This window comes from Bos indicus, chromosome 3 (assembly GCF_029378745.1).
Source record: "Bos indicus isolate NIAB-ARS_2022 breed Sahiwal x Tharparkar chromosome 3, NIAB-ARS_B.indTharparkar_mat_pri_1.0, whole genome shotgun sequence".
In the NCBI taxonomy this organism is placed as follows: Eukaryota; Metazoa; Chordata; class Mammalia; order Artiodactyla; family Bovidae; genus Bos; species Bos indicus.
The window spans coordinates 49,614,250-49,751,505 of NC_091762.1; the positions used below are offsets into that span (position 1 = coordinate 49,614,250).

Genomic DNA, 137,256 nt, shown 5'->3' on the forward strand with positions numbered 1-137,256 from the left:
TATTGTTTTTGCTTTGGCTCCATCCCTTCATTCTTTCTGGAGTTATTTCTCCACTGATCTCCAGTAGCATATTGGGCACCTACTGACCTGGGGAGTTCCTCTTTCAGTATCCTATCATTTTGCCTTTTCATACTGTTCATGGGGTTCTCAAGGCAAGAACACTGAAGTGGTTTGCCATTCCCTTCTCCAGTGGACCACATTCTGTCAGTGTGGCAGATTCCAATTCCAATCCCAAAGAAAGGCAATGCCAAAGAATGCTCAAACTACCGCACAATTGCACTCATCTTACATGCTAGTAAAGCAATGCTCAAAATTCTTCAAGCCAGGCTTCAGCAATACGTGAATCGTGAACTTCCCGATGTCCAAGCTAGTTTTAGAAAAGGCAGAGGAACCAGAGATCAAATTGCCAACATCCGCTGGATCATGGAAAAAGCAATAGAGTTCCAGAAAAACATCTATTTCTGCTTTATTGACTCTGCCAAAGCCTTTGACTGTGTGGATCACAAGACACTGTGGAAAATTCTGAAAGAGATGGGAATACCAGACCACCTGATCTGCCTCTTGAGAAATCTGTATGCAGGTCAGGAAGCAACAGTTAGAACTGGATATGGAACAACAGACTGGTTCCAAATAGGAAAAGGAGTACGTCAAGGCTGTATGTTGTCACCCTGCTTATTTAACTTATATGCAGAGTACATCATGAGAAATGCTGGACTGGAAGAAGCACAAGCTGGAATCAAGATTGTGGGGAGAAATACCAATAACCTCAGATATGCAGATGACACCACCCTTATGGTAGAAAGTGAAGAGGAACTAAAAAGCCTCTTGATGAAAGTGAAAGAGGAGAGTGAAAAAGTTGGCTGAAAGCTCAACATTCAGAAAACGAAGATCATGGCAAATAGAAGGGGAAATAGAAGGGGAAACAGTGGAAACAGTGTCAGACTTTATTTTTCTGGGCTCCAAAATCACTGCAGATGGTGACTGCAGCCATGAAATTAAAAGACGCTTACTCCTCGGAAGGAAAGTTATGATCAACCTAGATAGCATATTCAAAAGCAGAGACATTACTTTGCCGACAAAGGTCCGTCTAGTCAAGGCTATGGTTTTTCCTGTGGTCATGTATGGATATGAGAGTTGGACTGTGAAGAAGGGTGAGCGCCGAAGAATTGATGCTTTTGAACTGTGGTGTTGGAGAACACTCTTGAGAGTCCCTTGGACTGCAAGGAGATCCAACCAGTCCATTCTGAAGGAGATCAGCCCTGGGATTTCTTTGGAAGGAATGCTGCTAAAGCTGAAATTCCAGTACTTTGGCCACCTCATGCGAAGAGTTGACTCTTTGGAAAAGACCCTGATGCTGGGAGGGATTGGGGGCAGGAGGAGAAGGGTACGACAGAGGATGAGATGGCTGGATGGCATCACTGACTCGATGGACATGGGTTTGGGTGAACTCCGGGAGTTGGTGATGGACAGGGAGGCCTGGCATGCTGTGATTCATGGGGTCTCGAAGAGTTGGACACGACTGAGCGACTTAACTGAACGGATTGTTCCACTGTTTTTTTGCTCCAGGGTACTCTACAATCCCGTTAGATTCCTGTATTGTATTAATAACTACCCCATTGTAAGGGATCCCTTCCTTGGATTAAACTAATGTGAGTGTGTCATCTATTTCCTACTGACTGACACACTCTTTCTCTCTAATGAATTCTTCTCGTCAATGTAGAAACATGTTTAAGTATCTTAGCCTAACAGATCCTTAATCATTACTGTTATATACTTTTTCTATCCTACTTTCTTGATTACACCCCAGGTCTCAACAATCGGAATTGTTCTGTCTCTGAGGTCTTAAACTCCCATTATCTGAGAACCATCTTCTAACCTTATCAATGCATATTTCTAAATTGTATCAAAAGCACTAAGCCCCTTGACTCCTCCATCCCGCCTTCGATTTCTCAGTCTCGATTTGTTCTCACTTCCTTCTCTAGGCAGGAGAAGGCAATGGCAACCCACTCCAGTACTCTTGCCTGGAAAATCCCATGGACGGAGGAGCCTGGTGAGCTGCAGTCCATGGGGTCACGAAGAGTCGAACACGACTGAGCGACTTCACTTTCACTTTTCACTTTCATGCATTGGAAAAGGAAATGGCAACCCACTCCAGTGTTCTTGCCTGGAGAATCCCAGGGACGGGGGAGCCTGGTGGGCTGCCGTCTCTGGGGTTGCACAGAGTCGGGCGTGACTGAAGCGACTTAGCAGCGGCAGCAGCATTATTTTATGATCTCCAACTTCATTTCCGACCCTTCCAGCTGTCCATACTTAATATCTTCTCTTTTCTCCCCATAAAATGTAATTTCAAACCTTCTTAAAAGGGGGGACCTATGCTTGCCATTTTAACTTTCTCACTCCTCTTCTCTCCAATATCTTTCAGTCTTACCCTGTCCACTGATGTTGCTTTTGCATGGTCAACAATCCAATTCCTAATTTCTCAACACAATTGAATTTTCACTCTTTGCTTTATTTGGCTTCTTGAAGAAAGTTGACCTTATTTTCAGTTTCCTTCTTGAAACTGTCCTCAGTCTTGCCTTCTAGGAAAATATTATCTCCTGCTCACCTCTTTTTCTTAAATGTTGACATTTTCCTGGGGTTCCTTTTCCCTCTTCTCATCTCTCCAAGTATTCTTAGCCACTGCCAGTGTCACTAGCACAGCAATCTGTACACTGATGGTTCCTAAGTCTAGAAATCAAATTTTGCTCCTAAATTCTAGATCTAATTGCTGAGGATTTTGACTGTATATCTGACCAGTACCCAGAACTTAATATAGTACAAATTAAATGATTAATATTTATCTCCATGTTACAGTCTGCTCAAGCCCTCCTTTATTGAATGGCACCACTTTCCATTTTCCCGGTCACTGGAACTCAGCTTTCTGTAATCATCTTTGACTCCTACTGCACCAATCCTTACTCATTCATTTGATCACCAAACCCTGGTAGATCTTCTTTCTTTCTCAATAGTTCTGAAATCCATTCATCCTCTCTATTCCTTCTGACCTCATTATTTCTCACTGAGAATGTTACAACAATCTTCTAGCCAATCTCTATAATTCTAATTTACCCATTTTCCATACCGCCAAAAGAATGGTCATTCCAAAACAAAAGACTTATTAAGTTACTTCCCTTCTCAGAAAGCTTCAGTGGTTATTCATTGTATTGAGAGTAAAATCCAGACACAATATCATGATATAATAATCTTTAATAGTACAAATTCCTTTGGCTGAAAGGAATTTTTTTTTAATTTCTGTTAAGTCAACAAAAAAGGGGCTCCTTTATCGAAGCAATATTGGAGAAGCTTGTGGAATGGGAGGAACTGAACAACCAAGTGCCTAGAAGAACCTGAACCAGGGATGCTCTGAGGATGTCAGCAGCAGAAGTTTGAAAACCTTAACCAGAGCTACAACTCATATTTGTGCACTGTTTATGGTAGCCCTGCTCTCTATGGAATTGCCATTAACATGACTCAGCTTAAAGATTCCCAGCCTCTGTGTCCCTTGCTTCTAGTTTTAAAATTCCCACTAATAATATTCTGATTAGCCCAGTATGGATACATCAGTTAATCTCTGTACTCTGAGAAGGAGTACACAGCACAGGTATGACTCTTGGGGGTTCCCTCCTACGTATAAGGCATTCACAAAGGACTGAGAATCACTGTGAGCTGAGAGAATATCTAATGGGTGTCTGTAATACTCTGTGTTTCTTACCTGTCAATTTTCTTTCTCCACTGTTCTTCAAATTGTACCTTATTTTCCCAGCCATGGTGTGTGTTGTGGACTGAATGGTTGTGCCTTCTCAAAATTCATATGTCGAAACCTTAACCCCAAGGAGATTGTCAGAAAATAAATCACTGCTGTGGAAGCCACCTGGCCTGAGCTAAGACAGTGTACTACTTGTTGTCTCCTGGAACAAATCATGTTCTTTAAGACTATCCTGTCCTTGTGACCTGCCCAGCTTTTCACCTACCGTTCACTGGAGTTTGAATTAATTTCTCCTTCTCTCTACCAGTACATCGCTTTCCTTCTTCATCTTGCAATACTCAGTCATCTGTTAGGAATCAACTTAAGGATCACTTCCTGCAGAAAGACTTCTTTGATTCTTTCAAACTGATTCCATTTTCCTCCTCTATATACTTCCTGAGCTTAACTTTATCACAGCCCTTATTGTTTTCTTCCCTGGTGGCTCAGACAGTAAAGTGTCTGTCTGCAGTGCAGAAGACCTGGGTTCGATCCTTGGGTAGGGAAGATCTCCCAGAGAAGGAAATAGCAACCCACTCCAGTATTCTTGCCTGGAAAATCCCATGGATGGAGGAGCCCGGCAGGCTACAGTCCACGGGGTTGCAAAGAGTCAAACACGACTGAGCGACTTCACTCACTTATTGTTTTCAAATCTGTTTCTCCCACTAGCATAGAAGAGTGTTGAAGACCCTGAAGAGTGTTCAAATCCTATTCTGCCATCTTTCTCTTTCATTCTTTACCAAGAATTAGCAAAATTGGATCATCACTTAAACCAATGGTTCCCAAACCTGTTGGATCACAGAAAGACCCATGGAACCTTTTTAGAAGACTCCAGCACAGATCTAAATCAGACTTTTGGGGTGGTAGGGGCTAAAAGTCTGTGTTTTTAAAGAGTTTCTTAGTGATTGTGATTATCTGCCAACTTTAGGAAGTAATAAGAGGCTTGCCAGGCTGTGGGTCACTATGATGTCTGCTTTTGGTAAAAGAACTGCACCTGGCCCTTAGATTATTTCGGCAATAGAGAGACCTAGTCAGATCCATGCCTCTCCTCACCACCCTCAGGCCCGTCCTTCACATATGCCATGCTGTCCTAGTTGCTGAGGAGTGCAAACCTATGGACCAAAGAATATTCCTTGGAGGGGCTTTAGTAATTGCATGTCCACCAACACAGCAGTCCTCAGGCATGATATCCCAGGGGGGAAAAAAATCCCCCAGTAATGCTGCCAACACTGCATACATAGCTCAGAACTGATTTTCACCAACCTTAACTGCTCTGTATAGCATTTGTCGAAGAGTAGGCAGCTAGTCACTAGTTGATTTTATCCAGAACCCCTCTTTTTCCTTGAGTGCTTATAAGCAGAACCTGCTGCAGAAACCCATTTAAAAGGAAAGCCTGCGTGTGCATAATTCAGATTCTACGTTCCCAGTGATAACACTATTATGTGTGATTGCAGTTCTCTAAATCCTTCCAGCTGATTTCCTGCCACCAGAGTGATGAATGCTTTGATACATTCCTGAATTTCTGTGATGCACTGCCATGAAGTCCTGTAACTCATCTCACTGATGGTGTTGATCTCAGGGTTAGCTTTAAGTGCTAGGCTGTTTCCAGAAAGAGCAGCCTCTAACGCACCTCCCGCCCAGAGAGATATGATACCACAGGGGCCTCAGTTCCTTCCCTATCATGCTGTCATATTTGGCAAACATAAGGATTTAGGGTAACTTTGGAAAATTATAAACCCTTGCTTTAGAAAGTGTTTAAATGTGTATGCATATATGGCTACATGAATATTTTGTGAATGTATGTTTGGATACACGTGCATATGGGTGTGTGAATGTGTGCTACATGGTGCGTGTGTATACTCATGTAAGATTCAAATTTTCTGCTTTTTTGTCTCTCGGAGAGCAATACTATGACCATCTCTATATCTAATACTCATGGCAGAGTACAACTGTCAGCTGTGGAAATATGATTAACCCTTGAAGGGAGTTGAAATATTTCTATGTCACTGGAAGTCATTATTCAAAGTTGGGAAGTGATGCCCAAAAGTTCAGGATTGATGGAGGATATGACACAGGAGATGGAAAGGGAGGACATCAGTGTTCTCTGCTTATCCTACCATTATTCCATCTTTTAGGTAATTTGACAAAACCATCCCATCCTCCCAGTTAGGGAAGAGGAATGGGTAATGTAACTGCTGGAGACTGGATTGCAGTTTACAGAAAAGAGTCAAGATAAGCTCTACGCTTTCTTTCTCTCCTTTGCAAAACAACTCTTCTTCCGGCTAGTGCCTGCCTGCCGCCCCCGCCCCCGCCCCTCCATCACCGCCGCCACAAGTTGTCTTCTTTTATTCTTTAATTCCCTAACTTCAGGGCAAAACATTTAGGGGATAAAATACAAATATAATATTTCTCATTGTAACCATTTGTAAGTATATAAATTCAGGGGCATTAAACTTCTGTACTTAATGGTGAATTACCTGAGTCAGGCTTGCTCATTGTGATGAGTTTATATGACCCGTGGGAGAGGTTAGCAAGAGTGTATATGCCAGAACCATGGAAGCCTTCAGCCTTCCCATCTTCCTCTACAGATTCGTTAATGGTTTCTTCACTTTTCAAATCAAAAGATTTCTTTTTTACTGTGGGAAAATTACCTATAGAAGACAATGCCAAGTTAAGTCAGAAATATAACTTTGTAGACCATCTCCTGTCCTCATTTGCTGAAGAAAGTCAAACCAAAAAACTAACCATCAAACCAAATACAATTAAAAACAAACAAACAAAAAAGACCCCCAGAAAAACAAGTGCTAAGAGGGAGAAGAAGGAAGACTGCAGCCATGAAATTAAAAGACGCTTACTCCTTGGAAGGAAAGTTATGACCAACCTAGATAGCATATTCAAAAGCAGAGACATTACTTTGCTGAAAAAGGTCCGTCTAGTCAAGGCTATGGTTTTTCCTGTGGTCATGTATGGATGTGAGAGTTGGACTGTGAAGAAGGCTGAGCGCCGAAGAATTGATGCTTTTGAACTGTGGTGTTGGAGAAGACTCTTGAGAGTCCCTTGGACTGCAAGGAGCTCCAAGCAGTCCATTCTGAAGGAGATCAGCCCTGGGATTTCTTTGGAAGGAATGATGCTAAAGCTGAAACTCCAGTACTTTGGCCACCTCATGTGAAGAGCTGACTCACTGGAAAAGACTCTGATGCTGGGAGGGATTGGGGGCAGGAGGAGAAGGGTACGACAGAGGATGAGATGGCTGGACAGCATCACTGACTCGATGGACGAGTCTGAGTGAACTCCGGGAGTTGGTGATGGACAGGGAGGCCTGGCGTGCTGCGATTCATGGGGTCGCAAAGAGTCGGACACGACTGAGTGACTGATCTGATCTGATCTGATCTGAGGGGCAATCGGGATGAACAAAATTCCTAAAGGAGAATGGTGGTCTTGGTTGAATACAGTAAGCAACAGTGTTTGGCATATGGTAAGTGCTCTTTCTGAATGAATAAATGAGATGCAAATCTATGTAAATGAATGTGAGTGAATAAGTGAATAAGGTCTAAATCTGAACCAAGCCTGGAAACTGGGAAACTGTAAGGGAACTTTGATGGATGGTGTGTAATAGCTGGATGTGGTCAAGATATGTGGTAGAAGGTGGTATCAAAACACTATGAGACAAAGTTAGAATCATATTAGGGGAATCTTGACCAAAAGAGTAATTCTCATGAGATGTCCATCAGAATAAATGGAAAGAAAGACCCCAAGGGAAAGACTATAAGTACAGTGAAAGTTCAAGTCAACACTATCCTTTAGCGTGCTCTCAGGACACTGGGGTAAGAATGAGGGTGGATGTTCAGTTTAGTTCAGTTCAGTCGCTCAGTCATGTCCGACTCTTCCCATGGACCACAGCACGCCAGGCCTCCCTGTCCATTACCAACTCCCAGAGTTTAGTCAAAGTCATCTCCATTGAGTCACTGATGCCATCCGACCATTTCATCCTCTGTCGTCCTCTTCTCCTCCTGCCTTCAATCTTTCCCAGCATCAGGGTCTTTTCAGAGGAGTCAGCTCTTCGCATCAGGTGGCCAAAGTATTGGAGTTTCAGCTTCAACAGGTGGAGGTGGGACCCAACAGTTAAGAGAGAAATGTAGACCAGAGAAGAAATTCCATGAACACATTTATTGAGTGAGTCACTGGCAAGCATTTAACAAGCATGGACTAAAGGCACAGGGCCCTGTGGACACAAAAGAAGATAGTCACTGACTCCAAGGCCTCCATTCAACTTTTAAAGATAGGAAGGTTAGTGATTGTGTAAGTTCTGAAAGGTGCTATGAAAAGGTTATATGTTCAAAGAAATGATGTAGAGAGGAAGGAGAAGTCTGTGCCACTCCTGAAGTTCAGAAAAACTTCCTGGACAGGTGACATTCAACCCTAGTCTTTGAAGTACAATGTAGAAGCTTATCAGTTAGACAAGAGGGTTAGGGCTCTCCAGGCAGAGGGTACAGCACAGTCAAAAGGGGGCATGAAATTGTATGGCAAGCAAAGCATTGTTTCATACCATAAGCAGCTGCCCACTAATCTTTGAAGAAATACTAAGACTGCTGGAGATTAGCCATCTGGAGGACCCTCACAGCTGCTCTTTGAGAGCAACAATGTTACCAGACAAAAGGGAACCATGAGAAACAGCAAACCTGGCCAAAACAATCAAAGAAGCTAGAAATTAGGACACTATAGTCTGACACTCATAAGAATGTAGCTAGATTCATGACCTCGATTTCTTACAAATAAACGCACATTGTAATCAGTCTTCTTTGCCTCTTTAACAAACATCACTGCCATCTTATTCTCCTACCAGTTGGAGGTTAGTATTTCTCCTAATGCTCCCGTGTGCATTTATCCAGTAAGACTACTGTCCTCATCACTTCCCTTCCTCTGAGGCCTGTAACAAACCCAGGCAGCCAGAGGTTCTTCCAGGCAGGCAGCTTCCTGCTGTGGATCTGCTAAGCATTTGCTTCTGTTTATTAACAGTCAGGTTGGTTCAAAACCCATCTTTCCAGGCTGGTATGTCTACTTAGCAATTAAAGTGAGGTTTTTATATGACTTAAAATATTTTAATTTGACTGTGCCTGCAGGGTCCTCAGCAAAGGGTTTGGTTTAATAAATTTAATGACTAATTAAGACACCCTTAATTTCAACCACCATGAGGTTAATTTTTTAATGGGTTTCAGAATGTCTCTCAGAACATTTCTCCCCTGGATGTGGTGAGAAACACATGCACGCACATGTGCCAGGCGTGGTGGATTTTAGCCTTTGATGTACCAGGTACTAGCTGTGTAACCTTGGAAAGAATCACTGAACCTCTCTGGGCTGCTTTTCCTTATATAGAGAGAAAAAGGTTAGGACAAGGTATTCAAAGTTCTTGACTAGGCAAGGAAATTAATAATCTACCTTTTATTAAGACAACAGTTGAATGCCTGTTCTCAGGACTTACCCTTTAGGGAGGCAGAGGGTCCTAAATGGTACAAGATATACTGTGTGTGTGTGTGTGTGTGTGTGTGTGTGTTTGCTCATGCATGCTTCAATGAATATCAAATAATCTGATGGCTTTGTGCAAGTAGAATTAGGACTGGTTATATTTTCAGTATGCAGAAAGATTTCTTGAAATATTTTATTAACTGGTTGATGTACAAATAAAATTTGGAGACAATCTGGACTTACCAAGATATATTTATTGTCCCCAAACTACTTAATCTTTCCACTCCTGAGGGTTTGAATTGCTTTCCTTCTAGGAGCTATATCCTGGAGGAAGACCTGGCAGGAATTGATGGAGAAGAAAAACTCTAATCAACTTGTCTCCCTCCAGTAGGGATCTGATACTAAAAACAAATCACCAGACTATCCTTTCCCTTTCTTTTCCCTGTCACCATGTCAGGCAGCTCACACACTGCAATATTTACCTTAATCAGGGAAGGAGGAGAGAATTTCAGAGAAAAAGGAAGAAGAAAATTAAAATATTAACTGTATCATTGCTACAGTGGAATTGTCCTTCTTCCCAGGTTGGGAAGTACAATCCCTTATTTTTTTCTCTTCCATTCTGAAGCAACACACACACACACACACACACACACACACACACTCTCTCACACACATGTACTCAGTTGCTTAGTCTTGTCTGACTCTTTACGACGGTATGGACTGTAGCCCACCAGGCTCCTCTGTCCATAAAATTCTCCAGGCAAGAATACTGGAGTGGGTTGCCATGCCCTCCTCCAGGGGATCTTCAGAATCCAGGGATCGAACTGTGCCATCTGTGGCTCTTGCATTTCAGGCAGATTCTTTACCCGTGAGCCCTCGGGGAAGCCCCTCTACCCTCAGGAGACAAAATCAAATGCTGAATTTGATCTACCTAGTGCCTATATAAATAATTGGTACTTAAAAAAATAACTATTAATTGTTTAAAATGATAGTCAAAATTAGCATTTTCTTCCACTTTGAGCAGTAATTTAGCATGATCTGAGGAAAAACAGGGTCTGAATAGTCTCATTCAGTACAGCCAAATGTTGATGCCCTAAATCCATGACAAATCTGCCTTTCAGTTTCATTGTGACATTACTCCCTCCCCTGCGTATTTAACTCATCTTTAAGCATGAGAAGTTGGCTTGCTCTCTGGTTTCTTCCGAGTTGGATCTTCCCAGAAGGGCAACATTATTTTACTTAAAGTCCAGTGAATTCCCAGAATTCTAGAAACATCCCTATTCAAATGTTAGAATAAAAACACATTCCAGAGTGAGATGAAAAACTGCAGTCTGCTCCAAAGCATGGAAAGTTAAGAGTTGACTATTTGGGAAAGTTCCTGCTGTGTCAAAACCGGATGAAAGCAAGTCTGTTTTCATTTTTCGTATTCAAAAAGGCCTCAGTAACAATAATTTGGGGGCCGTAGCTAAGACTCTTAGGACAATTATTCACTGAAGTTAGTTGGCTTTTTACAATGTCCAGGAGCAGCTTGACAAATATTACAAAAAAGAAGCTGAAAAGCATACAGGTTTTTTCCAATACATCCCTAATAGGAACTACAATGACAATGTAGAATTCGGACTCATGAATTTCTAATACTTTTATGTTTAAAAATATCTAAAATTAACTCTATACATGAACAGTTAGAGCTCAGTGTGATCATTTGACGCCTTTATAAGCTTGTCCCTATGAGATTATACATTCACTATGTAAACAGTCTAACAAGATGCTCTCTTCCCTATACGCTCTGAAGAGACCAGTGTTAAGTATTAATATCCAGGATGTCTTCTAGAAATTTTTTTAGGTTGAAAACCCTCCTGCTGGGCTTGTGGCTTTGCTTCTATTCAAATGCTCTAATTTAAAATAGAAGCTCAGAATCCCAAGTCTTTGGAGTACCTGAAAACCCCAAACTCAATATTTGGACTAATGTTTAAAGCAGAATCAGGAAATAAAAGACTTTCTGCCACTCCAACATTATTTTTCTTTCTCACTGCCTTCTAACACTCCCTTTCTTGTGCGTTCCTTCTCCTTTACCCTTTTCGTTCCCCTGCTTTTAACTTTTGCCAACTGGCACTCATTGACCCTGTGGAACATTAAACCAATCTGGATGCTATTAACAAGAAGACCTCCAATCTGGACCTGTCTAGAACCTGGAGGCAGGAAGAACCTTTCTTGTGCCTTGCTGGGTTTGATTAATATATAGGTGCTTCTCATTCACTATGTAAAGCATGCCTGAAATAAGCATGCAGGCATGATACATCCAAGATTCACATTTTCTCTGTAACCTAACAAAGAGGAGCTCCTGGCCATTCTTCAGCATATTAGGGCAACAAAGTTGACTCCCACACAACAACCTATCACGCAAACCATTGTCCCTATATGGCAGTGATGGGAAGGTAGAAACGGTGGTAAACACCCCCAAAACCAGTTAGAATTTTCCTTCCTTCTTGGTAGGATGTTTGTAAGTGTAGTCATGGCAATAAACACAGACTAGCTGGCTGGAAAGGTTAAGAGAAACTTTAGAAATCCGCCTGACCAGCAGTTTCCAAACATAGTTCATGCACATCAGAATCACTTGTGGCGCTTATTCAAAGACTGGATTCTCAGACACTGAACCAAGAACTTCTCAGTCACAGTCTTTAGGGCCCTTGAAGTTTATTTCAAGCGAGTATTAATATCTCTTAGATGGGCTTCCCAGGTGGCGCAGTGGTAAAGAATCTGCCTGCCAACGCAGGAGACTCAAGAAATGTGGTTCCATCCCTAGGTCAGGAAGATCACCTGGAGAAGGAAATGGCAACCCAATCAGTATTCTTGCCTGGAAAATTCCATAGACAGAGGAGCCTGGCGGACTACAAAGAGTTGGACATGACTGAGCTCTCCCTCCCTCCCTCTCTCTCTCTCTCTCTCTCTCACACACACACATCTCATAGACTGTCAGGAACCACTGGCAGGCCAATCCACAGCTACCCATTTGGCTTATGTGCTGTTCTCTGGGGAAGTGAACAACAACTGAGAGTGAGCACAAAGGCTTCTTAGGGTCAGGGTTCAAGGCAACATTAGAGAAAACTAAGATCCTTAAAAACTACCTGGTGATTCCTTTTACCTTCAGGTGATAATGTCAAGCCCTAATGCATGGAACATGTATACTCTGAAGAGCCTGAGAACACAGCAAGCTAAAGCTGTGCTCCAGCTGTTTTACTCAAATAACCTTCACTCCTGGAGAGTGGAGCTGAGTGGTGGGAGCAGAGAGTTGGCGCTCTATTATTGGACCATTTTGCCAGAAGACCCCAATTCCCCAGGCCAGGTTAGTTGCCCTTCTTCTATGTTCCCTTGGGACCCTAATCAGTGCCCCTATCATGTAGCACTTGTCACAGTCTATTAAAACAATAGTTGTCTATTTACTTGTCTTTTTCCCCCTGTACACTCCATCTAAGATATCACTGTATTACTAATGACCCAACAGTAGCCACTCACCAGGTATTTGCTGAATAAGTGGATTTGTATTTTAGACAGCTTTAACTTGGTTAGAATTTTCTCTGCAGGACTCCAAATACATTTATTTTTAAAAACAACAATTGTGCCTCACATTTAAAACACTGTTTCACCTGAGAAAAAGAAGCAACATTCACAGAGATTAGGCCCACCTGTCAAATCCAGATGACCTTTTTCTGTAAAGTCCTACTGAAACACAGACATGCCCATTCATTCACATTGTCATTTATAGCCACTTTCATGAAGCAATAACAGAGCTGAGTAGTTGCAACAGAGACAGAGACTGTGTGGCCCACAAAGCCCCAAATATTTACCATCTGGCCCTTTACAGAAAGGTGTGCCAACTCCTGCTCTAGAGTGGTATAGACCTGATTGGACACATTGCTTAATCTTTCTTAATTTCGCTCTCATCTGGGTACTGGGGTTTATCATGGCATTCTACCTTACAGGGTTCTTGTTAGGAATAAAAGGGACAATGCTTATAAACCTGCACATAATAGGTATTCAGTAAATATTAGTTGTTATTTTTACAACCTTAAAAAACTTGCCTATATTCACTCTTGTCCTTTTTCTGGTATTCCTCATCTGCTTTTAAAAGTTTTTAATAAAAATAAAGCCAGACCATTCTCTAGCTATAACAGAGGCATTGCCATTTGAAAGAAGTTTGGGTTCAACTACTTTTTTAGTGATAAATTACTCAGCTCCTGAGAACAAAGACTAAAATATTTATTAATTCTATTTAAAAAAAATCCAAGGCAAAATCATTGGCTGTTCAATAAACATGTTTTGATATGAGAGATTTGTTTTGAATAACTTTCAAACATAATAGACAGAGATGGGTCTTGTCTATTCCCTAATTTGGGATCTGTCCAACATATTTTTCCATTGCCTCTAAAACCAAACACTCACAGGCTTTCTATTAAATTTCATCAAAAAGTGTGGAGGTGGGGGTGAGCACTAAACATTACGAAAGTTTTTTTTTTCTTTTGCAGCAAGAAATGTTTGCAAGAATGATAAATAAAAGACCAAGCCAAGAATCCCCAAAGGCATCTTTTATTTAACTTGTAACCATCACTGCTGGAAAACCTGCTGACCACTCTTGTTAAAATAAATTGCTTAAGTCCTTTAATCAGACAGATGTCCTGCAGAGTGGATTATAGCTCATGCAAAGGAGGACAGCTCTCTGACTCAACCAACAACTTATTTATTAGTTTCTCTTTCTGATCATGAAGCTTGAATGGAATTTCAGTTTTTCAGTTAGCATTCAAGATTTCCAAAGTCTTGGTATTGACCAAAACTCTGCTTTACGGGAACTGACAACAGCTGGACACTCCTCTCTTGACTCCAGTCGGTAGTCATCTACCTGTCTGAGGAGTTACCTAGTCATCTACCTCTCTGAGGAGTTACCTGCTTGGGCACTGTGTCTAAACCCCCATAGCAATAGGAATTTTATAGTTTTTGTTAATGTACAAATCTAAGCTCTGAAAATTGGACTTGTATTTGGGACACTCACTCATTGGATTAAAACTTATCTAGATTAAGAAACTTATTTTTTAGAATTTTACCCAGAACCCGAAGGGATAAGGGTTTCCCTTGTAGTCCAGCTGGTAAAGAATCTGCCTGCAATGCAGGAGACCTGGGTTCGATCCCTGGGTTGGGAAGATCCTCTGGAGAAGGGTAAGGCTACCCACTCCAGTATTCTGGCCTGGAGAATTCCATGGGGTCTCAAAGAGTTGGACGCGACTGAGTGACTTTCGCACCAAGGGATAAAATCACTGCTTTGTGTCAGTCCTGGTGAGGACGTAGAAGAAACAGTCACTGAGAGGGAAGCAGTCATGTTCACAATCTCCTGAGGGCAAAGCCCATGAAGGATACAAGGGGCAAGAAAGAAGGAATAGGCAGGAAGAGCCTCCAGACCAGGATGTAGGTCTAACATAGGTGTAAGGCGAAGAGAAGAAGGAGAATTGGGTGGAAGGAACCTCCAACTGCAACACAACTCTGAGGAAGTCTCAGCCAGGCCAGTGGAGAGCTCAAGAGCTGAGACTGCTCATTGGAGGAGTCTCATGTTGGGAAGAAACAGCCCAGCTCCAGTGCCCTGTCATCTCAGTCACTGGTGGGGGACTGTGGCCTCAGAGTGAACACTGGCGTGTTTCCAAAGGCTGCAGCCTGCACTACACACCAAGCACCCGGTTCTCTTGAAGGAAGGTCTGAGCCACCCACTTCCATGGTAACCACAGTCACCCTCATGCCTCACAGACACACTTCTCCACACCAGGTTGAAGAATAGCTCCACCATGGTTCCCATAGTCCTCTCTTTCTGAGGAAAAACTTAGAAGAGGGGGCTAGTGGGGCAAACTGTAGTCCCATCTCTGAAGTCAGTCTTAGAGTCAAAACTGGTACCCATCCTTTCCCATTTCTACTATGCATTCTGAATCTCCCTCATCCTCAGCCTTCACTTGGTACTGATGGCTATTGCATTGGTTGAATCCAAATCCCCATCCTTGAGGGGTGTTCATATTCTTCCTGTGCCAGGGCTGCTCTATGTGACTGTTCGCAGATTATATCAGGTAACAGATTACCAAGAGGTGCCCAAGTGCATAGTGTTAGTTACCACATCTGTTCATCCCTGCCCCCTTTGTGTAAAAGCAGCCCTATCTTCTTGCTGATCAGAGTCAATTATTCCTGATTTTACTTTTTGTCTGTTGGTCTCTGGCTATAAGGGTTTCTAAGTGTCCAGGTGGGATTTATAGCTTGTAATTCAATGGGACTCTTTGCTCTGTCCCCTGGCAAGAGAACATTTCCTTTAAGGACCAGTACTTCTAACCCTACAGAGCCTAGAATTACTAGGATGAGTCCTTGGGAGTAATGGTTAGTGAGACTATGCCTGCCTCTACTCTTTGTATTCTTTGTAGAGGGGATATAATCTCATAAAGAGGTCTCTAAAAGCTACTGTGTCCTGAAGAATGGCACTCCCTCCTGTAGGGTATTGACACCAAATAGGCACTCCACTCCATCTGTAAGCCATTCTAATGCTCTAATGGGTAGTTGTCCAGGAATCTATTGTGGAAAGCAATTTCTAAGAAGGTTCCTGATGATCTCCACCTGTGGTATTCATGCTCTTATATAATCTCCTTCTTTTGAGTGTGGGTAGGACATAGTATGTGTAGGACATAGTGGGGCTTCCCTGGTAGCCCAGTCAGTAAAGAATCTGCCTGCAGTGCAGAAGACCTGGGTTTTATCCTTGGGTCGGGAAGATCCCACGGAGAAGGAAATGGCAACCCACTCCAGTATTCTTGCCAGGGAAATCTCATGGACAGAGGAGCCTGGTGGGTGGGCTACAGTCCATGAGATTGCAAAAGTTGGACACGACTTAGCGACTAAATCACCACCACCAGGACATAGTGATTTGCTTTTAACACGTAGAACACAGCAAAAATGTGGTATCATTTCTAAAACAAATTTCAAAAATGCTAGTTTCCACGTTGCTAGCCTTCTCTTCGGAGAAGGCAATGGCACCCCACTCCAGTACTTTTGCCTAGAAAATCCCATGGACAAAGGAGCCTGGTGGGCTGCAGTCCACAGGGTCTCGAAGAGTCGGACATGACTGAGTGACTTCACTTTCACTTTTCATTTTCATGCATTGGAGAAGGAAATGGCAACTCACTCCAGTGTTCTTGCCTGGAGAATCCCAGGGACGGGGAAGCCTGGTGGGCTGCTGTCTATGGGGTCTCACAGAGTCGGACACAACTGAAGCAACTTAGCAGCAGCAGCCTTCTCTTACTCTCTCACTTGCTCACCCTTATAGAAGCCAGCTGCTGTGTTGTTAGTTATCTTGCAGAGAGGCCCATGTGGCAAGGAACTGAGGGAATCTTCTGGCCAACAGGTGACCAGGACTTGAGGCCCTCTGTCTAACATCCTGTGAGAAACTGAGTCCTCTGAACAACCACGTGAGTGATCTTGGTTGTAGATTCTTCCTCAGTTGAGCTTGGAGAGACTCCAGCTTGGCTGAAATGTTGGTTGGCACCATGAGGGAGACCCAAAGGCAGAGGATCCAGCCAAACCACATCCCATTTCTAACCCACAGAAACTGTGAGAGATATGTTTTAAGTTGCTAAGTTTTAAAGTAATTTGTAATGTAGCAATAGATAACAAATACACTTTCCTATCTTGGGCCATTTCTTCTTCACAAAGTAGACAATTCAGGTGTGTTGTTTGCAACTCTGCCTATTGGGAAGGTTTTCTTTCTTCATTCTCTTTCAAGTCTCTTCCTGAGGGTGGCTGTAACGTAGTTGCTGCCCATTTTCATCTTGCTTCCATCAGCAAAGTGAACTCATCCATAACTCAAGCTCAAGATTTCCCCTCTATTTAAGCTAGTCATAGAGGGTCCCCCTCCCCTCTTAAGGCATAGGTAGGAGCACCTGGAGGAAGAGATGCTAGTACAACTGTGGCTGGTGACATGGGACTCTGGACTATCCGCTCAGGAAGCTTACTTGTCTTGTGGGCCTGCTTGGCCTTAATCCTGGATGAACCAGCCCTTTCTTTTAAGGGACTACTCCCAGTTTTATCTGACTTTGTGACTTGGTGGGCCCCAAGTCATAAAGTTGGTATAGTCAAAGCTATGGTTTTTCCAGTAGTCATGTATGAATGTGAGAGTTAGACCATAAGGAATGCTGAACGTTGAAAAATTGATGTTTTGAACTGTGGTGTTGGAGAAGACTCTTGAGAGTCCCTTGGACTGCAAGAAGATCAAATCAGTCAATCCGAAAGGAAATCAGTCTTGAATATTCACTGGAAGAACTAATGCTGAAGCTGAAGCTCCAATAATTTGGCCACCTGATGCAAAGAACAGACTCAGAAAAGACCCTGATGCTGGGAAAGATTGAAGGCAGGAGGAAAGAGAATGACAGAGGACGAATTGGTTGGATGGCATCACTGACTCAACGGACATGAGTTTAAGCAAGCTCTGGGAAGTGGTGAAGGACAGGGAAGTCTGGCATGCCGCAGTCCATCAGGTCACAAAGAGTCAGACACAACTGAGTGACTGAACAACAGCAACAACAAATAACCCAACTCATGGATAGTCTGGTACCTGGTACCCAGGGTCAAGCATTCTGTCCACCAGAGCTCAGCAACATATCAAGAACTATTTTTCCAATTTTCAAAAGGTGTATAATGTGTGGCTCCAGATGGCATGGCCATCTCCAGAACTCCAGGGGTCTGCACTGTGATTCTCTTACTGGGACTTAACTATAAACTCCTTTTTCACCACTGACAACTTGACCAGCATGGGTTTGCTGGAGCATATGGCCCAAGCGACCAAGCTGCTTGCAGTGGACCTACTGCAGAGTCCCTTTACATTCAAAGCTGGCAATCTTTTCTGACACCAGTATATGGCTTGGCACAATATTCCTAGGTGGAGAATATGTTGCTTCCAGAACCCCAAAGGCTTCTTTCTTTGTAGTAGAGAATGTAAGATGCAGTAATGTTTCTTACTTTGGAGGCACATTCTAGCACACTCTTGACCACTGGACCTTGAAAACTTTATTGATATGGCAGATTTCTGAACCTTTGTAGGTTTTATTTCCCACCCTCTGGTGTGTATATATCTGAACAAGATCTCCAGCATACTAACCATCTCTCTTTGTTGCTTTTTTTTTTTTGCCTGATCAAAATGATGTTATCAAGGTAATTATGTACTGAGAGAAGTCCAGCTCTCTTTTTCAGACCATATTATGACAAGCAAGGTAGTTAACAAAATGCTGGAGCAGAACTGTAACATTATTGTTCATTCCCTTGACTTTCTTTATCTCCAACTTCCGTGTTTGTCAACATCAATCATACTCTTGAGGACAAGAGAAATGACCCCACTTAGATCCATGGATCCAATGGACCCACTGTAAACTGGGCTTCAGCTGGGACTTTAATTACAGTTATCTACCTATTATTTGTTCCTTTGTTTATTTCTCTGCTGTATCTCTTGTTGTTTATTCTGCAAAGAATATGAGCTCTTTGAGAGCCATGACTTTGCAGGCTTTAGTCTCTGTGGTATCTGCAGCAACTTTAACATGCCTGACACACAGTAAATATTCAGTAATTGACTAAATCTATTGAATTATTATTTTAATTTGTGTTGCTTTAATTATAGTAAGATTTTATTTCTTGTTCTGTAAACTGCCTTTTCTACATAATTATCATTATCATTAAAAATGTAATATTACTAGTAATAGTAATAATGATAATAATAAAGTTTTCCCCCCTCTAGTCCTGGCCACAAGCAATTGCCATTTCCGAGCAGACAAAAGGGCTGATCTAATCTCAAAAATTTGATTGTCTAAAGGTGGACTGGGCAGCAATCTGGGTTATTAGAGACTGTGAATGTATCCTAACTTTTGTGTTCCTTTAGCATCCTGTTGTCAGCTGTACAGAGGCACTTATGCTTCATTATAACTGCCTTTTTACTTGCCCATTACTTTGCGTACATTATATTCCTTAAAGGAATGAACTTTCTCCTTTTATCATGTATTACATCATATACAACCAGGAGCTAGCACAATGCTTGACAAATGGCGAGAATGAATAAGTTAATTAAATGAATGTTCATGAATAAATGAATCAAGTCAGTTTACTAAGCAGCAAGAAGCAGATTTATTTAGGTAAAAATATATTCCTTCTGAGCTTTGCTCTAAAATGATGCTTCGTACTCAAGCACCAACATGGTAAACGATTCAGTTGTCTGACCGGATCATGGCCAAAACTGGACTCAATCCTGGGAGTTTTGAAAAGGAACTTTTTCTGGACTTTCACCCCAGGGTATTCATTGCTCTGTAGGATATTTGAAGAAATATCTATGTCTTTTGAAATAAACATTGTCTCAAAATAGAAAGAGAAAAAAAGAAAAAAAAAACAAATATACTCTGTTGACAGACTTAATAGTTACTGCAACAAAAATTATCTTCTTGTGTATGTGGATATGTGTGCATTTATGCGTATCACCCATGCATATATATATGGGTTTCCCAGGTGGCGCTAGTGGTAAACTATCTGCTTCCCTGGCTTGGGAAGATCCCCTGGAGTAGGAACCAGCAACCCACTCCAGTATTCTTGCCTGGAAAATCCCATGGACAGAGGAGCCTGGCAGGCTACAGCCCATGGGGTCTCGATGAGCTGGGCATGACTGAGCACACATGCACACGAAAAGACAAACAGAAGTTAATGACTCAGGGATTCTTCTATATTCCGACTATAGAAGAAAACCATTTGGTAGTTTAAGTAGACCTACTTTAATTAAATATGCCAGTATATTTATTTAACAAACATTCAACTGATATTGCCTGTATTTGCTGATCATTTACTATATCCCAGGCACTGTTATAGGCACTTGGGATATATTAATGAAGACAGAGAGAGAAAGAGGGAAACTCCTATCCATGTGGAAACATACAATGCTGCTGCTGCTGCTGCTGCTGCTAAGTCGCTTCAGTCGTGTCCGACTCTGTGGGACCCCAGAGACGGCAGCCCACCAGGCTCCCCCATCCCTGGGATTCTCCAGGCAAGAACACCGGAGTGGGTTGCCATTTCCTTCTCCAATACATGAAAGTGAAAAGGGAAAGTGAAGTTGCTAAGTCATGTCCGACTCTTCGCGACCCCATGGACTGTGGCCCACCAGGCTCCTCCGTCCATGGGATTTTCCAGGCAAGAGTACTGGAGTGGGGAAACATACAATAAACATAGTTAAGTAGTATGTTAGATGATAAGTGCTACGGAAAAATAATCAAGCAAGATAAAGTGGTATGGGGTAGCCAGTGTGTGTGTTGGTGGGAGGTGGGTGTGTGTGTGTGGCAGGATTGAGTGAAGGTGAAAGCTTGCAGAATTAAATGGGATGATCAGAGTAAGCCCTGTTCATAAGGTGAGATTTGACCAAAAATTTAAAGAAGGGAGGGGAATTAGTAAAGTGGATATTTTTGAAATTAACATATCAAATGTTGCCTACAGGTCTTGCCATTTAATACAAATATTTTTAATTAAACTGAGAGTTTGAATGTTATATTCAAAATGAATATCTGAATTGACAGACATAACTAATTAAAAAATCAAAGTATTAAACAAAACTATAATTTGTGAAGTTTACTAATCATTCTTTTCCATTTGTCAGAAGAAGCCTATGTTTTATTGAAGCTTATACAGTGTAAAAATAATTAAAAGAGCTGGAGAAAGAGGGACAAAGTAACAGGACAAATATTAACATTGCCAATATGCCAAAGATATGCAATGGTTTTATCTAATAACTTGACTATTCGGGCTCTTATTATATCATGAATTGAGGTAGTTTGAAGGAATACGTTTGCTATTGGCCATACCCAGGGTTAATCCCTTTTCATGGATTATTTTTATAATTATTTCAAATAACACTTATTTTATGAAGAAGAAAATCAGTTCCTGGAGAGATTATATAATTTACCCAAGGTCACACATTGAGCAAGTGGCCAAGTCAAGATATAATTCCAGATTTGTTTGACTTCAGAATCCACCATTTCAACTCTGAACTGCCTCTCTTCTACATTTTACTGTTACATTCGTGTCTATGATGGGAGATAAAATGTAGGTGAGTTAAATATTCACAAGAAGAAGAAATGTACACAGGATTTGATAATCATACTGTACTTTTACCTTGCCCAAGAATTTAAGAAAGGGTTACTCAGGGTACATTGTAACAATAGTCCACATTCAAGCACTGTGACGTGACGGCCATGGTAACCAAGGCTGTAGAGCTACAGCATAAGTGGGAACACACCAAAACACACTTTACCGTTTTGGGATTATTAGCACAACCTTTCAGGATCTAAGATCCAGTTGCAGACTTTAGCAGGCTTTATTTTGAGACCCCATTGCAGAAAGCCAGAAAGAAAATGCTAAACAGGCAACTGACCTATTTCTAAGCTATGGAAGTAATTTCAGCTCAAGAGAGGGTTGTGTCAGCCAAAGATGAACAAAGTTTTAAGGAAGGCATGACAGTGAAATGGAAAGATTTCCTGGACTGGAGACAGAAGATCTGAGTTCTTGTCCTAGTTCTACCATTAACTCATGCAACCTTGGGCATGTCACATCACATTTATGAGCCTTGGTTTCCTCATACATTGGGTGCCCAGTGCTGTAAAGCCTAAAGGAGGCTGATGAATGCACTTCCTCCAAGAGCTAATGACGGTCACAAATAATTTATTTGTACATGTGTCTCTGGAACCACAAAGTTTGATTCAAAAAGCTTAGAATGGGAAACTTCACAGCATGGGAGGTTATGAGTACTAAGAATAAGTTATTATGAACTTAGTAACTAAATGGCTAACAGATACTCCATTGACTCCAAGAGTCCTCTTTAGAAGCAGATTTATTTTATGGGAATGAGTTGGTTCTATACCCTGAACCCCACCATAATGTAGATGAAAAGAAGCAAAGTCCACAGCACTGAAGGGCACTCAGTCCATGAAGTGTGGAGGAGAGAAAAGTGGAGGAGAAAGAGAAGAGAGGCAAGGAGATGTCATTAGCTCTTAGGTGGGCACAGTAAGCACAACATTCAGGAAAATTTAGTCCCTCTCTAGCAGAAAGGGAGAGAGACTCAGAATCCTATTTGAAGCTCTGAAAATTCCTCACCATAGTTTGGAGGGGAAAGAATATAGACTCTGTGGAGAGCAGTTTCTAGAGTAGCATGAGCTTCGGAAGTTCCTCGTCTCTGTATGGGCAGGAGGGAGCCCAGGAATAAGCATGCTGGAGAAGGAGGAGAATGACAATGACCAGTGTCCATTTAGCCTGGCCTTTGAGCCTGGCTGACTCGCTCCTCTGGATGTGTCAGTTAATTTGCCCGTGAAACCCACTGGTCTGCTAGTTCACCTTAGAAGGGCCAACCCCTCCTCTTATTCCATTTGCCTAAACTCAGAGTAGGTTTTGGTTTCTTTTCATCAAAAGCAGCTTGATCAGAGAGAATGCCACCATGCACCTTTCCTGGGCTGTGCTGTGTTTGGTAGATCAGTCGTGTCCGACTCTTTACAACCCCACAGACTGCAGCCCGCCAGGCTCCTTTGTCCATGGGGCTTCTCCAGGCAAGAATACTGGAGTGGGTTGCCATGTCCTCCTCCAGGGGATCTTCCCAACCACGGATCAAACCCAGGTTTCCCACATGGCACGTGGATTCTTTAACGACTTGAGGCTGGTGGCTCATAAAATAGGCCAGAAACAAGAACACTGATTCTCCCTAAAATCCCTACATCCACATTCCTGGTTCAGTGCCAAGTCTGTAACAGCTGCTAGCATGGATAGAGAGGACTCTCAATCCAGACTCTCCCCGTGGATTTGGATTTGGTTTCACAAACCAAGAGATATCACCCCAACCTCTTGGTTGAGGTGTTCCCCATCACCTCTGGTGAAATAGCCCCAGCCTTGTTGCACTTACTAAGGACATCAGCCATTCTACCCCTGAAGCAGTGGAACTCAGTCAGCCACAAGTCTAAGGAAAAAGTCACTGGGACTTGGGGAACAGGCAGCAACAGCAAGGAGAGGAGATGCCAGCTGTATGCTGAAAGTGCTGTGGTAGCTCCCAGTAATTGATGATGTGGACTTGGGGAAGACTATCCCACAGGAGGATGATCAGGGCATTCTAGACAATTACTGATGGTTTCTTTCTTAGAATTTCTTTAGATCTGAGGGGCTGCCACTGTTTTCCACATTCCTTTCCAAGTCATGTCCCTGGAAAGGGTTTTCTATAAAAAGCTGGTCTGAGCCTGAGCTGCCCATGGTCAAGTATTAGCCCTTAACTTTTAGGGAGGAAACTGAAGGGGTTAAAATAGCCTATCTACATAACTTCTAGAGCAGGGTCAGAGCCAGGAAGAAGGCAGGGCCCTCAAGAATGCCAGGTCAGCCCTGCCCAGGCACCTTGTGAATACAGCCCATGGGGAAGCCAGACCAGGCCGGTAATGCCAAGGCAGGAGGGGAGAGCCAAGGAGGGAACAAGGATATCCTATGGTGGGCCAGGGGCCAGAGGGAAGGTTAACCAAGATGCTGATGCCAGAGACAGACCCTTAACAAATGGGAGGCAGGAAGGACCACATGGAAGTTGAACAGGGAGGGGATAAGCCTGGGGAGTGAAATAGGGATTATTAAGATGAAACTGGCAAACTGCCACAGCCCTTCAATGCACGTTTAGTACACTCCCTTAATATTCTGGAGCAAGGCCTTGAAGTGTCAGTTTCTCACTAGACTTGTAGTGCAAGGGCCAGAGCTTGCTGGAAACAGAGAAGAAGCCCTGAGCCACAGTGATAGAAAGTTGCCAGAGTCAGGGGCAAAAGTAGGGGAGAGGTGGCAATTCAGAGAAGATGATGGCAATAAGAGGCCAAGACAGTATAGAAAATATTGCCCTGCTTCCTAGAAGTCGAAGTCAAAGGGCCAACCAACACAGAAGAGCAGCTTAAGGGAATGGCCTTACAGGCTCCTGGCTGAGATCAGGAGTATGTGTGTGTGCTGGGTGTGGGCGTGGGGGTGGGGATAAAGGATTAGGATGGAGGATTGTGAGATGTAAAGCTAAAGCTTCTAGGGAAGTCTATCCAATAGAGGTAGAGAAGAGTGAGTGGCCCAGCCTCAGGAAATGGGACAGGCAAAATGTAATGTAGGAGGAGCGGATACCAGCCTGATGGTGGGGACAGGGTGGGACTCCCTTGAATGAACTCAAAAGCCCATGGGAAGCAAGTGGAAGGAACTACAGAAGGACATTAGGGAGAATCACTTCCCCAAACCCCTGAAACCCCTGCATCTCATGTTTCAGCCAGAAAGCCAAAGATCATTCCAGACCTCCACAGACTAGTCCAGCAAGGGCCATTAATGTTCTTCCCAAATGGGGCCTTCTCAGTCTCGGGATGGAAGGGGTAGCTTTGGATGTCTGGGTACCAATTACAAATGGTGGAGATGAGATGAGGACGAGGATAGAACCTAACAAAGAAAGACTCAGAGAGGAGCCAGCAAGAATTCCTGAGGCTCAAAGCAACTAATGGTAACACACGGGAGAAAGAACTCAAGGGCTGCTGTGGTGAGATGGCAATTCTGATATGCTACTGCCAAGATTATGAACAGGTATATTCTTTCTGAAGCCCATTTGATGATATGTAGAAAGATTCATAAAAATAGACCCACCCTTTGACCCAAAACTCCACTTCTGGGGATTTAAGGAAAAGCTGATGTGGGCTCAGCTTTACATGCAAGGAGGTTCACCATTGTGTCATTCATACTCAAGGAAAATTGGAAGAAATACAAACGTTCAAAGATAGAGAACTTATCTGGCAAAAGTAAAGAACTTCTGGAACACACACTATTATGTAGCCACACTACATCATGCTTCTGACGAATCCAAAATGGCATGGGAAAATGTGTATATTGTAATATTTTAAGTGGAAAAAGCAAAAACGAAATAAGTAAACAGAAGTAGAAAGTCGTAAGTTTCGAGAACAGAGACCCACTTACTTTAGTTAATGGGGAGTCTGAGGGTGGGGATATAAAGATGGTGTCTTCTAGGGTTATAGAATGTGAGAAAGGGAACACTCTTAACAGCTGCACCGCTGTGCTTCAGGGGCCAGACCGTCATCTAAGAACTCAAAGCCACTTTAGAATATAATGCAGTTTGGGTTATCCTGTGTGCCTGCAAATCTCTCAGCCTGCCTCTAATGCTCTGCAAGCTTTACAGTGATGCAGCTACTCTCGGTCTCTGTTTTTACTACTCCTGTCACATTCCTGTTCTCTTTTCTTTATCTCTTGGTTTCTGCTCACTAATGGCATCTGCTACCTCATGGTTTCTGCTTTCTGTGTGTCTTTTCAACTTCTGTCCATACTACCAACAGCAGGGGCTCTACAATGACCTCCTATTGAAACTATACAATACAGGTCTTCTTGCTGCTGTTGCTTAACCCTTTCCCTCACTGGGTAGAGCTCACTTGCCAGATTGCTTAATAGAACACCGATAGGCCTATGGATGGGCTGGTCTTGAATGAGACATCCACATTTGGCTGAATCAGCTGAGATCAGGATGTAGGAGCTGTGACTAGCTTTCCTCTGAAGGGAGCAATGGACATTTCAGTACTCAGAGTATAAGAGATTTCTTCCCAATGCAGAGAGTCCATCCAATTTGAGGCAGATTCCAGCCAGAGGTTAGAGTAAGGCAGGGATTTACCCTTGGAGAAATGAAAGCTGGTGATGTCAGAATCCCAGGAGAGAAACTGAGTCAGACACCAATCAGATAAATAGGGTACACGTGGCAAAGAATGGGAAGAGACTGCTACATAATGCACATGCCAATGCCTGTGACTCACCTCAGCCATATCAGATTTCAGGCTAGCACAGTATGATTAATGGTATCAGATTGGTAAAGGGATTCCCTATTACAGCTAGTCTTGGTCAGGATTAGCTCAGAATTGAGCCATTTTGAGTCAACATACTGGATGCCTCTGGTCCTCTGTAGAAATTCCACAGATGCTTTTGCATCATATAGGGAGAGAACTTTTACTCCCTGAATAGTTTGTTCTTTAACTAACAGTGAGTCATGAAATATTTCCTGAACTTTTGACTTATGAACTCTGAATTTAAATATTCAACACAGATTGCTCTGTTGCATCCTGAAAGGGAATTACAGTATTCAAATAGTTTTCTTTATGTGTATTAGTTTCCTGTGGCTGTTCTAACAAATGACCACAAACTTGGATGGTTTAAAACAATAGAAATGTATTCTCTCACAGCTGTGGAGGCCAGAAGCCCAAAATCAAGGCACTGGTGGGAACATGCTCCCTCTGAAAGCTCTAGAGAATAATTCTTATTAGCGTTTTCCAGGGTCTGATGATTGCCTGAAGTCCTTGGTGTTCCATGGCTGACAGCTGCATTGCTCTGATTTCTACTTATCTTTATACAGCCACCTTCACTATGTATTGGTCTGTGTGTCTCTTTCTCTTCTCATGTGGATTCTAGTCATCAGATCAGGGTTCTCCCTAATCCAGTATGACCTCATTTTAACTAATTAGATCTGCAAATACCTTATTTCAAAATAAGGTCACATTCAGAATGTGACTTTCAGAACTTCAGAAGTTCCAAGCAGAAACGAATTTGGGGGAGGTGGTTATTCAACCCAATATAACATATTAAACATTTCCCAACCTCTGGCCAAATTAATAATGGAAAGAAAATCCTATGCTTTTCTTAGTCCCCATTAGATGAGATCTGTTTGTTACTTGTATCTCTGAAATGGATACCAAATACAGACATGACTGGGGTTGCTGCTAAGTCGCTTCAGTCGTGTCCGACTCTGTGTGACCCCATAGACGGCACCCCACTAGGCTCCCCCGTCCCTGGGATTCTCCAGGCAAGAACACTGGAGTGGGTTGCCATTTCCTTCTCCAATGCATGAAAGTGAAAAGTGAAAGTGAAGTCGCTCAGTCGTGTCCGACCCTCAGCGACCCCATGGACTGCAGCCTTCCAGGCTCCTTTGTCCATGGGATTTTCCAGGCAAGAGTACTGGAGTGGGGTGCCATTGCCTTCTCCGTGACTGGGGTTATGCAACCTTAAATCTTTGACCAGCTGCCTGGCACCACTATAGATTCTTGAAGGGTCTGAGTAGAAGGGCCACCTGGTAAATGAACAGTGCTTATGACTAAGTGGGACTTTGGCTCTAAACTCCCTTGGGGTCCCCCATTCCCAGAGATTTTGACTGAACCACTGGACCTCTGACCTAAAGCACTAAATAAAAGCAAGAAATTGTCTTCTTACAGACCCAGTCAAGAGTATAATTTTCCATAGTGACAAGAGGTCAAAAAGGATTTATTCAAATGAAAAATGTCCCAAGGGAAAGAGAAAGTTAATCTTTCCACCTTGGGAAAGCAGCAGACACAGAAAAAAGGCATGGCCTTTGGAGCTTCAGTGTTAAGTTTGTTAGAAGTTCAGATCCTGGTTTCACCACTTACTAGTTGAGTGATCTCGTTCAGACTAATTAGTCACTTAAGTCTCAGTTTCTTCATTAGAACAATGGAGATAGTAGCATCTTCCTTACAGACTTAAAGTAAAGAGTAAATGAGTAATGCATGCCACGCTTCCTTGGTAGCTCAGTTGGCAAAGAATCTGCCTGCAATGCAGGAGACCCCAGTTTGATTCCTGGGTCAGGAATATCCCCTGGAGAAGGGATAGGCTACCCACTCCAGTATTCTTGGGCTTCCCTGGTGGCTCAAATGGTAAAGAAGCCACTTTCAATATGGGAAACCTGAGTTCTTTGCCTGGGTTGGGAAGATCCCCTGGAGTAGGGCATGGCAACCTGCTCCAGTATTCTGGCCTGGAGAATCCCCATGGACAAAGGAACCTGGTGGGCTGAAGTCCATGGTGTCGCAAAGCGTCAAACACAACTGAGCGACTAAGCATGCATGTAATGCCTGTAGTACAGGGGAAATGCTAGTTACAATCATTGCAAGGCCTAGAACAATGGATTTAAGGTGTTCGTGTCAGATTTCCTGATCCCACACTGATTTCTATGGCCCTTCCTAGAGCAAGAAGGCCCTCTCTTGTGGGAAGCAACCTAAGACCCTTTGTCACCAGCTACAAGAGAGACATGTTCTCCAAACAGGCAAACCAAAGAACACTGTCATATCAGTCCGAGGTTTTAATCTAGAGGCTGCAAACTGGCAGCTCCCAGGCCAGATCCTGCTCCTAAGTTTTCTTTGGTCTGAACAAAGTGTTTAAACTTGTGGAATTTGTTGGCCACTTAAAAAAAAAAAAATCCAAGATGTTCTTTAAAACGTAAATTTTTGGCTTGAAAAATCAGAAGACCAGGCAAAACTTTACCTAAATTTTCCTATGACCAGACTGCCCATATACTGTATTGCACGAATTGGCACATTTCTGAGAGTGAGAAGAGGCTCTTTTAATAATTACAGCTGGATAACAGATATTAATTGAATCTGCCTGAGGCGTCCCTGGTGGTTCAGTTGGTAAAGAATCTGCCTGCAGTGCAGGAGACTGCCTGCAGGAGACCCGGGTTTGATCCCTGGGTCAGGAAGATCTCCTGGAGAAGAAAATGGCAACCCATTCCAGTATTCTTGCCTGGGAAATCCCATGGACAAAGGAGCTTGGTGGGCTACAGCCCATGGGGTTGCAAGAGTCAGACATGACTTAGCCACTAAACCGTCAAGGCAAATCAAAATATGTGGTTGGTTACCCTACTCATGCAGGACCTCAGTGATCTGGAGCTAAGAGTGAATGCCTCTGTAGGGGATCTGTCTCTCTCGGTTGCCCCTACTTCTAGGGCTTTGAGTTTTAAAGTTTTATTTTAACTAACCTTTGTATATCACACCTAATAATTGGTCCAATATCTCTGACGTGGGCTCCTATCATCTTCCTTCTCTTTGAAGGAAAGAGTGTGGAGTGAGCCGTCAGTCACTGTATACGCTGGACTTCATTCAGATGCTATCATGGATTCTGAAAGAATTTCCAATAGCATAGCAACATCTGTGTGACCTCATTTATGTCTTACCATCATCGGAAGTCTTATTAGTCAGTCCTTCTCTGCATCTATAGAGCGTTTATCATTGGGGTGTGGCACGTGTGTCACAATAATCATTTGTAGACATTGTGAGATTCTTGAAATGTCTTCTGAATCATATAAGGAAATTCTTAACTTTCAAGGAGCTCCCATCTAAGGAATGGATTGCATTCCCAAAGTTTGCTTGTACATCTAGCATAAAGAATCAAAAGGCACATCCTATAGAAACAATGTTGTTGCCCCCCACCTCACACACATATGCATGTGTGTGTGCTAAGTCCCTTCAGTCATGTCCGACTCTTTGTGACACTATAGACTGTAGCCCGCCAGGCTCCTCTGTCCCTGGGATTCTCCAAGCAAGAATACTGGAGTGGGCTACCATTCCCTTCTCCAGGGGATCTTCCAGACCTAGGGATGGAACCCACGTCTCTTATGTCTCCTACATTGACAGGAAGGTTCTTTACCACTAGCACTGCCTGGGAAGCCCTCACACACATATACATGCCCAAAATAAAATATACTATATGTATTATAAAGTAAATAGACCATAGAATATCTGAAGATTAGTGCTGTGTGCTGTGCTTAGTCACTCAGTTGTGTACTGTACCCTAATCATCCCTGGGTATTAGTAGCTGGATCTCTGTAATTAAATAAGAAAAAGTATCTTCTTTTTTTTAAGTATTTATTCTTGGACTCCCCTGGTGGTCCAGTGGTTAAGAATCCACCTTTTCATGCAGGGGACATGGGTTCAATCCCTGGTTGGGATTAAGATCCCACATGCCATAGGGCAACTAAGCCCACCGCCACAAGGGATATCCCATGTGCCGCAAGTGAGACCTGAACACAGCCAAAAAATAAATAAATAAATATTCTTTTAAAAAGTGCTCATGCTTTAGAAATTCTGAATCAAGGCCAATGGTGTGAGAGGTAACATAGGAAGTTTTGGTGACAGTCTCCTCTTATGCCCACTTACATGTGGCATGTAATTTAGTTATGTAGATTTGTAGGAGAGGTACAATTTGTGTAAGAAATATCAAAGCTCTTTATTACCTAGAACACTTGATGAATACCGAATATGTCATTTTTTAAAATCAAAGTGGATCATTTGAAGCTTGTAGTGTAGAATAGGTCTATTTAGAGCTGGTAGGGGTATTGGAAAGAGTCCTGCTTGAGGAGACAGATGACCTTGCTTTGAGTTCAGTCTCTGCTCTTAGCTTGTGCAATTTTGGGTAAACAGCTTAACTTTATTAAGATATAGCTTTTTTATGAGAAATCTGAATAAGAATGACAACAGTAACTCATATTTCACCAACTTATTTTGAAGATAAATTGAGATAATGTAGCTTTGTACACTGTGAAATACTGTAGAACCAAAAACAATAGAAAAGTAAATGAACACTGATCAAGCTCTTATTATGAACCGAGCACTGTGATGAAATTACTAGTATTAACTAACTAGCCACTAACACTACCTACAGTGGCAGAAATAGTATCCTTAAAATTGTCACTCTCAAATCTTTTCCTACTGTATACAAATGAAGAGACCAGGGCAACCCTTCCACTCTGAGCAGAAACCAATCAGCCTCCTCCCACTGAAAATACTCACAAAACACCGGGCTTGTAAACATCCTGCCTTCTGATTTTAATGATAATATTACAATGGATAGGATGCTGCATCCTGGTCTACACCCCAGCGTAGGAGTGATATGGACTCATTGCATCTCTTACATATTACAAAGAAGAAATGGGCCACTAAAAGAGTCGGATAATGGCAACTTTCAGCCAGACTTGGACTTGATATTTCTATGGAGTAAAAGAAAGAAATGGTCTTGAGTCCAGCTAGAATTCATTAATGGAATAATTAGTTAATTAATTAATTTCTAGAACTTTGTGTTGTCTCACATGCTTGTTGTGGCTGCCATAACCAAGTACCCCAGACAGAGTGGCTTAACAGAAGTATATTTTCTCACAATTATGGAAACTAAAAGTCTGAGAGCAAGGTGTTGGTATGACTGGTTTCTTTAGAGATGCCTCTCAACTTGAAAATTACCGTCTTCTCTGTGTTTTTGCATGGTCTAGACCTGGTCTCCCTTCGTCTTCACATGGTCTGTGTTCTAATCTCTTATAAGGATGCAGTCATATTGGATTAGGGCCTAGGCTAATGGCTTCATTGTTATTCAAATACCTCTTTGAAGACCCTATCTCCCAACACAGTCACTTTCTGAAGTACTAGGGGTTAGGACTCCAACATATGAATTTTGAGGGGATAAACTTCAGCCTACAACACTTTGTCTGATAAATCAGTGATCTACTTTGTTCTCAAGAAATTTCCCCAGTAATATCTCTATGTCCTTTATTTTTGCCTCCTTGGCATAGTCCTGCCTCACTCCCACTACCAGAGCCAGCTATCACCTACAAAACAATGCAAAGCCCCTTGAGTTTTCACTGTGCTTCAAACATTGCGTCACCAATACAACACTGCCATTGCCATTGGCAGCTCCATTTCACAGATTTGTTGGTGCTCAAGAAAGCTTGTGTAAATTGAAATACCAGTTCTCTGTGAAACACGTTCAGAGAGTCCTTCTAGAATCCACTGTTCCTTAGAATCCACATTCTATGCTTCTAATTCCCCAAGTAACTCCAAGGTTTATATCAAGACCTCTTGTCTACTGGTCTATTCACTTCCTTAGATTCCAGTCTCTTGGTAAACTTGTTTTATCTTTTCAATAACTTTTTTTCCATAATGGAACTCTTCCCGCCCCCCTCCCCAACCCCCACTGATTCTTAGTTATAATCCAGATGGAAGATATTAGACATCAGCTTGATATTGTTCATTCCAACCAAGAGGATTGTCTTCATCTATTTATAAGAGAGAGACAAACCATGTTTCACCTTGCAACCCAGCTCGGGCTAACTCTGAAGCAAGGCAACTGGCTGTCTTGATGCTTGTTTGTCATCCCATTTGTTCTCCACCCTGTGTGTGCTAAGCTAATGGTTTCAGTTATGTTACATAACAGATATTTCATCAGCTTTTTGGTTAGTAGGATATATGTTATGCTTATGACCTCATGTAGTCTAATACCATGTAGCTCCTAGGAAAATTTAATTATACTGATGAACATCCTAAACTGAATATGTCATTGAGCATAATAAGTATGTCAAATCTTATTATTTGACATATTTATCAGTGGCAAAGGATGCCAATCCATCAGTGATACTCAAGCACTGTTTTTCAAGGTTTTTGACACAAAAGTTTACAGACATTTCGAGATATAAATATTATAGGGTTAGTGAGTCATATAGTACTATTTTTCTCATATTTTATTTCTTCTAATTTAAGTCCTACATTGTCAGCTATTGAGATAGTTTCAAAATAAAGTAATTTAAACCCAGGTATCTACATGATGGGATAATAATAATTCTTCTCATGCTATAGAATGTGATAGTGTAACTAACCTGTTTTCAGCTTTTACAAGCAGTCCCGTCTGAATCCTCTGGCAAGCATGCCACAGGCAGTCACCCCTCTATAAATACGCAGTTAGAAAGATAAACACTCATTAAAGTCCCTAGTGGTTGCATTGTTTCTCAGGGTTCCGCAATATTTATTCAGTGTGTAGATAAAGAAAGAGATTAGCAATGTTTCCACTGGGCTCTACTCCTTCCTGAAGCCAGCCAGCCAGCCTTCTCTCCAGGAGAAAGGCATAATCTGTGCATGTGTTTCAGAATGCCTCAGGACAACTTTCTACTTCAAAAGCAAACTGAGCTCCTCATTGGCTCCATGCTAAGCCACCCACTTTTTCAAGGGACATAATTTTTTAGTAACTTAATAAGTCAGACCTCTAAAATAATAGGAGTAAATTTGCAGAACAAATTTAATATTTAAACATGTGAGTATAGCTTAAATATTTACACATAAACTAAGAACGATTCAGGTAGGGACTCTGATCTAATTTCATAGACTTATGGACATTTTAAAACCTTAATTTGTCAATTAGTGTAGAAAGAGTCCTGGTCTTAGTTCCAGTCTAATCAGGCCAATGACTAACCCTGTGATCTCTGGGAAAACTGAGCCGAGCTTTTTTTAAAAAAACAAATAAAATTAAGGACAATGGAGTAGAGCTCTAACATCCTCTGGCTCTGAAAATTGCAATATTCTTTCAGGGAAAACAAATCTCATCTTTCCATCTCATAAAGGTTTTTGAGAATTGGATGACATGATTACTCCAAAGCACAGCATCATCCATTGAGTAGAATATGTAGATGAGGAGTAGCTGTATTTGTTTTCTTATCTAGTAAGCATTTGGGGGAATAGATGAAAGAAAAACAACAGCAGAAAATGTTCACCTTTCCACTTTAAAGAAGGAAGGAAATAATTTAAGATTCTAGAGTTATTTATGGTTCTTTCAGACAAAGACTAGGTAAAGTAATTAAACTTGGCATGTATTAGTATGTTGGATATAAGCAGCAAATGTAAAATCTTTGTCAAACAAAGTAATAAGGTCTTCTTACCTGATTAAAACTTTCAAAATGTTAAACTTACCTTTTTGAAAGATAAATCTAGTGTTTGCCCTGTTCAGCTCAGTTCAGTCATTCAGTCGTGTCTGACTCTTTGTGACCTGATGGACTGTACTGTTCTTTAAACTATTTATTTATTGATTAATTCCAAGTACTTTTCCAAGGTCAGGGGATACAATGGTGAACAAAACAGTGTCCCTTTCATCATGGTGCTGACATTTCCACACTAGTGAGAGGAAATGAAAAATATACAAATAAGCTAATAAAATTTACCAACTCAGTAGAGATGTGCTATCGCATTTCCTAGCATTTAAAGCAGGGTAAGTGATGAGGTACAGACACCCTGTGCAACATCCAGAAGGACCTGAAGGACTTGTGACTTCTGGCTGCTAGGCTATAGAAACTTAAAAACTACAGTGTGATTAACCATGAACCTTTAGTTTTCATCCATGTACATGGAGCGCAGTTTGCTTGTATCTTCCGAAGCATGTGAATCTTGGCTCCCAGAATTACAGCCCATGCTTGGTTTAATGCTTGCAAGGTGAGTCCCTGAACAAATAAAGTTAACTATTGTGGTAATAAATAAGTAAATAAATAAAGCAGGGTAAGGAAGATAGGGAGTGTCAAAGACGGGGATACTCTTTTCTATGGAATGGTCAGGGAACATGTCAATATCATGGAACATTTGAGGGGAGACTGAAAGGACGAAAAGTCAGGTATATGGGGCAGGGGAGCCATTCCAGGCAAAGGGAACCGCAGAGGCAAGAGGAGCTTGGGGTATCAGGGGAACAACAAAAACGTCAGAGGAAGAATAGGAGGAGTGATTCCCCACCATCTTTTTCTAAGAAAAGTATAGTCAAATTTATCTTCATCCTAAGATCAATTTTCATAAAATCCAATACGAATCCTTTATGTAATCTCTCTTGTTCTGTGCCTCAATTTTTAATTTGAAAAATAGGGATGATTGTTGTGAGGACTAAATGAGTTACTAAATATAAAGAATAATTAAGACACTGTCTAGCACAGAGTAAATCCTGCGTGCTCAGTCTCCAAGTTGTGTCCGACTCTTTGTGATCCCATGGGCTGTAGCCCACCAGACTCCTGTGTCCATGGGATTCTCCAGGAATCCCATGGGGATTGGGATTGCCAGTTCCTACTCCAGGGGATCTTCTCCACCCAGGGGTCAAACCCACATCTCCTGTGTCTCTGACACTGGCAGGGAGATTCTCTACCACTGAACCATGGAGAGCTACTTATTACTATTATCATCATTGTTATCTCTTATCTACAACTATATCAATAATTCAACTTTTTAGGCCAATAGTATAATTTTGCACCAACCATTAATTATCTGGAGAGTTTCCTTACCTGTATTAGGATATTAGGTAGGGTCATGGTACGTGGTGACTCAAGCACAGAGGTTTATGTCATCAAATGTCTTACAAAGAGCTTTAAATGACATAAACCAATTGGGGCTTGAAATTTAATACCTTAATCTAGACATAAAACGAGTATGGTACCATGTTCATGTACTTAAGTTTTTTTTATTTTTATTTTTTTTCAGGCACTCTTACTCAGTTCCCTCTCCTCACAACAACACAGAATTCTTGGATCTTTGCAATGTCTTTCACATTCATCTCCAGCATGTGGTCTGAATTGATTCCTTGTTTCTCAATTACAACCATCACAGAATCAAGATTAATAACCTGCTTGGTGAGTTTTGTCCACTTTGGAATCTGGGGCCTTTGTACTCACCATGGCCTGGCGGGCTCTCCATGGTTCTTTCTGAGGGCTCCCAGCAGTGAGGGGCAAAGACAGCCACAGTGACTGGGAATCTGCCTGCCTTTGGGCCACCCTGCCTGCTTCCACTATCTCCTTCCCTCTCCCAGGCGTTTAGCTATGATTGAGGAGAGTCTGAAAGTGGGTTGTAAGTTCACTAACATAATAATCCCTGTGCTTAGAACAATGCCTAGCACAGTGGAAGTACTCAGTAAGTATTGTCTGTGGGTGATGTTGTGCTCCCCTAAACAGGCTGTCACTGAAGCATGACTGGCAGGAAAAGCACCTGTGCACTGGACTCTCCTTTGGGCTGGGCTCCCATCTCTATCCGTACCTGGAACAGCTGCTTTCATTGTCAGCCCCTTCACTTCTGGCCACAGGGTAACTGGGACTGTCTTTGCTTTAGACATGAGGTTTTTGTGGCCATTACACTTAATTTCACTAGTCACATCAGGTTGAATAGAATTTACAGTAAGAACAAACAAACAAACAATGGATCCTAGAATTTTTATTCTAGGGGCCCATCGGTCAGTCCCTCAAGTCCTCCAGAAAATACTTAGTACAGACCCATTGTGTACTGGACACAGACTTAGGTAACATAACACTAGAGACCTCTACAATCTAATTAGTATAAGTAAACATTGGTACTAGTATCCAATAAAAGAGGGCATGAGAATCACAAGTGCCCTAAGTATAGGGTTCCATGCACCATATTATGTTAAATAAGATGACTGATTTTGAGTGAGAACAGGAAAGCTTCAGAGTAGAGGTTGTATCCTGTGTATCATAGAAAGAATGAAGAACACTTCAGTTGGCAGAGTAGTCATGTGTTATTGATAAATACTATAATTATAAATAGCAATACTACATCATCTGTCATGTATGTTACATTATTGATCCAGCATCCTATTATGCCTCTGACTTGTGTTTGTTTGTCTCTGACTCCTTATGGTCCAAAGCCGTGACCCTGAGCCGCTTTAACCAAGAAACATTTAGAGGTAAAAACCGGTTGGCTTTATAATAGCAAGTGCTGGGATACTGTTATCAAATTTGGTGGAGGTATTTGTTTCTTATTTTCTTTACCAAACACATGAACTACTTATCCCAGATAACAGATTTTTTCTTTTTTAAAAAATTTATGAAAATATAGTTGATTTACAGCAGATAACAGATTTTTGATGTTCATTCTTTCTCAGTTAATGGTTGTATTTATTTTATTGTGAAAGTGAATTACCATTCTCTGAGAATGTTTTGGAATATATTACTCCCAACTAACGAAGAAGAGTGGAGATTATGGCAGATGCTTAATGTATTTTGAAAAAGATTTAATGGGAGAAGATTTGAGGAGCTTTTCCAAATTCCTTTCCCATAATTTTACTTATTTATTCAGTTAATATTCACAGAATGTCTGCTATGTCTTGGCATAGATGACAGGAAGGGTATTCTTGGTAGTTAAGTGTTACTAAGTACTTGAACTATTCAATAGAAACCCTGTATTTTTTCATTATGGTGTGTGATCCAAATCTAGATAAGTGGTTTAATTCTGGTTGTTCATTTTCCCTACAAGTGTTGATGAGTCCCATTAGTAAAGGAGCATTTAATGGTAAGAGCCAAATAGAATGCTTAGGGAATCATGCATTCAGGGAGCCTGGTGGGCTGCCGTCTATGGGGTCGCACAGAGTCGGAAACGACTGAAGCGACTTAGCAGCAGCAGCATTCATTGAGCAACTCCCACGAGTCAGGTATTCTACATAATGGTTGATGTTTTGTGTAATTTAGTTTTCTGAAAATGACAGTCAACAAAGAAAAGAGTGTGGCAATTTTAAAGGTAAACATAAAATGTATTTTTGTTCCTAAACGGATAAGGAGGATGTGGCAAGGAGTAGGATCAAACAAATTGAACACCAAATTTCTGACTGTGTGTCCACCTGAGAAATGTGCACTTAACCAACAAGGACCTGCTCCCTGCTGGAGGGTGTAAAAGGTGACTGATTCCTGAGGTTCCTCCGTCCGTCTTGCCACAAGCCGCACAGAGCTGCTAACACGTCCTGCAGGTATTAGGACCGCCAGCAGGCCAAAACGCAACTGACCGTCGGAACCCCGCGCGAGAGAGCCAGAGGCCGCCCCCACCTGCCGCCCGCGTCCGGCCCCGCCCCCTGGGCGCGCAGGCCAATGGGCTGGGCCCCGGGGGAGGCGCGAGGCCGGGGGCGGGGCGGCCGGGGGCGGGGCGGCCGGGGCCTGGGCGGTCGTTGCGGTAGCTGCAGGGAGCGCGGCGGCGACGGCGGCGGCTTGGCCGGGCGTCCGCGGGCCGTGGGGGATGGGGGCGGCGAGCTCCAGCCCTCGGCGGCGGCGGCGGCGGCCGTGAGTGTTGGGCGGGCGTCCGCGTTCGGGACGCGGGATGGAGCGCCGCGGTGAGTGTCGGGTGGCGGCGCTCGCACCAACCGTGGCGGCTGAGGCAGGGGTCTGGGGTCACCGGCGAATTGCCGTCCAGGGTCCGGGCGGCCCAGAAGGCGGCCAGAACTGGAAGCGCCTGCGGGCTGCGCTGAGGGTCGGCGGCGGGCCGGGCCGGTGCCCCCAGGACTCCTGGTCCTCCGGGAGGGGTCCTAGCGGATGAGGGGAGCGGCAGGGGAGGGAGAGCGGGGAGAGCTAGAGAGGGCGTCGCAGGTATCCGCGGACCCCGGTGCCCCCAGTTAGGCGACGCCGTCCCGGTATCTGGGGAAGAGAGTCTCGGGGTGGACTTTCCTCCCTTTCCAGTTCCCCTCGAGTGTCCTGCAGCCCCTCTCCCTTTTCTAACCATGTTCGCTCATCCGCCTTTAAGCGGAATTCTGGAAGGGGCTTCTTCACCCTCCCTGCCCCGCACTCTTACCCCCCCCGCCTCAGCCCCCGCTTTTGGTTTCCTTAACCGGGTCTTCACTTTGGTGTTCCTTACTTGGGATCTTTTTGGAAGTTTAGTGCCATTTTCTCAGATTTTTGTCTGACAAATGCGAAAGCTGAGGTGAAATAACAAGACATTTCATGTTGCCTGTCTTCCTTTTCTTATCACATTTCGCCTCACCTAGGCCCGACTGTTTGTTTGTTTATTTATTTGGCGGGGGGAGCGGTAATGAAAAGTAGAAAAACACTCAGTTCCGGTTCTACCCAAGTGCCCCGCTCCGGTGCGTCTCTGTCGGTCTTCACACTCCCTCTCTCTCCCACCACTCCGACCCTTCTGTCACACCCCTGTAGCTGTTCCTTCGCACGCGCACACACGCACCCGCTATCCCAGCCTGGTCCTCGGGTAAGCCCTGTGCTTTGCAGAATAGAAATTGACAGGCGGAGGATTGCAGCTCCCAGGAGGAGAGCAGGAGAGGGTATCCCTGTGAGCTTGTTTCCCGGGCTGTCCCAGGTCCCACAGTCCAAACCTTGGCCCGAGGGAAGGCCTTCCTTTGCCTTGAACAAAGTAGCCAGGGAGTCTCCTTGTCTTTGAGCCCCCTCTGACATTTCCAGGGTCCATCTCGCTTTTTCATCTCCACTCCTCTTTAGAGGGGAGGGTGAGGTTTGTTTACCAGCTACCCTCATGGACTGTTGTTTTGTTTTTGGTCGTTGACATCCCCTATCCACCTCTAATGGTGGATCTCTCTGTTAGGAGGTGAAAGCTGCAACACGGCACTGGAGCCAAAATAACCAAAGAACTATTTGTTTGACATTTACCTTTTACTTTTCTCTTCTTTTTGGGAATTAGCTTCGCCTCCTTGTTCGGTTTGAGGAAGTGTGTGTGGGGGGGTAGTTTCCTGTTCAAGAAAAAGAATTCATAATTAAGTACGAAAGTGAATATTTAGAATGAGTAAAGAAATCGCAACAAATTATGGGTCTTGGAGATTTAAATCCCTTTCTTCAGAGATTTCTTCAGGCAGTTTGCCAGGAATGTATACTTGGAAATGCTTCCTGATTGTAGGAACTAAGCAAGTGAGGAACCCGGACACTTAAGCTTCATTAGCTTTATGGTTCAAGTAGCCTTAGTCTCCTGATTCTGAGAAAAAGTCTAGAGTGGATTTGAAGAGAAGTAAGATAGGTCTGAGTTGAAAATTTTTCAGTTCCTAAATTGGCAGGAAGTAAAACTCTGGCTGAGATGAAGAAAGCACTGTTCATGGAATCGATGGTGGCTGGTCATTCCTACTCTACCCACCTCCCTAAAATAGAATATCCACTAAATTATCAGCACCTTCTCTTCCCAGTGGTAAAAGCCCTTGATCTAGGAATGTGCGCTGCTTCAGCCACTGCTGTTGGTCTCAGTCGTTAGTACTGCTTGAACAAAGCTCATGACCAAAAGGTTCCCTGGAAAGATTTTCATTCCTGTACCATTGGTGATTGATTCAGCATTCACTCAGAAAATTTAGTTTGACACCACTTTATGTTAGAGAAACTTTCAGTCTATTGGGTAGAAGCAGGTAATTTCAAATAAATAGGGCCCAAGGCATAATATCTTGGGTTACCTGAGAGAAGTATGTTGAATGTCCTATGGGAAAGTAAAGGAATGACTTATTTTCAGTAGAGGAAATGAAAAGGCTTTTTGGAAGAAGTGATTTTTTTGTGAGATTGAAGTCAATTAAGAGAATGATTTTAATAAGCACAGAAGGCCAAACGATCCTTCTTTGCAGAGTTGCTGGTTATCGTAATGCACACATACAAGAGTATCATCAGTCAGCTTCTATGATTCTGCTTTGATGGCTACTTTGTTTTTGATTTCCCACCTATCTCCAGTATAATGATGAGCCACAACACAGAAAGATACATCCCTGTGTAAAGAAATAAGGAGGTTTAAAAGGAGGGTTAACAACACGTTTGGATATGATGAGGATTTTTGTGGACGGTTTGTACTTTCTGCTTTATCTTTTACTCTGATAAGCAAGAGCCCTTTGATGATACTGCCTCCCTGGGATAAGGTTTTTTCTTTTTGTCAAAAAATGCTCCAGTATTTATCCCTGAGAAAGTTTTCAAATACCATAGACTTTCTTTCTAAGGAAGAAGATGGAAAATATTTTGAAAAATATTAAGGGAGAGAAAAAGTTGAATTCAGGGATTATTTCAGTAGAACTTCCTGGAATTTTGTGGGCTTCCCAGGTGGCGCTAGTGGAAAAGAATGCCTGCCAATGCAGAAGATGTAAGAGACGTGGGTTCCATCCCTGGGTTAGGAAGATCCTCTGGAGGAGGGAATAGCAACCTTACAATTTTACTTTTAATTTACCTAATATTCCCTGAGTACTAAAATAATAAGAGATTTTTATACAGTATGAGTGAGTTTTGACAATTGTATACACTCATGTAATCCCCATAATCAAGATATAGAACATTTCCATTATTTCAAAAAAGTCTCACATGCAGAACTCCCCCCACTTTCCACACTACAAGCCCAGTCACCAGGCAGCCATTCCTGCTTTTTTGTTACTAAGAATTTGGTTCATCTTTTCTTTGTGCCTGACTTTCATTTAGCACGATGTTTTTGAGATTCACCCATGGTTTTTTGCTGTTATAGATATTTTATTGTTGAGTAGTATTCCCTTGTAAGGCTGTTGGCATTTATCTGTTGGCACTCGGATTGTTTCCAGTTTTTGACTATCATGAAAAAAGTTGCTGCGTACATTTGTGTATAGTTTTTGGATGAATGTATTTTTCATTTTGGGGAGTTAGATAAGGGAGTAGAGTTGCTGGCTTTTATGGTAAATGTATGTTCATGTGTATAAGGAACTGCCAGGCTGTTTTCCAAAGTGGTGTGTACCTTGTATAGCACCAGTGTGTGGGAGTTTTAGTTGCTGTACATCCTTCCTATCCCAGATTTCAGTCTAGCTGAAATTGAGAATTCCAGTAGACATCTGGTGGTATCTCATTGTGGCTTAAATTTGTGTTTCCCTGATACTAATGATGTTGAGCACTATTTCATGTGCTTACTGCCCAGTTGTGTATCTTCTTTTTTGAAGTATCTGTTCAGATCTTTTACTAATTAATTTCTTGTGCTGTTTGTTTTATTATTGAGCTAAGAGTTCTTGATGTAATTTGGATACAAGTCCTTTGTCATGTATTTCCTCCCGATTTGTGGGCTTAACAGTTGTCTTTCAAATAGCAGAAGCTTTACATTTCAATGAAGTTTAGTTAACCAGTTGTTTGTTTGTTTGTTTAATGGTTCTTGCTTTTTGTGTCTAAGAAATTGTTCCCTAGGTTTTCTATCCAAGTTTTCTTAGAATAGAGATCCTCAAACATATTCTTAAAGGACCAGATCATAAATATTTTAGGCTTACAGGCTACAGTACCTCAACCACTCAACTTTGCTGTTGTAGGGCAAAAGAAGCTAATGACTGTACATCAACAGCTGGGCATGGCTGTGTCCCCCCATAATTTTTTTAAATAAAAATATGCAGTTGCCTCTTCCAGCTCCAGTATTTAAAAGACTGATAGTTTTAGATAATACATTTAGGTCTATGATACATGTTGAGTTAACTTTAGGGTATGCTCTGAAGTAAGGATCATTTTTTTCTCATATGGCTATCAAGTTATTTCAGTACCGTTTATTGAAAAGAACACCTTTCCCCTTATTGAATTACTTTAGCACCTTTTGAAAATATGTAGGTCTATTTGTAGACTATTCTGTTGATCTGTTTCACTCTCTATAATAATATCATATTGTTTTGACAACTGTAACTCTATAGTAAATCTTAAAATCAGACATGGATCTTCCAAATCTCTTCTTTTTTCAAAAATTTTTTGGCTGCTTAGATTTTTTACATATTATATACATTTCAGAGTCAGCCTATCAATTTCTGCAAAAACCTAGGAGAGATTTTGTTTGGGATTGCTTGAAATGACACATCACTTTGAGGGAAACGAAAGTCTTCAGCAGTTTTGAGTCTTCCAGTCTATGAGCATGGCATATCTACTGATTGATTTACTTCTTTAATTTCTTGCCACTAAAGTTTTATAGTTTTAAATTTAGGATCTTAGACATATTTTGTTAAATTTATTCCTAAAAATATCTGATTTTTTGATGTTATTATAATTGGTATTTGTTTCTAAGACGTCACTGTCCAATTGTTTGTTGCTAGTATTTAGAAATAAAATTGTAATATGTTGACCCTATATTCTGTAGCCTTGCTAAATTCATTTATTAGTTGCAGTAACTCATTTGTAGGTTTCTTAGAGTTTTTGAGATATGCAAACATGTCAATTTTTAATGAAGTGTTTTACTTCTTCCTTTTCAATCTGAATGTGTTTTATTTTTTTCTCTTGTTCTCTTGTACTGTCTAAGACCATCAGTAACAATAGTGTGTGTTAGTTCCTCAGTCATGTCCAACCCTTTGCGACTCCATGGACTGTATGTAGCCTGCCAGGCTCCTTTGTCCATGGAATTCTCCAGGCAAGAACACTGGAGTGGGTAGCCATTCCCATCTCCAGGGCATCTTCCTGACCCAGACATTGAACCCAGGTCTCCTGCATTGCAGACTCAGATTCTTTACCATCTGAGCCATCAGGGAAGCCCAGTAACAATATTGATCCTAATCTTAAAGTGGAAAACATAGGTAGTCTTTCATTATTGACCAAGATGTTAGCTGTAGATTTTTTGTAGATGCCTCTTAAAAGGTTGAAAAAATTCCTTTCTATTCCTACTTTGCTGACTGCTTTAATTATGAAAGTTTGCAAAATTTTGTCAGATGCTCTTTCTGCATTTATTAAGATCATCACATGTTTTTTTCGTCTATTGACTATTAAACTAAGCTTGATTCTTGAGACAAACCTTTCTTGGTTCTAATGTGTTATTTCTTTTAAATATTGTTGGGTTTGACTTGCTAATACTGTGTTAGGAAATTTGATCTGTAGTTTTCTTGTCATATATTTGTCTGCTTTCAGTATCAGAGTAATACTGACCTTATAAAATGAATTGGGAGGTTTCCCAACTCTTCTATTTTTTGAGAGTTTCTGTAGGACTATTTTATCTAGTTCAGTAGATTTCATTAGTGAGGCCATCTGGGTCTGCAGTTTTCTTTGTGAGGTATTTTAAATTATGAATCCATTTCTTTAAGTACATATAAAGTTACCCCAGATTTTCTATTTTGTGTGTTAGGTCTGGTTATTTGTGTCTTTCAAGAAATTTTTCCATTTTATCAGATTTGAATTTCTTGGCAAAGTTTATAATAGTCTTGTTTCCCTTTTAACATCTGTAGGGTCTGTACTGATGCTCCTTATTTCATTCATGATATTAGTAATTTGTGTTTTCTCACTTTATTTTTTAATCAGTTCAGCAAGATATATATCTATTTAATCTATCTTTTCAAAGAACCGACTTTCAGTTACATTGGTTTTTCTCTGTTACCTGTCTTCCATATCACTGATTTCTTTGTTGTCGTTGTTCAGTTGCTCTGTCGTGTCCGACTCTTTGTGACCCTAGCTTTGACTGTTCAGGCCTTTGTTGGCAAAGTAATGTCTCTGTTTTTTAATGTGCTGTCTAGGTTTGTCATTGCTTTTCTTCCAAGGAGCAAGCGTCTTTTAATTTCATGGCTGCAGTCGCCATCCACAGTGATTTTGGAGCGCAAGAAAATAAAGAAATCACTGATTTCTACTCTTACCATTATTTCCTTCATTTTACTTACTTGCTGTTCAATTTGCTCTTTGCTTTATAGCTTGAAGTAAAAGCTTAAACCATTGATTTTAGATCCTCCTTTCTTTTTCATTGTTCAAGTATTTTATTTATTTTTAGAAATCTTTTTATTTTATATTGTCATATAGCCAGTTAACAATGTTGTGATAGTTTCAGGTGGACAGCAGAGAGACTTAGGCATACAAATACATGTATCCATTCTCCCCCAGACTCTCCTCCCACCTAGCCTGCCACATAACATTGAGCAGAGTGCCATGTGCTATACAGTAGGACCTTGTTGGTATCCATTTTAAATATAGCAGTGTGCACATGTGGATCCCAAGCTCCCTATCTCTTCCCCCCCATCCTTCCCCCTTGGCAACCATAAGTTTGTTCTCTGTGAGTCTGATTTTGTTTTGTAAATAAGTTCATTTGTATCATTTCTTTTTAGATTCTGCATGTAGGGGATGTCATAGGATAATTCTCCTCTGTCTGACTTTACTCAGTCTGACAATCTCTAGATCCATCCATGTTGCTGCATATGGACCCTCCTTTCTTTTTAATAATGTATCTAAAACAGTGTATTTCTCTAACTACTGCTTTTACTGTGTAACTTACCCATTTTGGAATATTGTGTTTTCATTTTTATTCAGTTCAAACTATTTTCAAATTTGCCTTGGGAAAATGTGACCCGTGGATTATTTAAAAATATATTTTATAATTTCCAAATATTTGGTGATTTTCCTACTGTTATTTAGTCTATATTTAATTTTGTTTGGGTCAGAGAACATACACTGTATGATTTCAGTTCTCTTAAATTTATTGGGACTTGCTGTATGGTCCTACATATATCTTAGTGAATATTTTGTGTGTATTTGAAAAGACTGTGTATTCTGTCATTGGGTAGAATTTTCTATGAATGTGTGTCAGGCAAGTCAAGTTGATTGATAGTATTGTTTAAATTTTCTATATCCTTACAGATTTTCTCTTATTATCCTATCAGTTAATGAGAGAAGATAATTGAAATCTTAACCATCATTGGGATTTATCTATTTTTCCTTACATTTCTGTCAAGTTTTGTCTTATATATTCTGAAGGTCTATTTTTAGGTGCATACACTTTAAGATCATGTCTTTAAGATGAATTGACTCTTACTGTTATAAAATGTTACTCTTTATCCTTGTCAGATTAAAAACTGCTTCTGCTTTCTTAAGATTAGTATTTACTTGGTGTATCTTTTTGTGATGTTTTACTTTCAACCTACTTGTGTCTTTTATATTTTACGTCTCTTTCTTACAGGCAGTTTGTAATTGTGTGTGCTAAGTTACTTCAGTCATGTCTGACTCTTTGCAATCCTATGGATTCTAGCCTGCCAGACTCCTCTCTGGTATTCTTCAGGCAGGTTGCCATGCCCTTCTCCAAGGGATCTTCCTCACCCAGGGATGGAACCCATGTCTGTTATGTCTCCTACATTTTCAGGCAGGTTCTTTCCCACTAGTGCCACCTGGGAAATCAGTATGTAATTGAATCTAACTTTTTTGGAGATTGTCCAGTTGTCCAATTTGACCAGTGCTGCCTTTTTATAGGGGTGTTCAGATAATTTATATTTAATGTAATTATTGATATGATTGGGTTTAAGCCTATCGTCTTGCTGTTTGTCTTTAATTTTTCTCATCTGTTCTTTGTTTCTTTTCCTCTTGTTCTGCCTTCTTTTGGATTGACCAATTTTTTGAAATTCTATTTATAACTGCTGCTAAGTCGCTTCAGTCGTATCCGTCTCTGTGCGACCCCATAGATGGCAGCCCACCAGGCTCCCCGTCCCTGGGATTCTCCAGGCAAGAACACTGGAGTGGGTTGCCATTTCCTAACTACTGTTGGCTTATTAACTGTACCTCTGAAGATTTAATATACATTTTAAATTTATTATAATATGCTTTCAAATAATAATATGATATTTCACATATAGTGTAAGAACCTTACTTGCATTTCCCTCCTTCCTTAGTTTTTGTTATTGTGATACTTTTTGCTATTCTACATATGTTGTAAATGCCACACAGATTGCTATTATATTTGTTTTAAATGTCCGTATTTTTTTTAAAAAAGAAATTTACAAAATGAGGCTTGTGTTGAAGCTTCATTTGAGGTGAGTCTAGAATATTATTTTATTAGGGCTGGTCTCCATGTACTACTAACACATGTCCTTCTGGGATCTCTCCTTAAGTATTCCATAGATCTCTCTGCTCTGGCTGATGAAAACTCAGAGGTCTCCTAGCCTTGTGAGAGCCCTGGAAATTGTTCAGCTACAGCTCCTTGGAAATTCTTTGTCCATCCTTGTGGGGATTCACCCTATACATATACAGCTTTCAATTCAGCAAGAAAATTAAGGAGTTGCCTATGCAGATTTCTGGAGCTCTTTCTCTGCCTACCTTCTTCCTCTCTGGTACTCTGTTGTACTGATCCCAGAGCTATGATTGCTCTTTCCTCAACAAGAGCACCACACTCTGTTTGGCTTCCTCCTTCTGTTCCATGGTCTAGAATGTGCCTCCAGGCAGAAAGTTGGGGTGACTTGTAGGGATCACCTCATTTGTTAGTGATTCCATCTCTCCAGGATCATGGTCCTGTGCTGTTTATAGTCTGATGTATGAAAATAATATAGTGGAAGGGCAAATCTCAGTTATTCCTGCATTGATGTAGTCAAAATTTTAAGACTTTTTTAAAATCTGGAAATTTTTTTCATCATTTTAGTACAGTTTATTTAAGAAACTGTTGTTTGCTCTATAAAATGGTGCACAGTCTAGACTTTACCGAGTGCATCCTGTGATGTAATTTAACATATTCTCTTGTCTTCTGTATTGCTTATAAAGTGGTAATTGGATCTAGAGCAGAGTTTCTCAATCTTGGCAGTTTTTGGCCATTTGGGGCTAGGTAGTTCTCTGCTGGGGTGGACGTAGGGTTGAGGGGTGCTCTCTTGTGCAGGTGGGATGTGTAGCGGCATCCTTGGCCTCTATTCACTAGATGTCAGTACGATTCCTTCCCAGCTGTGAGAACCAAAGGTGTCTACAGACACTGTAAAATGTTTTTGGAACAATGTTCTATTATGAAAAGTATGCTAGGTAGCTACAGAATCAATTTCAGGAATATGAAGATCCCTACCCAGCAAAAATAGGAATACTTATTATAAATGTTAACACTGAAGAGAACACATGGAAAAGATTTTAACAGTATGGAAGTTGAAGTTTCTCAGAGTGACAGAAAAGTAACATCACAGAGGATAAGAATTTCTGTTTTAGAAGGGAAAAATACTTGAGACAATAATAATGTAAAATGGTAAAAACAATTTTAAGACATTGGACTTCTATGATAGATATACAGATGGTTTTACTTTTTCTTTTTTTAAAATGGTTTATGATTTAATTATAAACCAAAAATTTTAGAGTTGCAGAAAGGTTTTGTTTTAATAGTGTACTTTTTCATACTAGAAACTCACTTGTGTGACATAAAATTTCTTTAAACAAAATGTAAATTAGGGAGAATTAATAAAATAACCCCTTTAATTTAAAAGTGAACTATAGTTTTCACTGTTTCCAAATACCCTGTTCCTCCTTAGTAAGGAAAAAGAGTAGAAAAGATGACAGATAATTAATACATTTTTTAAAAAGATTTAAGAGGAGGATTGGGATTGAGAGACTTCTCAAAATTTCCCTCAGATAACAGTACTTATAAGTTAATTGTCCAGTATTCTTCCAGGAGCCACTCTGTTGGTTCTGTGCACAATAGTTGGCTGTTTTGATATGGTTTAAAGGTAGATCTGGTGGGAAGGGTCTTGAGTTAACCCAGAGCAGATCCAGCGGGCGGACTTCCCTCTGTTGAGCTCTCTGAGGGTTACCCAGCCTCTACCTTCCATGGCTTTAGAATGCTTTCCTCTCTTCCCCATTGATGTCCTTCAGTTTAGTCCTCAGTGGTTTCCATGATGAGTGTCTCTGGTGCATCATTCTCTTCCAGTAGGATTTGAAGGAGCATTTGATTGTTAGATGTCCCTAGCATTGTTAGTTCTTTTTATCTTGACACAGTTATGTTTAAAGTTTAATGGGTAAGTTTTCAAAAATTAAATCTGCAAAATGATAGTAGAGCCCAAGTAATTGAGGAGCCTGAGGTTCTCATATTTTTCTTTTCCAGTAACAACCTAGGGGCTTAATTAGGATCACTTGCCCAGAATTGTTTGGGTGTGAGAAGTGTCTTTCTTCCTTTTCTTGTTAGTGAGTAGTCCCCCTATTTCTCTTTCTGTCTTCCCTGTTCTGTCTCCATCTTATTTTCTCTGCCTTAACTTGTCCCTGAATCTTTCTTGGTCTTCTTTCTCTCCTCTCCACGATTGTTTCTCACCCTCCCACATCTCTCATGGTGTTTTTCCTCTCCCTCCCTCCCATGTGCTCCTTTCTGTCTTTTCACACCACCGCTTCTATCTCACACATGAGGACCTCGTGCACCACATTGTCAGTTTAACTTTAATAAGGAACACAATCCTCTTTATTAAGGGAGTGGTGATTAATGGAGTAAGAGTACAAAATTATTAATATACAGGTATTTTATTTTTTAAGTAAAAAGCAATGATCCATATTTTGCAACCATGTATTATTGTTTAGTCCCTAAGTTGTGTCTGACTTTTTGTGACTCCATAGACTAGCCCTCCAGACTCTAGCCTTTCCCAGGTAAGAATATTGGAGTGGGTTGCCATTTCCGTCTCTATGCTAATATACAGGTATTTTAAAATAGATATAAAAGAGTGTTTGAGATTGAGTAACTTTCTTATATTTCTTCCCCAAACCTTTTCTTAGGATTTAATTAGGGTTGCAGTGCTCCAGCCCCCTTTTGGACTGGGATCCCTGCCTCTCATTAGTTTGTTTCAGTTCAGGGCATCATCAGTTTCCATGGTGAGAGTCCATGGCGCGTTGTTCTTTTTAAGTGTGATTAGGAGAGTTTGGATTTAGGGTTTCCTTAGTATCTATGGCATGTCCTTGATACTGTTGTTTTTGAAGTTTGAAGGGTAAATTTGTGTAAGTTGAATCTGAAAATTCCAATGTGGAGCTAAAGTAACCAAGGAGCTGAGCGTTTTCAGATTTATCTTTTATAAAGTAGCACCTGAAGGGCCAAATTTGCTTTATTTCCCCAACATTGTTTTTAGTAAAAGAGTTCAAAGATACGAGAGGTGTTCCTCTTCTCTTTGCCAGTGAGTATTTTCTCCCTGTCTTGCTACCTCATTTGTTGGCTCTATCGTGCTCACTTCCTTTTTCTGTTTCTGGAAGTAGGTGGCCGCTCTTTTCTCTTTTTTTTCTCATTATCTTCTTTCTGCCCTCACTTGTTTCTGTCTTCCTTGGTTTTGCCTCTCTCCGCAGTTTCCGCTTACTCTTCTTCCTCACACTCACTTGTCTTTTTCTGCATTCTCCCCGTGTGACCATTTTTTTTCTCTGCCTCCAACACTAAGCTTAGCCACCCTACCCTCCCCATGGGCCCTGTTTCTCCATCAGTTCTTCAGTTCTTTCTGAATGTTCCAGCATGAAGATAACTGATAAGGCTTGTTTTCCTGAGTAGAATGATGTGGAAACCTATGTGCTTTCGGCCCCTGCTGCTTTCTTTAGTTATTCCATCTTTCTCAGACATTTTTTCTCATTCCGAGCGAGTTTGCAAGTGCAATTGAAGTAATATATAGGTCTAAGTGGGAAATAGGACCCTGTACAGAGGGTAGAGTAGTTAGTTGGTTTTGAGGAAGTTTATTTTTCTGAAAAGGAGTCAGGCTTGTGTTACACTTTTACCTGCTTTGGATCGTGTTTTTGTTTTCTTAAGAGTTGGAGAGAGAGGGACGAGGTCGTCAAAAGAAGTACCTCATAAAAAAATGTAGATTGTTCATCCAAGAAATTTTCGTTTGTCAGATGTAGTCATCAGGTGACCTATTCCTAAGGTTCCTCCGCCCGTTCTGCCACAAGCCACACGGGGCTGCTAACACGTCCTGCAGCGCTCAGGACCGCCAGCCGGCCAAGGTGCAGCTGACCGTCGGAACCCCAGGCGCGTGAACCAGAGGCCGCCCCCACCCGGGCGCGCAGACCAATGGGCTGGGCTCCGGGGGGCGGGAGGCGCGAGGCCGGGGGCGGGGCGGCCGGGGTTGGCGCGGTCGTGGCGGTAGCTGCAGGGGCCGCAGCGGCGGCGGCGGCTTTGGCCGGGCGTCCGAAAGCCGTGGGGGATGGGGCCGGCGGCGGCGGCCGTGACGGCCGGGAGTGTCGGGCGGGCGTCCGCGCCCCGGACGCGGGATGGAGCGCCGCGGTGAGTGTCGGATGGCGGCGCTCGCTCCAGCTGCCGTGGCCGAGGCAGGGCATTGGGGTCACCGGCGAGTTGACGTCTAGGGTCCGGGCGGCCCAGGCGGCGGCGGGAAGTGGAGGCCACTGCGGGTGCGCTGATGACCGGCGGCGGTGGGCCGGTTCGGTGTGCCCAGGACTCCTGGTCCTCCGGGAGGGGTCGGACGGGACGAGGGGCGCGGCAGCGGAGGGGGAGCCGGGAGGGCACGAGCGGTGGCCCTGAGCGGATGAAGAAGATAATAAAAGCAAACACTTAGCGTGTCCCACGTTCGGCATGCTGTTTCCTAAGTGCGCTACACATTTTAACCTCCTGAGAGTTCCACGATTATTTAATTTTTCAGATGGGAAAAACGTGTCAGAACACACAGGCTAGTAATTGGCAGTGTGACTTCAACTCAGGCAGGTTTGCTCCAGAATCTGTGCTCTCTATCGCTACAGAGTTGATCTGACCCCGTCCTACCCCACCTGCCCTGACAGCAGTCCTCTCTTCAGCTGGGTCTCATTCCCGATTTTAGGATTTCCGTGGTTGCATTGTTTTCGTCTCTGTCTTTTGGGCTGAGTGAGGGGTTTTTCGTTCCGAGGCCGCGTAAGCCTCAATGGTCTTTCCCAGGTCTGCTGTGGACGTTTTAAGGGCTGGACTTTTTTTTTTTTTTCCCTTTTTGACGGCTGAATTTTCAAGCCTGAGACGTTTCATACTGCAGCTGTTAGTAACTCACGAATCTCTTGTCTCCCTGTTCATCTTTCTTGACTGTCTTCCTCAAGACCGAATTGGGCTTATAACTTTTCGGAGAGCAGGATTGTTAGTTGCTAAAGGCGGGAGCTGAGTGCACCTTCTCCAGGCGTCTCCTAGACGGTATCTCTTGTCCATCGCTATCAAAGCCGGACACACTTTTTGGTTGCTCCATTTTCCCACTCTGTTTAAACGCTGAAATGGGGAACGTGGTCTTTGGCTTTGGGTAGTTTTGGCTGGTCAAGGGAGAGCCCTGCCCGTCAGGAATGCTAGACATTCTGGAGGCGTGGGAGGTTGGGCAGCTTCATCTTCTTTAAACGTGCTGAGTTCTGACTGCACTGGAATGAAGTGTATGAGTATTGCATGCCTTCCTTTAGAAATTAATTATTTGCATATTACTGATAAAAGTTTTCAACATTCCCCTCTTCTCTTTTAGTGAGAAGTGCATTTAAAAAGACCTCCAGGGTGAATTTTCCTGATTTTTTTTTTTAAACATCTCTAAGATTCTTACCAATCAGAAATTGTGTCGAAATAGCAGATTTCTAAAATATATAGCAATTTTTCCTGAGGTAGAAATGGTAAGATTGGGAATTGAATACAGATATTTGAGGTTGTTTCAGTTTTCAATTAGGCAGCCCGGTGCCTAAAATGAAAATACTTCTGTAAGGAGACATTTGGGGTGGAGGAACGTGAGGCAAGAACATTTGATAAACGCAGTCTACTGAAGTCTTGGAAAAGACACATTCCAGGGTACCAGAAGTTAGTGTTCACATTTCCGATGCATATATTACTTAGAATTTGGAACATACAGAGAAAGTAGTTTTGCACAGTAGTTTTCTCTTTGCTACACAGCTCTTTGTGAAGTGGATAATATGTGTTTTTTTTATATTGATGACTTGGAGTTGGAAGAAATGCAAGAGAATTAGAAGAGTTTCACAAATATTTTGCTCAACAATCTGTTTGCACAGTTCAAACTTCACTTGGAAGTCGTATTTAGTAGGCTTCCACAAAGTCAGTGACGTTTCTGGAATTGTTTCCAGTCCTATATTTCATGGTCACAATTTACAGATATATTGTAATGAAGCCGCATGTTGTTCATTACTTACATATGTCTACAGTCGCCTGCAGTAAAGCACTGCTAATGATAATGGCTAATAGTTATTGCACCTTCATGATGAACCAAGTGTTGTGCTAAGTGTGCTTTCCGTATTATTATCTCATGTAATTAAATTTACAGTTACAGTATCTGGTAACTACATTTTATGTTCCCACCAGCTAGAGGTTCATTTTGGGACATGAGAAAGTAATGTGGGTGATCTTGGAAAGTGTATATCCTCCAAACTTTCTCACTGCTTGCTAAGTCGCTTCATCATAGTTCAGTTTTGTGAAAGTATGGATTAACTTTATGTTAACATTTTTTCAACTGTATTGTTTCCTTTTTTTAGTTTGAAATATGAAAAGTAGTAAAGTGTATATAGTAAAAATAAAGTGTAGTACATTACTCACCATAATGCTGACTCCTCACATCCCCATCATTTTTGTTTGTTTACAGATAGTCTTGACTAAAAATGTTCAAGCATTTTTGAAACACTCTATAACTTTGAGCTACTAATTTGACAGTTGAAGTAAAATAGTTTTACTGAGGTGGGTGATTTGTTTTATTTGAAGCTTGTGATATACGCTTTAAAACTTATAACCATCTTTTTACCAGTGACAATGACCAGTTTTCTAATTTACTAAACTAAAAGCCATCAAAATTAATCACAGTGGCTTTACTAAGTAAGCTGAAAAAGTGATAACTTAGGCAAATAGTCTTCTAAATTAATGGTTTGTAAAAGAGCTGCCCAAACAAGACACTTGAGTGTTGTTTTGTTTTTGTTGGAGGGGAGACTTAGGTATAATAGTGCCCCCTAAATTGTCCTAAGTTCATTTTAGAAGTTATTTACACATTTAAGAATTAATGTTAGATAGGTTTGAAACTAGAGTAAATGTAGAAATTGCATTTCCAGAAATGATTTGAGGATAACAATATTGAATAAAGGACTTTTAAATGTTATTAAAGAAGTGTCAGGACACCTTATTTAATAATCGGAAGTAGAGGAACAGTAATAGAAATCCACCTTTGATTTCAGTCTTATATACCCTTGCCTTTACTCAACTTTATATGCCTTTCTTTTTTTGAAAGATACTATTTTAGAGACAGATTTTTAAAAACAATTTCTGTTTTCCATTCAAGACACTGAAACAAACCAGAGTTAACCATTTTATTTCTATAAAAATTAATTAAAATTTTGTAAAATTATAAAGTTTATAAATTCATTATAAATTGCTTATTCATTATTGTTCATTATTCATCCTGGAAAATCATTACTTATTCAGACACTTTTGAGTTTTTCATCCCTCATTCTGCTATAAGCAGAGAACAAACACATGGTTAGCAAACATTGGTCATGATTGCCTTGAGATTATAGTCTGGATAGGGAAACATGAATCATCTATGGGAACTTGGATAAGTGCAGTGATGGAAAGGATAAGATGCTATAAAGCATCCAACAGGAAATTCTGTTCTAGTTTGGTGGCGGTGGTGGTTATGAGGCAGGGGAGGTCCAGGAAGGCTTCTTTGAACTGAGATCAGAATGAGTAAACAAAGAGGAAGAATAGTCCAGGCAAATAGAACTGTATATAGACAAGACCCTGTTGAGTCCAACAGTTGGTGTTTTTCAGGTTGTAGGGACAAAATCCATAGTAAGTCTCAGAGCAATTTGATGGGTTACAACTGGCATTTTAAAAAACAAAATGGAACAGGAAAGAAAACATCTGAGTAAGAAAACATCACCTGGCTCCTTAGCCAGTATCTGTTTTATGTTTATGCATTCCTGCATGCATACACCACACACAAACATACTTAATATGTATACTAGCTCCTGATATAAAATTATTTTCTCTACAAGTCATGGTAAACAAATATTATTGAAAAAATGAGAAAGAGGTGTGTGGGTGGCCAGAGTGCTGAGAGTGTTGAGTAGGAATTTGACTTCAGATGACATTGCAGAAATAGATAGGAGGCAGATCTCATGTTGAACCTTGTAATGCACAATAGCTTCTCATTGTCCTTTGGAAGAGTTTTGAACAGAGAAATAACATGATGAGATTCATGTTTTGAAAATGAATACCTTTGTAATGAGACACTACCTATGGAATGAACAAGAATGAATGTGGAGAAATCATTAGGAAATTAGTAGCAGTAGCTCAGACAAGAAATCATAGTTATTCAGCTAGTGTGGTAGTAGAGATAGAATTAGAGAGTAAAAAACTGTGGATGGCTGGGGCGGGGCGGGGCGGGGGTGGGGTGCGGTAATCTATGGAGTTGGCAATGTATAGTAAAGAGTAAATGATACAATTTTATATCTTACATGTAACCCAGAAATGAATATTCCATAGAACTTTCTACTGTAAATTTCACAGAAGTCCTTAGTCACTCTACCATTTTCAAAGTATCCAAATATCCAAGACAAAACATTTGGTAAATATTTCAATGATAATGCTTGAGCTAATTTAATTCCTCGAGTCATTTCTCTTTTGATTTCAAGAGATATAAACAAAGTTAGGACTTTTAATTCCAGGAAGATAAAATGTAAGGATGAAGCAGAAACATAGTAAGGTTTTCCTTGAGTTCCATCTGTGTACCCGGTTTAGGTGTTTTAAATGAAGTATTTTAATTTTTATGTTCCCTTTTAATCTTCACACAGCCTATAACCAAATTGTGCAGGTTACTAAGTATTCAGCTAGGATTCAAATCTCAGTCTTTGTCATAACAAAGATTGTGTTTTTATTATATCACCATGAAATTACCAAAAATATTGCTCCAGTGATCATATATTTATTTGTTCAGTCCAAGTGTGTCGTCATTGACTCAAAGGACATGAGTTTGAATAAGCTCCGGGAGATGGTAAAGGACAGGGGAGCCTGTGTGCTGCAGTCCATGGGGTAGCAAAGAGGCAGACACGACTGAGTGACTGAATAACAACAGTGTGTCAGATTTGTGGACATGCTTAGAACTTAATTTCAACAGAGAAGAATTCTTGATGAAAAGTGATAATCCAGAGTGTGTGTGTGTATTGTTGTTTAGTTCATGGGGTCACAAAGAGTCAGACATGCTTGAGCGACTAGCACTTCACCAAAGTTGTCAGTTGTGTCTGACTCTTTGCGACCCCATGGACTGTAGCCTACCAGGCTTCTGCATCCATGGGATTTTCCAGGCAAGAGTCCTGCAGTGGGCTGCCATTTCCTTCTCCAGGAGATCTTCCCAACCCAGGGATTGAACCTGGGTCTCCTGCACTGCAGACAGATGCTTTACCATCTGAGCCACTAGGGAAGCCCAGAAGAGATGATTAACAGTTTGTCAGGTCAAACATAGGAATGATGGAAGGGAGACTTTGAAAACAGGCCTTTCTATTTTCAAAGCTCATATTTCACCTTTATTTTTGAAGGTGAGGTCATAGTGGGAGAATATGTTCTTCTACTAAGTGACATTTCAGAACAACTTTTATAGCTTAAAAAATTCTGTGCCCTAGGAATTAAGAGGAAGTTTATTAAGAGCATAGATTTTGGTCACAAGGCAGATATGGTTTTAAGTACCAATTCATCATTTATCAGCTGAGAGCTTAGACAAATCATTTAACCTCCAAATCACTTTCCTAACTTGGGAATTGAGAATCTGCATATCATAGACTTGTCAAGATTATTGGCACTTAATAAATGGAAGTTGCTATATTAGTAATACAGAGTTTGTTGTTTTTTTTTTAAGTAGAATATTGAGGTGGGCTTTGAGCTATTCGTGAAAACCTGGTACCTTGGTTAATGAAATATTTGCATTTCTCTCTTTTTTTCTCTCCCACTTAAGGAATTCCATTTTTTTGACTGTTATGTGAAAGGATGATTGCTTACAAACAGAAAAAGACAAAGAAAAAACGTGTTTTGTCAACAGGCCAGCTCTCAACTGATGTTACAACTTCTGAGATGGGGCTCAAGTCCATAAATTCCAACGCCATTTTGGATCCTGATTACATCAAGGAGTTGGTGAATGACATCAGGAAGTTCTCCCATATGTTACTGTATTTGAAGGAAGCTATTCTTTCAGGTTTGTTGACTCTCTTTCCCTTAGCCTTCTTACTGGATGGTTTGTAATATCGTAAATGCCAGCCTCGCTTGCATATAAGAATGTACACAGTAGTAGAAGCAGAGTATTCTGCTTTAGCTGTTTTATATATGTTTTGCCAAATGTTTGATGTTTCCAGTGTAAACTATGTTATAATCAGATACAGTGCAATACGTAGTAGAAAGCTTGGGAAGTGAGGGAACAAGACCCATTTGATACGGGAGATTTTTAGATATTTGGAATTTTAACCCTCTTGTTAATGGTAGCAAGGCACTGTTTGGTCTGTAATAAGCACACTAATATTTTTAATTTACATTGTTAATACATCTGCCTAGATTCAGTTCGGAGAAGGCAATGGCACCCTACTCCAGTAGTCTTGCCTGGAAAATCCCATGGACAGAGGAGCCTGGTAGGCTGCAGTCCATGGGGTCGCTAGAGTCGGACACGACTGAGCAACTTCACTTTCACTTTTCACTTCCATGCATTGTAGAAGGAAATGGCAACCCACTCCAGTTTTCTTGCCTGGAGAATCCCAGGGATGGGGGAGCCTGGTGGGCTGCCGTCTATGGGGTCACACAGAGTTGGACACGACTGAAGCGACTCAGCAGATTCAGTTTTCTATATTGTTTTGAAACAGTCTAAAATCACTGATTTGAGTGAATTTTTTCCTCAGAAGTCAAACTTAATTCTGTTTTGCTGTTCTCTTCCTCAAAAGAGAGTCACAGAATTTACTTTTTGTCTAGTTAGAAATGGATACTAGAGCCTGAGACTTGATTGTCCTGAAAGAAAGAGCTATATACATCTGTACTCCCTGACTTGATCTTAGTACCTGTCTTTCAACTTTCTGTGCCTCTTTTATATCTAATTTTGATGGCAATTAATAATCATACAACTGATATTCTTTTGTAATAAGTAGCAGTTCAGTCCATATTCATAAAGGTATGTCTGGATGTAGAAAATGAAGTTTCCTGGTTATTTATATGACACCTTCTGGGGTTTCATAGACATAAGATTTCAGTAAATATTTTCTGTGAATATAAGTTAGATACTCATTTTCTGATATGCATTCTGAAAAATAGAAACTAAAAAACCATGCCTTTTGTCATAAATACTGCTTTTAAGAGTTTATTTCTAACCTACCTGTAATTTTCCATTTGAAATGCCCCAAATACCTGGACTTGAATTGTAGCCTCAAAATTTTAGTATTGGACTTACCCTTAAATGACAATCATGTAAGTCATTCTTTTGAGACTATATATATGTTTTTAGAAAAGAATTTACCTACATTTCTGTTCATTTTAATAGCTTGATTTTGAAAAAAAATAGCTTGATTTTGAAGTCTAACTTTGGATAATTAAATGATAATAAAGTTACTTTGTTATTGTGGAAAGATATTCTAAATACATTAAGCATTATACCAGTAACAGATTCATTATTAAAATGACACATCTGCCATTTATTTAAAAAAGCATAGCTATGTAATAAAGGTTTATTCTTAACTGGGTTTTTTAAAAATTTACATATAGTAAAATTTTATCTTTTTGATGTAACTGGGTTAACTTTTAACTCAAAATTTATATTAATTGGCAAATCATTTAAGGTAAAATCTGATTTTATTTAATGTATCAATTAAAATAGGTTTCACTAATATAAATAAGAGTTTTAGTTAGAGTATCTATTTGTTTTTGTTTTCTGTAGGAAATTTTACATCATTTGGAATCTTTATCTCACATGTTTATCCCTTGTTTCACAGATTTTAAATGATGGTAATTTAAAACAAGTTGGACCCACTCCTTATATCCATAATTTTTTTTAATGAGTTTTAAATTTGTGAATAGACAGTTCATTAGAAAGGAAGAGGATTGAAAGTTGATCCTAAGTAAGAAGAAAAGAGGAAATTGGTAATAAGATAGGAAAAGGAAACTACCTTTTGAGGTAAAAAGATGTATACGGAAATATATTTTTTACATAAATGTAATGTTAAAAATCTGTAAGGATGTTCTTTAAATAAGAAAACTAGTACTTCAAAATTTAGAACTTGAGTGTATTGCTAATAGTAAAAAAGTTTTCCATTTATGGTTGGTAAATTAATGCAAAAGACCATCTTTTGGGTAACCAGCTCTCATTAGTGAGTAGTGGCCAGAGAATTTCCATTAGTTTATCTTTGGATTGATTTTAATGCTTGATTCCTTAGTCAGAGTTAAAAGGATTTATGTATGCCATCTCAAAATAAATTTTGGATTTAGCAAGAATTTATTTTCTCTGTCTTTGTGTTGTTGTTATCAAAATCTGGAAATATATTCTTTAGTTTATTTGAATTGATAGAACCTTTTTGTTTGTTGTTTTCCTTAAAGGAGTATGTATAAACAGTATAAATCAACCTCATTATAAATGACAAATGCCATGTAATAAAATGTTTAATTTTGATCATGATTTTCAGCTTGTTAGAGTGTCATGCTATTTATTTAATAGAATTATTGCAAAAATCACATGAGATATAATCTTCAGGAAAGCAGGTAAAAAGTTTAAATTCTGTAGCTGTCTAAGGTGGTTTAATATACATATGTTAGTGGACATAGACATAGGTCACGCTTTTGTCTCTGAGCATTGAGAAATTTCCCTGGACTCCTGCTGTTCTGTATAGTTGTAAACTGGCCAGACAGCAAAGAGCTGTTTCATATTTTTCTTTTGGAGTGAAGAGACCATTGTCAGTATTTGATTGGTGGCTTTGCCACTGTTTTGTCTTTTGCCTCCTCAAGAGGAGGGATGCCATATTTTTGATATTGTTTATTACCTTTCAGTTCATGTTGGTTGGCTATGAAAAAGCTAAAAAGTTGTCTTTTAAGAATGTAGCTGTGGGTATGCAAATCACCTTTGGTGTTATCTGCATACCATTTTCTTTATGTACTTTACCTGTCATGAAGCAGTGGTGTACAAAATCATGTAACTACTGCTTCAGGTGTTCAGTCATTGTTAAGGCTAGGTGTAAAGTAATAGCTTTGTGATAGGTTTTGTATCTACATTTCCCTTTCCTTGAACTAGTTATAGAGATTATTATAATTGTATATGATGCTTTACATTTTACAGAGTAGTTTCACATGCAAACAGTAATCACACAGTCCCCACAAAGGCAGGGTTTAGCCCGTTTCATAGACGAGTTGTATGTATAATTTAAATTATGTGATTTCATCAACCTCTGCTGATAAATAACTACTATTTCATTTGGAACCTAGAGGTCATGAATGTAGAATGGTGTGACCTTTGCTCATGCTTTATTAGCTGTTTTACATGGCAGTATGATACTATAACGGAGAAGGCAATGGCACCCCACTCCAGTACTCTTGCCTGGAGAATTCCATGGACGGAGGAGCCTGGTAGGCTGCAGTCCATGGGGTCGCTAAGAGTCGGACACGACTGAGTGACTTCACTTTCACGCATTGTAGAAGGAAATGGCAACCCACTCCAGTGTTCTTGCCTTGAGAATCCCAGGGACGGGGGAGCCTGGTGGGCTGCCGTCTGTGGGGTCGCACAGGGTTGGACACGACTGAGACGACTTAGCAGCAGCAGCAGCAGCAGCAGCAGCATGATGCTATAAAGACACTGCTCAGTTTTCATTTCATTCTATTTCATGTGGTATTTATATTGACTTACCCAGTATGGTAGCCTTTAGACATATGGCTGTTTAAATTTAATTAGAATTTAAAATTCAGCTCCTCAGTTGCAGTAACTGCTTCAAGTGCTTATTACCCATCTCTGCTTAGTTGCTACCATTTTGAATGGTGAAGATATAAAAATTACCATCATTACAGAGATTTCTCTGGTGGCTCAGACATTAAAGCGTCTGCCTGCAATGCGGGAGACCTGGGTTCGATCCCTGGGTCGGGAAGATCCCCTGGAGAAGGAAATGGCAACCCACTCCAGTACTCTTGCCTGGAGAATCCCATGGACGGAGGAGCTTGGTGGGCTACAGTCCATGGGGTCGCAAAGTGTCGGACATGACTGAGCGACTTCACTTCTTCACTTCTTCTTCACAGAGATTTCTGTCAGACAGTGATGGTATTGACATTTGGTTTTCATCAATCTCTGGAATATTGAGATGAATTTTTGAGCTATAAGTATTTTATATTTTTATAGCCTAAAAAGAAAACCTAGAAAAAGTTGTTATTTTAGCAAAATTTTACCTAGAAATAGAAATTCTTGGAATTCATTTGAATTCCCCTTCCTTAAATTGCCTTTGGGATGTGTAGCTTTCATGCAGTTATTTGATTTGAACCAGCAGATCACTTTCTAAGCAGTTTATACAAGTTGGTGCGATTCGTAATAAGGGATGGCAGAAAGAGCTCAGGAAAGAGAATCACACAATCTAGGTTCTAGACCCAGTTCTGCTATTGACTAGTTTTGGTATATGGCTTAAGTCATCTAATACTTTGTTAAAAATGAGGTGCTTACACCAGATGCTATTGATATTATAATTCTGATTTAAAAATTGATTGGAGTTGGAAATTCTACATTGTTCAGAACATTGACAGTTCAGAGCTGAAGAAGACAGCTAAGTATTTGTATTCAAACTATATAACACATTTTAGAGGACATCTGGCTCCCACCAATTTATTGGGTTTTTTAATGTGAATTTTATGATAACTTTCTTAAATGTGATGTTAATGAAAATTTCCCAAGTGAGGATGTTACGCTCATATTGCAGTAGGTGTTGATGAACTGATTACAGAAAATTGTTGTTGTTCAGTCGCCAGGTTGTGTCTGCCTCTTCATAGCCGCGTGGACTGCAGTACACTAGGCTTCCCTGTCCCTCACCATTTCTTGGAGTTGACCAAGTTCATGTAATGTCTGCCAAAGGACTCTTTGCCCCCTAACAGAGTTAAGATGTATGTGCACTTTGTCTCTGCTGTTTTTATTTACAAACGAAAGCAGAGAGCTTAATGTGGGAGATCATAGGACTGTGAACACAGTTGCTTTTGATATAGGGTAAGTGATAGATTATTGGTTCTCTGTCCACTACGTATTTCCTAGAGGAGGTTACCCTGTGAGTTTTTTTGGGGGCGTGGGGGGCTGTGCAGGATCTTTGTTGCTACACAAGCTTTCATCTAGTTGACGCGAGTGGAGGCTACTCTCTAGTTGTGGTGCACAGGCTTCTCATTGCTGTGGCTTCTCGTTGCAGAGCGTGGGCTTTAGGGTGCTCAGGCTTCAGAAGTTGTGGCTCGCGGGCTCTAGAGCACAGGCTCAATGGTTGTGGCACAGGGGCTTAGTTGCTCCATGTATGTGGGATCTCCCTGGATCAGGGATCGAACCCATGTTTCCTGCATTGGCAGGCAAATTCTTTACCACTGAGCCATCAGGGAAGCCCCCTTAGTCTTATGTAGATAGCAGATGTGAAATTTGAAGTTTTAGATCTCTCTCCAGTGTCATTATGGTACATTATGAATAATTACAGGACAAAATTTGCATCTTATGTTAAAATGCTGAAGGCACGCTGTTATACGTATATCCCCTGTGTTTAAATATAGCACTGCAGATTAATGTATGTGCAGTACCAATTGAGGTTTATGTTGCCCCACTGAGAAATAGTGTATTCTGAATTCCAAAGATAAATGCTCTTCTAGTTTATACAGTAACCTTAAACTCTCCCTTTGTGATACACCTTCTCCATTCCCAAGTGAGCACCATGTGTGGAAGTTCGAAATTTGGAAATTTGAAGAAGCACAAGGCTTTTAATTGGGCTAGAAAGAATAGTGCACATTGCTTACTTTGTCTAGTACTCAGTGCTTGGAAGTGTCCATTGCCATTATAACATACATTTGAAGAAAAATATGGGCAGTTAATCTAATAGTTATAGATTTTTTGATTATGTAACTTTAAAAAATGGATTTTAATAAAATTTTACTATTGTGACAATGGTGCCCTGTTTTTCTGTTTGTTTTTTAAATAGGTTAGGAAGGAAGATAAAACTTCATCATCAGTTTCAGATGAAGTTCTCTAATTGTTAAAAATGATTTCTAGTTAAGAGTGTTTTTATCACTTTTAATTTGTAAAAATATAACTGGTCTCATAAGTGACAGCTTTTGATGAATTCTGAGTCCCAAATTTAACAGAACTGTAGTCAGAAGTGGTATGTGAACATTCTAAAGCAAACTTTACTGAAAGAAGGAATTAAGTAAAAATTTTAATGTCATTAAATACTATGTTCTGTTGTGAGAGGGAAGTTCTGTATAAACTTTCAAAATCTGAATTGAAATCTTGTGGATTACCCCATTTTTTACACAGGAGGGTGTGTAAATTTATTTAGGCAACTTACAGTGAGTATTAATTTTACCATTGTTGGCTAGTATTTTACTTTCAACCTTTATAGTGTGCAAGAAATTTTGTGAAATAGTGGAAACATAAGTTGCTAGTCCTCCTATTGTGTTTGTCAGAAGTAAACCTCTCTAGAAGTGATTTCTAATCGTTATCGTTTAGGAAAAGCTAATACGGATGTTAATAGGTTCAGGCTTAGTGTCTAGAAGGTACAAAATGAATCTTTGGGGAATGAAGTATGAAATACAGGTAGCTCATTTATTACACATGTGCCAGCTTTAGGAGATTGCTTTCCTCTTCTGCACTTACCTAGTATGGCTTACAGAATTGAACCTCATTTGTAATAGTAACTGGCATATTCAACTGGAAGTTGAAGCCTGTTAAATCAGATTGCAGAGTATACCTGTCATTAAGCTATAACTTTTTTAACCATGTTGATTGTCGCGGTGACTAAGAACATAAATTCTAGAGCCAGAGCCCTGAGGTGGAATTCTCATTCTGCCACTATTTGTATATAACCCTGGGCAAGTTACCAGTATTCTCTTCCTCAGTTTCACATCTCCTAAAATAAGATAGTAGTAACTACATTATTGGGTCATTGTGAAAATTAAATGAGTTCATACTTCATATATGTAAGGCTCATAGAATAAGTCTTTTAAAATGTCAACTGTAACTATTTTTACAATCCCCAAGTGATTGGATAATGAAAGTTGCTGTTAAGGCTTCACTTTTATCCTGTAAATTCAGAAGTCATTTCAGAAAACACAAAAGTGAGTTTCCTTGTGATAAGTTCTGAAAACTTTTCCCCTCCTCCTTGTTTTCATTGCTTTCCCAGAGAGGTTAAACTGAATTAATAAGACTGAGTTAAAAAATTATTGTCAGTTTTTATTTTTTTAAATCAAGGAAAACACCATGGCCTTTTCACTTATTTATTTACCTAAGTATTTCCATGAAGTGTTTGCATTATAAACACTGTGCTATTGTGTTAATGCATGAGAACCAAAAAGTGGGACTGGCTAATCTGTTCTCACTTGATAAGCGGAGTGAAGCAGAAAATAAACGGCACAAATGAAAGAAACAATAAATTAAAATTCACGTTACCATATAGGGATGGTAGATAAGCAAATGTTGGGATATAGGAGTTTTACTCTTTTATATAGCTGGTATTAAAACTGATTGAACCTTATAATATTTGCATATTTAATACCTTTGTACTATAATTTAAATTTTATTACATTTATAATATGGCCACTATAAAACTTAAAAATTATCTTATATGACTAAATTAAATACTGTAATTTACTTGGTAGGTATAGAAATACTTTTATAAAATATATTCTTAATTATTTTATTTCTAAGTGGTTTGCTAATTTAGATTTTTACATGTAAAATTAAATTAAAATTTAACTGTAATATCTCTTTTTCATTAAAATATTGTGGAACCATACTATAATTTGTTACTGAGTGTAATTCTGTGTGGGACAAATCTGTTTTCAAAGGTATTTAGTTTGAATGGCTTTCAGATTTAATAGTAATGATAGTTTGCATATATTAAGACTATAAAACACTTTTGTTTCTGTCAATTTATTTGATATTCACAACAAACTTATAAGGTAACTTGAATGAAATAATGATGAATCTGAGGTTAGAGAAACTGAGTTTTGTATATGGTCATTTCAGGGAAGTGGCAGATTAAGCATTGTAATGGAAGTTTGATTTAAATCTATTGTTTTCTACCACACCAATCAGCCGCACACCTTTCTTCTGTATTGAAAAAAAAGTAAAAGTAGTTCAGCTGTGTCCAGCTCTTTGCCATGGACTACCCCTGGACTGTAGTCTGCCAGGCTCTTCTGTCGATGAAATTCTCCAGGCAAAAATACTGGAGTTGGTTGCCCTTCCCCTCTCCAGGGGAATCCTCCCAACCCAGAGATCGAACTCAGGTCTCCCGCATTGCAGGCAGATTCTTTACCGTCTGAGCCACCAGGGAAGCCACTGGGGAAGAACAGTTACTGTCTTTTTTTGCTTAGCTCATTATTACTGCTTTTGGTGGTTTGGAGATATTTAGTGTTGGTGAAGGAGCTGCCTAAACATAAAACTTTCTGAAAAAATAAAAGTTCAAGAAGCTTTTGCTTCATAAAAATAACTTGAGATAGCTTTATTCTCCTATAATGAAAAAGAACATTGGAACATTTTTTAAAATTATAAAACATAATTAAGGGCTTGCTACTTTATAACGTTCCAGCTGAAATATTATCAGAATATTCTCATGTCCTAGTAGTTATAGTTAAACTCATCTACTCAAATACATAGGGGAGTTTATGAATCTTTGTACGTAAGGCTTTTTAAATTATCATGTTCATTTCCATTGATTATTATACTTCAGAGATGTGTTCAGTCACAGAAAATAGGAATTATTTATAGAGTAATTTGAGATATTTCTGAAATTTCTTTTTTTTTTTTAATTAATCTTATTTTATTTTTAAACTTTACATAATTGTATTAGTTTTGCCAAATATCAAAATGAATCCACCACAGGTATACATGTGTTCCCCATCCTGAACCCTCCACCCTCCTCCCTCCCCATACCATCCCTCTGGGTCGTCCCAGTGCGCCAGCCCCAAGCATCCAGTATCGTGCATTGAACCTGGACTGGCATCTCGTTTCATACATGATATTTTACATGTTTCAATGCCATTCTCCCAAATCTTCCCACCCTCTCCCTCTCCCACAGAGTCCATAAGACTGTTCTATACGTCAGTGTCTCTTTTGCTATCTCGTATACAGGGTTATCGTTACCATCTTTCTAAATTCCATGCGTTAGTATACTGTATTGGTGTTTTTCCTTCTGGCTTACTTCACTCTGTATAATAGGCTCCAGTTTCATCCACCTCATTAGAACTGATTCAAATGTATTCTTTTTAATGGCTGAGTAATACTCCATTGTGTATATGTACCATAGCTTTCTTATCCATTCATCTGCTGATGGACATCTAGGTTGCTTCCATGTCCTGGCTATTATAAACAGTGCTGCGATGAACATTGGGGTACACGTGTCTCTTTCCCTTCTGGTTTCCTCAGTGTGTATGCCAAGCAGTGGGATTGCTGGATCATAAGGCAGTTCTATTTCCAGTTTTTTAAGGAATCTCCACACTGTTCTCCATAGTGGCTGTACTAGTTTGCATTCCCACCAACAGTGTAAGAGGGTTCCCTTTTCTCCACACCCTCTCCAGTATTTATTATTTGTAGACTTTTGGATCGCAGCCATTCTGACTGGCATGAAATGGTACCTCATAGTGGTTTTGATTTGCATTTCTCTGATAATGAGTGATGTTGAGCATCTTTTCATGTGTTTGTTAGCCATCTGTCTTCTTTGGAGAAATGTCTATTTAGATCTTTGGCCCATTTTTTGATTGGGTCATTTATTTTTCTGGAGTTGAGCTGTAGGAGTTGCTTGTATATTTTTGAGATTAGTTGTTTGTCTGTTGCTTCATTTGCTATTATTTTCTCCCATTCTGAAGACTGTCTTTTCACCTTGCTGATAGTTTCCTTTGTTGTGCAGAAGCTTTTAAGTTTAATTAGGTCCCATTTGTTTATTTTTGCTTTTATTTCCAATATTCTGGGAGGTGGGTCATAGAGGATCCTGCTGTGATGTATGTCAGAGAGTGTTTTGCCTATGTTCTCCTCTAGGAGTTTTATAGTTTCTGGTCTTACGTTGAGATCTTTAATCCATTTTTGAGTTTATTTTTGTATATGGTGTTAGAAAGTGTTCTAGTTTCATTCTTTTACAAGTGGTTGACCAGATTCCCAGCACCACTTGTTAAAGAGAAGGAAATGAATACTGAATAACTCAGTTACTGTCTTTCAGTATTTTGCTTTAAAACAACTTCAATATATGTTTATAAGGGCTTCCATGTAGGAAAAAAGGGATTTCAAATTGGTAGAACATCTATGTTGACACTTACAGGAATGTTCTGCACTGGTTTTTAAGAAAAAATATAGTAGTCATTCTCAGGCCCCTCTATGCTGTTAAAAATTATTAAGAATCCTGAAGAGTTTTTGTTTCTGTGGGCTGTATCTGTTACTATACACTGTAAACTAAGAACATTGAAAAATATATAATAATATGTTTTTAAAACATATGAAACACTAATAATTTTTAAATATATTAATAAACATAATAATTTTGAAATATATTTATTTCGACATAGTTAATTTCCTTGACTCTGAGAAAGCCAGAATTTATTACCTTGGTTTATTTAGGCATTTAAACCATTAGTATTTTGTGCATACGTGCTAAGTCGCCTCAGTTGTATCCGACTCTTTGTGACCCTATGGACTGTAGCCCACCAGGCTCCTCTGTCCATGGACTTTCCTAGCAAGAATACTGGAGTGGGTTGCCATTTCCTTCTCTGGGGATCTTCCTGACTTAGGGACTGAATTCGGATCTCCTGCATTTGGAGCAAGTTCTTTACCACTAGCGTCACCTGGGAAACCTTCTTGTTTAATATCCAATATTCATTTTGAATATTGACCATTCTTCAGATCAGATCAGATCAGTTGCGCAGTCGTGTCTGACTCTTTGCGACCCCATGAATTGCAGCACGCCAGGCCTCCCTGTCCATCACCAACTCCCGGAGTTCACTGAGACTCACGTTCATCGAGTCAGTGATGCCATCCAGCCATCTCATCCTCTGTCGTCCCCTTCTCTTCCTGCCCCCGATCCCTCCCAGCATCAGAGTCTTTTCCAGTAAGTCAGCTCTTCGCATGAGGTGGCCAAAGTACTGGAGTTTCAGCTTGAGCATCATTCCTTCCAAAGAAATCCCAGGGCTGATCTCCTTCAGAATGGACTGGTTGGATCTCCTTGCAGTCCAAGGGACTCTCAAGAGTCTTCTCCAACACCACAGTTCAAAAGCATCAATTCTTCGGCGCTCAGCCTTCTTCACAGTCCAACTCTCACATCCATACATGACCACAGGAAAAACCATAGCCTGGACTAGACGAACCTTTGTTGGCAAAGTAATGTCTCTGCTTTTGAATATGCTATCTAGGTGGGTCATAACTTTCCTTCCAAGGAGTAAGCGTCTTTTAACTTCATGGCTGCAGTCACCATCTGTAGTGATTTTGGAGCCCAGAAAAATAAAGTCTGACACTGTTTCCACTGTTTCTCCATCTATTTCCCATGAAGTGGTGGGACCGGATGCCATGATCTTCGTTTTCTGAATGTTGAGCTTTAAGCCAACTTTTTCACTCTCCACTTTCACTTTCATCAAGAGGCTTTTGAGTTCCTCTTCACTTTCTGCCATAAGGGTGGTGTCATCTGCATATCTGAGGTTATTGATATTTCTCCCGGCAATCTTGATTCCAGCTTGTGCTTCTTCCAGTCCAGCATTTCTCATGATGTACTCTGCATAGAAGTTAAATAAACAGGGTGACAATATACAGCCTTGACGTACTCCTTTTCCTATTTGGAACCAGTCTGTTGTTCCATGTCCAGTTCTAACTGTTGCTTCCTGACCTGCATACAGATTTCTCAAGAGGCAGATCAGGTGGTCTGGTATTCCCATCTCTTTCAGAATTTTCCACAGTTTATTGTGATCCACAGAGTCAAAGGCTTTGGCATAGTCAATAAAGCAGAAATAGATGTTTTTCTGGAACTCTCTTGCTTTTTCCATGATCCAGTGGATGTTGGCAATTTGATCTCTGGTTCCTCTGCCTTTTCTAAAACCAGCTTGAACAGAGGATTCTTGCTGACCCACAAAGATCAAGCTCTTTTTCCTAAGACCTCAAAATAAGACAAATTATTTTTACCTACTGTTTCCTAAGTATGTTAATATCTGTAGAAATTAATCTGAAACAGCACAGTAGGGGATAGAAATGACTGGCTTTCCTTTCTCTCTTTTTTTCTGGGGTCGGGGGAGTGCCATGCTGGCTCCCACCATCCACCATCCAGTTATGCAGTTGTTCACTTTCAGGGTACGTGTAGAGCAATATCAGCATTGTTAACCTGAAGTGTCACTGAAAACTTGATCAACTGGAGTCCAGTGCTTATGTGCATTTCCTTTGCCTTTAACGTTATACTCTCCACTCATTTCCAAAGCTACTTAAGCCACACCTAATCTCTTGGGTTTATCTATTATTAAAATTTTTGGATGAATGAGTGGAATTTTTACTGAAGGCACTCTATTCTCTCTCCTCCCATCACTACCTGAACTATTCTTCTTTACCTCTACCTGGGATACTTTTTGCCCTAATATACCCAGCTCCCCACCTTGCCTGCTCCTTTTATACTCGTTATTTCTTGCTCTTGATAATACTGTTAATGAACAGATTGTTTGACAGATAATAGTAGAATTTTCTTTTGTTTTTTCATCCTGTAGATTTTCTTTCTAGTGGCTGTCTTTTAATATTTCTTTAAATATTTGCATAATTATAAAACACGTCTTTAAAAGTGTTTTTTAAAGCTTTTAATATTTCAGTAGGGAGACAGTATAATGTTAAGAGCTTAGCTTTTAGAATTATACAACCCGGGTTCACATTCTGACTTGGTGAACCTAGATGTGCCTCAGTTCTCTCATATATACAATGGAAATTTTTTAAATTATCTACCTAATAGAATTGATATGAAAACTAAATGAGGTGATAGGCTTTAAGTGCTTTTAACAGTGCCTAGCTGGATCATAGAAAAAGCAAGAGAGTTCCAGAAAAACATCTATTTCTGCTTTATTGACTCTGCCAAAGCCTTTGACTGTGTGGATCACAATAAACTGTGGAAAATTCTGAAAGAGATGGGAATACCAGACCACCTGATCTGCCTCTTGAGAAATCTGTATACAGGTCAGGAAGCAACAGTTAGAACTGGACATGGAACAATAGACTGGTTCCAAATAGGAAAAGCCTGGTGGGCTACCATCTATGGGGTCGCACAGAGTCGGACACAACTGAAGCGACTTAGCAGCAGCAGCAGCACATAAGGAAGCATTTAACAAATGTGCCATTATTAAACACCAGTGCTATATATAAGGTTATAGAAATGAACATTACATCAGAGTATTGTATTTCAGGTGGTTGTCTTTTCAAAGTTTTGAGGATTACTTAAGGGATTTTAAAGGTTAAAGTGACTATACTTTCTGGTTTGCCAGGCATGGTGATCCAGAAACATACCTGTTTAGTGGGAAGTGCCCCCCTTTTCACTTACTAGAGTATTTTGGTTTGAAAGATAAATTATATGGTCACCTTATTTCCAGGGGTTATAAAAGATTGTATGTCTTTGACCAGGGATACTATAATGCTCAAAATTCTCCAAGCCAGGCTTCAGCAATATGTGAACCGTGAACTTCCTGATGTTCAAGCTGGTTTTAGAAAAAGGCAGAGGAACCAGAGATCAAATTGCCAACATCTGCTGGATCATGGAAAAAGCAAGAGAGTTCCAGAAAAACATCTATTTCTGTTTTATTGACTATGCCAAAGCCTTTGACTGTGTGGATCACAATAAACTGTGGAAAATTCTGAAAGAGATGGGAATACCAGACCACCTGATCTGCCTCTTGAGAAATCTGTATACAGGTCAGGAAGCAACAGTTAGAACTGGACATGGAACAATAGACTGGTTCCAAATAGGAAAAGGAGTATGTCAAGGCTGTATATTGTCACCCTGCTTATTTAACTTCTATGCAGAGTACATCATGAGAAATGCTGGGCTGGAAGAAGCACAAGCTGGAATCAAGATTGCCGGGAGAAATATCAATAACCTCAGATATGCAGATGACACCACCCTTATGGCAGAAAGTGAAGAGGAACTCAAAAGCCTCTTGATGAAAGTGAAAGTGGAGAGTGAAAAAGTTGGCTTAAAGCTCAACATTCAGAAAACGAAGATCATGGCATCTGGTCCCATCACTTCATGGGAAATAGATAGGGAAACAGTGGAAACAGTGTCAGACTTTATTTTTCTGGGCTGCAAAATCACTACAGATGGTGACTGCAGCCATGAAATTAAAAGACGCTTACTCCTTGGAAGGAAAGTTATGACCAACCTAGATAGCATATTCAAAAGCAGAGACATTACTTTGCCAACAAAGGTTCGTCTAGTCCAGGCTATGGTTTTTCCTGTGGTCATGTATGGATGTGAGAGTTGGACTGTGAAGAAGGCTGAGCGCCGAAGAATTGATGCTTTTGAACTGTGGTGTTGGAGAAGACTCTTGAGAGTCCCTTGGACTGCAAGGAGCTCCAACCAGTCCATTCTGAAGGAGATCAGCCCTGGGATTTCTTTGGAAGGAATGATACTAAGGCTGAAACTCCAGTATTTTGGCCACCTCATGCGAAGAGTTGACTCATTGGAAAAGACTCTGATGCTGGGAGGGATTGTGGGCAGGAGGAGAAGGGGACGACAGAGGATGAGATGGCTGGATGGCATCACTGACTCACTGAACGTGAGTCTCAGTGAACTCCAGGAGTTGGTGATGGACAGGGAGGCCTGGCGTGCTGCAATTCATGGGGTCGCAAAGAGTCAGACATGACTGAGCGACTGAACTGAACTGAAGTATAAATGTCTAAGCAGGCAGGTGTGCACTGGGAAGGAAGCATGCCTAAAAGAGCACAGTGCTGCTCTGTTTCAGCTGCTTATGGCCAAGGAGGATATGGGCCTGGTATAACCACATTTTGATTTTTCAAGAGTAGGCATAAATCTGGAGTTCTTGTAATGATCCCCCAGTTTTTCATCATTGGCAGTTAACTCAATTTTTCTAAAAGTATAAAATTTCATTGAACCATATAAAGATCTATGCATTTTATTGTATGTAAATTATATCAGTTTTTAAAATATATAGGCGAAATGGAGGTACTTACATATATGCCTGTGAGTTGCTCATTTCTGATATCTGATAGTAGCTTAATGAAGAGTCAATTCTTACGTGGTAACTTAACATGTAAGTGCCATTTAATATGAGTTAATATTTCAGACATTTATAGGGCTTTAACTGATACAATATGTATTTAAAAGTATATTAATGAAAACTGAAAGACAGGAAAACTTATAAAGTTGCCTCAAGGGAAATCTGGAAAGCACATTTAGACTGAGAAAACTGCAAAAGGTTAGTGCCTAAGTTGACTCTATGAGTGCTTTTGAAATCTTTAGTGAATTAAAATGATTATGGATTTTTTGAAGGCTAAATGAGTTACATGTAATTGCAGTGGTGAAAATAAAAGTGAACATACTGTAGGCAAAAATTTTGGAGCCACTGCTTCTGTTTAAAATGTGCTCCCAAATGATCTTTCATGGTTTATTTAGACTCTTGTAACGTGGTTTGGGAAACAAATTAAAAAATTTTTTTTTCCTTTAAGAGTGTTTTAAAGAAGTCATTCATATACGTCTTGATGAACTTCTTCGTGTTTTAAAGTCTGTAATGAATAAACATCAGAACCTCAATTCTGTCGATCTTCAAAATGCTGCAGAAATGCTTATCGCAAAAGTGAAAGGTAAGAAAGACACTATTAACCATGGGTTGGCATGAGCAAAAAGGATCCACGTGATATATTTTGGTTCATAATGTCTGTGGAGCCATCTCTCATGGCGCATGTATGATGTGTATCAGTAGGAGTCATACACACTTTGATATTTAAATATTCCTAAGTCACCCTGGAGAAGGGAATGGCAATCCACTCCAGTATTCTTGCCTGGAGAATTCCATGGACAGAGGAGCCTGGTGGGCTACAGTCCATGGAGTTGCAAAGAGTCGGACATGTCTAAGCAACTAACACACTAAGTCACACCTAAAAGTCTCTTTGTCTTAAAAATTAAACTTTATTTGGCAGGAAACACTCTAAAAATACTAAGTGAAATTAACTAAACAACTGACGTTTAAAATTTTTGAGTTTTTTGAAAGTATGTATGCTCTTTTGAAATAAGTTACTGGTGCACAAAAAGTGTTATCTGAGGACAATTGATACTGGAAAATGGCCATTTTTAGTGACTCCACTTAAAGGGGGGAAACAAATGGAAAAAGTAGACTTAATTGGTACCTTATTTTAAAATGTGGATAAATTGAAACTAAAATTGTAGAATAAGTTTATCATATATGTGTATATAAATGTGTATATATATTACATGTGCTAAAAGAAATAAGAATTAGGACATTATCCTTTGATGAAATAATTTGAACCAAAAATTGTTAAAATCTATTATTCTAGGCTGCATTATATAAAGATTGAGAAAAATGAGACTAGAGACAAAGGAGTTCAGTTAGGAGATTATTGGAAATAATGGGCTAGAATAGGGTTGAATGTCTGAGCTAAGACAGAAGCTGGGGTATGGTAGAAGTAGAGTGTGGCTATTACAGAAGAGGAGATGGCTGTTGATTTGATGGAACGTAGGACAGGTTGAGTGTTAGGGATTAAGCTGAAGTTTGAAGTTGAAGATGTAGTGGACTTGGATTATTGTTGACCTGTGAGTGTTAATGGAAGAGGATGACACCAACTCAGAGTGTGCAGACTGATTAGAGGACTGAGTGTGAGCTCCCAGGGACAGAGAGAAGGTGAGAAACACGAAAGTAGGTAGATTATCTGGAGAAAGATGTTATGGAATTTTAAAAATGTTAGGTTCTAAGAAGTGATTGTCAGTGTTAAATGTTAACCTGATAGGTAATGTGAATTCAAATAGTTTAACAATTTAGTTTAACAATAGTTTAACTCACTAAAAGTGAGTCACCATGGCTTGAGTAATGAAATGAGAGGCTTTTTTGGGGAGAGGGATTACCTGTCCAGAGTCTCAAAGGTCAGGTGAACATTAACTGGGCTAGGGCAGGGATTGGAACTGCAATTCTGGATGCTTGTCGAACTCTGGATGTGAAGAACATGATGTGATTGATATAGAGAGGGCAAAGGGCAAGTGTCAAGGAATTAGGCAGGAAGGGAAAATAAAAACCTTGTCAATACAATATAGTCCATGCACTTAAGAACTGCCTTCCCTTTTTATGTAGATTTATCCTGTTTGCGTGGTTCTCTTTTTTTCTGTATTTCAAGCACTGGAAAAATATAGATGGTTTCAAAGTGGATAGCTTCTGTTGTGACTCTTAAAAATGCTTAGTAACCAAATTTGTTTTAAAATAGATTGTCTATAAGTGCAATTTAATGTAAGTTAGAGTAATTAGTGTCTATAGATAGTAAAATTTCCATGCTTGCAAATAAGGACCACGGTTCATTCAATTGTTGTCAGTAGCTATTGTGTGTAGTCAGGATGTCCTGGGGAAGGAGGGTGTCTGTGTATGGTTGATGTCCACATTCCAGAAACAGACTGCAAGAAAGTGACCTCTCCACTGCTTTACAGATCTTTTTTCTTTGAGGTAAAGCAATTTTTTGAGTATTATTTCCCACTAAGAGTGTCTTTACCTTTGGAATTATTGTTACAGTCTTACTTTTGTGTTGGATGAAATTTAGAAGATTACTTTGTTGTTGGGGAATTTATTGTTTCAGTAGGACTCCACTTACTCTGTTTCAGTAGGACTCCATGACGCTGGAAAACTAAAAATTATGTTTTCTTTGGTGTAAGTTTTAAGTTTCTAAATGACCCCCCTTATCTTATTGTTGAGGCCATCTAAAAATGTTATTGATACCTCAAATGAAAAATATTCAGTAACCTAGAAAACTGATGTCAAATTAGAGCTTATTTAATTCTTTCATTTAATCTTAATTTAGTTTTCAAACCATGGAAAGGCCAGGATTTGAAGTGTAGAAACCATTTTTTAATATTGTTGTGGTTTAGTTGTTCAGTGGTATCTGACTTCTTTGTGACCCCATCAACTGTAGTATGCCAGGCTCCTCTGTTCATGGAATTTCCCAGGCAAGAATACTGGAGTGGGTTGCCATTTCCTCCTCCAGGGGATCTTCCTGATCCAGGGATAGAACCTCAGTCTCCTAAGGATTCTTTACGTTTGAGCCACCTGGGAAGCCCTAAAGACAGTTAGATCAGGGAGGTATAATTTTGTTTGTGCTGCTCAGGGTGTGAATGCATGAAATCTATGCACTTCCTATGCATAGTCATAACAGTTGCATTGGAATAAAATTGAAATCCTTTTAACTTCTCTTATTTTTTATTTTAAATGTGGGATTTACCTTTTAATAACCTTACAAGAAAAATCCTTAGCTTTTCCCCATTCATTCTAATAGTGATTTGTATTTCCTGTGTCTTGTTTCCAAGCAGGAAGCTCAGTCTGACAAAATATTTGCAGTATGGTAAGAGAGATACAGCTTATTTGTGAAGTAGATGAAGACACCATAGCACTCAGTAATTTATTGTGTATGTAGTAGTTGTGTTTTCATCATTTACAAGCATTTTGGTAAACCTCATTTGTAATATAAAAGGACCATTTTTAAGGTTTTTCATGATCTGTATTTTGCCCTATATTTAAAAATTGGCAAACAAGAAAAATAAGTATCCAAAATTGTAGAAGCCTCACATGTTTTCTTTGTATTGAAACTTAATTTTTTAATAGGCAGTTCATTCACATGATTCATAGTGCAAACAGTATAAAAAGGTATTCAATCAGACCTTAGCTACCCATTCCTTTCCCTAGATAAGCAACAACTATTACTGGTTTTTTATGTATCTTTCTGGAGACATTACATATACAAAAGCAAATAACAATACGTTCTCTTTCTTATGCAAAGGTTAACAGTCTGCTCTTTGCTCATTGTTCTGAGTTAACTGTATATAAAAGGTCTTCTTTTGCTGTTATTTGTTTTTTCAAAGCTGCGTGATATTCTGTTATATTGATGTACTATAATTAATTTAACTAGTTCACTACTAATAGATGTTTGGATTGTTTCTAATTTTTTTATTACAAACAATGCTTCAATGAATATCTTGTGTATATTCATAGGTGGGTAGTTACTAGAACAGAGCACACGTACATCTATGTTTTCTATATTGCTAACATCCTCCATAGCTTTTCTGTCCTGATCGTCTTGCTGAAGAAGCTCATTTCATACACCTTTGCCAACAGAGCTGGTGACCAGACTTCGTTATCCAGTCTGGTAGCAAAAAAATGGTATCTCAGAATAGATTTGATTTGCATTTCCCTCATTTTGGGTATAGTTGAGTATCTTTTCATATGTTTCAGAGCCATTTGCACATCATTTTATGTGACTTGACTGTTGATTCAAATTTTTTTCTTGATGGTCTTTTTTTAGTACTGATTTATAGAAACTCTGTATAAGTGAAATTAGTCCTTAATCTTTGATATAAGTTGCAGGTTTTCTTTAGTTTGTTTTTATCTTTTGAGTTGCTTATTTTATTTTATTTTGCATCTATATCTCAATCTTTTGTATGTTTTTTGAGTATAAGGGAAGGATTTCCCTGCTTGGAGATTATAATAGCATTCGCCATTGTTTTTTCTTCTAATGTTTTCATGGTGTTATTTATTAAATTTAAATCTTTGGTACATTCTAGAGTATCTATGTTTCTGGCTAGTTTATTGAATAATTCCTATTTTCCCCATTGGTTTAAGATGCCATCTTTATCATAAATATACTATATTGTCACATATTTAATATCTGTTTCTAGAGTTTATTCAGGAGAAGGCAATGGCACCCCACTCCAGTACTCTTGGCTGGAAAATCCCATGGACGGAGGAGCCTGGTAGGCTGCAGTCCATGGGGTTGCTGAGGGTCGGACACGACTGAGCGACATCACTTTCACTTTTCACTTTCATGGATTGGGGAAGGAAATGGCAACCCACTCCAGTGTTCTTGCCTGGAGAATCCCAGGGTTGGGGGAGTCTGGTGGGCTGCCGTCTGTGGGGTCGCAGAGAGTCAGACATGACTGAAGCGACTTAGCAGCAGCAGCATCAGAGGTTATTCTCTCCCCTTGATTTGTTTAGTTATGTGTCAATACCTTATTGTCTCCATTGTTTTATAGTGTTTTAATGTCTGATAGGGATAGCTCCTCTTTCCAATATTCTTTTTGTTCAGGATTTTATTTTTCCATAAGCACTTTTCAATTGATTTTTCCTAGTTCCAAAAAATATGTGCTAGTATTTTGAAGGTGATTTGAATTAAATTTAAATTAATTTATAATTAAATCTATAAACATAGATTATAGTTAATTTATAATTAAGTTTATAAATTAAATTAAGGAGCAATTTGTATATTCAGCATTTCTGAGAATATAGGATGCATGTAAGTTCTTCAGGTTGTCTTTTTTGTTTCTCAGAAGCAATGTGAAGTTTTCATTTTATAAATCCTAAAGCTTTTGGTTTGTGTTTTTGCAGTTTTCCCCATGCATATAGTGAAAATTTTCTTCCATTGTATCTTTTAATTCAGCAGTTTTCAAACTTTGGCCTCTGATTTATGACATCACATTAATGAATTGTAGCCAGCATTTTTAAAATATGAAAGTGAATAGAAAAGAAGTTTAAGACTTAAGGATGTTTCAGAAACTTTAAAGATGTTATATAACTGTATATATAGTTATCTATTATATGTTTATGGTATACTTGGTCATGATGTGATGTGTATTTCTTTTTTTTTTTAATTTTTTTTATTGTTATTATTTTTTTTACTTTACAATATTGTATTGGTTTTGCCATACATCAACATGCATCCGCCACGGGTGTACACGTGTTCCCCATCCTGAACCTCCCTCATACCATCCCTCTTTTCTTACCAAAGATTGGTTATTGTAAAATTGTTTGAAAGTTGCTGTTCTTGTAGAGTATATGTATGAAAACTATTCATGTGTTTTCTTAAAGAGATATTAAATGTGTTTTAGTGCTCATTGTTGTGACTTAATAGGGAACCCAAGGGAGATATTTAAACTTTGAGCAAAATTTTTTAAATTTGATTTTGAAGGTCAGCTAATAGAGAGGAGAGAGTGGAGACAGGCTAATTAATTAGAAGGTTGTTAAATAGTCCAGACTAGAAGTAAAATGTCGTCTTTGAACTAAGTCAGTGTCAATGGGAATGGGATGGAAGGAAAAAACTTTAGAGACATTTTTTTTTTATTTATGTTTGACTCCTTTATACAGAGTTGAATATAGTTGTAACAGATTGTATGACCTGAAAAGTCTAAAATATTTACTATCTAGCCCCTTACAGAAAAAGTTTTCCAACCCCTGCTAACCATTAAACTGGATGAAAAGTCAAATCCTAGTGAATTCAGTCATTGTGTATTTATAGAGGTTTGGCAGTAAAGAAATGCTAAATTAGGATGATAGCTTTAAGGAGAAATACGGTAAATTTAATTTTTTACCATAGGAAAGATTTGGGTATGTTGTTAGTATCATAAGAAATGTCAGCTAGTGGGACCTAGGGGAGCAGAGGAGGGCAGAGGAGCCTGGTGGACGACGGTCCATGGGGTTGCAGAGAGTCAGACATGACTGAGCACAAGCGCAAGCGGTGGTGGTACAGGGTTTTGGAGAATGCAGGAGGGAATGGGAAGACTTATTATTGGAAAGGAGCTGAAGATTATTCTTTGAAACCCTGGGCAGGAGCAAAAGAAGTGAAAGGATATTAGATATATAGAGCTGTTTTGAAGTGGAGGCAAAGGCAGTAAGAGGAATTTTCAATAGATGGCTATAACCTCATTTGAGTAGGGATGAAGTTAAGGACTGAAGATGGTTCAAATAATTGTCTTTTCACTACTTACAATTATTTTTTGAAGTTCCCCAGTCCTGTTTAGTGCTTTGAAAAATATATTTATAGGAAAGGAAGGACAATTACAGAATTCTGCCAAGTGTTATAAAGCATTTTTTTTCTTTTCTTTAAAGTCTAACATGTTAAAATTAGGAAATAGAAGTAGGCTTTACATTTTTTTCTGGTATTCCATTTTAAATTATGTTTGAAGTCTACTTTTTAGTGCAGTTTTTAAGACAGCATTATTGAGGTATAATTGACTTATAATAAACTGCACATATTTAAATTAAGGGTACAATCTGATCAATTTTGATATTCATACTCTTGTGAAACCATCACAGTCCAGGTGATGCATGCCCCTTGGTAATCCCTCCGTTTTGCACCTCTTTGCCCCCACCTGCACCAAGATTGATACAGTGTATTTTCATTGTGTTCAAAATACTTTCTAATCTAATTTCCCTTTTTCTTCTTTGATCCATGGGGTTATTTAGAAGTGTGTTAGTTTCCTAATATTTGAGGATTTTTACAGAGATTTTTATTGTTTAATCCCATCTAGCCACAGAACATATTTTGCTTGACTTGAATCCTTTTAAACCCAGAGACTGGTTTTATGGCCCATAATATAGTCCATCTTCATAAATTTACAATGTATGCTTGAAAAGAATGTGTGTTTTGCTGTCATTGGGTAGAGGTTCCTTAAATGTCCGTCTCATCCATGTGGCTGATAGTATGGTTGAAGGCTTTCATATCCTCTACTGATTTTCTGTCTACGGGTTCTGTCAATTACTGAGATAGGATTTTTGAAATTTCTGACTATAGTTGTGAATTTGTCTATTTCTCATTTCAATTCTATTAGTTTTTGTTTCATACATTTTGAAGCTGTTAATTAGGTACATAAATGTATAAAATTATGTCCTCCTGATGAACTGACTCCATCATTATAAAATGGCCTTCTTTATCTCTGTTAGTTTCCTTTGCTCAGAAATCTGTGTGTGTTATGAGACAGTAAGTTTAGGACAGTTGTAGAGCTTACCACGTTTGTTTCTTGTATGTTAGGATTCTTGTTCTTTGTTGCTTGATAGCTAGTGTCTTGAAAACTGTTGTTTCATATATTTTGTATGGATTTCTTTCAGCTGTCTAGGTTATATAAGCTACAACCTAAATTTTGAGATATTTAAAAAATTATTTGTGGTGGTTCTTAAGTTTTTCTTCATCTTTGTATCAGGAATATTTAGAGGAATATGATGAAAGTTGTGGACCTTAGCCCCTCGTATCTATAGAGGCTTCCAGGTTTGAGGTTTTAATTCATCCCTTCTTAGGAATCCTGGCTTTCTAGAAAGCATTTTCAATTCTTATTGCACATTAGATTCACCTGGGAGAAATTTTGAACAAGTATCTGTGCTTCAGGCTTTTAAAATCTGAATCTTGGGTGGTGGGCCTCAGATTTTGTTTTTAAAGCTCCTAAAGTAAGTCTGATGTACAACCAAGCTTAAGAACAACTCCGTTTTAAAACAAAGTATAGCTTCCTCTCCACTTGGTTTCTCTTCTTCCAGTTATTGGCAGGGATCCTAGGGAGGGTGGGATACAAGGAGCCAGTTGCTCCTTAAACTCAGTCTGAGTAGAACGTGATGCTTGGAACAATTTATTCAACCCTCACGTTTTTTTGTCTCTGTAAACTGTATCTGGGCTTTTAACAAAGGTGTGTAAAGATAAAGTTATAATAAGAAACTTTTTCCAATTATATTTCATAAGTTTCTTTAACAAAATGCAAAATGTTAAAAAATCACGATGGTAAAAGACAGCTATATATCAATTTAAATGGACCTCAGCGCCTACGGACCTTACAAGAAATAAGGCTTTAAAAAGGCAGAAATTAGGAATTAAAAGTTTTTTAAGTATTGGGTGTTGTTAATATGATATGCTTCATGTATAGGTTTTATGCTACGTTAGATGTATATATGACTTTAGATATTGGTTATTTGTAGTGGAAAATGTACTTCATATTGACTTAGGTGGGCCACAGTGCATTTAATTGTTCTTTAAAAATGCCATGAAGCAATAAGCAAGAGAAAATAGCACAGAGCTCTCTTAACTGAGAGAGGGCTGATGTAACGTGGTCTCTATGACTCAAGATCGATTGATTTCACATTGAGTCACTTTTTGGATGTGCCAAATAATGCAGTGTGTGTGGAGGAGTCAGTTTGGAATGCCAGCTACTTTTATGCAAGGTGATTCTTTTGTGTGATTTCTTTAATGAAGGACTTGAACATCATATTATTTTGTGTATTAGGTTTTTTAGTTTCTGAATTTTCTAATGCTTCTAGAAAGTAATGGTGGATTTCTATGGGATTAAATTTTTTTGTATAAATCTAGTTTATTTTCCCCCTCATTTATTGTAATCCCTTTTCCCTCAGCTGTGAACTTCACAGAAGTAAATGAAGAAAACAAAAATGATCTCTTCAGAGAAGTGTTTTCTTCTATTGAAACCTTGGCCTTTACCTTTGGAAATATGTAAGTAGAGGACTGTCATTTCAAGAATTTAGGGCCTAAGTCTCAATGAGAGTATGTGTCATGATAATTCAGTATGTAAAGCAAAGTAAAGTATTAACCAACATAAAATACTATCACAGCTTTGGAAAAGCTATATCCTATGTTGGTTTATTGCTGTATTTGGAGGTGTTTATAGCCATTCAGACAGAGAAGGCAATGGCACCCCACTCCAGCACTCTTGCCTGGAAAATCCCATGGACGGAGGAGCCTGGTGAGCTGCAGTCCATGGGGTCACGAAGAGTTGAACACGACTGAGCGACTTCACTTTCACTTTTCACTTTCATGCACTGGAGAAGGAAATGGCAACCCACTCCAGTGTTCTTGCCTGGAGAATCCCAGGGACTGGGGAGCCTGGTGGGCTGCCGTCTATGGGGTTGCACAGAGTTGGACACGACTAAAGCGACTTAGCAGCAGCAGCAGCGGCATAGCCGTTCAGAAGCAGCATCCATTTGTGAGTGACCACTTAGTTTATGTGGATAGATTCTTAGGAGTTTATATCTAAGGCTCTTTTAATCTAGATGACATGTTGAATGTACAGCTTGTGACAGAGCAATGTAATGACTTGTGTTTTGTCTTTGTGTTTTTAATTTCTATTTCTTTTTTTTTAAACTTCCCCTGGATAGCTTGACAAACTTCCTTATGGGAGATGTAGGCAATGATTCATTATTGCGACTGCCTGTTTCTCAGGAAAGTAAGGTAGGCCAAGTTTGTATGAAAGCAAAGACTTTAATATTTTTAACTTCCTGTTTTAATAATATCTTAATCTTAATCTCAGCATTAGTCTTTGATAGTTTTTTAGTGTAGCGAGAAAAATAGCTCGGTTCATTTGAAGTATGATTATTTATGGCCAGTTTTGGGGCTGGAAATTTAGTTGTACTTTTTAAGTGGAACTATCATTTTAAAAGAACATATCTGATAATTTTATAGTGTCTTATGTAATGAATCTATATGTCGTATGATCCAAAATTTTAATCGGTAGTTCTTAGCCGTTTTTCCTTCCTGATGGTGCCGCAGGTCTTGAAGACTGGTGGAAACTTAGAAAAATGATACAAGAAGTGAAGAAGGTGTTAATCTTTTCACATGCTCTATAGTTTGTTTGTTACCATGAAACACCTAATTAACAAAACTGTAGGTCTTAATTCTCCCTAAGAGCATCCTTATAAGTATGTCAGAGAATTAGAGTTCTGATTCCTAGTTGAAGAAAAACACCTATAAAATAATAAAACATTAGGAATGTACGCAGAATATTGCTTTAAAGATTTATAGTAATTGTAGTAGTAATATTTTCATTTGAGTAATATTTTTTCACCAAATGCAAGATATTTAAACAGACTGCATTAGGGACATATGTTGATCATTTCCTGTTAAGGATTTCCAAAAAGTATTGGAATTCAGATCCAAAAGGATTTCAACACATATTTGGAAATGTGTCAAGTACTTGTTATTATGTCAAAATAACATAAGAACTACAGGTCTTTCTTAAATAATACAAAATGTGAATGACTACTTAAAGGCCATTTGTTATATGTACTACAGTATTTAGAAAAAAAAATGTGACATTCTGAAGTCATCCATTTGATGACTGAAGGAGGACAGTGTAGAAACCATATCAGAATTATGAAGTATTTCTAGATCTTTAAAATATTATGCTGTTATTTATGATTTTTCCTCAATTATATGTTTCAAGCTTGCTGCTAATTTAGGAAGTGTAATAAAACACTCTATCAGTGTAACAGGGGTCTAAACAATTTAAATTTTAGGTGTGAATCATATGTCCTATTCATGTGCTCCTGTTGTGGCCCATGTTGCTGTGCGTGAGTGTCTCATTGCAGTGGCTTCTCTTACTTCAGAGCACAGGCTCTAGGGCATGCAGGCTACAGTAGCTGTGGTACACAGGCTTATTTGTTCCACATGGCGTGTGGGATCCTCCTGGATTAGGAATCGAACCCATGTCTTCTGCATTGGCAGGTGGATTATTTACCACTGAGCCACCAAGGAAGCCCCAAACCTACATCATCTTAATCTTTAAAATAGACTTATGAAGTGGTGTTCTTATCCTCATTTTATGAAGGGGCAAGAAAACTTAAGTGAGTATAAATATGTAGCTCAGTGTCGTATAACTACTAAGTGATAGAGCTTGACTTCAAATGTAGGTTTTACATGATTCCTTTTGCATTGAATAATAAGCTCTCACAATTTTGGTAGATAACATTTTCCTGCACTGTCTGTTAAGGTAGCCGCGTGTCACATGCAGTGCATTAAATTAAAATTTTAATTCTCATTTACATTAGCCACTTTTCAAATGCCACTTTTCAAAGGTAGCTAGTAGCTACCTTATTGGACAGTGCAGCTGTGGAACATTTCCATCATCATAGAAAATTCCACACTAAGCTGTCCAAAGGACTTTGCACAACATGCTTATCATATAATAAAATGGTAAAGGATGGCTGAGAGTGTCTTTGTCTTCTGTTTAGATAGAAGTCTATTTAGATTGCTTCCAAAACTTGCTGACTAATATTTTTGAGATCTTTAGGATTTAAAATTTTGAATGGATTCATTAATGCTGTTAGTAAACAAAGAGGTTTATTCATTTTGGACCTTGAGAACTGCTGTTGTAAAAAGCTATATAGTTCTTATTAAATGTTCTGGCATTTAAACAGGCTTCTCAGGCTCTTTGAGTTCTAAATGCTTGAAATTCTTTAGTAGGAATTATCTCAGAGTAACAAGTTAGAGTGAAAAATTTTGAAGCAAAGATCTGTTATCTTCTGCTGTAATCTTAAATTTGCTTTCTTCCTTTTTTAAAGTCTTTTGAAAGCGTTTCTGTGGAATCAGTGGACTCATCCAATGAAAAAGGTAATGCTTGAGGTACTTAAAACTTTAATCAGACATTTTGCAGTTACTTTTGATAAATGTTTTGGATTACTTAATCTCCTTGCTTAATAACCAAAAGTATTTATTTTAGACATAAGATGAATAATATGTAAAGTTTTACATATAAAACTTAAGGGAAAAAAACCTACTAGAGTAGATAGTGTGATGATAGAGACTGATCAACAATTATATAGGGTTTGTAACTTGATGAATGATAGAAATATGTATTAAGATTTTAAAATGTAATTTGAAATTATTTTCAACTCAAGCCATGACCCTTTGTTTTTGAATTTGTCACATTTTTTTCAACCAGTTTTCATTGAAAAACATCTTAGGATTTTAATGCTTCTTTAAAGGTTTCATGTTATGAGCTCATATTTAATGTGTACTTACCTTGACATTTTTTTATTTTCAGGAAGTTTTTCTCCTATAGAATTAGACAGCATGCTGTTAAAAAACACTAATTCTGTAGAACTGGCTTTGTCATATGCTAAAACATGGTCAAAATATACCAAGAACATAGTCTCATGGGTTGAAAAGAAGCTGAACTTGGGTGAGTTGCCCTTTGGGGCATCTGATTAACTCTGGAACATAAGAACTAAATTCTTTGTGATTCATTTTCTACAGACTGTAAATAACGATTCCAAATTAGTAGTGCTTTCATTGTAGTGAATAAAATCATTGTCCATTTTCTCTTCTTGAAATAGGGAAGGCTTTCCTTAAAATAAATACACTTATTGAACATTGAACTGTGGACCTATCATTAGATCTGGGGACACCACGACAATGGTCTTTGCCTTTAAAAAAAGTTATACTCTAATGAGCGAAAAGAAATGCAATCAGCTAATATAGTTAAAGGAGATAAAAAACAACTATCAGATAAAATCTAGCTATCAGATCAGAAGGCAATGGAAACATATATAAGGAACTTCTTGATAGCTAATATTTTCCCAGTGTTTTACAGTTAACAAAGTGCTTTCACATCCATTTTCTGATTTAATCCTTACCAAAACCCTGGGAAGTAGGCAAGACAAAATTCTTATTCCTGTTTAACAGAAGAGGTGAATGAGACAGGGAATTTGCCTAAGGTCAGCAGATTTGCCTAAGATCATATTAGTAACTGGCAAAATACAGAATTTACCCAAAACTTGTGCTCTTTCTATTACATTATTTGCCTTTAATATGGGATGCCCATCAGATTCACCTAAATAAGGCCTTAGAAACAGATAATAATCACTCCTAGGTCCCAGTCCCCTAAAGAGGTGAGATCTATGCAAGTGTATTTTGAAAGTTTCCCAGTTGATTTTGATGAGTAATTTCAATTAAGAATCATAGCTTCATACCATGATGCAGGCTAGTATTTGTGATCACTTTTTAATTGGGGGATTACAGATAATTCTAGAGTATGGAGGAGAAAAAGTAAGTTGGACTTACCTTCTGATGCCTTCTTTGACCTTTTCAGAATTGGAGTCCACTAGAAATATTGTTAAGTTGGCAGAGGCAACTAGAACTAACATTGGATTACAGGTAAGTGGTCAGTGAACTGCTAGGGTTCTATGCCAAGTGATTACACAGCTCCTGATAATACCATGTAAAATCAGAAAATTTTGTACTTAATATAGGAAAGAACTTGAATGCTAAATAACCTTTTTATTGACAAGATAAGATCTTTTTAAACTTACAAAGATATTCATTATGAAGAAGCTAGGAAATTTACAGTTTTATATATATATGAATATTAATTATCTTGTTAGCTACTAATTTTGCTGACTAGTTTAAGAATTACTTATTAATGTTCTTCAGTATTTTTTCATATGGTCATACTTATGAATAGTCATTTTTCTGAAAAAAATTTAAACTTAAAAATTTCTTTTTTTGAAGAAAAATAATGGGGGGGTTATCTAGAACTCTAGTACATTTCTATTGGAAAATTTTCTTTTCAATTTTAAATTCTAGGAGTTTATGCCACTGCAGTCTTTATTTACCAATGCCCTTCTTAATGATATAGAGAGTAGTCACCTTTTACAGCAAACAATTGCAGCTCTCCAAGCCAACAAATTTGTGCAGGTAAAAATTTATATATACACTATACTTTTTATTTTTTTAAACAGCAGTGTACCTTTAGAAAACAGCTTTTTTCTCTCTTTTCTGTTTTTTTTTGTTGTTGTTGTTGTTTTAAAATGCCCTTGGCAGCCTCTACTTGGGAGGAAAAATGAAATGGAAAAACAAAGGAAAGAAATAAAAGAACTTTGGAAGCAGGAGCAAAATAAAATGGTTAGTATTATAATAGTTTCATCTATTTGTGAACATCTAAAAATCATGAGCAATCTGTTGGCATATATACCCTGGAAAGATGCATATCTTATCCTATAGTTTATCTAAAATGCAGTCATAACTGTCTTGCTGAATATGCTAAAGAGATTTGTACATTAGGATTTTTCTTATTTTGTATTTCATACTCTTTTTATTCTGTGTAGCTTGAAACAGAGACTGCTCTTAAAAAGGCAAAATTGTTGTGTATGCAACGTCAAGATGAATATGAAAAAGCAAAATCTTCCATGTTTCGTGCAGAAGAAGAACATCTGAGCTCAAGTAGTGGATTAGTAAAAAATCTCAATAGGCAGCTAGAAAAGAAGCGAAGGCTGGAAGAGGAGGCTCTTCAAAAAGTAATCATCTTTTTTGTTATTTATTACTATTGAATTAGCAATAATCTGCTAAGGCTTCAGTTCTCATATTTTAACCTGCATCAGGACCACCTGGAAGGCTTGTCAAAACAAACTGCTGGGCTGTATCCTCAGAATTTCTGATTTAGTAAGGTCTGGAGTTGGCCCCAGACAACTTGGATCTCAAACAAGTGCCCAGGACTGCTGCTGCTGTTGCTGCTGGGGATCCACACTTTGAGAACCATTGTGCTAAGAGATTTTTGCTTATATTTTGAATTTTGGGGTTTATTTGTGAAGGAAGTATCTTAGGTCAATCGTTTAATATTTTCTGCTTGATTGTTCAGGAGGTTCACCATTTAGGCAACTGGGTGTATATGTGTACTTATTCTAGTACCTGCTAGCAAGACTAGGCAGAAGCTTTGTATTATTAATATTTATGAAATATAATTGATAAATTCTGTAAGAAGATTATAGGAAATGGTAAATATAAATAGAAAAGTCTATTAATGGACATTTATTTTATAGACAATGTACTAATTGTAAATTATACTTAACTATTCATAGAAGTCAGGTGTCCTTGAATTGCTGACCAAAACAATATTTATCTTTAGGAATATTCTATCTAAAACATAGAATGTTTCAGAACTTTCATGCATAAGCCATTTCAATCATTTAAACTGAGCTTTACTAGAATAAGTATATTTATTTTAAAATATAGATTCAGTGAACCAGCATCACTTTTTTCTCTGATAACTCCTAAAGGTAGAAGAAGCAAATGAACTCTACAAAGTGTGTGTGACAAATGTTGAAGAAAGACGAAATGATCTAGAAAATACCAAAAGAGAAATTTTAACACAACTCCGTAAACTTGTTTTCCAGTGTGATCTTACCCTTAAAGCTGTAAGTAATTTCTTCAGTATTTTAAAGAGAAAAAGTCTGTACATCTGTAGATATACAGACTGTATAACCTCTAGAATGCTTGATGAGTTGCAATTCTTAAAGGATTTAATTTCTGAGATTATAGGAAAGTTTAGAGTTTGAAAATTGGAAAAGGAAATGGCAGCCCACTCCGGTATTCTTGCCTGGAGAATCCCAGGGATTGGGGAGCCTAGTGGGCTGCAGTCTGTGAGATTGCACAGAGTTGGACATGACTGAAGCGACTTAGCAGCAGCAGCAGAGTTTGAAAGTTGACTCTCAGTTTTTAATTCTAGTATGTGATTTGAGCTTTTTATCTATTCTCTTCTCCATGGATTGATGATTTGTTTGGTTAAAATTGAAGGGTGAGTGTTTGAAATTGCCTCTAAGCCACTCTTTCTTGGGTTGACTAACAAAATGGATTTAATCCCTGAAACTTCTATCAGTACGATGAGATCTGTTCTCCAGAATTTGAGAAAACTAAATATTGAAATTGAACCCAATGGTTTATTTGAAGACAAGGCATTCATGTATCTCTTTAAAATGGTTTTTATTAAAAATTTATGTGCAAAATACAGTGAACTTTCCATATTCACGGGTTCTTCATTAGTGGATTCAACCAACTGTGGCTTGAGAGTATTCAGGGGAAAAAAGATTTCCAGAAACTTCCAAAAAAGCAAAACTTGGATTTGTCTGCATTGGTAACTATTTACATAGCATTTAATTATATTTAATAGCTGTTTACATAGCTTTAGGTATTATAAATAATCGAGAGATGATTTAAAGTCTATAGAAGGTTATGCCTAATTTACATGCAAATACAGTGCCATTTTATATAAAGGACTTATGCATCCATGGGTTTTTGCTATCCATGAGTGGTCCTGGAAACAGTTCTCTTAGATACTGAGGGATGACTGCACTTGTTTTTGGCGTACGTTTCACAAATTTTAAAGCATATATAAATTTCTGTAATCACTACCATCACAGTTAGGACTCGAAATAATTGTATCACTCCAATAAAATTTCCTCATGGTACCCATTTATAGTCACACTCTCCACCTATCCCTTATCCCTGGCAAGTATTGATCTGTACTCCATCTCTGTAGTTTGATCTTTTCCACAGTGTCACATAAATTGAATTATAATATGTATGTTTTGAAGACTGGCTTCTTTTACTCAGCATAATGCTTTTGCGATTCATCAATGTTATGCATGTATCAATAATTCATTTCTTTGTATTGCTGATTAGTATTCCACTGTGTGAATATACCACAGTGTTTATCCATTCACCACTTGGACAATTGCAGTTTGGGGTAATAAAGAATAGAGTTACTATGAATATTCATTTACAGTTTTTGTGTGAATATAAGTTTTACATTTCTGGGGTAAACGCCTAGGAGTGAGATTACTGGGTGGTATGGTAGATGTTTAATTTTGTAAGAAATTGCCAAACAGTTTTTTAGAGTTTTTTCATTGTTATTAGCAATGTGTGAGAGTTCCAGTTGTTCTGCATCCTTCACAACACTTGTCAGTTGTTGGTTTTTATATTTTAGCTGTTCTTAGGTATGTAGTGGTAGTGATTTTGTTTTGAGAATGACTTATGATATAGAGCATCTTTTAAAGGGTAAGTTTGCAATCTCCGTTTTGCCTGTTCTTTTGGATTGAGATATTTTCTTATTGTTGAGCTTGCATATATTGTTTACCAGTTTGAAGCTTCTCTTTATTCTTTTAGCAGAGTCAGGGAACAAAAGTTTTAATTTTGATGGAATCTTACTTAACAATTTCTGCTTTATGAGTCATGCTCTTGGATGATACCTAAGAGTGCTTCATCTAACCCAAGATCTCAAAGACTTCTTTGGTTTTCTATAAAAAATTTATAGTTTGATATTGAGAAATGATCGATTTTGAGTTAATTTTTTATAAAGTGAAGTATAACTTGAAGTTCATTTTTTGCATATGGATGTTACGTGAAAATTATACTCATGGAACTTTATGTTATAGTGGTGACTGAATGTTGGCATGGAGAGGTCAGTGTCATTGAAAAATGAATTACCTAGATTTCCTGAGAGAAGGTACCAGGATTGGTGAAGCAGAAGCACGAGGGAGAGGAGAGGCAAATATGAAACCTTTATTGGGGTTTCTGAGGGAAAATCTAGGTAGGACAGGATAAGCAATATAGGATTGTCCAGTTTGGGCTTTGGGGAATAAGGATGGCCTGAAACAGGGAATAGGAATTGGTACCTGACCTGGGATGATTTTAGGGCAGGGGAAAATACTGGCTTGATGTGTGAGAGAGATGGTTGGAGTTGCATGTAAAAGACATGTGTGTCCCCCAGCTAAGAATTGGCTAGCATTCAGAGGAATAGAAGTCCCCAGTCAGCAAGTTTTTAAAGATATTAAATCATCATAAAATACAGAAAATAAAAAAGGGTGATTAATACTTGTTTGCTTGTTCTGATACCATTTGTTGAAGACATTGTAGCATCACCATTGAATCATCACCATTGAATTGCTTTTGCATCTTTGTCAAAACTCAATTGACCATATTTTTATAGTTCTATTTCTAGATTTTTTATTTTGTTCTGTGGATATATAATACATATGTATCTATCCTTTTGTCAGAACACTACTATATTGATTACTGGTATTGTCTAGCAAAGTCTTAAAATCAGGTACTATAAGTCTTCCAATTTTATTCTTTTCAGAATTGTTTTGAGTATTTAAGATCCTTTAACATTTATAAAAATGTTAGAATCAGTGTGTCTGTGTCTACAAAAAAAAAAAAATCTTGCTAACATTTGAATTGGAATTACATTAAATTCAGCTTAGGGAGAATTGACTATGTAGGTATCATCCTAACTATAAATAGAGTTCTCCAATCCATGAACACAGTATGTGTCTTCATTTATTTAGGGCTATGTTACTTTTAATCAGCACTTTGTAGTTTTTAACATTTCTTTCCCATGTTTTGTTAAATTTAAACCTCTGTATGTATGTATGTATTTATTTGGGGGGTTCATTGTGTCTGATATAAATAAATACATACACGATATTTGTGTACATGTGTATATGTATCTATGCATACACACATGCTTATTTAATTTCAAATTAAGTTGTTCATTGTTAATGTTGAAAAATACGAGTTATTTTCATATCTTGATCTTGTATTTTGCAACCATGCTAAACTCACTTATTACTTTTAGGAGCTTTTTTTTTAGCAGAATCATAGGGTTTTCTTACATAAAAAATCACATTTTCTGCAAATAGGGACAGTTTTCTTTCTTTCCAAACTCTGTTCCTTTTTTTTTTTTTTCTTATTACACTGGCTAGATATTAAAATTGATTGTTGAATAGAAGTGGTGAGATAAGACATCTTTGTCTTAATCTTAGGAAGAAAGCACTTAGTCTCTCACCATTAAACATGATAGCTGTAGGGTTTTTAAAAATATTTGTTTTTAATTAATTTATTTGGCTGCGCAGGGTCCTAGTTGCAGCATGAGGGATCCTCAGTCTTTGTTGTGGTGTGGTGGTGTTCAGTTGCTAAGTCATGTCTGACTGTGACCCCATGGACTGCAGCACGCCAGGCTTCCCTGTCTTTCACTGTCTCCCACAGTTTGTTCAAATTCATGTCCATTAAGTCAGTGAGGCTGTCTAACCATCTCATCTTCTGCCGCCCTCTTCTCCTTATGCCTTCAGTCATGAGGTATCTTTAGCTGTGGCGTGTGAACTCTTAGTTGCGGCAGGTGGGAAATGGTTCCCCGACCAGGGAGCAGACCCAGGCCCCCTGCATTGGCAATGCAGAGTCTTAGCCACTGGGCCACCAGAGAAGTCCCTGTAAGGTTTGTTATTTTTTGAAGATACATTTTATCATGTTAAAGAATTTCTAGTTTTTTCTAATTGTTGAGAATTTTGTCATAAAAATATTGGGTTTTTGTCATATGATTTTTGTTTTTTTGCATCACTAGATGTGATAATAGAGTTTTTCTTCTTCAGTCTGTTAATATGATGAGTTGCTTCATAATACTAACATTGATATTTAAGTGTTGATCCACCCTTGCATTCTTGGGATAAGCCACTCTTGTTTGTGACACATTGTTCCTTTTATAAATTGCTGGATTCAATTTGCTGATATTTTGTTGAATATTTTTTTCTTCTCTGTTTATGAAAGATATTGGTATTATGTTTTTGTTTACTTTTCATGTTCTTATACTGCCTTTATCTGATTTTGGAATCAGGGTAATTCTGACCTCGTAAAATAAGTTGGGAAGTGTTGCTTCCTATTTTATTTTCTGGAAGAGATTGTATAGAATTGGTATTGTTTCTTTAAATGTTTTGTGGCATTTCCTGGTGAAAGCAGTTGGCTTGGAGTTTTCATTTTTTTGGAAAATCTTTCCCTGTGTATTCAGTTTCTTTTGATATAGGCCTGTTTGAATTAGTTCTTTTTATGTGAACTTTGGTAGTTTGCGGAATTAGTTCCACCCTTTCATCTAAGTTATTGTGTTTATGTGCATAGTGTTGTTTATAACTCTTAACCTCTCAGTGTCTCATTGAGCTGTAGTGATATCCTCTCTTTCCTCCCTGATGTTGGTAATTTGTGCCTTCTCTTTCACTTCCTTTCTCTTTGGTTAGTCTGGCTAGAGGTTTATAAATTTTGTTGATCTTTTCTGAGAGACAGCTTTTGATTTCATTGGTTTTTCTCTACTTTTCTTTTTAAATTTTTTTTCTGCTTTTTATTGTTCCTTTCTGCTTACTTTAGGTTTATTTTGCTTTTCCTTTTAGTTTCTTAAAGGTAGAAACTTAGATTGTTCATCAAGACCTCTCTACTTTTTTAATATGAATAGTTGATGATTTTAATTTCTCTCTAAGCACTGCTTATCTACATCCCACAAATTTTGAATTTGGATTTTCATTTTTATACAATTCAAAATATTTTCTAATTTTCCTCAACACTTTGATTTTACCTGTGGATATTGTAGAAGCTTGTTTAATTTCTAATTATTTGAGGATTTTCTGGAAATTTTCCTGATACTGATTTCTAGTTTAATTCTGTTATAGTGAAACAAATACTTTATATGATTTTAATTTTCCTATATTTGTTATGATTTGCTTTATGACGCAGGATATGGTTTATCTTGGTACTGTTCATGTGTTCACTTGAAAGAATGTATATTCTGCTGTGGTTGGCTGGAGTAACCTATAAATGTAGACTAGTTCCTCTTGGTTTATGATATTTATTTCTTCCATATCCTTGACGATTTACTTTTTGTTTCTGTCAATTACTGAGAAAGCAATTTTGACGTTTTTAGCATACTATATATTTTTAATTCTGTCAGTTTTTCCTTTATATATTTTGAATGTCTCAATTGCTTATATACATTAATGATTATTATATATTCTTGGTGAATTGATCCTTTTATCTTTATGAAATGTGTCTTTTTATCCTGGTAATTTTCCTTGCCTTTTACTCTACATTATTTAATATTGATAGAAGTAGTTAAGGTTTCTTTTGAGCATTTTTAGCATGGTATATCTTTTTCCATTCTTTTACTTTTAACTTAATCATGTATTTTAAGTGAAGTTATTATATAGCATAGTGTTCAGTGTTGATTTTTTTAAAATCTATTTTGATAATCTCCATCTTTTGAGTGGAATGGTTAGACCATTTATATTTAATGTAAATATATGTGCAAATTTAGGCCTACTACTTTTTGTTTTCTGTTTGTACCTTATGTTTCCCTTCATCTGTTTCTCTTTTGATGCCTTTTTTGTATAAATCAATAATTTTTTAGAATTACATTTTAATTGATCTATTTAATTTATTTATTAAAGACTTAATGTTTTATTTATATATTAGAATTATATTTTAGTTTATCTAAAATGATTGTCTAAAGTTTAATTTATTGTATATATTTTAATATATCTATTGGGTCTTTGATTATGTCTGTTCATTTGTATAGTGTTTTTTCTTTAAATGGCTGCACTAAGACTCTAATGGCTGCATTTTTCAGTTTACTTTGAACTAATATTTTACCAAGTTCAAATGGAATGTAAGAACTATACCACCATATAAGTTCCTTTATTCATTTTTAGTTGTAGTTGATATGTATCTTACATCTGCATACATTGAAAACTTCACCAGACAAACTTACAGTTTTGGTTTTCGAAAGTCTCATATTTTAGAGAGTTTAAGAGAATAAAACTAGTCTTTAAATGTATCCAGATATTTACCATTTCTGTTATTATTCTTTCACTCTGAGTTTCCGTCTTCTCTCCCATATAATTTCTTTTGTCCAAAGAACTTCTTTTACCATTTCTTTTATAGTTGGTCTCCTGGTGATGAATTCTCTTGGTTGTCTTTCATCTTAGAATGTCTATTTCATCTTCATGCATGAAGGATATTTTCACTGAATTTAGAATTCAGTTCTTTTAACACTTTATTTATAAAAATGTTATTCCACTGCCTCTGGCATCCAGAGTTTCTATGCATAGTCATTTGAATCATTGTTTCCCTAATATGAAGCGTGTTGTTTTTCTTTGGCTGCTTGCAAAAATTTTTCTTGGTCTTTGGGCTTCAGCAAAGGCCTCAGCTTTTGTTGAGTTTCTCCTGTTCTTGGATCTACAGATTTAACTCTTTCAATGTGTAAGAAGTATTTGGCTCTTTTTCCTTCAGATTTTTTTTTTTTGTAACAGTCCCTCATCTTCCTCTAAGACCCTAAAGACTCAAATGACAGACCTTTTGTTATTATTCCACAAGAATGTAGGACCTTTTTTCCCCCAATCTTTTTTTCTCCTGATTGTTTATGTTGTTCTACTGATCTTTTTTCAAGCTCACTGACTTTTTTTGTTGTTATCTCCAATTTCCGTACAGTCAGTCCACTGATTTTTTTGTTTTGGATATTTTTTTAGTAGTAAAATCTCCTTTTGTTTCTTTTTTATATCTTCAAATTCTCTGCTGAGACTTAAGTCTTTCCACATTTTAATATTGTTGGCCCTTATTTCTTGAAATCTAATAATATCTGCTTTAAAGTCTATGATAATTCAAATAGCTGAGTCATCTCGGTGTTGGTATCTGTTTGTCTTTTTTCTTATGAGTTGTTGAGATTGTCCCAGTTCTTTGTGTGACAAGTAATTTTGGATGATATCTTAGGCATTTTCAGTATTACCTTATATGACTCTGGGTTTTCTTTATAACCTGTATTGGATGTTGATTCTTAAAAAATTTAGCAGGCTTTTGATCCAGCTAGGTTCACTCTTCAACTAAGGACTCCCTTCTAGGCCTTCTGGCTGGGAAACTGAAGTTAACCTAGTCTGCTGCTTTGAGAGCTGAGTTGGGGAAGGATAAAGAGAAAGAAACAACAGGAATTTCAGACTCCTCACTCCTCAGACTACAGTTATAGAAAAGAATTCCCCTTAGTTTTAGACGTGTGTTCTGCTGCTACTGCCATCACTCACACTGCCAGAGAACTTCATCTTAGGGCTTGGGGCAAGAGAGAAAACAAACATACAAAAGAAACAAGAGAATTTCCCCAACTCTTTCAGTCACATATATTTGAGTAGGAGTAGTGTACTGACTGGGAAATACAAGCAGGAAAAAAATAACAGGAAGCATGCCACGGATTGGTCATAACTTAATTTGTAGTTTATTTCCACAATCTACTTGCTACCATTTACTTTTCAGAGCCTTCAGATAGCTAATCCGTGCATTCTGTCCAGGGTTTTTAGGGAAATTGAGTGAGAGCCTTTGGAAGTGAGCTTATTCCATTTGAATCACAAACCTTCCTTAAAATATTTCTGGGTGTTTAAAATTGTATCTCATTTATTTATAAAATTCTGATTGATTAATATGTGGTTAATTTACAGTCAATTTTAATAAAAATATTGAAAAGAATTACAAAATCCCAAGATTCAAAATTCCTGTGTAAGTTATTTAAGCCAACTTTTTACCTTTTACAAGTCCTTTTACCTCAAACAATAGCTAATGATAATTAAGATTATGTGTTTGCCAGTGTATTGTGAATGAAGCTGTTTGTCTTCATTAACTCATTTAATTTTCACAAAATCATGTTGGGTAACTATAATTGTTTTAAGCTCCATTTTACTGATGGAGTAAAGTTTAGAAAATCTTTCTTCTCCAAGTGTTTTCCTTATACCAGTCACATTCTTGTTACTTTGGAAGTCTATAAGGAATACAGAATTTTGGGTTTCAGTGTAAACTTTTGATATCAGAATCTGTATTTTGAATAGGATCCCCTACAAGATTTATTGCACATTAACTTTTTTGGAAACAAATGTTTAATGTAGTTATAAACAACTTAATATCAAAGTCACCCAGCTATAAGTTGGAAAGCCAGACTTGAAGAATGACTTCAGAGCTGGTGCTTCTAAATACTGTGCTATCTTGCTGTGAATGATTACCCAGCCTGGATTTGAACAACTCTGGAATTAGTATGACGTGTATATTGAGCTTTAAAAAAAATCTGTTTTATTGTAGACCTTTCAAGTTGTGCTATATTGATATAATCCCTCTTCCACAAGATAGTACTTTAAATATCTCTCCCTGGATTTTTTTTCAGACTGCTGAAATCTGACTACTTCATATAACAGATTTGAGTTCTCTCATGAGCTTAATCTTGTTTGTCTGCCTCCATCTAAAAAAGTGATGCTGTTTGGTGATCCAACAATTATAATTTCTTTTAATTTGATGTGATATAAACAAGAAGTTACCTAATTTTGTTGGAGAAGGAAATGGCAACCCATTCCAGTGTTCTTGCCTGGAGAATCCCATGGAGCCTGGCAGGCTGCAATCCATGGGGTTGTGAGAGTGGGACATGACTGAGCAACTAAGCACACAATTTTGTATATAACATTTGTATTTGTTAATGCCTGTTGTTCAGTTGCTAAGTTATGCCCAGCTCTTTGTGACCCCACTGACTGTAAATGCCAGCCTCTTCTGTCCTCCAGTGTCTCTTGGAGTTTGCTCAAATTCATGTCCATTGAATTGGTGATGCTGTCTAACCATCTCATCCTCTGTTGCACCCTTCTCTTTCACCTTTAATCTTTCTCAGCATCAGGGTCTTTTCCAGTGAGCCACCTCTTTGCGTTAGGTGGCCAGAATTTTGGAGCTTCAGCTTCAGCATCAGGTCTTCCAATGAATATTCAGAGTTGATTTCCTTTAGGATTGACTGGTTTGATCTCCTTGGAGTCCAAGGGACTCAGTAGGGTCTCTTCTCTAGCACCACACTTGGAAAGTATCAGTTCTTCGGCACTCAGCCTTTTTTCTTTATTGTCCTACTCTCAACATCCATACTTGACTACTGGAAAAACCATAGCTTTGACTATATGGACCTTTGTCAGCATAGTGATGTCTCTGCTTTTTAATATGCTGTCTAGGTTTCTCATAGCTTTTCTTCCAAGGAGCAAGCGTCTTTTAATTTCATGCCTGCAGTCACCATCTGCAGTGATTTTGGAGCCTAAGAAAAGTAAAATCTGTCACTGTTTCCACTTTTTTTCCCTTCTATTTGCCATGAAGTGTTGGGACCAAATGCCATGCTCTTAGTTTTCTAAATGTTGACTTTCAAGCCAGCTTTTTCACTTTCCTCTTTCACCCTCATCAAGAAGCTCTTTAGTTCCTCTTCACTTTGTGCCATTAGAGTCGTATCATATGCATGATGATACCACTACTGTTATTGCCTACTATTTATTTAAAAGAAATATACAACAGATACCCTCTCTCAAGGAGTTTTAGCATTTATCTAGGGAGAGAGAATTAATACATCTGAAAAATTATAGAGCAGTACTTATCTGCGTATGAAGTAGACTTTGAGGTACAAGTTCCCCAAACTTGAACAAATACACAACTCTTGAAAATCACTACAGCGTATAATGTATAGTCTGTTTATGGGAAGTTTCTCCCTATAGATATTTGTGAGCAGAATTTCTTATTAGCTGGAGTTCTGAACCAGTTTAATCAGTTTTACTCCTTCTCTATGACATTATTCACATGCAGATCTAAGCAGATAGCAAATCCAGCATTCAGTTCTTGAATGTAGGTGCTTTTCCCCCAAGGTAAGAGCCATAATTTTCTCAGATTTCTTTGTTTTCTTCTCTATCAAAGAAGAATTGGGGGATTTTTGGTGACTATTTTGTATCACCATCTCGCAAATTGTTTTCAAAAGAATTTTGTTCTCACTCTAGGATCTGTTATTATTACGTCTATCATTGAAAATAAAACAAAGTCATCTGAAATATAAAGATGCTGGACACTCGGTTATATTCACTCACTATCTTAAGGAAGATACATAAATCAGTCCCAGCAAAATTATAAGTTACATCATAAACATCAAGAATTATTCTGTATTGAATTAGGAAGTATTGAAGGATATGGGATGTAGATCATAATTACATTACTAGGGCATTTCCAGGAGGTCGAGTGGCTAGGACTTCGTGCTTTCATCAAGGAGGGAAGTGAGTTCAATCCCTGGTCTAGGAACTAAGATCCTGGAATGCATGTGTCTCGGCCCAAAAAAATTGCATTACTGAGTGAGAACAAGGAGAAATGACCAAACCAATTACCAAAGGCCTAATTAAATTAACAGACTTTGAAGGATGGGAAACATTAGCACAAGAGGTTTTCCTTTCCTTTGAAAGGACATTCATGAAAAATTTATCTTTTTAAAAAATGTAGGACAGAAATATTGAACAAAAATTTTTAGATTATTGCTAATGTATATGAGAGAAACTTTTCCCATTGATTGGAAATTATGAAATACTCTATTTCAGCAACTGTCAGAAAAATTTGTGCTAATCTGTGTGCCAGTGGAGTAAGTAAAGATTAAATATAGATGATGAAAGCTGGGCATAGAGTTGAAAATCCTCTGTTCTTGAGTGAGCAGTAACAGAAAACATGCAGGATTTCAATATGACCTTGACTGATAACACTTGCTACTACTATTCATTTGGTCATTTACCCTTTATGAAGCACTTAGGCCACTGTGCTATTATTCATTAGGGACCTAGAAGAAAAGGATGAAGTCCCAGACCCAGGACGGGATTGGGGGACAAAAAGATCTTAGGGACATGATGATTTTTGAAGTACCTATGAGCCACCCCAGTAAAGATTCCCAGCAAGTCCTGCAGGATCTACCCCATGGGGACCTCAATCTTCAGCATTTCTGTTAGGTGAGGGAGAAGACTGAATAATTTAGGGGAAAGATATTTTAAGATTGGACTTCCAGTACATATAAGGCTTTATTTATAAGTACCTGTAGACAAACATTGGAGAAGGCAATGGCAACCCATTCCAGTACTCTTGCCTGGAAAATCCCATGGATGGAGGAGCCTGGTAGGCTGGGTATAGTCCATGGGGTCGCTAAGAGTCCGACATGACTGAGCGACTTCACTTTCACTTTTCACTTTGATGCATTGGAGAAGGAAATGGCAACCCACCCCAGTGTTCTTGCCTAGAGAATCCCAGGGATGGCGGAGCCTGGTGGGCTGCCGTCTATGGGGTCGCACAGAGTCGGACATGACTGAAGCGACTTAGCAGCAGCAGCAGCAGCAGCATAGACAAACATTAAGCGGATGAGTTGATTGATTATGCCTGTGTATTCATTTGACTTTTTAATTAGTGTTTCTAACTAGATTCATAAAGTTTATTAAAAAGTATTAAAAGTGGACATACAATTACCTTTAGGATCAAGAGAGTTCAGTTCAGTTTAGCATTAACCAGAGAATTCCCAATTATAGCTAATTGTTGGACTTAAACTTTACCATCCACAATTTGAATTTCCTATGTTACTTGAAGGAGGAACAAGTGATTCTATTATGTGCACTTTTCAAACACTATTTATGCTGACTCTTAGTTATCCTTGGAGAATGCCTATCTACCTTGGAAAGGACTTAGGCTAATCAAAAGTTCAACATATCATCTGGTAATCAAAAGAGATGAAGAGGAAACATGGCAGTCTTTGAAATAACATTAAGCTGATCGAAATTTGGCATTCATTCACATTTCCCACACAGAAGTGGGAGTGGCATTTAGAAAAGTCAGATCATGTTACAAATCCTGTGCTGTGCTGTATGTTGTACTTAGTCGCTCAGTCGTGTCTGACTCTTTGCAACCCCATGGACTGCAGCCTTCCAGGCTCCTCTGACCTTGGGGATTCTCCAGGCAAGAATACTGGAGTGGCTTGCCATACCCTCCTCCAGGGGATCTTCCCAACCCAGGGATCAAACCCAGGTCTCCCACACTGCATAGATTCTTTACCGACCAAGTCACCAGGGAACCCTCCACTTGCTTCCTGTTGTACCTTACCTTGGTTTAGATGGCGTCTTCCCTGTTTGGCTTTATCTCAAACTGAAACGCCACACTGACCTTTCATCTGTTTCTTGCGCATGACAGGTTCTTTCTTACTCACTTTTGCCCTAGGGTCTTTGCACTATCTCTTCTGTTTGTATTGGTTTTCTCCCTGGAACTTCTCACTGGTTCTTTGTTATATCAGGTCTCAGTTCAGACATTACCTCCTCAGAGAGTCCCTTCACCAAACTGTCATATCAAAAGTACCCTTTTGCAAACACATACCTGGTCATATTCTATAACCTGACAATGTTATATCATGTTTGTAGCAGTTTTCAGTACCAGAAATTATCCTACTTAATTTGTCTTCTGTCTTCAACCCCCACCCTCAGGAAAATGCAAACTCATATGAGGACTGGGATTTCATCTATTTATTTGCTGTAATATACCCAAAACTTTGATTTTTATGAACTTGAGAGTAGTTAATTCATGTACAGTTCTCGGGATGGACCTGGCATATTGTAAACACTCTGTCTGCTTATTTTTGTTGTTGTTCCTGTAAGTGGCAGTAGTGACAGTAGGCATGTTAGGCATTTGTAGAAATTCAATGGAATAATTATTTTGAATAGATTCAAGATAGTACCTAATTATAAAAACTGAGTGCTGTAGGACACATTATAAGTATAAAGTATTTCTATTTTTATAGGATTGAAGAAGTGAAACTGAAAATAATAGTGCTCTGATTGGAATTTTTGCTCCATGTTTTTCAGTGTAGACAGTTACGGTCAGACCATCAGAGTACAGAGCTGGGATCATCAGAAACACATCCATCTCCTAAAATTGTGAACCTGTAGGGACATGGGTTGTGTTTTTAAACCTTTCAGATTAAAGCCAGCTTTGCTGGAAGTGATTGCTCCTAGATACTTCATTAAAACTACTTTCCATGCCCCTCCCTCAATTTAGTCCTTGTACAAAGTCAGGTGACATAGTGTGCTCACGATGATATTCACTGTCGAATTCTTCACTGTGTGGCCTTTTTCTTGGTACTGTTACTTGAAATAAATGTGTATGTACATAGCATTCTCTGTAGCATGACTCTTTTACCTTTTTGTTTTGTTTTGTTTGTGACCATAGGTAACAGTTAACCTCTTCCAGATGCAGCAGCTGCAGGCTGCCTCCCTCTCAAGCAACTTACAATCTCTCTGTGATAGTGCCAAACTCTACGACCCAGGCCAAGAGTACAGTGAGTTTGTCAGGGCCACAAATTCAGCTGAAGAGGAGAAAGTTGATGGGTGAGAACATATAGAAGAAATTATTTCTAGATATAAAATCTTTATTGCCGAGTTTTCTATCTTGTGTCAGGTGGTGTCGTTTCTAACACTGACAGCATTGACTGTAAAACTTTCTGAATTTTTAAAATATTTAAGATGTAATTGACTTAGAGTAAAGCTTTCCATTTTGACACAGAGCTCAGTTATTTGAGATTTAGAAATCCACTATACTTGAAAAGTTTAACCATGCTATGAATAATTCACTATATTTTTGCTCCTCTTTTTCAAGTTTCAACTGTAATAAATAAAAATGATTAATAAGTTTTATTCACATATCTTTTAAGAAGTTCAACTATATGTTTCTTAATATTTAGTTTAATTACTCTGTTCATTAAATTAACAAATATTTCTGAAAATAAAGTGGGCTGATTATTTGTCATTTTTCTGTATGAAGAGTTGTATTTGGGTTTTCTTAGGAATGTAAATAAACAATTAAGCAGTCCTCCCATTTCTGGATACGGACCTTCTGACTCTTTAGAAGACGTTGTACGCCTTCCTGACAGCTCTAATAAGATTGAAGAGGACAGATGCTCTAACAGTGCAGACATAACAGGTAGTTTTTCACACTAAAAAGAGAACTAATTCATGACAGCTAAAATTGTTTAAATGTGATCATTAAATGAGTTGAAGGTCTGGAAGTTAAAAATCAGGCCTTGAGGTATAACCTTATGAAGCTTTATTCATAGTTGTGAGCACTGCGCCTGTCAGCTGTCACACTGTTAGAGAAGTTTGACTTGTCTCATTTTAAATAATGTCAGTATTTTGCCTTATGAAATTCATCTGTAGCCAAGTTTGACTGTAAATATTCTTTTCTTAAAGGTCCATCTTTTCTAAGGTCATGGACATTTGGAATGTTTAGTGATTCTGAGAGCACTGGAGGAAGCAGTGAATCCAGATCTCTGGATTCTGAATCTATAAGTCCAGGTATATAAGTATTAAGTCTAGAGTGAAAATTCAATGAAAGATGAAAATATTCCTTTTGGGGGATATCTTAGCTACTTTATTTTCCTTTTTCTTTTTTTTAATTGAAGTATAGTTAATTTGCAATATTGTATTAGTTTTAAATGTCCAGCAAAGTGAATAGGTTATACATATATTTAGGTATATATCTATATACTTTTTGGATTCCTTTCCATTATAGTTTATTACAAGATACTGAATATAGTTCATTGTGCTATACAGTAAATTCTTATTTATAACTATCTTATTTTTATAATGAATTGTCTCATAGAGAGAAGTATGTATATGTACAGTTTAAATAAAAATCATAGAACAAACCCATATATATTCAACACCTAGCCTAACAAAACATTATATTAGAAGGCCCCTGTGTGTACTTCCTTGATAACCTTGCCTTGTCACTCACCAAATGAACCATCATCCTGAATTTTGTTTATCTTTCCCTGGCTACTTTAAATATTTTAGTACTCATGTAGTTGAGCTTTGCCCTCTTTGGAATATTAGGCAGACAAAATCATATTGTTCTTTTGTGACCTCTTTTATGAATTTTGAGATTCCTATTGATGTGTGAGAAACTGTCTTTTACTTTATGCTATATGCTGTATAGTTTTCCATTCTGTGGACATAATTTATTATCTGTCTTTTGGGTTGTTTTGTAGTTAATCACTGGGTAACGAGCCATAAAATGAATACCAATTCTTGTGCCTGTGATAACTTACTCATTTTTTATAAATGTGCTTCAAGGTACTTTGATAAAGAGAATCTCATCCTCTTTAGAGAGGCAGAGTAGATGTTTTGAATTCTCCCTTAATGGCTTCAAAGAGAATGACTTGTAATACAGCTAGCAAGAGAAGAATGGGTCATTTGAACCCTTGAGATTATTTCTTTCCATGTTCTTTCTCCTTCACTCTTCTACCAAAGACTGCTCCAATCCTGTTCTTCGTGGCTAAGTTTCTTTCTCCTAGGATCTTGGCATTCCAGGAGATATGTTATAGGATTTAACCTTCCTCAAAATCAAAGACTAATGACTTTTCTTTTCGTGTTCTACACAATTCAGAAATTTTATTCCTGTAAATATATCTTTGACTTTAAAGTTAGAAATGACTTCCATGCAGCACTGAGGTTTACAGGCAGGTTGTTGCCAACTAGCTTGAGGCCTACTTTAAAGTTATTGCTGTTCAGGAACACTTTGGAGATGTGAGCCTATTTAACTGAATATTTATAATTAGCTTTATAAAAACAGGTTCTAGCAATTCCCATAAATTTAGACTCAGTCTAGAGCACAATTATTCCTAAATTATTTGGAATCCTGTAAGACTTCATGTGATAAAGATGAAAACTTAGAACCTGGTCACATGATAAATGGGTAAAGACCCAAGGATGCATAGCCTTGTGACAGCCATCCTCAGACACTGGTAGTGGAAAGGGATGAGAGTCAGAGTGCTTTGTAAGAAGACATGTGACCGGGGCTGGGATTTATAAGTGGTAGGTTTCTGCTCAGTAATGAAAGGAAGTCATTTTACAATTGTTGCTGCTGCTGCTTAGTTACTAAGTCATGTCGGAGTCTTTGCCATCCCATGAATTGTGTGTTTCCCACCAGGTTCCTCTGTCCATGGGATTTATCAGGCAAGAATACTGAAGTGGGTTGCCATTCCCTACTTCAGGGTATCTTCCAGGCATCAAAACTCTATCTCCTGCTTGGCAGGGGGATTCTTTACCACTGAGCCACCTTGGAAGCCCTTGTTTTACAGTTATAATAGTTTTTAAATGAACATACGGCTTCATGATCTCTTAGTCATTTGGGGACACATTCAAAACAAAAACTAGATGACCACCTTTTAAGCATAGTTTGAAGAGGGGAAGGAATCTTTTGAGAGAGAGGAAGTGGTTTAAATAATTAGTGAAGTACTTTCTAACTCTGAACTGAAGACTCTCTTAAAGCCTTGAGTTAAATGTAAACTTCCACTTAGAGACAGCCCTGTTTGTAGGATCAGCACAGAGCAAATAAACCTCATTACCTGGTTGGGCTGCTTCCACACATGCTTTGAGACAACTGACAGAGTCCTTGGCTGACAACTTATGTCATGAACTCTTAGCTCCTGGCCAGGATCGTTGCTCCTGGTTCCCAGGCTCCTGTCTTACTAGCAACATAAATGTGATGGTACTGTTATATTGCTGTGTTTGTAGATTTTTGTATATTTTATTATAGAAAGCTTTAGGGTACACTTATTTCTTTATCACTTAATTCAACAAGCAAGTAATGACAGCTTTACTGTTCTGCCAGCTATTCCATCAGATATTAGATATAAGGCTTGAGTAGAAAATACTCTTTATTCTTGTAGAGTTTATAATCTCTAACACTATCAGAAGTTGACAGTTGAGGTCTCATTGGAATGTGTGATCCTCAGTTTATTTTAGATTTATTTGGAAAAGTCAGATTTGGCTCATTCTCTTTTGTTCCCAGTAGTAAGTATTAGGATCCTGTGTATCCACAGTCTGAATGGAAGCAATGTTGATATTGTAACTAATAAAATAGCATGACTTGTGTTATTCAAAAAATGCTGTCATTACCCATTTCTTAAACTCTCAGTGAATTTTCTTTTAGGAGACTTTCATCGAAAACTTCCACGAACTCCATCCAGTGGCACCATGTCTTCTGCAGACGATCTGGATGAAAGAGAGCCACCCTCCCCTTCAGAAGCTGGTATTACTCTCACCTGAATCACATTTCCACTAAACTAGCTGAATCAGTAACACTGCATGATATTAGGAAGAAATAGTATGGTTTAAAGAATTACTTTACTGTGTATTAAACAAAAGGCATTATATTGACTAGATATATCCCAACCAATTATTTATAAGTATGGGTTCATAGTGTATTAATCAAATGTTACAAATAAAAATATAAGAATAAGGAAAACTACTAGAGCTAAAATGTATTGTTGTGATGCTCAAATAGGCTAGATATTTTTTAAAATATATATTTATTTATTTTTGGCTGCATTGGGTCTTAGTTGTGGTACGTAGGCTTGGTAGTTGCCCCACAGCATGTGGGATCTTAGTTCTCCCAACCAAGGATCAAACCTGCGTCCCCTGCATTGGAACACAGATTCTTAATCATTGGACCACCAGAGAAGTCCAATAGGCTAGATATTTTTATCTTTCAGAAACTTTGTAGTGACTTAATTGTTCAGAGTGTACAGAAGAAATTCTGTTTCTGAGAATTTCTATATGAGAAAATCCTCTTCAAAAGAAAGTGTAAGAAGCTAGGCAGGAAAAGTAAATAAAATACATGTACTTCTTGAGGGCAGGAAAGACTATGGATACTGAAGGACATAAAAGATCAGTCAGTTACATTAATGGCTTCACTTGAGACCTCCAGATACTTGTTTTGGCATCATTTTCTAAAGCAATATAGAATATCTGACCTCTGGTAGGATATTTATCGGATCAGATCAGTCACTCAGTCATGTCCGACTCTTTGCGACCCCATGAATCGCAGCACGCCAGGCCTCCCTGTCCAGCACCAACTCCCGGAGTTCACTCAGACTCACATCCATCGAGTCAGTGATGCCATCCAGCCATCTCATCCTCTGTCGTCCCCTTCTCCTCCTGCCCCCAATCCCTCCCAGCATCAGAGTCTTTTCCAGTGAGTCAACTCTTCCCATGAGGTGGCCAAAGTACTGGAGTTTCAGCTTTAGCATCATTCCTTCCAAAGAAATCCCAGGGCTGATCTCCTTCAGAATGGACTGGTTGGATCTCCTTGCAGTCCAAGGGACTCTCAAGAGTCTTCTCCAACACCACAGTTCAAAAGCATCAATTCTTCAGCGCTCAGCCTTCTTCACAGTCCAACTCTCACATCCATACATGACCACAGGAAAAACCATAGCCAGCCTTGACTAGACGAACCTTTGTTGGCAAAGTAATGTTTCTGCTTTTGAATATGCTATCTAGATTGGTCATAACTTTCCTTCCAAGGAGTAAGCGTCTTTTAATTTCATGGCTGCAGTCACCATCTGCAGTGATTTTGGAGCCCAGAAAAATAAAGTCTGACACTGTTTCCACTGTTTCCCCATCTATTTCCCATGAAGTGATGGGACCGGATGCCATGACCTTCGTTTTCTGAATGTTGAGCTTTAAGCCAACTTTTTCACTCTCCACTTTCACTTTCATCAAGAGGCTTTTGAGTTCCTCTTCACTTTCTGCCGTAAGGGTGGTGTCATCTGCATATCTGAGGTTATTGATATTTCTTCCGGCAATCTTGATTCCAGTTTGTGTTTCTTACAGTCCAGCGTTTCTCATGATGTACTCTGCATATAAGTTAAATAAACTGGGTGACAATATACAGCCTTGACGAACTCCTTTTCCTATTTGGAACCAGTCTATTGTTCCATGTCCAGTTCTAACTGTTGCTTCCTGACCTGCATACAGATTTCTCAAGAGGCAGATCAGGTGGTCTGGTATTCCCATCTCTTTCAGAATTTTCCACAGTTTATTGTGATCCACACAGTCAAAGGCTTTGGCAGAGTCAATAAAGCAGAAATAGATGTTTTTCTGGAACTCTCTTGCTTTTTCCATGATCCAGCGGATGTTGGCAATTTGATCTCTGGTGCCTCTGCGTTTTCTAAAACCAGCTTGAACATCAGGAAGTTCATGGTTCACATACTGCTGAAGCCTGGCTTGGAGAATTTTGAGCATTACTTTACTAGCGTGTGAGATGAGTGCAATTGTGCGGCAGTTTGAGCATTCTTTGGCATTGCCTTTCTTTGGGATTGGAATGAAAACTGACCTTTTCCAGTCCTGTGGCCACTGCTGAGTTTTCCAAATGTGCTGGCATATTGAGTGCAGCACTTTCACAGCATCATCTTTCAGGATTTGGAATAGCTCAACTGGAATTCCATCACCTGTAATTTCGTAATAAATCAAGAATAGCGTTATCTTTAATGCAAATAATCCTGACACACTAAACTCGTAGAGCTAGTTTTCTTCCAAACTTTATAAGGTCCTTCTCCAAGAATGTAATGGCTCCTGTGAAATGAAGATCATGTTAAACTGTAAATTTTATAATTCTGGAAACCTTGTGCCATGATATTTTAGAAGTATGTTATTGGTTTGATGATGATTTTTACTCATAGCTTAAATGTTTGATGAATGTGTACCTGATAAGGGATCTGTACATTGGATGCTTATTTTGATGTTACAGACTAAAAGTCATAACTTTTTGTAATCTTATTTAAAAATCTTTTAAAGTGTAGTATCATGTGGTATAATTTTTTCTGTCCTGCTAACCATTCTTGTATACAACCCTGCTTCTGTTGGAAGGACCCAATTCTCTTGGAACATTTAAGAAAACGTTGATGTCAAAGGCAGCTCTCACTCACAAATTTCGCAAACTGAGATCCCCCACCAAGTGCAGGGATTGTGAAGGCATTGTGGTATTCCATGGTGTTGAATGTGAAGAGGTAAGATCTTTCTGGAATTATATTAGCCCTTTTATCCTTTTTGCTTTATACTTTTTTGTTATTAATTTTGCAATTAAGATCTTTTGCAAATGTATTTTAAAAAAATTGAACCACAGTGTTCCTTCTATAATTTTATATTTTATTTTGCTATCAAATGTATTTCAAACCCAAGTAATACCTTTTAAACTCATTTTTGTTATTTATCACTCTACCTGTAGTTTGTCCTTTTGTGAACAGATTTAAGGTGAGTTCACCATTTTAAACTGTCATTTTCTTGTAGTGTCTCCTTGTTTGTCACCGAAAGTGTTTGGAAAATTTAGTCATCATTTGTGGTCATCAGAAACTTATGGGGAAAATCCACTTATTTGGAGCAGAGTTCACACAAGTTGCAAAAAAGGAACCAGATGGCATCCCTTTTGTACTCAAAATGTGTGCCTCAGAGATCGAAAATAGAGCCTTGAGTCTACAGGTACATTATAATTTTTAAAGTTAATACTTTTAAAGCATAAATGTGATTTGTTCTAATCATAAGGATACACTAAAGGAGAACAATGCTCTCAGTTTTTACTAAGTAACTGAATTTATTCAGATTTATTTGAAAAATATTACCTCATTTGGTCCTAGTTTTTTTCCTAAAATATTAGTAAGAATCAAAGTATATTTAGCTATATGCATTTAACCATTTGTACTGAAGCAGAATTTTTTGCAAAATTTTTTCTCTTTTCTCAAGGGAATTTATCGTGTATGTGGGAACAAAATCAAAACTGAAAAACTGTGTCAAGCCTTGGAAAATGGAATGCACTTGGTAGACATTTCAGAATTTAGCTCACATGATATCTGTGATGTCTTAAAATTATACCTTCGACAGGTAAAGTTTTTACCATTGAAACTTACCATTAAATAGAGCAAAAATATAATTTGCAATTTGCTGATAATGTTTGCTGCACACATTTTTCATTGATATAAACCATATCAATATTTTTCCAATTATTAAAGTACAGATCAAAGAGTGTATAAAATGTATGTACAGTTTAAAGACCCATAATAATAAAAATCTTCATTTTCCATCACTTAGGTCCTTATAATAGAACATTCTTATACTTTGTTGAAGGCCCCTATATGCCACTCCACAGTTGCAGCCCACAGCTCTACCCAGTGGTGTTTCATAACAGTGTTAATACCTCCCTGTCTTTTCTTAACTGTTTTAGTACCTGTTGTGTATTCCTAAATATTGTTCATATATTTAAGAATAGTGGTTTAGCCACTAAGTTGTGTCCAACTCTTGCAACCCCATGGACTGTAGCCCTCCAGGCTGCTCTGCCCGTGGAATTTCCCAAGCAAGAATACTGGAGTGGGTTGCCATTCCTTCTCCAAGGGGCATCTTCCCAATCCAGGGATCAAACCCAGGTCTCCTGCATTGAAGGCAGATTCTTTACCAACTGAGCCACAAGGGAAGCCTCACAATATACATACAACAGAATGTATCAAGTTCTTGAAAACTGAGTAGAAAGCATAAATCTAGCTGTTTAAGGAAAGTTTACTATTCACACTGTTATATGAAGGATTCAGTAGTGGTTTGGCTTTAGTTTCATTGGTATTTTAGAATAGCTGTTGGGGGAGGTTAGTGATCAAGGTGTGAATGCATTCAGGGAAGATGAAGTTCACTATGGTTGGGGCATCAGTCAGGGCTCTCCTATAAGCTTAGTACTGCAAGTTCAGCAGGAATGTGGTCAGCAGTGAAGTGCTTTATATTTTCTTTTTCTGTGCTCACTCTTGTACTCGCATGTTTTAGGAGTAGGTCTGAAGAAAATGCTGCTGTGGGTGGATTAAGTGGCCATAATGTCTCAGGCAGCAGCTCATGGAAGGGTTGCGGGAACAATCAGCACTTTGTCATGATAAGCCAAGTTTAAAAGATCTGGGCCAGGGCCAGCTGCATTCTGTCCTTGGGTAAAGCTCTGTCCTTGAGTGAAAATGAAGACAATTGCAGAGAGCATAGTAATGTTGGTCCTCTACGTGTCCATCTCAGGAGCTCTGTTCTTCTGGGTCCTTTTAATATGGGAAGAGCTGTCTTCCTGGGATCTCTCTCCTCCACTCTCTTCTGTGAGAACACCTGTCTTCTGTGTCATGTCTTCTTGTTTTTTATTCTCCTGTTTTGGTCAGGGCCATCTGGAGCAAAGTGGACTAACTAAACATTTGAAACTTTTATCTGTAAATGTCTTTACTTTGCTTCCTTGAATAAGAATGGAAGAGTGGGAGGTAAGGAAGGTTATAATATTCTAGGCTGGAAATTATTTTTCTTTGGAAATTTGAAGGCATTTTTTTTTTTTATTGTTTTCTTTGAAGCCTAAAATCCTTCTCATTCCTGACTATTTATTTATATGTAGCCTGTTGTTTTCTCTCTGAAAACTTGTAGAATCTTTTGCTATCTACTATCTTCAAATTCCACAGCCTATGCCTTGATGTGGGTGTATTTTCATCCACTCTTTCAGGCACTCCACAGTTTCTGTCATTCTGCTTACTTGTCCTTTAGTTCGTGGAACTTTAATTTCCTTGCTCTATTGCTCCCCTCTGTTTTCTCTGTGTTTTTTTCTGGAACTTACATTTGGATGCAACTTGTATTGGTTCTCTAGCTTCCTTCCCTTTTCCCTATTCTTTCGTTTTTGTTTTCTTTTAATTCTGTCTAAAAAATTCCCTCAGCTTTATCTTCCATTCTTACTGTAAACTATTTTATTTCTGAGATCATGTTTTAATTTCCAAGAATTCTAGTTTTCTGTCCCTTTTATAACAATTCTTTTTATTTTATTGAATGCTGTATTTCTTCTACCTGAAATATTCATATTTTTTTAAAGAATTTTTTCTTGTCTCAGCTTCTAGCCCTGTCCTATAGAAATATAATGTGAGCTTTGTATATAATATTTAATTTCCTAGTAGCCACATAAAAAGAAACAGTGAAGTTAAATTTTAATATTTCATTTAACAAATGGAAAGCATCTGAGCATCTAATCAGTAATTTTAAATAATTAATGAAATATTTACCTTTTCTGGGGTTTACTGGGTCTTTGAAATCTGGTGTGTATTTTTCACTTAGAGCACATGTCAGTTTGGAACAGCCACATGTCCACTGCTCAGTAGCCATATATGACTAGCAGCCACAATATTGACAGCAGAGTTGTAGGCCTTCGAGTTGGTTTTTTCCTATTTTCATTTCTGTCTTCTATAGTTTTCTCCTTAAAATGAAAGCTTTGGGAACTGAAATCTCTCTGGAAGCTTTTTTAATTGTAAACTATTTTTAAGATTTTATTGAACTATCATTGATCTACAGTGTTGTATTAATTTCTGCAAAGTGATTCCTTTTTTACATATATATATATATATATATATATATATATTCTTTTAATATTTTTTTCCATTATGGTTTATCCCAGAATATTGGATATGGTTCCCTGTGCTACTGTCTGGAAACTCTTGAATACATGAAGACTTGAAGATTTTGAACTTTACTGTAGTGAGTGTAGCGTTATCTAAGAGGACTGTTTGGGAAACACCTGACATTGGTATGTCTAGGTCTCTGCTTGTGGGCTAATCTAATAGCACAGAGAAGAGTCTTTCCCTGCCTACAGGTATGATTCCATAACTCTGGGATCCTAGTTAGGTAAGAAAGGTTCAGCAGGCATACAGTCACTAAATCCTTATTTAAGATAGTTACCCACCTGTTCCTTATGCTTGGCATTACCCTTCCAGAGACCCTCTGTTTTACACTGCCCAGAGAAGAAATTTCCAGACTTCTGAGGTTGCTCAGGAGCATGGACTAGGGATAAAGATCTAGAATTCTAATGCTTTTTGGATAGCTCACACTTCCCCCAAATTAGAGGACCTAGTCTAACAATCCCTGCATCTCCTTCAGTTCAGCTCAGTCATCTCTGACTCTTTGCCACCCCAATGACTGCAGCACGCCAGGCCTCCCTGTCCATCACCAACTCCCGAAGTTTACTCAAAATCATGTCCACAGGGTCGGTGATGCCATCCAACCGTCTCATCCTCTGTCATCCCCTTCTTCTCCCGTCTTCAATCTTTCCCAGCATCAGGGTCTTTTCACATGAGTCAGCTCCTCACATCAGGTGGCCAAAGTATTGGAGTGTCAACTTCAGCATCAGTCCTTCCAAGGAATAGTCAGGACTGATTTCTTTTAGGATGTACTGGTTGAATCTCCTTGCAATCCAAGGGACTCTCAAGAGTCTTCTCCAACATCACAGTTCAAAAGCATCAATTCTTTGGCATTCAGCTTTCTTTATAGTCCAACTTTCACATCCATACATGACTACTGGAAAAACCAAAGCTTCAACTAGACGGACCTTTGTTGGCAAAGTAATGTCCCTGCTTTTTAATACACTGTCTAGGTTGGTCATAGCTTTTCTTCGAAGGAGCAAGTGTCTTTTAATTTCATGGCTGCAGTCACCATCTGCAGTGATTTTGGAGCCCAAAAAAATAGTCTGACAATGTTTCCACTGTTTTCCCAACTATTTGCAATGAAGTGATGAGATCAGATGCCATAATCTTAGTTTTCTGAATTTTAAGCCAACTTTTTCACTCTCCACTTTCACTTTCATCAAGAGGCTCTTTAGTTCTTCGCTTTCTGCCATAAGGGTGGTGTCATCTGCACATCTGAGGTTATTGATATTTCTCCCAGCAATCTTGATTCCATCTTATGCTTCATCCAGCCCAGCGTTTCTCATGATGTACTCTGTATATAAGTTAAATAAGCAGGGTGACAGTATACAGCCTTGACATATTCCTTTCCTGATTTGGAACCAGTCTGTTGTTCCATGTCCAGTTCTAACTGTTGCTTCCTGACCTGCATACAGATTTCTCAAGAGGCAGAGTCTCCTTAGGATCCGGTAAATCATGTTGATTCTCCGTTTAGAATTTTAGCTTTCTTAGGAGTGCTAAGTCAGCACATGTTTATGTCCTCTTCAGCTTGCGAAATGTTTTTTGTCTCCATCCCTGTTCTCCCAGTCCTGTGGGCTTAACTGTATGTCAGTGGGATTGTAGAAAGGAAAGAAATTAGGTACAAATGTTGAATGTACCATGTTAGCCCAGGAAACTATTGATATATCTTTAACCACATTTTATATGATTCTCAACTGAGAAATGGAGACAGTATTTTCAAATAACTTAATCTCACAATGAATCATCCTTTATTTCTTCTAGTCAGTCAGGGAGAGGAAATAAATGGGGTCAAATACTACCAGCTTTTGGTCTTCCTGGGTGGCTCAGTGGTAAAGAATCCATTTGCCAGTGCAGAAGATGCCAGAGATAAGGATTCAATCCCTGAGTCAAAAAGATCCCCTAGAGAAGGAAATGGCAACCCACTGCAATATTCTTGCCTGGGAAACCCCATGGACAGAAGAGACTGGCAGGCTACAGTCCATGGGGGTTGTAAAGAGCTGGACGTGACTTGGCAGCTAAACAGCAACAACATACCAGCTCTAGTTCTGTGCTAGGAATACTATGGGACCAAAGCTTTAGTATGGAAAGCCATGGTCAGTTCTTACAGTATTAAGAGAATAGCCTTTATTTTACTCAGTACTATGTGGGAAATCTGAAGCTCCAAGAATGACCACCTTCAGATCCCAAAATGGTAGAGGTAGAAATTGATCTTGATGCCCTCTTTGGGACCAGCAGGGGAAGCTGGAGAAGTAGGTGCCAACCTCACCACAGATAGTGTAAGACATCACCTAGCAAGAGAGATGTTGTATATTTTATCACCACGCAGTGCAATCATTGAAATCAGTTATGCCAGTAGACGGATAAAGGTGGTATGCCTATGGACAGTTTGAGAGAGGAACTTCTTTTGATCTGCTTATTGGCAATTAAAGTGGTATTTAAAAATTAGATAAAATGTTGGCAGTGTCTTGTTAAGTCATATTGTCTTTTGCTAATCTTCAGTCAGGTCCAGGTAAAACACAAGGACCTTATAGCATTTTGTTCTGTCTCCCATACGAACAGAAAATAAGTTTTTTCTATTTAATTTGATATATATTGTACATTATCCTGGATTTTTTTCAATAAGATAGCTGAAGATCATGCTGACTTTGGGGCAGTCTTGAATGTAATTGGTATAGAGTATCAGTTTTTAAATCCCATAATGCAGCTTTAGGTTTAGAGTTTTACTTGATTACTAGTTAACTCATTTTTAATATGGATATACTTATGGTGATGTCAGATTCACTTTATAGATCACACCTAGCAAACATACATACATTTCTTTTTTTCTTGTTCTAGAGTTTAATTTTTTTTCTTCTGGTTGTATTGAGATATAACTGACATACAGCACTGTATAAGTTTAAGCTGTACAGCATAAGAGTTTGACTGACATACATCATGAGACGATTATCACAATAAGTTTAGTGAAATCCATCATATATAGATACAAGGTTAAAGAAATAGAAAAAAGTATTTTTCCTTGTGATGAGACATTACGTACATTTCTAACTGTGGATTGACCTTAAGTCCTGTTACCTAAAAAGGATGTGCTAAACCACTCAGTAGCTATTCAGTAAATTATTAACAGTGAAAAACATGAAAAGAATGATATTTCTAATATAATTTTATCTCTTTAGCTGCCAGAACCATTTATTTTATTTCGATTGTACAAGGAATTTATAGACCTTGCAGTAGAAATCCAACATGTAAATGAAGAACAGGAGATGAAAAAGGATAACCCTGAGGACAAAAAATGGCCAAGTTCATCTATAGAAATAAGCCGAATCCTCCTAAAAAGCAAGGACCTTCTAAGACAATTGCCAGCATCAAATTTTAACAGCCTTCATTACCTCATAGTTCATCTTAAGCGGTAAGAACTTTGAATAAGACAGGCGTTAATGGGCGGATAATGGGTCAGTTTTTTTGGTTTTGCTTTTATGGTTTATTTTTTTAATTGTGGTAAAATACACATAACAAAAATTTACCCTTTTAGCCATTTTTAAGTGTACAGCTCAGTAGTAAGTACATTTCACATTCTTGTGGTATTGTTTTTTGACTGAATATTTCATTTCTAATATGTATGAGGGAAAGGGAGACACTTAATATATGTTCTTGGAGCCAACATCTTTCTGTCAGATGCCTGTTCTGTGCCAGGCTCTGGCTGGGGAAATAAGGATGCAGATGTCAGGTTTCTTTCATGTGTCCTGCTGTGAGCTTGAGCGGCAGACCTGCACAGAAGTGCACTGCAGTGTCATTCTCATTCTGAGGGTACTTCGCTTAGCATGCAGAGGAGCATGGGGGAGGGGGTCGTGAATCAGAGACGGTAACCCTGAGCCAGACTTGAAGAACGGTTTGCTGATGTGCAAAAGGGCAGTCCAGGCAGAGACACAGGAGAACGCTTTGCTTTAGGGGACATAAAAGAAGTTCAGTTCGGCCACAGTCTAGCAAGCGGTAGCACAAAGTGAGCAAGGTGGAGTCCTGGTAAAGTCATACATGCCTGGCAGATTAATTGACTATCTTCTTTCTGTACTCACTGAAGGATTTGGGGCCAGGAATTTAACATGGTCAAGTTTGCCTGTTAGGTCTTTCTAGCAGCTGTATCGAGAATGGCTTGGAGGGGAGGTACTTAATTACTTCAGTTCAGATCTCCTTGAATAGTCAGAGAAATAAAAGGTGATGAGAACTTGAAGTAAGGCCAAAGCAGTGGGAATGGCAGTGGAGCAGCAGAGAGATCTTTAGGATCAGCTAGGCTTGAGGACTAGCTGTGGGCAGTGAGGTAGAGTTTCCACCATAGGTACCTGGGAGGATGTCATACATATTTACTAAGATAGGAGCAGCATTTAGGGGTATTTTTTTTTTTTTCTGCTGGTAAAACTATACTGATTCCTTCTACTTATTTATATTTAATCCTAATACCGTGAAACCCAACTTGCTGTGTGGTCAATATTTAAGCAAATAAATAGATCCTTTTCCTAGATTTCAACCCATTTTTCCTCCACCTTTCCCATCCCATAATAAACTGCCATCAAGGAAATCTAATACAGCTTTATGTGTTCTGCGTCGCAGAGTTGTAGATCATTCAGAAGAAAACAAAATGAACTCCAGAAACTTGGGTGTGATATTCGGACCAAGTCTCCTTAGGCCGAGGCCCACAACGGCTCCGATCACCATCTCCTCTCTTGCTGACTATTCAAATCAAGCACGGTTGGTAGAGTTCCTCATTACCTACTCACAGAAGATCTTCGATGGGTCCCTGCAGCCACAGGATTCGGCTGTAGGTAGTGCAGGTGGCATCGCACCTCAGGTTGACCCAGGCTATCTTCCAAAGTCTCTGTTATCACCAGAAGAAAGAGATCCAGAACGTTCTATGAAGTCATTGTTTTTCTCTTCAAAAGAAGTGAGTTTTGCTTATATGGAATTATGTTGGAACTTTGTAAAGTTTAATGTTATAAGTTGAAAATCTTTGAACTGTTTATTTTGAAGTGTGTTTTGCTTCTTCAAGTTTAAAAACTTTCTTCTATCAACAGGATATCCAAACTACGGATAGTGAATGCAAAAGTTTTGAATCCACTCCATCATTTGAGGAATCAGAGCGAAAGCAAAATGCATTAGAAAAATGTGATGCATATCTCATTGGTGAGTGGCCATGTAAAATGCATGCTTACTGACTTAAAACTGTCCCAGTAAACCATGATTAAAAGCCAAGGTGAGTGAAGTTGAAAGAAGTCAGAGGGAGAAAGTTCTTTAGTAGTGCATCTTTCCCAGACATTAAGAATGCCTTTTAGTGTACCTTGTGTCTATATGAATGCCATTCTTTTCAGTAATCCTTATAAAAAGACATCTTAGAGTTCACAGGTGTGTTTTGTGCTCTTTCTGAAATTTTTTTTTTTTTTGCCATTAATGTATGTCAAGAACGCAGAAATGTTTTGAGTAGTATGATGATTCATTAGCATCTTTTGTAACCATAGATCATTGTATTGATCTTACGACTTGTAAGGAATCACTTAGACTCCTCAAATTCAAAAATTTTAGACTCAAAAAACTCAGAAAAAATTTTTTCAAATGCCTTTTCATATCACCTGTCATTAACACATTGAGCACACATGATATTTTTTTTTATTTCCTTGTCTGTAGTCATTCACTGTATATAATTTTAGTTGTAGTGATTGGTGGCATCCATTTGTGGAAAGGCTTTCATTTATTACTGTAATTCTGTACATCACTAAAGCGAACTTGCAGGGTTTTTAAATGTAGTCATATATGTTAAATTTGATCTGTAATTAAATATTAATGATCATAGCCTGACAAGATCTGAAAAGCAAGGGAGCCTGCTCTGTGCTAGGCACTGTTCTTATTGTTTGATTCTGTTTATCCAATTTGATCTCAGAAACAGTTCTGTGTTATAATATAGATAGTATTAACCCCTTTCAACCCATAACCTAATAATCTGAGAGAGGTTAAATAGTGCCAGAGGTCATGCCCCTAATTGATTGTTCAGTATTTGAACCTATGTTCATGATAATTTCACTATTCCATTATCTAGGGCTCCCAGTTAGGAATGTCATTGTTTTTAGTGCCTGTACCACTTCATTTATATACTAGATAAATGAACACTTTTCATGATTAGATCATTTAGGCCACATACCATCAAAGATACAAGTATGATTCCTTTTGACAGGTGAAGAAGACACTGAGGGACAGCAAGATTGCCTTGCCCAGTGCAAAAGGGGGAGAACTGAGCTAAATCCAGATGCTGGTCTTCAGAGTCTGCACTCTTATCCATTACACTGTAGTTTTTTCCCTTAGAACTTAAGAATGCACTTTGGTGCCTGCAGTGGTTTGCAAAATGTCCTTTAGGATGTTCTATATACCTGGGGGGAGGACCTGGGAAATCAAAATGAGAGACCATTGCCCTGGAAGCCCAGGGAAGAGAGGTTCACAGTAAGGAGCTATGGAGGAAGGTCAGATGAGGTGATAATTGTTAAGTCATTCTGATGGGCTCCTGTCTACAAACCACTCCTCAGAAGAGGAGCATGAACAGAGGGCTGGAATTTACCAGAAACCGGGATGTTTTAGGGGAGATGCTGCAAAAAAAGGACAGGATTTGAAAAAGTTCAGGATTCTAGTTTGAGAAAACATGGACCATGGGTCCAGACTTGATAGAGAGAAGTACATCTGGAAGTGAACAGTAAATAGGGAGAATGGCATTTTCCACTTAAAACTATTCAGTTTTAATCAGGATGAATATTATAGTCCATTTATTAATTGATCATACAAGGGCCTCTAAGGCATTTAATATAATACGTTCTCACTGTGGGTTGAGTATAACTGTGAAAAGCAGATGGAGTTGGCAAAAGCCTTGGGATTCAGAGTATACTTATATTTGGTTGGCATGTAAATTGGTGTAACTTTTCTGAGGGTAACACACCAATATCAGCCTGTTGAAATCATGACAACCCTTTTAGCCAGCACTTACTTAATCATGGGCTTCCCTTGTGGCTCAGCTGGTAAAGAATTCACCTGGCAATGCAGACGACCTGGGTTAAATCCCTGGGTTGGAAAGATCCCCTGGAGAAGGGAAAGGCTCCCCACTCCAGTATTCTGGCAGTCACAAAGAGTCAGACACACAACTGAGTGACTTTGATTTCACTTCACTTACTTGTTCATACATAGCACATAAGCTATTATACATCAGCAAGGGTGTTTTTTCCCACAACCTGCAATGAATTTTGTAGCTATTTATTATATTTATTTAAATAAATATAGACTTCTAACATTTTAAAATCAAAGTGTACATTTAATATTTTATGAGTATTTTACTCCTCTGCCTAGAAAACTAAAAAATAACATGGAGAAAATACATGAAGACTCGTGTTTTGAGAGGGTGTTCATCTCTAACTCGTTTTGATACTCTTGTTAACTGTGTACCATAAAGTTTGATTTTTAAATGAATCTCTTCTTTTACAGACAACAAAGGGCGTTTGCTTGTAGACCAAGAACTTGAGTCAGCATCAAGAAAGACAGAAGATGCTTGTAAAACCTCCAAGCTGCCTACTCTGAAGTCCGATAGGGAAATAAATGGTGTTGAGAGGCATCTTCCAAGGACCAGGATTAGGCCTGTAAGTTTGCCTATAGACAGACTACTACTTCTTGCTAGCTCTCCTACTGAGAGAAATGGCAGAAATATGGGAAATGTAAATTCAGACAAGCTTTGCAAGAATCCTGTCTTTGAAGGAGTTAATAGAAAAGACTCCCCAACTGTTGTTTGTTCTAAATTTGATGGCTTTGATCAGCAGACTCTACAAAAAACTAGGGAGAAACAGTATGAACAAAATGACCACACTGCAAAGACTGGAATGATTGTGCCCAGTGCATTCCAGGAAAGAGGTGTGGCACTGAACATCAGGAGCAGCGGGGACCACCCTGTCAGCATCACCCAGCCCAGTAAGCCATACACAGAACCTGTCAGGTCAACAAGACAGGTGTCGGAGAGACGGTCCTCTGACTCCTGCCCTCCTGCTTCTGTCAGAACACCCAGGACACTGCAGCCCCAGCACTGGACAACATTTTATAAACCACCTGCTCCTGCTGCTAGTGGGAGAGGGGATGAGGAGAAACCGGTGACACCCTCCGTAGCCGTGCCCCCTGGCACAACGCATGCTCCCCAGGAGCACGTGCTGAAATCAGTTCCAGGGTCTGAAAATGCCTCGGCTGGGCCTGTGCACCCAGTTAGTAGGCCTGAAGAGAAGGCTGAAGAACGAGACCAGCCTGACGTACCCATGGCGTGTCAGAGACCAAGGCTGAAACGAATGCAGCAGTTTGAAGACCTTGAAGATGAAATCCCACAGTTTGTGTAGGATTGTCAGAGTTCAGTTTTTTCTCTTTTTGTTGTTTTGTTTTGTGGTATTGTATTTGTCTTCTGAAAGAAATTTTTGCCAGGGCCTCTCTTGTATAGGATTGCCAAATTGTGGAGTTAGCTTTTTGTCATTGTATTGTGTTATCCTGTGTCAATTTTGTTGAATGGCAGAATGTTTTGATAGGGCCCACCTGTGCCTCACTGGAATTATATGTATTTTTGAAGTTGTGAATAAATATACTCTAAAATTTTTTTAAAGTTCAGTTGATTCCCCATAAAATGGTCCATTTAAGTGCATCCCTAATATATGCTATAGCTCTCAACTAATAGGTGCAATTGAGGGAAATCAGCTTTATTTTTTTGAAGTTGAAACTGTGTGCTTATTTATAAAAGGAATGTTTCTGAGTGCAAGTGCTTGAAAGATCTTTATTTGGTATGATTATTTTTTTCACACAATTTTATAGTGTATCTTTGACCATTTATGCTTTTATGGTAAGTGTGTAACCTTTTATTTTCCAATTGATGATTCACTTAACTTTTTCATATTTACATCATGGCCAAAAGGCTTGCAAATCTGTATTTAATTCCATTTTAATTAATTGCCAAATTTTGCATGTGGTAGCCAGTTTAACTGTACAAAGAAACTGCATTTAAACATGTTTCTAAATTGTATAGTTCAGTCATGTCTTATTTGGTTTTAGATAGTACACATTTAATAATTTTTCACTTTTTGGCTTTGTTTTGCATAAACTTTTGTTCAACAGTTCTGAACCTTTTGGTATTTTATATAATAGTCCAAAACAATGTTTTAAAATTCAGTGTATTTCCTTTTAATATTATCTGGATTTTTTTTTAAAACATTTCTTTTGTTTGAAGTGTTTTCACTTGTGAATAATTTTATGTGCTTTTTCTACCTGGATTTATAACTATTGACCATGTATGATTCAGGTGAATCATACAGAGATTTAAAGTTGATTCTAAGGGTATAGTTCAATAAGCCTCATTGTTTGGAATTTGAGAGGGAGTGTAGATGATTGGATATATTTCATTTATATTTCCCAGTTTTTTAGAACTAGCTCAGTTCTGTTAGTTTCTTGGTTTTGTCATTTTGCATAAAATAGGATATAAAAGGGATAAAAAATAAAATAGCCTCTTTTTGTATGTGTGAATTATATTTGTAACAAATGCTTTTATATGACCATGTTATACTTGATAAAAATATATATATTAACCTGTTAAGTTATTTCAAGTTCTTGTGGTTTCTGTGAAATTGTTCCCACTTAGGGTGTGAGACTTTGAGGTTTATTAACCATTGGCTTAGTGGTAAACACTTGGAACTCATATGTCCTTTGACTGCAGCATGGAGTGCATTTTATGGGAAGTTGTTTTATAGTTTTATATAACATTAAGGACCAGGGATAAAGAATTACCCACCCTTTTGTACTGGAGCCTTGTTTGTAGTCCTAATTGTTTTAAAAATGTAGAATTGTGTTGGTATGAAAACCTAAAAAAACATAAGAGCCAATATTTGTTGAGTTCTTTCTGCGTGCTATGAACTCTGCTGAGTTCCATGTAAATTATTTCAAGTTTACAGCAGCTTATAATGGGTAGGTAAGTACTTTATTATTCCCATGTTACAGATATGAAACTGATGTTTAAATATACTCTGGGTTCTACAGACATAAAAGTTGGAGTCAGGTCTCAAACACAGGGCAATCAGATCATGATGTAACATTGGCATTCTTAACTGCATAATTACTTAGTAATATCAGGTAGCGTTTAACAATAGAAAATGCACCTTTGAAAAATTTGAATTGTGTAGAATATGTACAACATATTCAGAGAAGGCAATGGCACCCCACTCCAGTACTCGTGCCTGGAGAATCCCAGGGATGGGGGATCCTGATGGGCTGCCGTCTATGGGTAGCACAGAGTCGGACACGATTGAAACAGCTTAGCAGCAGCAGTAGTAGCCTGCGTAACATAGAATTTACCATTTTACCAAGTGTTAAGTGTACAGTTCAGTGGCGTTAAGTACACTCATGTTGTTCTGCAACCATAACCACTGCCATGTCTAGAATTTTCTCATCATTTCATTTTGTGACTTAGAAAATGTGCTTTTAAAATTTTTAGACTTTTTATTCATAATTTTTTCATAATGTTCATAGAGTTTTATGTTTGTTTTTAAAATTTTCCCTTTAGCCTATAACCCCCCCTAATTCACATCTCAACACTAAGTTATCTTCTTTATTTTTCCTTTGTGGACCAGATAAAAAGAAGAGTAGTGTACACCACAGGTTGCTTCCCTGGTGGCTCAGTGGTAAAGAATCCACCTGCCAGTGTAAGAGATGCAGGTTCAATCCCTGGGTTGGGAGGATGCCCTGGAAAAGGAAATGGCAACCTGCTCCAGTATTCTTTCCTGGGAAAGCCCACTAGCAAAGGAGCCTGGTGGGATACAGTCCATGGGATCACAAAAGAGTCAGACACAGCTTAGTGCCTAGGCAACACCACCACCACGGGATAAAGTTCTCAGGTGGGATCTCCCTTAGGCTAATCCTACTAGAAACTACTAGGAAAATTGCATCCAGGTTTTCAAGTCTTTTATCTTTTTTCCTAAGGAGCACAAAGCAGATACAGCATACCAACTCTGGAAATGGAATATCATGAGTAACCTGTGCCTTCCACCACATTTGTTTAAGGAATACCAGCTGGTGACCTTTCACTCAGTAGAAAATGTACTTTTAAATTCTTGCTCAGTTGTGTCCAACCCTTTGAGACCCCGTGGACTGTAGTCCACCCGGCTCCTCTGTCCTTGGATTTTCCAGGCAAGAATACTGGAGTGGGTTGCCATCTCCTCCTCCAGGGGAACTTCCTGGCCCAGGGATCGAACCCCGGTCTGTTGCGTCTCCTGCATTGGCAGGCTTATTTCTTATTACTGCATAAACTCATTCATTCATTTCATTTGCTCAGTCGTGTCCGACTCTCTGCGATTCCATGAATCGCAGTACGCCAGGCCTCCCTGTCCATCACCAACTCCCGGAGTTCACTCAAACTCACGTCCATCGAGTCAGTGATGCTATCCAGCCATCTCATCCTCTGTCCTCCCCTTCTCCTGCCCCCCATCCCTCCCAGCATCAAAGTCTTTTCCAATGAGTCAGCTCTTCACATGAGGTAGCCAGAGTACTGGAGTTTCAGCTTTAGCATCATTCCTTCCAAAGAAATCCCAATCTGATCTCCTTCAGAATGGACTGGTTGGATCTCCTTGCAGTCCAAGGAACTCTCAAGAGTCTTCTCCAACACCACAGTTCAAAAGCATCAATTCTTCGGCACTCAGCCTTCTTCACAGTCCAACTCTCACATCCATACATGACCAATGGAAAAACCATAGCCTTGACTAGATGGACCTTTGTTGGCATAAACTCATAATTTTCTTTTAATCTACTGAGACAAGCCAAAGAGTATTTCATCAACAAGTGGCCTCTCTGTTTCCCCTCAATTTTTAAACCTCACAAGTTCGAGTTCCACTTCTGGCTCCTGTCTGCCTTGAGAGCTCTCTGGCATCTTGTTCAGCTAAAGCTATCAGCCTGTAGATATTTCGTGGTTTCCTACGACATTAAGCAAGTATCTCTTGGGATGTTGCTGTTTCCAGAGTACCTACAACATCCACTCTGCTACCCAGTAATGTGGTGGCAGTCATTCATTAGAAGTTGTTTTATGTCACATGGAAAGAATGTGAGCCTAGGGAAAAGGGAAGAGTTGGGAGTCCTTTAAGAGCTGCCAGACCACCAGAAAGCTTGTGGAAAGCATACTGTTCAAGATTCCAAGAAGTCATTTGTGAAGGGTTGATCATAACTTCCCTAGATAGACTTGTTTTACGATAGTGTGATCACTCACATAGAGCCAGACATCCTGGAATGCAAAGTCAGGTGGGCCTCAGGAAGCATCACTACAAACAAAGCTAGTGGAGGTAATGGAAATTTCAGCCGAGCTATTTCAAATCCTAAAAGATGATGCTGTGAAAGTGCTGCACTCAATATGCCAGCAAATCTGGAAAACTCAGCAGTGGCCACGGGACTGGAAAAGGTCAGTTTTCATTCCAATCCCAAAGAAAGGCAATGCCAAAGAATGTTCAAACGACCACACAATTGCACTCATCTCACACACTAGCAAAATAATGCTCAAAATTCTCCAAGCTAGGCTTCAACAGTACATGAACCATGAACTTCCAGATGTTCAAGCTGAATTTAGTAAAGGCAAAGAGGAACCAGAGATCAAATTGCCAACATCTGTTAGATCATAGAAAAAGCAAGAGAGTTCCAGAAAAAACATCTGCTTTATTGACTATGCCAAAGCCATTGACTGTGTGGATTACAACAAACTGTGGAAAATTCTTCAAGAGATGGGAATACCAGACCACCTTACCTGCCTTCTGAGAAATCTGTAAGGTCAAGAAGCAACAGTTAGAACTGGATATGGAACAACAGACTGGTTCCAAATCGGGAAAGGAGTCCAACAAGGCTGTATATTGTCACCCTGCCTATTTAACTTCTATGCAGAGTACATCATGATAAAGGCCAGACTGGATGAAGCACAAGCTGGAATCAAGATTGCTGGGAGAAATATCAATAACCTCAGATATGCAGATGACACCACCCTTATGGCAGAAAGTGAAGAGGAACTCAAAAGCCTCTTGATGAAAGTGAAAGTGGGGAGTGAAAAAGTTGGCTTAAACCTTAACATTCAGGGAACTAAGATCATGGCATCTGGTCCCATCATTTCATGGCAAATAGATGGGGAAACAATGGAAAGTGAGAGACTTTATTTTTCTGAGCTCCAAAATCACTGTAGGTGGTGACTGCAGCCATGAAATTAGAAGACACTTGCTCCTTGGAAGAAAAGCTATGACCAACCTAGATGCATATTAAAAAGCAGGGACATTACTTTGCCAACAAAGGTCCATCTAGTTAAGGCTGTGGTTTTTCCAGTAGTCATGTATGGATGTGAGAATTGGACTATAAAGAAAGCTGAGCGCCAGAGAATTGATGCTTTTGAACTGTGGTGTTGGAGAAGACTCTTGAGAGTCCCTTCGACTGCAAGGAGATCCAACCAGTCATTCCTAAAGGAAATTAATCCTGAATATTCATTGGAAGGACTGATGCTGAAGCTGAAACTCCAATACTTTGGCCACCTGATGCGAAAAACTGACTCATTGGAAAAGACCCTGATGCTGGGAAAGATTGAAGGCGGGAGGAGAAGGGGATGACAGAGGATGAGATGGTTGGATGGCATCACCGGCTCTATGGGCATGATTTTGAGTAAACTCCAGGAGTTGGTGATGGCCAGGGAGGCCTGGCATGCTGCAGTCCATGGGGTCACAAAGAGGCAGAGATGACTGAGAAACTGAACTGAACATGCTGAGAACTTAATTAGAATTTATGTGTATTTAAAATTCCTTTGAGTGCACATTTAAAATTACTTTTGGCAACAGAGATAAAGATATGATCCTTGAAAGGGACTTGTTGCCTAGAGGTCTCAAAAGCAAATAGAATCATACGTTCTTGATTTTAAAAATTTGAAGAAGTAACAAAATATACAGAAGATGTTTGTGGGAAAAAATTTTAGACTACATCAAGAGGCACTGAAGGAGATCTTAAATATTATAACATTTTATAACATATGGATTGGAAGTCACAATATTGTAAAGATATTCATTTACCTTATTTATAGATTCATTGTGATCCCATCCAATATAATTTTTGAACCATCTGAAAGTTGTATAATGATGCCCCATTAATACTACTTGAGTGATACTTTTTTAAAACAAGAATACTCCTGCATAACTAACCATAGTATGACCATCAAAATCAGATTAACATTGACGTATGGAAATGGTAAACAGCTCAAATATTCTTGCCTGGAAAATCCCATGGGCAGAGGAGCCTGGCAAGCTACAGTCCATGGGGTCACAATAATGGACATGACTTAGCAACTAAATCACCATGACTTCTAACCCACAAACCACACTCAGATTTTGCTGATTGCCCCAATAATGTTCCTCTCTGCTCTAGCGTCCCACCCAGTCCAGAATTTCATGGTACATTTTAGTTGTCCTTTTTTCCTCTTCAATATGAAGCAATTTTTCAGTCTTTTCTTTCATGACCTTGACAATTTGGAAAAATGTAGGCCAAGTACTTTGTATAAATGTCTCTCAGTTTGAGTTTATCTGATGTTTCCTCATGATTAAACTTGGGATATATGCATTTTCCCCCCCAGAAATACCACAGAAATGGTGTTGTATTCTTTTCACTATATCATGTCAGGTAGTGTACCACGTCAAGTTGTCCCATTGCTAATAATACTAACTTTGATCACTTGGTTAGGATAGTGTCTATCAGGTTTCTCCATTGTAAAAGTTAAAAGAACTTTGTGAGAAGATTGTTTGAGACTGTGTAAGTGTCCTTTTTCTCATCAGATTGTCACCCAATTAGTTTGAGTCCAATAACACTTCTTGCCTGAATCAGTTATTACTATTCTGGTTGTCAAATGGTGAGTTCATTCTTTCTTATGTTTTGACTGATGTTTGCTCATTTGTTTATCCATCTCTATTAGCGGACTCAGATTCCTGCTTTATACAGTAAGTTACAATACATTACTGCCATTTATTTTGATACTGAACTTTCCCTAGACTTGGTCTATTGAAATTCAAGCTCACATCTCTGTCCTTTTGACTTTTTGAGCTTTTATTTTTGGCGCATCAAGGTGTCCCAAGCTTAAAAGTACTTTTTTTTCCTCCTGCCTTTAATCATACTTCCAAGGACCTCTGATTCCTTTAGAGAGTAGTATATGGAAACCAAGAGCTGAGAAGTACTTACTGCTACTCACAAGTCATTGGTTTTAAGCGTAATTGATGGACAGATTAAAAAGATACATGCATGTATACACTATATATTTCTATCACATAAATTGAAATCCTTGACTTCACATTGATACCCTCATTTCTAATTCAGTATGTCAGGGTTTAATCTAGTCTTTTCCTTTCTATACTTGTAACTCTTTCTCTCATAGTGAAAAACCTGACTCCCATAGTCCTGAATACATCATTTGCTTACTCTTCATGTTCCAACCTCCTGCCAGCACCAGCTGCAGCATTGATTCACTAGCCCCAGATACGTCAAGTAAGTCCTCAGCCACTGCTGCACTGATCCTGACCACACTGCTCACTAACATGCCACTCAGAGCCCTAGCTTCAACTACAAGAAGACCAGGCCAGCTGAATCCTTGACTCCAGTGATGTCAACCCTAACCATGACATTTTAATTCCAGATCTTGGTCATCTGGCTGAATTGACCCCAACCTGAAAGGAAGGAAGGGACAAATTGATGATCTTTTGATAAAGAGCAGCTATTAAAGGCTGTATACTATCACTCTGCTTATTTATATGCAGAGTACATCATGCAAAATACTGGGCTGCATAAATATCAAGCTGGAATCAAGATTGCTAGGAGAAACACCGACAACCTCAGATATGCAATGATATCACTCTAATGGCAGAAAGTGAAGAGGAACTAAAGAACCTCTTGATAAGGGTGAAAAAGAGTGAAAAGCTGGCTTGAAATTCAACATTCAAAAAACTAAAAATCATGCCATCCAGTCCCATCACTTCATGGCAAATGGATGGGAAAAAAGTGGAAACAGTGCCAGATTTTATTTTCTTGGCCTCCAAAATCGCTGCATACGGTGACTGCAGATATGAAATTAAAAGACACTTGCTTCTCGGAAGGAAAGCTATGACAAACCTAGACAGCATATTAAAAAGCAGAGACATCACTCTGCTGACAAAGATCTGTATAGTCAAAGATAGCCAGTAGTCATGTATGGATGTAAAAGCTGGACCATAAAAAAGGCTGAGCGCTGAAGAATTGGTGCTTTTGAATTGTGCTGGAGAAGACTCTTGAGAGTCCTTTGGACTACAAGGAGATCAAATCAGTCATTCCTAAAGGGAATCAATCTTGAATAGTCAGGATTGGAAGGACTGATGCTGAAGGTGAAGTTCCAATACTTTGGCCACCTGATGCAAAGAGCTGACTCACTGGAAAGGTGGAAAGGACCCCAATGCTAGGAAAAATTGAGGGCAAAAGGAGAAGAGAGTGGCAGAGGATGAGATGGTTAGATGGCATCACCAACTCAATGGACAGGAATTTGAGCAAACTCTGGGAGATAGTGGAGAATAGGGGAGCCTGGCATGCTATAGTCTATGGGATCTCAAAGTCAGACACAACTTAGCAGCCGAACAATAGCTATTAAATATTTGTTTATTGAATTTACTAGGAAAAGTTTAAAAATGAGTTGTTATACATACTTATCAGAAACATCTAAACATGGATTTATGAACTACATATAAAGTTTTAAATTATGATTTTGCTTTTTGTCTCAAAATCACATCAGTCGCTCAGTCGTGTCCAACTCTGCGACCCCTGTAATCACAGCACACCAGGCCTCCCTGTCCATCACCAACTCCTGGAGTTCACTCAGACTCACGTCCATCGAGTCAGTGATGCCATCCAGCCATCTCATCCTCTGTTGTCCCCTTCTCCTCCTGCCCCCAATCCCTCCCAGCATCAATCTTTTCCAATGAGTCAGCTCTTCGCATGAGGTGGCCAAAGTACTGGAGTTTCAGCTTAAGCATCATTCCTTCCAAAGAAATCCCAGGGCTGATCTCCTTCAGAATTTTGTCACGAAATAGTTGGAAATAATTTTAAAGTTTTAGTATTTCCTGTATAACTAAACCATATCATATATTATGCTATTTCTTAAAATCAGTTTAATTACTCTGCATACATTAAATTAGCATACTTTTCAGAAGATAGAGTAAAAGCAACTAATTGTCCATGTTTCTGAGTTATATGTTTTATTTGGATTCTTTGTCAGCTTTTAGGTAAACACCAAATAAATAATATTCACACATCACATGGAAACCTGGCTTAATGGTCCTGCCCACTCACTACGCAATATCAAGCCTTCCTTATCGTGTTGAAAGAATTGAAGGGATGGTATAGCACTGTGAATAGATCAGTGAGCTTTTCATTGTCTAAGGAGTGCTGATTAATAAGTGAATATGGCTCTAAAATTTAAAAATTTAAGAGACTAAGTGTGGTAAGATCTTATTTACTCTAGTAGGCACAGAGCCTGGAGTATAATAGTTGCTGTCTTCTAAACCAATTTTCTATATCTTACTTCATTTCACATCAGAAGTTTGCTTTTTGAGATCCAAGGAAATAAAATTTTTTTATATCCAACTATTTTCTTCCAAGTAGTGACTAGTCAATTGCCAGTCAAAACATGTAGTGATTAAACACAGGGGAAAGCAGTGAATCTTCCATCTACAAGTTTAGATACATACTTAATAATTCAGAATCAGAATTTTAAATGATTTTTTGTTTTGACTCAAATGCCTAAGTATGTATATGGGTGTATGTCACATATAAAGAATAATTGTAGAATGAACTCCCGTTAACCCTCAATCCCCTTTAATAGAATGTTAAGAAGCCACCAGAGCCCACTCCCTGATCATGTGACAGTCACTGCCTCTCCCCGCCCAGGTGTAACCGCCATCTTGAATTGTTAATCATTATCTGACTTTTTAAAAAAATTACTAATCTGTGTATTATTTAATTTTGCCTGTTTTTGAAGCTTTTACAAGTAGAATCATCATTGATTCTTTTGTGGCTGGCTTGCTTACATTCAACATGTTTTGGGGATTAATTCATGTAGATGTTTGTAGCTGCAAACATTTTTCCTGTTTTTTTTAAAAACTGAAGTGTTCCTGTGGAAAATACATACGATTTAGTATTCATCTAACTACCGATAGATATTTCATTTGCTTCTGATTTTTCATCACTATGAACAATGCTGCATTGAAAACTTAGTCTTTACTTTTTTTTTTATTTCACTTAAAAAAAATGTTTTGTCATTGTATCATTTAACCATTACCATAGCAGGTATTCTTAACTGCCTTTTTTCAGATGAACAAATAGACTTCAAAGAGATTAAAAAACTTATTACTGGTCATACACCTAATAAGAAAGGGTAATAAGACTTGAGCCCAGGTGTCTTTATTTCAGGCTTCCCGGGTAGCTCAGCTGGTAAAGAATCTGCCTGCAATGCAGGAGACCCCAGTTCAATTCCTGGGTTGGGAGGTTCCCCTGGAGAAGGGATAGGCTACCCACCCCAGTATTCTTGGACTTACCTGGTGGCTCAGATTACAAATTCTGTCATTTCTAAATTATTTCATCTTCATTTTTTCAGCCAAAAGCTGTGACAAATTGTTTACTTTCAGGCTTTTATCTTTTTCTTTATAATTGCTAGGATATTGAAGTTAGGGTTATCCATCCAACGTCAAGGTCATTTGTGTGTGTATGTGTATGTGTGTATTTTATTTATTTGATTAAAACGGGTCTAAAATTGCTGAAATTTTCCTGGGTTATAGTGAGTTTTGTAGGTAAATTTTGCTGATAATGAGAGAACAAAAGAGCAGATAACAATAAATAAACAGTTTTACCCCTCCACACTCTCTCTCAAAAAAGTAGTTTGGAAAACAATTCTGTAATGGAGAGCTGCTGAGGATTCTTTACATAGAGAGAATAGGGTTTGCCTGAGATCTCTTACCATCTGCTTGTAATGGGGGAAGGTGTCAGCAGTACAGGTGAGAAATGGGTCCTAAATTAAGCCACTGGCTATGGGGATGATGACCTAAATTCCAATTTATTTTTAGGAACATAACTGACAGGGATTAGGGACCCATCATGAATGTGGAGTTGGTAAAGGTTGAGGATGGACTTGGGCTGGGTGGAGAAAGACGTACTTAACCTGGAAGCCAGAACATAATACCTCTCTTCATTATCCTAAGTGAAAACAATTTAAGTTAAATATCTTACTTGCTCCTTTAGAAGGATAAGTTTCCATCACTGGGAGTTAAACAGAGGCAAATTTCATTTCAGTACACTCCAAGGAAGTCATTTATCATTAGAATTTTTTTTTTTAATTTTATTTTATTATTATTATTTTTTACTTTACAATATTGTATTGGTTTTGCCATACATTGACATGAATCCGCCATGGGTGTACATGTGTTCCCCATCCTGAACCCCTCTCCCACCACCTTCCCCATCCCATCCCTCTGGGATGCATTAAACCTGGACTGGCGATCCATTTCACATATGATAATTTACATGTTTCAATGCCATTTTCCCACATCATCCTGCCCTTGCCCTCTCCCACAGAGTCCAAAAGACTATTCTATACATCTGTGTCTCTTTTACTGTCTCGCATACAGGGTTATCGTTACCATCTTTCTAAATTCCATATATATGTGTTAGTATACTGTATTGGTGTTTTTCTTTCTGTCTTACTTCACTCTGTATAATAGGCTCCAGTTTTTGAATGGAATGTGTTAACTTGTGATTTGCTGAGCTTGCCCAAACTGGAAAAGTTCAAGGCAAAAACAAAATAGCCTCCTTTGTTACTAGGGAGGAAATTGGGCTAGATGATCTGTAGTCTTTTCAAACTCTGATCATGATTTTGTGACCTTGAATTTAAACTGAAGGAGATGTTTATTGGTGCTGCAAATCCTAAAATCACTGTATTAAGCGATTTCAGTGTTTTCAGTATGCCACTGTTTTTGATGTCAGCAAGCAAGCATTTAAACCTCATTACCTACAGGACAGAAAGTGAAGAACTAAAGAGCCTCTTGATGAAAGTGGAAGAGGAGAGTTAAAAAGTTGGCTTAAAGCTCAACATTCAGAAAATTAAGATCATGGCATCTGGTCCCATCACTTCATGACAAATAGACGGGGAAACAGTGGCAGACTTTATTTTGAGGGGCTCCAAAATCACTGCAGCCATGAAATTAAAAGACACTTACTCCTTGGAAGAAAAGCTATGACCAACCTAGACAGTGTATTAAAAAGCAGAGACATCATTTTGCCAACAAAGGTCCATCTAATCAAGGCTGTGGTTTTATAAAGAAAGCTGAGCGCCGAAGAATTGATGCTTTTGAACTGTGATGTTGGAGAATACTCTTGAGAGTCCCTTGGACAGCAAGGAGATCAGTCCTGAGTATTCATTGGAAGGACTGATGTTGAACTTGAAAACCCAATACTTTGGCCACCTGATGCAAAGAGATGATTCATTTGAAAAGACCCTGATGCTGGGAAAGATTGAAGGCAGGAGAAGGGGATGACAGAGGATGAGATGGTTGGATGGCATCACCAACTCAATGGTCATGAGTTTGAGGAAACTCCGGGAGTTGGTGATGGACAGAGACGCCTGGTGTGCTGCAGTCCATGGGGTCACAAAGAGTCGGACACGACTGAACTGAACTGACTGACCTACAGGACATCCTTAAAGTGCTAGGGGAAAAAATGTTAACTAAAAGTTCTATATAGAGTTTAAAATACCTTTCAGATACAAAGATGAAATATAGATGTTTTTGGCGAACAAAAAGGAGAGCTGGTCACCAGCATGCCTGTGTTAATCAAAATTCTATAGAGAGGTCTTTAGTCAGAAGGAAGCTGATCCCATATAGAAATACAGAAATGCAGGAAAGAATGAGGACCTCTAGAAAGGTTGAATATAAATGAATATTGACTGTTAATAAAAATGATAGTAATATAGAGTATAAAATTTATATAGAGTTAAAATATATGGCAACAATAATGGAAAAGTAAAAAAATGGAAGTATAAATTTCCAGCATTATCAGGGGCAAATGTACTAATTTGTAATAAATGCAATCCAGATGTGTGTTGTAACATTAAAAAGAATGGTAAAATAAAGGGAGAGAAAAGTGAAGTATTAGTATTTGAGTAATCCAAAAGAAGACAGAAGAAAGCAAATGAAAGAGTGCCTCAAATGGAAAACAAATTGATGGTAGATATGAAAGCACTTAAATCAGTGGTTATGTCAAATGAAAATAGACTAAATATCCCAAGTAATAAGCTAATGTTATCAGACTACAGAAGAAAATAAAACCAAATGCATTAATATATCCTGTTTACAAGAGACATAACCTTAAGATGCACAGAAAGTACAAGGATGGAAAATGATAAACCATGCAACTACTAATGAAAAAACAGATATAGCTATACTAATGTGAGATAAAACAGATTTAAATCAAGAAGCATTACTAGAGATAAAGAGGATATTCTGTAATGATAAAGAAGTCAATCTACCAAGAAAATTAAAAAATTTTAAGAACATTGCTTCAAATATGTAAGGCAAAAATAGACAAGTAAAAGGAAAAGCGGAGAAATTCACAACCATAGGGTTACTTTAACACACTTCTGAACAGACAAAAAGAGCAGTAAAAAGGTAGATCTGAAGAACACAGTTAACAACCTTGACCTAATTGACATGCAGGGAACACTGCCAACAATGACAGAATTCATATTTTGGTTAGGCCCATATTTAAAATTTATCCAAACTGATAATAAGCAGTCCATATAAGAAAGCTCCAAAATATTTCAGAGCATTGAAATAATTCAAACTATGCTCTCTGACCTCAGGGAAATTATGCCAGAAATCAGTAATAAAAGCTAGAAGATCCTCAAGTGCCTGGAAATGAAATAGAACACATTTCTAAATAACCCATGGATCAAAGAAGGAGCAGACATTAAGAAATATTTTAAGCCAAATGATAAGGAAGATGTACCATATCAAAAATTGTAGGCTACAGCTGAAGCAAAGCTTAGAAATTCATGGCTTTAACTACATTTACTATGAAGGTTGAGAGGTTAAAATCAATTAAACTTCATCTCAAGAGACAAAAATAAATCTAAAGAGTGTAGAAAAAGGAAAGAATGATTAGAAATAAGTGAAATAGAAAACAAAGTAAAGTAAAAAGCTGGTTCTTTGAAAAGTTTGATATATTCCCAGTAAGACATCAGTAAAAGAGAACGCAAAGTAACATTAGGAATGAAATCAAGAATATCATTAAAGACACTGCAAACACTAAAAGCTGTAATGCCATAATGAACAACTTATAGTGAACAACAAAATTTGAATAAGGACAAATTTCTCAAAAAAATTAAACTGACAGAAAAATCTGGAGAGTTTCCTCTCTTAATGGGAATTGAATGAGGCTTTATTAAAAGCCTTACTAGTGATTTCTTTCAAACATTTAAGGAAGAAATTATTCCAATTTTATATACATTCTTCCAGTGAATAGAAAAAGGGAACGTTTCCAAACTTTCTAAGTCCATCTAACCATGATATCACAATCTGTCAAGGACATCAAATACACAGAAAAAGAACTTGCTGTACATAAAGAGGATAAGCAAGTGAGGTTAACTCTCCCTGTATGCAAATGTAATTTACATTTGAAACATCAATGTAATTTTCCACCTTGATTTCTTAGAGGGAGAAAAACACAGTTATCTCAGATGCAAATTGAAAAAAGGATTTGATGAATTTCAACATTTATGATAAAAATTAATAGCAAACTATGAATTGTTGTTGAGTCACTAAGTCGTGTCCAACTCTTGTGACTCCAAGGACTAGCCCACCAGGCTACTTTGTCCATGGGATTTCCCAGGTAAAAATACTGAGTGTTAGCCATTTCCTTCTCCAGGGGATCTTTCCGACCCAGGGATCAAACCCATGTCTCCTGCACTGCAGGCAGATTCTTTTCACTGAGCCACCTGTGAAGCCCTAAACTATGCATAAAAATTCCCTAAACTGATAGAAATACAGATCTATTTAGTGGTAAAACACTGAAAGTTTTACCCCTGAGATAGACTACCTGCCATTACTACTTCTATTCAACATTGTTCTAGAGATTCTAGCCGTGAAATAAAGGGGGAAAAGAGAAACGAAGGGCATAAAGATAGAAAAGGAAGAAATAAAATAACCATTTGTTTACAGATGATATCTAATTACGTACACGGAAAATCCAAAGGAATTTACCAACTATTAGAATTAGTAAGTCAATTTAACAACCTTCTTATCAGGTCAGTACTCAAAAGTCATTAATATTCATATATAAACACCAAACAGAAAATGGAATTTAAAGTCAAAACATCAATGAGCTAGGAAATCTACCATGGGATATGTAGAGATGCTTATACATTGAAATAATTGATACATATACATTTGTATGTATAGGTATATACATATACATAAACATTGATATATATACATACACAAATATATTTGATACAATTTAAAGAAGAACTAAACAGGGGGATATGCCATTTTCATGAACTGGAAAATTCAATATTATGAAGACTGGAGTTCTTCATTTGGAGTTCTCACCAAACTAGTCTGTACATCCAACCCAGTCTTCTTTATTTGTGTTAATTTTTGACAAATATGCCTTAAGATACTTAAGATAGTGTCATGATTCCCAGAGAAGCAGAGCAGGTGTTTTGAACTTGCCCTTAGTGTCTTCAGAGGGGATAACTTGCCATGGAATATACAGCTAGCAGAGAAGAGGTGGTACATGAACCCGTGGGATTCTTACTGGGACATTTTTTTTTTCTCCTCTACTCTTCCACCAAAGACTGCTCCAGTCCTATTCTTCCTGGTTATGCTGCTTCCTCCTAGAATCTTGACACTACCAGAGACATGCTATAGGATTTAACCTGCCTCAAAATCCCAGGCGTTTTTTTTTTTTTTTTTTTTAGTGTTCTATGTATTGAAGTGGTCAAACAAGAGATGGCAAGAGTGAATGTCGACATTCTAGGAATCAGCGAACTCAAATGGACTGGAATGGGTGAATTTAACTCAGATGATCATTATATCTACTACTGTGGGCAGGAATCCCTCAGAAGAAATGGAGTAGCCATCATGGTCAACAAAAGAGTCTGAAATGCAGTACTTGGATGCAATCTCAAAAATGACAGAATGATCTCTGTTTGTTTCCAAGGCAAACCATTCAATATCACAATAATCCAAGTCTATGCCCCAACCAGTAACGCTGAAGAAGCTGAAGTTGAACGGTTCTATGAAGACCTACAAGACCTTTTAGAACTAACACCCAAAAAAGATGTCCTTTACATTATAGGGGACTGGAATGCAAAAGTTGAAAGTCAAGAAACACCTGGAGTAACAGGCAAACTTGACCTTGGAATATGGAATGAAGCAGGGCAAAGACTAATAGAGTTTTGCCAAGAGAATGCACTGGTCATAGCAAACACCCTCTTCCAACAACACAAGAGAAGACTCTACACATGGACATCAACAGATGGTCAACACCAAAATCAGATTGATTATATTCTTTGCAGCCAAAGATGGAGAAGCTCTATACAGTCAGCAAAAACAAGACCAGGAGCTGACTGTGGCTCAGACCATGAACTCCTTATTACCAAATTCAGACTTAAATTGAAGAAAGAAGGGAAAACCACTAGACCATTCAGGTATGACCTAAATCAAATCCCTTATGATTATACAGTGGAACTGAGAAATAGGTTTAAGGGCCTAGATTTGATAGATAGAGTGCCTGATGAACTGTGGAATGAGGTTCGTGACATTGCACAGGAGACAGGGATCAAGACCATCCCCATGGAAAAGAAATGCAAAAAGCAAAATGGCTGTCTGGGGAGGCCTTACAAATAGCTGTGAAAAGAAGAGAAGCGAAAAGCAAAGGAGAAAGGAAAGATATAAACATCTGAATGCAGAGTTCCAAAGAATAGCAAGAAGAGATAAGAAAGCCTTCTTCAGTGATCAATGCAAAGAAATAGAGGAAAACAACAGAATGGGAAAGACTAGAGATCTCTTCAAGAAAATCAGAGATACCAAAGGAACATTTCATGCAAAGATGGGCTCGATAAAGGACAGAAATGGTATGGACCTAACAGAAGCAGGATGGAGAAGGCAATGGCACTCCACTCCAGTACTCTTGCCTGGAAAATCTCATGGACAGAGGAGCCTGGTGGGCTGCAGTCCATGGGGTCTCGAAGAGTCGGACACGACTGAACGACTTCACTTTCACTTCTCATTTTCATGCACTGGAGAAGGAAATGGCAACCCACTCCAGTATTCTTGCTTGGAGAATCCCAGGGGCGGGGGAGCCTGGTGGGCTGCTGTTTATGGGGTCACCAGAATCGGACACGACTGAAGTGACTTAGCAGTAGCAGTAACAGAAGCAGAAGATATTAAGAAGAGATGGCAAGAATACACAGAAGAACTGTACAAAAAAGATCTTCATGACCCAGATAATCATGATGGTGTGATCACTGACCTAGAGCCAGACATCCTGGAATGTGAAGTCAAGTGGGCCTTAGAAAGCATCACTATGAACACAGCTAGTGGAGGTGATGGAATTCCAGTTGAGCTATTCCAAATCCTGAAAGATGATGCTGTGAAAGTGCTGCACTCAATATGCCAGCACATTTGGAAAACTCAGCAGTGGCCACAGGACTGGAAAAGGTCAGTTTTCATTCTAATCCCAAAGGAAGGGAATGCCAAAGAATGCTCAAACTGCCGCACAATTGCACTCATCTCACACGCTAGTAAAGTAATGCTCAAAATTCTCCAAGCCAGGCTTCAGCAATATGTGAACCGTGAACTTCCTGATGTTCAAGCTGGTTTTAGAAAAGGCAGAGGAACCAGAGATCAAATTGCCAACATCCGCTGGATCATAGAAAAAGCAAGAGAGTTCCAGAAAAACATCTATTTCTGCTTTATTGACTCTGCCAAAGCCTTTGACTGTGTGGATCACAATAAACTGTGGAAAATTCTGAAAGAGTTGGGAATACCAGACCACCTGACCTGCCTCTTGAGAAATCTGTATGCAGGTCAGGAAGCAACAGTTAGAACTGGACATGAAACAACAGACTGGTTCCAAATAGGAAAAGGAGTACGTCAAGGCTGTATATTGTCACCCAGTTTATTTAACTTCTATGCAGAGTACATCCTGAGAAATGCTGGGCTGGAGGAAGCACAAGCTGGAATCAAGATTGCTGGGAGAAATATCAATAACCTCAGATATGCAGATGACA

General features: G+C 38.6%; 1 protein-coding gene across 4 annotated transcripts; it reads left to right on the forward strand.

Moving 5' to 3' along the window:
• The first annotated feature begins 37,887 nt into the window (after positions 1-37,887).
• Positions 37,888-120,505, forward strand: ARHGAP29 (Rho GTPase activating protein 29). 4 transcript variants are annotated; one of them, XM_070786071.1, is made up of 23 exons: positions 37,888-38,023; positions 56,192-56,428; positions 72,092-72,226; positions 80,791-80,887; positions 81,550-81,622; positions 83,731-83,779; positions 84,213-84,350; positions 85,260-85,324; positions 85,754-85,864; positions 85,991-86,071; positions 86,275-86,463; positions 87,223-87,360; positions 100,805-100,962; positions 101,418-101,554; positions 101,821-101,925; positions 104,567-104,665; positions 107,284-107,423; positions 107,704-107,892; positions 108,154-108,291; positions 114,044-114,276; positions 115,473-115,803; positions 115,934-116,042; positions 118,374-120,505. In XM_070786071.1, exons 2-23 carry the CDS (start codon positions 56,224-56,226, stop codon positions 119,261-119,263), a joined length of 3,810 nt encoding a protein of 1,269 aa, XP_070642172.1. In that variant the 5' UTR covers positions 37,888-38,023; positions 56,192-56,223; the 3' UTR covers positions 119,264-120,505. The 4 variants fall into 4 exon arrangements, with proteins under 4 accessions (XP_070642172.1, XP_070642174.1, XP_070642173.1 ...); XM_070786072.1 differs by lacking the exon at positions 37,888-38,023 and adding an exon at positions 50,386-50,526; XM_019957029.2 differs by lacking the exon at positions 37,888-38,023 and adding an exon at positions 52,835-52,932.
• The last annotated feature ends 16,751 nt before the right edge of the window (positions 120,506-137,256 follow it).

Bases quoted from the DNA above. Each gene is read 5' to 3' on its own strand.
- ARHGAP29 (XM_070786071.1), top strand. From the start codon at position 56,224: ATGATTGCTTACAAACAGAAAAAGACAAAGAAAAAACGTGTTTTGTCA. The intron at 86,072-86,274 runs GTTAGTATTATA...TATTCTGTGTAG, and splicing joins AGCAGGAGCAAAATAAAATG to CTTGAAACAGAGACTGCTCT. The intron at 101,926-104,566 runs GTATATAAGTAT...ATTTTCTTTTAG, and splicing joins TTCTGAATCTATAAGTCCAG to GAGACTTTCATCGAAAACTT.